This window comes from Mastigoproctus giganteus, chromosome 10 (genome assembly GCF_048544385.1).
Source record: "Mastigoproctus giganteus isolate SK-2022 chromosome 10, ASM4854438v1, whole genome shotgun sequence".
Lineage (NCBI taxonomy): Eukaryota > Metazoa > Arthropoda > Arachnida > Uropygi > Thelyphonidae > Mastigoproctus > Mastigoproctus giganteus.
The window spans coordinates 195,039,039-195,183,217 of record NC_143584.1 but is presented as its reverse complement, the minus strand read 5'-3'; the positions used below and the strand labels follow the sequence as shown (position 1 = coordinate 195,183,217).

At 38.6% G+C, this 144,179-nt stretch overlaps 2 protein-coding genes across 3 annotated transcripts; both read left to right on the top strand.

The window, feature by feature from the left end:
• The first annotated feature begins 3,902 nt into the window (after window positions 1-3,902).
• LOC150079699 (uncharacterized) lies at window positions 3,903-6,166 on the top strand. The gene is made up of 2 exons (XM_090383170.1): window positions 3,903-3,922; window positions 4,054-6,166. Exons 1-2 carry the CDS (start codon window positions 3,903-3,905, stop codon window positions 6,164-6,166), a joined length of 2,133 nt encoding a protein of 710 aa, XP_090239296.1.
• Window positions 6,167-68,138: 61,972 nt separating this feature from the next.
• LOC150079698 (uncharacterized) lies at window positions 68,139-133,408 on the top strand. Of its 2 annotated transcripts, XM_090383620.1 has the most exons (6): window positions 68,139-68,422; window positions 117,232-118,937; window positions 123,120-123,241; window positions 124,922-125,833; window positions 131,412-132,455; window positions 132,489-133,408. In XM_090383620.1, exons 2-6 carry the CDS (start codon window positions 117,290-117,292, stop codon window positions 132,798-132,800), a joined length of 4,038 nt encoding a protein of 1,345 aa, XP_090239746.1. In that variant the 5' UTR covers window positions 68,139-68,422; window positions 117,232-117,289; the 3' UTR covers window positions 132,801-133,408. The 2 variants fall into 2 exon arrangements, with proteins under 2 accessions (XP_090239746.1, XP_090239745.1); XM_090383619.1 differs by having other exon boundaries at window positions 131,412-133,408.
• The last annotated feature ends 10,771 nt before the right edge of the window (window positions 133,409-144,179 follow it).

Sequence of the window (144,179 nt, the reverse complement as noted above, 5' to 3'; positions counted from 1 at the left end):
AGCATGGATTCCGTCAGTGTCGATCCACTGGTGATATTCTGGCTTATGTTACCCATTTATGGACTAATTCAATGGAAAGGTTTGGTGAAACAGAAGTAGTTGCTCTTTTCATATCAAAGGCTTTCCTTCGTGTTTTGCCTAAAGGACTTCTGAATAGGCTTCCATCTTATGGTTTGCCAACTGTTTTTAGTAATTGGTTATCCAGTTTTCTCTCTGATCGCTCGCTGAGGGTGATGGTAGATGGCTCTCTGTCTTCTAACTTCTCCATTAATGCTGGTGTCCCCCAAGGTTCAGTTCTTTCCCCCACTCTTTTCCTCTTGTATATTAATGACCTTCTTCCATTGACTGGAAATCCTATCCATAGTTTTGCCGATGATAGGACATTGCATTCCAGTTTCAATTTTGACAAACCTTGTCCTGCACAATCAGCTTCAACTTCTCGAAAATCTGCTACCAATTCTTTAAATGCCGATCTTCGGGTAATTCTCCAGTGGGGCAGGTACAACTTAGTTGATTTCAACACTTCTAAAACTCAGTCTTGTCATATATCTCGCAAAAAGGATTATTCTGTTCCTATGCTTATCTTTAGTGACACTCCGATTTCTAGGCAAAATGATATATCTCTTTTGGGGATTACCCTGTCTTGTAATCTCTCTTGGCACAAGCACATTAAAATATTGCTTTTTCTGCATCTAAAAAACTTGGTCTTCCCTTTCGCTCTCGGCGTTACTTTTCTTCCAAACAGCTGCTCCCTCTGTGTAAATCGCAAATCCGCCCTGCCATGGAATATTGTTGCCACATCTGGGGTGGTGCCCCCAAAACCTCTCTCAGGCTCCTTGATTCCATTCAGAAGAGGGCAGTTGTGTTAATTAATGATTCATCTCTAACAGAGTCTCTCCACTCGCTTTCTCATAGACGTACTGTTTCTGCTGCATGCCTCTTCTACAGATACTTCCATGGGCAGTGTTCTTCTGAATTAGCTTCTATAATTCCCGCTCTCTCTTTCAAAACAGTCCAAACACGTGCCGCCACCAGCCAACATCCATTTACTGTCCAGCTTCAAACTCAGAGAACCAACTTTTCTCTTCCTCATTTATTCATGGAACTGCCGTTTTCTGGAACAGCCTTCCATCATTCGTATTTCCTGAAAATTACAGTCTACAGAAGTTCAAGTCCAATGTCAACAAATATCTTTTTTCGTCTTCCCAACCTCCAAATCAAGCAAGGTACTAAGTACTATAGGTTCTAATACCTCTCGTGTTTCGGGTTCACATAAAAAAAAAAAAGAAAGTGAATTGTGTGTCAGAATAGAATTCAGTGCAGAAAATGGAAGAAAAATGCAAATTTGTCTAATAAAATAGCCCATTTTCAAGAACTATGTGGAGAATTGAAAGAACAGAAAGTGAATTCTTTCTTTTAAACTTGAATGATTTCGCTTTCTGCTGATACCAAGAATAGATTGAACAGTAGAAAGGGCCATGTGGTGTGCTGAATGTTAATTTACACTATCATCGTACAAATGGTAGTGTAAAACCATACCGTGTTCATCATGAATGAACACGGTATGCTTTTACGGACACGGATGAACACGGATAAACATGTTATTATAATATTGAGACAGGTTTCTTATTAAAAACTGGGTCAAATCATACCATTATTATATCATATAACCTCAGATATATACACTGAGTTAACACTGAATTATGACCACCTACCTAATACTTTGTAGGTCCTGTTTTGCCCTCAGCACAGGAGGTATCCAACGTGGCATTTATTCAACAAATTTTCAGAAGATTTCGGGAAGTTTGGCCAAACAAGCTGGGTGTAATGCGGTAAGCAATGCAAGTATAGAGGTGATTGGTGTGTCTAGAAGCCTGATATGCCTTTCAATAATGTCTCACAACTGCACTATGGGATTGATATTGTGGAAAGTTCAGATGCCAATCGATATGCTGGACATCAGAACTGTGTTCCTCAAACCATTCCTGCCCAACGAGTGCCCGATTGCTCGGGGCAATGTCATATTGGAAGACCCCGTCCGCCACTCAGAAAAAAGTTTAACATAGTGGCGTCTACACAGTCAGCGGGCAGTTGACGATCGTGGAGACCACTGATACGTCATTCCACATACAAAAGGGGTCCAAGTTCCTGCCAATGAAACATGAGACACACCATACAACCGCCTCCACTAGCCTGCACATTTGATACCATGCATGATGGATCAAGAGCCTCCTGTTGTTGACGCCGAATCCATACAAGACCATCCACGGTGTGGAGTAAATACCGTGACTCATCCGACCAACACACCTTCGTCCAATCTTTTCACGTCAAAATTGCATGCTCTTTGCACCATTCGAGTCTTTTACGCTGATGAACCTTGGATAGGAGAGGATGCCGTAAGGTTCGTCTGCTGGTCATAGACAATAAATGCAAGCATGCGATGGATGATCATGCCAGATATTGTTCCAAGTTGTATTCCGTAGTGAACTCTTCAAGAGTGCTTTGCTGTTCGCCTGTACGAGTCGTCGGACACGGCGCTCAACTCTAACGTCAACCTTTGGCTGGCCTTTGCAGTTTTGCCATCGGTTCTTTGTTTTACCATTTTGATGTCAGTCCTGGCACATTTCAACTATGGCTGCTCTCGAACCCCCCACCAGTTCATCCGTTTGGGAAATCGAGCACCCACAAACTGTACTTATTCAAAGTCCGATAAATCCTTCTTTTTGCCCATTACGATCATAATTTTACTACCTACTGAACCACTGACACCTTATTTATGCTATGTAGGTCAAATAACTCCGCAATCCCAAACCTCACGTGGTCAAAGGGTCGCTATCAGTTTTCATATGGATGGTCATTCAGTGATGAAACACATTGAAATCCATGCCACGAAGATTTAAATCTTGCAGTTCGGAAAATATATTAATGTTGAATAAAATTTTCAAATTTTTTTGCCGATGATTGTATATTCACTTCATTGAACATGTCACTTATACGACTATATTCCATGTTTTTTTCTTTTTTTTTCCATAGGAACAATGTAGAATATGAATAGAAACAACCAAGGCAAATGCTTTGATTGGAAATAAGAACAACGTAACAAGGACATGTATCACTAGCGGAGAAATAAGAAGAAATATCCGAAGAACAGGTTTCACATGTCACGAAACAATTTTAAATAATTCAATAAGAAATTATTTAAGAGGGAAAATTTCTAAAAATTGACAAACTCCATAAGATAAGAAAGGAAAGATTCTAAATTTAGCATTCGCTTTGCCAATCTGTGTAAAGCATTTTCTGTGGACAATCTTACATCCTGCAGAACCTGACATATGAAAAATAAATGGAACTATACAATTAGCACCAACTAAGAATATTTCAAAAAGAAGACACTTTATGAATCCAACACCATTTGGTTATAATTAAGTAAATTCATAAAGAATGTGGGCTAGCAGAAAGTTTTATACAAATTTTAATCCATAAAAGTAACCGATTTGAACAATTCAGAAGGTATTTGGATTGAACCATGCAGTAAGCTGAAGTAATGTCTAAATAACAATAATGTTAAAAACTTATTCTTTAGTCAAAACAGGCGCTAAAAGTGTTTCCCATAACTAGCCTAAGCCTCTTAGTTCTGTCGTTTTGAGAATTTTTCACTCAACACATTTGGCATTTAGCAATATTAGCAAACACTTCTAATGGAACTTCTGCTCAGAAAGAAGAAAGGAGGAACGCTTGAAACGCATTTTTCAAAAAATGGGAGATATTTCATTTGCCGACTTGATTGGAAGAATTTTCCACAGAGAATAAATTTGGAAACACACCTCAGAGAACATTATGAGAAGAAACTTTTGATCGTGCAAACTGTAAAAAGTACCAATAGACAGAAAAGATCAAAAATCATGTCAGATATGATATTAAGGTAAATGTTTCAGCTGTCAAAACTCTGAGAAATTGTCATGGAGAGAAGTCCTACGATTCGATAGTAGCCATTCCTAAGCGAAAAGAAACTTTATAAGTTTTCCAAAAGGTGAGATGTTCTCACTCATGAAGAACTGTCACAACACACCTCAAAATTCACAGTGAAGAAAATGCTTTCAGCTATCCAATCTCTGAAAAGAAGTTCTCACATAGTAGAAACCTTAAAACACATGTCAGAATTCATAATGATGAAAAACTGTTCGGCTGTCAAAATTCTGGGAAGCATTTTTCACTGAGGGGACACCTTACAAAACACAACAGAAATCATACTGGTGCAAAAGCTTTCAACTGTCCAACCTGGGCGAAAAAGATCTTAGGGAGAACAGACTCAAGATTCATAGCGGAGAAAAACCTTTCAGCTGTGAAACCTGTGAGAATAGGTTCTCGTCAAAGAAAGACCTCCAAATCCACCTCAAAGTTCATAATGCAGAAAAACCTTTCAACTGTCCAAAATGTGAGAAGACGTTCTCAGAGGGGAAACCTCAAAACACACCTGAGAATTCATACTGGAGGAAAACCTTTCAGCTGTGAAACCTGCGAGAAGACGTGTTCGTCAAAGAAAGACCTACAAATCCATCTCAGAGTTCATAAAGGAGAAAAACCTTTCACCTGTCCAACATGTGAGAAGGCGTTCTCAACCAGAGTAAACCTCACAACACACCTGAGAATTCATAATGGGGGAAAACCTTTCAGCTGTCCAAAATGTGAGAGAACGTTTTTACAGAGAGGCAACCTCACAACACACCTCAGAATTCATACTGGAGAAAAACCCTTCAGCTGTCCAACCTGTGAGAAAAAGTTCTCACAGAGACAATATCTCAAAAAACACCTGAGAATTCACAGTGGAATACAACCTTTCAGCTGTCCAATTTGTCAGAAGAAGTTCTCTTTGAAGGACCTCCTCAAAAATCACCTCAGAGTCCATACTGGAGAAAAACCTTTCAATTGTCCACAATGTGAGAAGACGTTCTCACAGAGAGAAAGCCTCAAAACACACCTGAGAATTCATACTGGAGAAAAACCTTTCAGGTGTGAAACCTGTGAGAAGAGGTGTTCGTCAAAGAAATACCTCGAAATCCATCTCAGAGTTCATAATGGAGAAAAACCGTTCAAGTGTCCAACATGCGAGAAGGCATTCTCAACCAGAGGAAGCTTCACAACACACCTGAGAATTCATAACGGAGAAAAACCTTTCAACTGTCCAACATGTGAGAAGGCGTTCTCAACCACAGGAAGCCTTAAAACACACCTGAGAATTCATAATGGAGAAAAACCTTTCAGCTGTCCAACCTGTGAGAAAACGTTCTCACAGAGACAATATCTCAAAAAACACCTGAGAATTCACAGTGGAATACAACCTTTCAGCTGTCCAATTTGTGAGAAGAAGTTCTCTTTGAAGGTCCTCCTCAAAAATCACCTCAGAGTCCATAGTGGAGAAAAACCTTTCAATTGTCCAAAATGTGAGAAGACGTTCTCGCAGAGAGGACACCTCAAAACACACCTGAGAATTCATACTGGAGAAAAACCTTTTAGCTGTGAAACCTGTGAGATGAGGTGTTTGTCAAAGAAAGACCTCGAAATCCATCTCAGAGTTCATAATGGAGAAAAACCTTTCAAATGTCCAAAATGTGGGAAGACGTTCTCAAGGAGAGGAAACGTCACAACACACCTGAGAATTCATACTGGAGAAAAACCTTTCACCTGTCCAACATGCGAAAAGGGTTGTTCGTCAAAGAAAGACCTAGAAATCCATCTCAGAGTTCATAATGGAGAAAAACCTTTCAAATGTCCAAAATGTGAGAAGACGTTCTCAAGGAGAGGAAGTCTCACAACACACCTGAGAATTCATACTGGAGAAAAACCATTCAACTGTCCAACATGTGAGAAGGCGTTCTCAACCAGAGGAAGTCTCACGATACACCTGAGAAATCATAATGGAGAAAAACCTTTCATCTGTGCAACCTGTGAGAAAACGTTTTCACAGAGAGGACCCCTCACAAGACACCTCAGAATACATACTGGAGAAAAACCTTTCAGCTGTTCGACATGTGAGAAGGCGTTTTCTCGCAGATCAAACCTCACAAGCCACTTAAGAATTCATAGTGAAAAAAAACATTCAATTGTCCAGAATGTCAAAAGCGTTCTCACAGAGAGGAAACCTCACAAAACCCCACAGAATCCATAATGGAGAAAAACCTTTCTGCCGTCCAACCTGTCAGAAGACGTTCTCAACTAGATCAGACCTCACAAGATATCTCAAAATTCATAGTGGTGAAGAACCTTTCTGCTGTCTAATCTGCAACACTAAGTTCTCAGACAGAGAAATCCTCAAAACACACCTCCGAATTCATAGTGGAGGAAACCCTTCAGCTGTCTAATCTGTGAATAGAAGTTCTCGTGGAAATGTCTCTCCAAATCCATCTCAAAATTTGTGCCAAAGTGGAACCTTCCAACCTGCAAGAAGAATTTCTCAGAGATTGGAATCCTGATACAAACAAACGACAGAAATTATAGTGGCGAAAACCTGTCAGCCTGCAAACCTGCGAATTCTCTTTGTATGAAAACTTCAAATCCATAACAGCGTTCTTTCTGGAGACGCCTTTCATTTGTTCAATCTCCATGAAGAAGTTCTCATTGAAAGGCCCTCCCTTAAGAATCATCTGAAATACATAATTAGGAGAAATCATTCAGATGTATTCCCTGTATTAACAGGTTTTCGCAAATACGAAGTTTAACGAGACATTTCAAGATTCACGCTGGAGAAAAACTTTTCAAATGTCCAATCTGTCAGAAATTTTCAGAAAGAAAAATTTTCAAAATTAATCTGACTGGCAAGAAGGTGTCAAAATTTATTTTATTGCTTTGAAATGAAGAAACATTTCAGCCCTCCAATCTGTAAGAATCAGTTCAATCGGAAAATTCAACAAACACATGATAGAGCAAAAGCTAGTGAATCACCTTGCAAATATAAAAACTGTTAAGACTTCAAACAAATAATTTCAAGGACTTCTTGTTGTACATATCAAGAAGAAACCTTTGAGGTACGAAAGGTGTCATTTAACGAAACTCACGATTTCTGTGGTAATTCTTACGTCTCAGATCTTGGAGTTCTGAAACCTGCGAAAAGAAGTGCATGATAAATAGAACTGACAACCAATGACTGGATTCATGAGAACAACTCTTTTGCCTGTCCAATTTTTCATAAAATGTTTTCAAGAAATAGGCCTCTTATTAGAGATCTTCAAGTTCATGCTGAGGAAAACCATTCATCACGACAACGTGTGGAGAGTGCCAAGAAATATATCTCAATTTTAATACTAATACTGTTTATTATTGTTTATTAAAAGGAAATAAAAATATGTAAATGAAGAACATATGGAATATTACTGGTTAAAATGTATGAATTTTATAAATAAATATCAACAATTAATTTGAATCCTCTTTATAATACATAGTGGTCTAAATATATAACTAGAGTTGCATTTTGGGTAAAAATTTAATAATCAGATGAATTTATGTTCACTTACCAAAAATGAAAAAACTGAATGAATTATAATCAATAATCTAATTAATATTTTAATGCACTAGGGGGTGGAATGCCTTTGAATTTCGGCGGGTCAAAGGCGCCGGTTTCAGAAGTGCGCCACATGAAGTCCGTTTCAGGCTATATCACTACACGTGGCTAGCTGACGTATTGGGGCCCCCATTTGATGCCGCACCAGGATGGGAGCAGAGGATGGAGTGAAAATTATTTTTTTGGAAATGGGGAAGCCCTAATATTTGCCGTGCTGCTCTGGTCTTGCCATGCAGCTTACCAAAAATTTTCAATTGAAAACATCCGAAAAAGAGGAATACAATACATTTGTTTTTAAAGTGGATTAGGTTACAAGGAGAAATCCTACCAAGAGTTCTGTCTATTCTTAGGCCTTGAAACATTGAAAGAAAGGAGAGACAAAGCCAACTTGCTCCTTTTTAACCAGCTATTAAATGGTTCCAAAATTGCCCTCACCTCATCTCACAAATAAACTTCAACGCACCGACAAGAGCTTTAAGAATCCATCCTATGGAAGAACAAATTACGGATACCAGAACTACTATAATAGCACTGTAAGGTTAATGATCAAAGTAAACTTGTGGATATTCGAATCCCCTGGACCATAGGTTCCCAAAGTGGGCCGTACGCCGCCCAGTGGGAGATGAAGACTTCTAGGGGGGCGGTAGCGGGTTCAGAATCAATTGAGGGGCGTTCAGGCGGTCTAGGGGTCTGTGGCTCCTTATTAGCTTTCGGAACTAACATTTCACTCACGAATCTGTTACAAATTACTAGAGTTTCAGTGTGGGAGTATTTTTGTTTTGTTATCAAGTAAGTATCTGTAATATCTTATGTATTGTTTACGTATTTATCAAAACTGCATTGTTTGAAGAGGCGTGACATTTATAGCAAGTGATAATTGGGAATGAATTTTTAATTCCCAATTAATAATATATGTATGAAAGAATTGCGCAACCAAAATGATTAAAACCGCAACACCAAATCTAGAGCGCGTGCTATAGTAAAAACGTACGCGTTGAATGCACACTGTAGTGGTAACGAAGATATTTAGAGGGGGCCTCAAAATTGAATTGCGCCTCGGGCCTCTCAAATGCTAAATCCGCCACTGTGTGAGGCTCAACTTGACCAAATGATAGAATGTACCACTTTAATAATGCATATTCAACAAATTTCCAAGCAACTTCTAAATAAAACACAATGTAATGAAAACACGGTATTATTTTCGCTCTCATTTAGAAGGCCAGATGGAAGAGGCTCCGGATATGTCTCCGAAGGCAAAAGACAAAGACCTTGTAGAGCAGTAATCACCTTTAGAACAGAAATGGTGATTTATTTGTACATGTTGGTAGCCTATCCTCCTGTTGGGTACATGCTGATAATAGAGTGCGTGGTTAAGACTTCTGTTCACTTCTGAGAGTTCTCTATTTTAGAGTGTTCTTAAATAGAGTGTTCTCTATTTAAGGGAAAACTTCTGTTCTCTTAAATAGAGGTCAACAGGTACACCGCCCAGTGGGCATGCAGCTAGTCAAATGAATAACATATTTTAGCAGTTATTGCTTTCTATTAATGAATTATAATACTCGATTAGTGAAATACAATCATAATGTTCAAAAATAAATGTTGACAAACAAATAAATAACTTTCAGAAATCATTAATATTTAATAAATATTTAATCATTCCTTCCTTGTTTCCGTTGCGGTCTCAATTTAGCTACCACATTCATTTCGATTAAAAACACTAAAGATTCAGTAAATTCTTCAATAATGCAATTAATTAGTGTCTCAATACTTCCATTTTCTCTTGAAGACACATCAACTTTTCCATCTTTCTTGAGTTATGCGAGATATTCCTTGTTTCTTGTATTCTGTCAAATAAATCATATTCAAATCTTGAATATTTTTATTTTTCAAATAAAATTTTTCAGTTCAGCCATTATTAATTCAATTAGATTTAAATTCCAATGGTATGGCGGTAATCTTAACTGCTCGTGGAGTATTCTGTCCACTGAGTATGTACTTGGTATGTTTAATTGACTAATAATTCACATTTAAGGATACTAGGCTGAAATTGCCTGCGCCGGTAGCACAGTGGTATCGTCATCGTCTTCCCCACACTGGGTGGAAAAGGCCTGCTTCGAATCCTGTCCATGAACCGACGACCTTTAAGGGACTTTTTTTCACTTCGTGGCTGAGTTAGTCGGTCTCAGTCGTAGACAGCAAGGTTTCTGCCCCACGTACTCGAGGTTATTCGGACAGCAGACAAGGCAAATCGACCAGAGAACACACGCAATTTATAGACACAAATACGGTTTATGTAATGAAATCCGTGAGACCCTAATGTAATAATAGGCTGAAAGTAATAATATCAGGAGAAAGTTATCCGTTTGCAGACTTGGATCACTCAGCGATTGCTGGGTACTTCTGGTCTACCCAGCACTACATTCATTCACGCTGCGACGTCCAGATTATTGACTGAGTCCTGCCACTACTGTTGCTGAGTCTTGTTGTAATCGGCCCACATCTTGTGTTGTAGCCGTGCCTTTAACCAAAGCAGAGGATGCCGCATCAATCCCATCACCGAGACACCCATTCTAGCTGTCAAACTTTGGTGATCAGAGCATTCCAATGTATTACAACTACAACTGCAAGTCTCCACTTCAACTATCTAATTGTTGCAAGCACCTGCATGCATGCCGATTTTCACCATGCATGAGCACCATGGCACGCACCTGATATTCTGCAATCTTACAATAACAGCCACAGTCACAAATGAAAGAAAGACATCATTCGTCTGAAAGCTTTTGTGTTTATTACTTTTGTATTTTATTCCTAAGCTAATTTATTAAACGAATTGTAACTTCAACCTGTTTGTTTAAACCTCTTTAAACAAGTTTAATCCAGTTTTGTTTAAACATGTCTGCTTTTTTCCTAATGGCTCAACATTGTTACTTTAATAATTAATTCTGGGTATGTAGGCCTTTTTTTCCCAGAGTTAAAAGTAATTAATTACAGTACACCCCACCCATGAATAGCCCTTGTTTTCAGGAGTAAAAAATGTAATCAAAAATTATTTTGTATATACAAAACCTAATATACTATGAAAAATAAACATAGAGAAAAAAATTTCAGTGACTGCCGAAAAATTAAAAACGTTTTCCATCTGGGATCTGTAGCTAATTTAATTAAAGTTATAAAAATGAATGTTTCCATATGGCATGAACAAAATTTCCTTGCTATCAGATAAAAAACATATACGCCTTCGTGGGGCGAATGGTCAATTCGGACATGGACAGGTCTGGTGATCGTTCTCATTTTTAAAAAGCTGTTGTTTTGGAGCACGTTTAGCAGGAGTCACAAGTCAGAAAGCAAGACATTCCTGGTGTTTCGGAATTACTGGTACATCATTTTGAAGCGGGTGAACATGGTATTACAATATTGAGATAGGTTCCCTTTTTAAGAACTGATCCAGTGATACCATTAATATATCATTTAACCTGAAATATATACACTAAGTAATCACTCAATTATGACACGACCAGCACACCTTCCAGTCTTCTATCATCCAACTTGCATACTCTTTACACCAGGCGAGTCTTTTACGCCGATGAACCTTGGTTAGGAGAAAATGCCGCAGGGGTTGTCTCCTGGTAAAGCCCATGCGTGCGGTGCGTGGTCATGTCAGATATTGTTTTGGGTTGGCCCATGTCGTATCGGGTAATCAACTCTTCAACAGTGCTGTGCCTGTTCGTCTACGAATCGTCAGACCCGGCATTCACCTTGAACATCAACCTTTTTCTGACCTTTGTTTTTTGCCGTCGTGTCGTTCTTTGACCATTTTGACGCCAGTCCTGGTACACTTTAACTACAGCGGCTCTCAAACACCCACCAGTTCAGCCATTTGGGAAATCGAGGCACCAGCTCGTCGAGCACCCACAATCTGTCCTTCATCAAAGTCCATTAAATCCTTCCTTTTACCCATCACGCTTGGAATATTACTACCTACTGAACCACAGACACCTTATCTACGCTACTTAGGTTGACCAACTAGGCACTCTCGTACCTCATGTGATCAACGGGTCGCTATCAGTTTTCATAGGGGTGGTCATAATTCAGTGATCACTTAGTGCATATCTGTTTTTGTTGTTCGTATATTTTTTTTTTTTTTTTTTTGCTTTCGGAGCAGCTTCATCCTGCAGTCCCACAATGTTACCCCGATTGCTGTAGATTCTTTCAATACAACAGTGAAAGAAACCAACGTAAAAAAAAAAAAATTTAAACTACATGGTTTGAGAGACATTCCAAATATTTCCAAAATATATTCTATCCGCTTAAATGTCCAAATGTGGTTTTAAACGTTTAATTGGGAATGTCTGGGAATTGTTGTGTAGATCAAATCGCCCCCACCATTCTCTATAAATCAAAATAGAACAGCTTCCAAATATTGCAGTGGAACAGTGATCAAAGTCACAAAGGTGAAACTCCCTGAAACATATCGAAATCCATGCCACGAACATTCCTCATGCAGCTCGGATAAAACGGTCCCCAAATATTAAATTTTTTTGCTGTTAATTGTATATCACTTCATTGAACATATCATTTATAATACTATTTTTTTTTTTTTTTAATAGGAACAATAGAGCATATGAATAGAAACATCCAAAGCAAGTGCTGTGAATGGAGAGAATAAATTCTCTCCATTCACAGCACTGGAGAGAATTCTACAGAGAATAAATTTTGAAACACACCTCAGAGAACGTACTGAGAAGAACCTTTCAGTCGCGAAAGCTGCGAGAAGTCCCCATAAAGAGAAAGGATCAAAAGTCATCTCAGATATGATATTCAGTACAACGTTTCAGCTGTCAAAACTCTGAGAAGTTGTGAAGAAGACAAGACCTACGATTCCTTCATAGCGTTCTTCCGGGAGAAAAAGTTGTAAGTTTTCCTACGTATGAGATGTTCACAATCATGGAGAAGAACACTCACAACACACCTCAGAATTCATAGTGGTGAAAATGCGTTCATCTGTCCAACGTCTGAGAAGAAGTTCTCACATAGAAACCTTACAACACACTTCAGAATTCATAGTGAAGGAAAACGTTTCAGCTCTCAAAATTGTGCGAAGCATTTTTCAGAGTGGAGACCTATTACAAAACACATCACAAATAATACTGGAATAAAATCTTTCAACTGTCCAACTCTGGAGAAAAAATTCTTATGGAGAGCAGACTCAAAATTCATCTCAGAATTCGTAGTGCAGAAAAACCTTTCAGCTGTCAAACCTGTGAGAAGTGATTTTCTTCAAAGAAAGACCTCCAAATCCATTTCAGGGCTCATAATGGGGAAAAACCTTTCAGCTGTCCAACATGTGAGAAGATATTCTCACAGAGAGGAAACCTCACAACACACCTCAAAATTCATAGTGGATAAAACGTTTTAGCTGTCCAACGTGTGAGAAGTTCTCACAGAGAGTGAGCCTCACAACACACCTCAGATTTCATACTGGAAAGAAAAGTTTCACCTGTGCAATGTGTGAGAAAAAGTTCTCATGGAGAAAGAACTTCTAATCCATCTCAGGATTCATAGTGGAGAAAAACTTTTCAACTGTCCTACTGTGAGAAGAATTTCTCACACAGAAGAAACCTCGCAACACACCTGAGAATCCATACTGGAGAAAATCCTTTCAGCTGTCCAACTTGTGAGAAAAAGTTCTCTTACAAGGTTCTCCTCAAAAACCACCTTAGAATTCATAATGGAGAAAAACATTCAACTGTCCAACCTCTGAGAGAAAGCTCTCACAGAGCAGATATCTCACAACACACCTCAGAATTCATAGTGGAGAAAAATCTTTCAGCTTTTCAACCTGAGATAAAGTTCTCACAGAGAGGACATCTCACAACACACCTGAGAATTCAAAGTGGAGAAACACCTCTCAGCTGTCCAACCTGTGAGAAACAGTTCTCACAGAGATGATACCTCACAAGACACGCCAAAATTGAAAGTGGAGAAAACCTTTCTCTCTCTCTCTCTCCAATCTGTAAATAGAAGCTCTCAGAGAGAGAGAGGGTGGACCTCAAAAGACACTTAGAATTCATAGTGGAGAAAACCTTTCAGCTGTCCAACCTGTAAGAATAAATTCGTACTGAGTGGAGCCATCTCTGAATTCATAGTGAAGAAAAACGTTTTTGCTGTCCAACTTCTGAGAAGACTTTCTGCAGGAAGGTCACCTTTGAACACAACTTAGAATTCATTATGCAGAAAAGTCTTTCAGTTTTCTAATCAGTGAGGAGAAATTCGCGTGGAAATGCCACTCTAAATCCATCTCACAGTTTGTACCAAAGAAAAACCTTCCAGCTGTTCAACCTCCAAGAAAAATTTCTCAAAGAGAGGAATCCTGACAACAAAATTCAGAATTCATAGTAGCGAAAAAGCTATCAGCCTAGAAACCTGCGAGTTCTCTTTGAGTAAAACCTCAAATTGCATATGGGCGTTCATTCTGCAGAAAAGCCTTTCATTTGTGCAATCTTCATGAAAAAGTTCTCAAATAAAGGACACCTCAAGAATCATCTGAAATACGTACTTAGGAGAAATCATTCAGATCTCTTCCATGTAGTAACACGTTTTCTCAAAACCGAAGTTTCATGAGACATTTCAGGTTTCATGCTGGGGATAAACCTTTCAAATGTCCAATCTGTGAGAAATTTTCACCAAGAAAAAGTTCAAAATTAATCTGAATGCACATTAGAAATAACTGTTCTGTAGACGTAACTGTGAGAGGACGTTTTAGGGAAGAAGGTATGCCAAAACTTATTTATTGCTTTAGCATGAAGAAACTTTTCATCCCTCCAATTTGTAAGAATCAGTTAAATTGCAAAATTCAACTAATACATGTAAAAGCACAAGCTAATGAATAATCTTGCAAATATCAAAACTGTTAAGACGTTTAAACAAAGAACCTCTAGGTTTTCTCATTGTACATATCAAGGGAGAAACTTTTGAGATGTTAAATGTCTCATTTAACGAAACAGACGATTTCAGAGGCAATTCTTACGTGTCAGATCTTGCAGTTCTGAAACCTGAGAAAAGAAGGTCATGATAAATAGAACAGACAACCCATATCTGGATTCATGAGAAAAACTTTCGCCTGTCTAATTTGTCATAAAAGATTTTCAAGAAATAGGCCTCTAATAAGAGATCTTTGAGTTTAGACTGGAGAAAACCATTCATCAAGACAACCGTGGAGAGTGCTGAGAAATATATCTCAATCCATCTTTGTGTGCATACAAGAGAGAAATCCTTCAGCCACTGCAAAATAGATATAACTGAATCAATTGCCCAGTTATTTTTTATGTTAAATCGGGATAATTGTAATTAAAAAAAGAAACATACGATTAATACTGTTTATTAATATTAGTAATATCAATAATATTTATTAGTGTTTATAAAAATGAAAATAAAAATAAAAATTTGTAAATGAAAAACATAATTGAAAATTACGGGATAAAATGTATGAATTTTATAAATATCAACAAATAATTTTAATCCTTCTCTTTATAATACATAAATATATAAGTATAGTTGTATTTTGAGTAATAATATTTATGTTCACTAACCGAAAATGAATAAACTGAATGAATTATAATCAATAAATCATAAAAATAAATCGGAAATTTTAAATTTCAACAGTTGCCGAAAGTTATTCGAATCAGGCATCTCTGGTGATGTGTTCAAATAGGAGCTTCCTGGATCGATTTAATGAAGTGGCATTTTGATATAATTCAATAAAATTATTCAAATTTTTAGCGCCTCTGTATTTTATATTTTTCTGTCCTATTTAGCTTATTTTTTTTAAAGCATAACTTTCAGGTTTGCTTCTTTTCTAAAATTGTACAATCTTTCTTCTTCTATTGTTGTAAAAAGGGATATGAAAAGAGGAGGAACGTTTGGAGTCTTCAAAGCATTGCACACAAAGGGCATCTCAGCTTTCTGTAACAGTTGATAGATGCTTAAAATTCTTGCTTCCTTGTATCTCGCACTGACCAATGCATTAGTGGAGAAGCTTAAAATTGAATGAACGCATCGATTGAGACTGGAGGTTTCTTGATATGATTCCATAAGTGAGGTGAGGCTGAATTAAGGAAAAGAATACTAGTCTGAGGAGAAAAGGGACTGCCAGGCAGAGGCTCGGGCGAGTAATCCCGTTAGTGACGAAGTCTTCTTTCGTAAGTTTCGTCCCAACTCAGCTTATCATCAAGCAAGATTCCTGGAATCTTGGTATCATTCACCCCTTCGAGTTACTTTCCTTTGTACAGGGTTGCCGTAATTTAAGTATCCCTATTCAGAGGTCTCTGTAAGTGTAAGTAATAAGCGGAATTCCAACAAAATTAGTAAGAAAAGTATTCGAAGCATGGGGAGAAGAAACCCGTGAAAGAAAAAAAATAGTTCCAAAATCTACCAATAAGGGATAATATGGCGCTGTACAAGAGGAAAGATATTACAAAGTACCATCAAATAAATAAGATAAAACTTAATGAAATTACAAATTTCTATTTCTGCTCCTTGGAAAAAAAACCAAAGAAACTTTCTTTGTTTTCCTCAATCCGTTTCGATACAAATAGTTTTTGTATGATTTAACCTTTCCACTTAATTTTTTAAGATCAGAAACCAATTGGGAATATCTGAGATAAAGTGCAATTTGCCATTACAGTCCTGTAACAGCAACAATATAGAAGCCCAAAATTATCCTGAATTAGGAATAGTAAAATTTACAGCTATATTTCTTCAAAAACTTAGCCGAATGAAAGAATCGAATAAAGTTTCTAAATTTTTGGCAAGTTCGGCATTTTGCAATGAAAAGATAACATAAACCAATAATTTTTAAGTAATAAAAGAGTCTACAGTAGAATAGAAAATGGCAAAAGTGCAAAACATTTCCTATTTGGACACTTTCCTTTATGCTTAACTCAACTATAGAGGCGATTTATAACAAACTACTTTCGTTTTCTTTTGTTGTTCTTTCCTCACTGAGGATCCATGATATTGACCACTTATCATGTCAGAACCTACTACAAACTTGTGGATCCCCTCTGTTGCTAAGCTAGTGTCACGATAACATCTTCACACTCTTACTCGAACACTAACCGCAAGAACTTATCAGCCCAGTTCTATTTATATTTACCATCCTACACATAATATTTCCTTTCTGTGGGTGTCTAGATATTCTAGTAAACATAAACATTTGTGTGCAATTTGATAATTACAGAATGAAGCCAAAACAATGAGAAATAATGAAATGTTATTTATTTTAGAAAAATTGAATATACCTGTATATGAATATACTTAAAGTAGAATGTAAACATTCAAGTAAGGCCATATTAACTTGATGTTAAAAACAATAGCTCTCTGATTAGCAGCTTTTCTCTAGGCACGATTAATTACAGACCTGTTAGTTTATCTTCTGTTCTGAGGGAAGAAAATAATCTGTGGTTAAAGAAGCAATGTAGGTGCATCTAGACAAGACAGCTGTTAGCGTTCAGATCAGCATGGGTTTATTAAAGGGAAATCTTGTCAAACTAATTTGATTGGATACTGCGGTCTGGTCACAATGGAACTGAATGCAAAAAATAATTTTGGTATCATATACTCGGATTTCAATAAATATTTTGATAGTGCTGTACATTAAAGTCTACTGTTTAAATTGGTGCAGTATGGGATTAAGGGCAAGTTGCTGCAATGGACAAAAGGGAAGGATGAATGGGAGAAGGGAGAGACTGGTAATGAGTGGACACTGCTCTTCATGAACTAAGGTTATTACTGTACACCTGCAGGGTCCAGCGTTGAGCCCATTGTTGTTTCCTATATTTTTCAATTATACTGATGAAGGTATAATGCCAAAGTTTGCAGATGATCCAATGGTTAACAGGGTGAAAATGATAGTGTGATTTCCAACTGGATATTCCATTTTTCAGTACTCGTCGTAGTGAAAAAGACTTGGGGGTCATTGTTCTGTTAGATATGAAGTTTTCTGAGCAGTGCAGACCTGCGGCCAGAGCAGCCCATGGGGCCTTTTTAATGATATACAAGAACTTTGCTAGCAGGGAAAAGGAGGTGGTTATCCTTTTGTACAAGGCAATGGTTAGGTCACACCTTGAATACTGCGTACAGGTCTAGAGTTTTCATTTTAGAAAGAATGTGAAGCTGCTGGAATGAGCACAGAGATGGGCATTGAGATTGGTGAGGGGAACAAAGGGATGCTCATTGCAAGAAACGTTCTATTTCTGCAAACTGCATCGTTTGAACTCTAGGCACTTACGAGGCGAATTGAACGAGGTGTTGAACTCTTTGAATGGTTTCAGCAAGCTCAATGCTGAAGGGATTTTTCCGTTTTCCCAGATTACGCCATTGCAGGGCAAAAATTCAAATTGGGGAAACAGTTGAAGAATAGATCTGCGGAAATTTTCCTTTAGAGAGCTAGTGGTTGATTGCTGGTACATCAAACTTCAAACTGTAGTTGTTAACTTTGACACAAAATAAATTCATGGAAGAACTGGACAAACATTGTTTCTGAATGGGTGGCTCAAATGGAAAGTCTTTTTTTTTTTGCCCGATACTATATAAGCTTGCATTCTTGCACCATTTGCCATTAGTAATGCCGAGATCTGCTTAGCCTTTTCTTTTGGTTCAAACATTAACAATTTTTCTATTTATTAATTTTATTTATTTATTTATTATTATTATTTATTATTTATTTTTTTCTTGGCACTACTTTTCATTTCATTCTTGATATTCTGATGCAGTCTTACAGAGCAAATATTACGGCGCACTTTTTTTTGGACAGCTCCAGAAGGCTTTGCAACTTTTTAACCTGATTTTGTTGCTTCGATAAAGACCATTCATAACAGTCAAAGTTTGCCTGATTCACTTTTAATTCGTTCAATGTAAAAATTTTAAATGAAAGTTTTATTTTCGTGTCCTCGGATAGTTGTACATTATTTGAAGAGAGACATTAAAAAATAATTTCATTGCATTCTCCCATTTCTCCTATGGGAAAGGAGAGCATGCCATGAAATTACTGTGTATCTGGGGCCATAAAGCAAAGCAAACTTCCGGGCGCCAACCGATTATTCTGATTGTTCGTAAACCTCGAAATCTTTCTGAAATTTTACCCTTCGGGTCTTGGGCATTCCCCCTTTTTTCCGGCCGTGCCATTGTTAATCCTTTAACTGAAAATCACCGAATGCCTGTTATATTCCAGGAAGGATCGGTCCGAAATTTAGTAGTCCATTTTAGGCGATAGGCAGTTCGGTCACCTTTCCTTTCGAACTGTATTAAAATGTTCCCACTTTCTGATCTACTGAGCATTAACACCCCGTCTGTAAAGTAGGGCAGATTGCCTTCAGGCTCTCTTCAATGTACAAAGCCACATGGCATCAGCCAATTCCAAGAAGATCCAACAATACCAGAAAAGGACGGAGTGGGGAGAAACACAATACACAAAGCGGTTAATTTTGTGAAGAAAGAGTGCACATCACAAGTGGTGTCATCCACTTCTGCTGCCTTAGTAAAGGCTTTTCCCGAGATTAATGAGTGAATTTTTGTGAAACAATTTTACAATTTGTCAGTTATAGTGAAGCCGCATTGCTGTCGGTGAATAGGTAAGAAATTTATAATTTATTGGAATGAAATAGTGAATTTCAGAGATGTTCAAGTGAAGTGTTATTGCGAAATCGAACTTTATTTTTTTAAATTATTTTCTCTGATGATATTGGCATTTTAGAAATTTTAAACCTTCGCGGAACTAAAAATCCATATTATCACGTCTATGTGTGTTCAAATTCATCATTAAATGTAGATTATATATTTAGATATCTAGAGTTTCTTATTGAGATGACTTCCGGAGCAAAGTGGTCGGGAGTGGTACTTTTGAGTAGACCGGGTTTCAACCCTCTGAATGGTAAATTCGGTGAATCTACCAACCTGCACTGGACCATCGTGGCGGATTAGGCCCATTTCCCTCAACACGAATAATTTAGTGGGCTTCATTCGACAGTGCATTTTTAATGGTTGCAGTTTGTCTTTTTTCCTTTTCATTCATTGCTGGTGCTGTCCAGGCAGAGCGGCTTTTCATTGAATGTTTCATTGAAGGGTTGAACGTAAATCTACTTTATTTCAGGGTGATAAATTTTGTTTACCATAAATGAAGAAATGAAGACAACACAATTTATAATTAACTTTTTTAATACACGTTGAACGTTTTACATGTAATTTGTAATCCAACTAACGCATACATTTAATCATTAAATACTGTATAATAATTTTATTTCTATAGTTGAACAGAAATTATTTTTCTTTAAATTCAATGTTTTCAATGTTTGAAGTTTGCATAATGTGCTGCTTTTAGTGCATAATTTTTCTTTTTACAATAATTGTTGAGAAAAACATTGATAATGGTATTAATTAGAAAATTTAAATCATTTCTTAAACATAGCCATTTTTGCTAAGATCATTCAAACCAAATTCAAATGTTTCGAAGAAATTTAATTTAAGTAATGATAAGAAATAATTGTTGAAATAATGTATAGCCATATACAGCGACAACGTTTGATTTAGAATACAAAAAAGACCACCACTATCCATAAAATAAACAATACTCAGCTGTGGAGGATTGGTAGATGGTGAAATACTAGTACAAATAATGTTCTTAAAGTTGCGCTGGTACTCTCCTCAACAGGAGTGCACACTCACTATTAGGCAGGTGGTGATGATGTTTTCACTGGACACTGCATAAGATTGGTGTCATTTATGCATTATTGCTTTTACATATATGAACTTGAAAATTAATAACATAATCATTAAATCCTTTTTACCATGGTGGGTCAAAAATCACAATGACCTCGATAGTTCGATCAACTAATTAAAGACAAACTTAAGCCATCTACCATAGAAAGAAACTCTGTTTGAAGTTCAGTGTTTCTTCTGTTTTACGTAATCGTGAAAATCAAGAATTTTCCATTGTTTTCACCCTAACTGGTTTGTATGAAGTTACCTAGGAAATTTTATTGAAATTCCAAAGTAACTTCAGTCACCTGACGTTATTAAAATCTCGGTAAAAGCAAGATCTTAATGTGTTCATCTTAATGTCCTTCATCTTTATGATTTTTATTTTGGCATTTTGTTTCTGAATAATAAGCCCATTTTTCACGTTGCCAACTAATAAGAGATCCTTCAATTATCCATCTTATAACATCATCATTCGAAAACATTGTCCACACCTGCCTTGACAGGCCACAACGTGCTTTGTGTTAATAAAACCACTTATTGGAACACCGAGTTTAATGTACCTCAGCCTGAAAACTCATTGGCAAGATGTCTTCTGTACATTAAAATTGTTCACTCTTCTGTGCAGATCAAATAGTGAGAAAATTTCGGAATATACTGTTAATTGAATGATTCATACCTTGTGTTTAAGAAGTTTTACAAAAATATAAATTCAAATAATTTTGAATATACAAATCTTTAAATATTGTATTGTGTATTTTAAAAAAGGAATAGAGAGAATTTTCGCCCACTGGACAAAAAATTAGAAACCTTATGCAATTTGGAACAGTAGATAATTTAAAGTAGGTTATGTGAATGTTGACACATGGTATGATTACATCTACTTTATCAGGTAAATACTGAATGCTTTCCTGGAACTTTTTCATTGATCCGTGCATGGGGTGGAACCATTGGGTGGAATAGACCTGAGTTCAAGTACCATTTTTATTGGGCTTTTTTTCATCGTGTACGAATTAGTCCATCTCAGGCGGGGGTAGGTTGATCTTTTCTCAACGGAACTCTGGTTTTCGTCCGACGAAACAAAAAAATAGACCATAGAACACACGCAATTTACAGACAGTACAGAAAGTGCAATATAGTCTTAGTCTCTGATTCCCCTAATTCTTACTACAAAAATCGAGCATGGAGAAATCAGGTGAAATTTCCGATTTTCAGAAATCTGTTGCCCTCAGAGCACCTTTCACAGGAGTCACAATTTAGAAATCTAGGAAATGATTGGAAAGTCTGTGATGAGATTGATGAGTACCCAACTCAAAAGTATACATTGAGTGGAAGGCAAATTCAGAGTGCAACTGGAAAAGGAAGACTTGAGGCAAAAAATTGATACTCGTTGAAGAAAACCGCAGAAATTGAAATCGAATTTTGCATCAGAATAGAAGTCCAGTTTACGGTCGGTTTAGATTGCTGAGCAATAGTCTTCAATCGATTTCTAGTGCAATTTTCCTGTGTTTCATTATTGAGTAAATGAGCTTTTCAAAACTCTTGAACAAATGTAATACACTTAGATACATTGCTGCTGTTATATGTGGGGGCTGGTTGACTCAATCTTACACTTTTATCGTCCACTTATCAGGTCTCTTTAAGAATATGCTATTCTTTTCTATGATTCAGCTAGGAAAAGTGCACTGCTTAGACTTGATATAAGCGGTGATCATTTAATTCGTGGATTGGTGCAAGATCTTAATTGTCATCATCTGAAACTTCTGTGGATTTCTCTTTCTCGAAATTGATTGATGACCATGAACTTTACACACTTTCTCTACTGTCGCACCAACACATTAAACGCTCGTTGCAAGCCATTTTTTGAAAGACTGTGACTTGCTTCCCTTGTGCCTCCGCGAGCATCACTGTGTCGGATGGAAGCAACTGACTTTCAGAGTTTTCTTCAGACATGAAAACGGGAAGAAATCACACGGGGCTAAGTCCGATGAAAAAGGGGGAAGTCGCAGACCCTTGGCATCAATGGCAGTGAACACGGCCTGCACAAAAAGCAGATCTATGGTGCCTGGCATTGTCTTGATGGAGAAACCACTCCACACCAGAAAGTTCGGTCAACTGGATTATAGCCTTACTACCAAGACACTCATTATCATAAGCTTCATTCATCTCTTTAACTGTTTCCGATGCAATTACGCTTCCCGTCTGACACAATACAGAAGCACATTTTAATTTGTATATCCGACATGATACTTGCTTCAAAACGATTGTGAGGGTCACGTGGCTAAAAAAAATTTTCATACACCAATAGTTCGACAAGTATTGGCATGCGCATACAAACGTCTGCGTAGCAGCGATCATGGGGAGCGCCTCTAAAGGCGATTACGGTAAACATAAAACCTTGCACCAGTCTGCAAGTATCATTTGTGAATATTTGAAGCATACAATAAAGGTCGCAAACGATATCAGTGGTCAGAAATCTGGAAGTAACAAACAATTGCACCAAATCTAAGAAGAACCAGCATTATGGAATTCTAGCTTCAGGCAAAAGGTTCAGAAAGAAGTCTACTAGCAAGATTATGCCTAGCGCATATACGCTAAATCGATATGTTTTTTCTAGTGGGGGATGGCCCACTTCTTTGCATGTATTGTTCGTCATCGCTTACTGTTAAACATACCTGCCTAGATTGTACGTATTATTCCAATATCAGAACAATATCTTTCACTCTCTCTCACGTTTCCAAGAACCATTACCACTCACCCATATTGTTGCAAATAAAGAAAATCTAAATGAACTATTTACCAATCTTAAGCCTTCCTCTGTTTCCAGATTGAAGATTCACTACATAAAATTATAAGATAGGCGCATGCATATTTTGGCCGATTTTGCCCGTACGCCCTAACAACATCGATACCAATATTCACGTTGACTCCTCAACAATTTACTTTACGAATGTCCAGGTTTAACTTCCTATCCAACCAGAAGCAAACTTTAACTCTATCAAATATTCTTGACACTGGTGCCGGTTTCAAAGAACTATTTAACTTTTTTATTATTATTATTTATTTCTGTGTTGAAGAGACACCCCTGGGACAGCCATTGGTTAGAAGGGTGAGAGTTACAGTCTAAGGTGTGAAGCGGACCCATGAACAAAAGGTTACAAATTCCATGGGAAGTTAACCCTGAAAGGTTGAATACAGAATTTCGGAATACATGAGTAATTATGATTTTGTAATAAAATATTTAAATTTTTGGCATATTTGAACATCATGGAATATTTAAAAATTTAACATGATAGGTTGGCATCTAGGATACCGAGAATATATAGTTAAAAGGATCAAAATTAAATGCAGTTTTTGAGCCTGGTGGCTGTGCACTACAGTTAGAGGAGACTACAGGAGTCAGCAAAGACTTGCAATCTGTAGACATTTTCGTTACAGAACTTTTCTGGTTCAATTCTTAGTTGATTGAAGAGTTCTTTTGTGTTTGCTGGAAAAAAGCGACTTAGGCTGTCCAGGTTTTTTAGGTTGCTTTGAAGAGGATGTCTTGTTTCAGCATTCCGGGTGGCTTCTGGACGAGAGTGAAACAAGCAGTCAATACTGGGAGCGTCTAATCTTCCTGTTAGCAGTTGGGCTAATGTGAAAATGTTTCTTGTGTTAATTGTCTCTTTCCAGCGAGGAATGCTGAGATTGAGATTGGAAAGAAGGACGGCTCTAGAGATAGTAAATGAGTGATTTGAGATCCTGTTCAGCCGCCTGAAGAGCCAGTATTCAATACTTAGGAAAGCTTTCAGGTTGCTCGGTGGAGCAGAGGACCAGATCTGTGAAGCATGCAGTGGGATGGGAAGTATGCATTTCAAGATATATATTTTAACAAGATCTGCTTTTCTAATGCCAATTAAATCCTGTTTGGCAGCCCTGAACGCAGCATATGGTTTTGCTTTGATGTAGTCAAAGTGCACGAAGAATGTTAGTCCTTCATCCCATTTTAGGCCGAGGTCTACGTGCCATTTAACCTTTGGAACTTCGCATCCGCTTACCAGCATAGAGATATTGTTCTTGATCTTTTTCTTTGTAATTGTTATCTGGGCAAATTTCCTTGGGTTTAAACGCAGTCCAATACAATCGAGGTAATGCTCCAGTTCATTTATTGTGTTATTGGCTCGTTGATTTGTTTGCTTAATTTGTTATCGATCTTTAGGTTTCACTAAGAATTTCAGGTCATCAGAATATGCCTTAAAGTTGTCTTTATGGGATGCAAACAATGGTTCCAGAGCTGCAACAAAATAACCGTGAGGAAAGAACGCCTTCCTGTGGCACTCCCTTCGAAATGGAATGATTGGCAATAAAATCGTCATTACCGATTATGAGGCGTCTTCCCTTCAGAATGTTACATAAGATCTTCAGGAGATTGTCTTGTATTTTGAAGTAGAAAGATAAAATTTGTTCCAGAGCCGTTATCGAGATATTGTCAAAAGCTGCGGATATGTCTAGGAAGATAATATCGAGCTGTTCCTTATTGTTGAGAGCTTTCTGCATCCGAAAAAGGGTCTCAAGGAGATTTGTGACGGTTGAACTTCCAGATAAGACGGAGTGTAGGAGCAGAGGACGATGCCCGAAGCAGTGTTGGGTGAGAGCTCAGAGAAGGGTCTTCTCAAAAATTTTCAAGATGGTGCAATCTTTGGCTATGGGTCTGTAGTCTTTGGCATTTTTTTGTTTCTTTATTTTCGGAATGGGCCTGACTATGTATTTGGTCCATATACAGGGGAGAGTACCTTTTTGAATGATTTCATTGAAAGCGTGATGCAACACCTCAATAATGCAAGGGCTGCTGATTTTTGCAATGAAAAGAGGGAAGTTATCAGGACCAACAGTTGCTTTATTACGAAGTTCATTTATGGATTTCATAAGGTTTTCTTTGGTAATTCTGGTGGTTATTAGAGGTGTCTTTTTTAGTAAGTTTGAAGCGGATTCTTCTTTTTCTACGATTCGGTGAAGGAGGTCAGTTATTCTCTTCCTGTTTTCTTCGGTTGCTAATTGGTTGGAAGCGGGAGGTTGTCCAAATGTCTTCCTGGACTATTCTGTAAAGACAGCAGTAATGAGACCCTTTTTTCTGTTATCGCATGCGATCCTTTTTACTTGTTTGAGCTTTGATAATACAGCTGCGTAATGTGCTTGTCTTTTCAGGTTTATAAAGTGAGCACTCTCTTTTTTGTACAGAATGTAGTCATTAGGATGTCCTGTCCTCAGCCACTTCCTGTAAAGTCTTTGCTTTTTACGAACGACATATTTTATCTGTGGATTAAACCAGTTTTTGGATTTCCCGGTTATCCTTATGACCTTCGATGCTCCTTCATAGTCAATTTTTGTGAGCATTAGTGCCAGTAGCTGTAAAGCTTCCTCTACCGGCTTCGTGCTTAGTTCTTGCCATTTATTATTATTATTATTATTATTATTTTAGGGTTTCCCGTAATTAAATTCATTAACCCGTATTTTGTGTCTGTAAATTGCGTATGTTCTATGGTTGATTTGCCTGTTTTGCTGGACGAAAAAAACCCCAGTTACTGGGGAGAAAAACCTTGCTATCTACGCCTGAGACCAACTAACTCAGCCACACAGTAAAAAAAGCCCATTAAAGTTCCTCGAGTCATCGACGGGATTCGAACCCAGGCCTTTTCCACCCGGTGTGGGGAGAACGGTGACGATACCACTGTGCAACCCGCGCAGACAAGTTCTTGCCATTTGTGTTTTCGAAGTTCTTTGAGAATAATGTTTGGCTTGATGTATTTTAAAGTAAAGGTCGTTCTGTGCATGCCGTTAAAATATCCGCCGTCCCTCTAATTGGTTCCAGCAACATTCAGTGTGGTCTCTACAGCTATGGGATTGTGGTCTCACTTAAACGAAACAAGTTATCTGCTAATCTAATGCTGAGTGTATTGAAATAGACAACATCTAACTGTTGATTCCCTCTAGTTGTTGGAGTAGCCAGCTGTTTCAGATTTAGTTGTGCAAGAATAGAGTCAAGATTTCTTTTTGCGTCGATATGTTTTTTGATTGGGACGTTAACGCTCCTAAGGATCGTATCTACAGCTGGAATGAGGTTAACCGTAAGCCATGCAAGGAGTTCATTTCTTGAATCTCTGGTGTACTCAGGAGGCAGGTATATAAGACAGATTTGTAGTTTTGTTTTTCCATTGAAAAAGGTAGCAAAAGTGGCTTCATTATTATTTGATTTGGAGAGGTGTTCCTTTGTAGACTGATATTCATCTTTTTACAGTATCATGGTTCCTCCACCCCGTTTTTCAATTCTTCCAGTGCCAACATATTAGTATCCAAGCGAATTAGCGAGAATATTTTGTCGTCTGTTATTGCGTAACCACGTTTCAACAAGGCAAATATAGGCACAGTCAGCCATCATCATGCAGGTTTGTAGGGCGGGAAGCCTGATGGAAATGCTTCGTACCTTCTGGAAAAAACACCGCAGGCTGCCGGTCCCCTGTCTCAGAGAATGGGAAGGATTTGGTTGCTACTGTGACGGTTCAGAAGGGCTATTTGATCTTATCACCCATCTATCCCTGTATGGATTGGCCAGTGACCCTGACGGCCAGTCCTGCAAATTCAGTAGCGACGAGGACTGTCCCATTGGGCACGTGACAACAAATGAGGCGTAAGCAGGATGTCTCGTTTTTAATTGTTTAACTTCTACTGTTAATCCAAACTCAGTTTTACCCATGCCTTTAATGTTACTGAGCTGCGTTGCAGGGCCTAATCTGGAGATAATGATCTGCTCTTATGTAGGAACGGCTGTAATATTATATTTGGCCAGCTTATTCAATCCTCGGTTGGATGTGTTACGACCGTCAGTACCGCGACACTTGCGATTAGAAAAGCAAGCTGCTGTACACTGCCAGACATTATTACCAGAAGTGTGGGTCCCATTCGAGGTATTACCACTTGTTTATGGCAAAGGCGAATGCAAAATACTATTGGAACTGGGATCCTGCAGTCTGTAGGATACTTCTGCTGTCCTCTTTTTGTGCCATTAGTTTTCATTTGAATCAGTCAGCAGTGATTGAAATGAAAGCAGGTTGAGGAAGATATGATGGTGGGACATGAAGAATCTCCGAACATGAGAGGGTCGGAGTCTCTGAGGCAGCCGAGCTCTAACAGTTGTCCGCTCCATCTTCCTGTATATTCAGAGTGGCACTTGCGCTTACCAAACCGCTGGACTGATATCTGTCTTTGTTATGAGTGGTGGGAATGTAATTGACTTCATGGTGCAGAGAGCAATCGACTGCTTTGCTAATCTTTACACCTGGCTGATCACTGGATGACTGGAGGACTGAGGAGAAGAAGGGGGCCTATTCTTTATGCGGGTGTGATTATCCAGGCTATCCATCTTCTCCACCAGTCGCTTTACACTGTGTAGGATTTTGAGATTTTGCTCTTTAAGCAGGTTGTTTTCGTCTTCAGGGCGGATATCAGTTTATAGATGGGAAGTAATTGGTCAGAGAAGTTTACAGAGATCTCAGCATTAAACTATTGTAAGATAAGTTCCATGGACTCGTTGAGCATCTTTGTAAGCTTATTTTTAGCAACTGTAACCTGATGCGATGTTTCAGCTTGCTGCCTTGTGGGAGACGTCAGTATTCCATGCCCGCAATTTTCTGGGCAAGCATCAAACCAAGAATGTCTTCAATTCAGTCTTCGAATATGGAGTTGTTTTGGACCGCAACCTTGCAAGAAGAGAAAGGAGTTTCTGTTATTTCAGACAAAATTTTCTCTGTAGTTTCAATGTTTTCAACCGCGTTTATCAGAACAGTTGATTCTTTCGAGCTGCCTTGTTGTTTTGCACAGGAAAGGCAAATAAAATTTTGTTTGTTTACTTTGCTAAGTTTTTTAATATTGAAGGAGGTGCAGTGGCCTCCAAACAACTGGTCACAAATAATACATTTAATTGTAAGAATCTCAGCTTTTAGACATACGCTTCATATTTTTTCAATGGGTGCGCTGCTCGCTTCAGCCATTGTCACCATGAGGGAGAAGGAAACACAATGCCCAACCTTAGCTGTGGAGGTGGTTGTAAACAGCAACAGAAGTCGATTATTGCGTTATTTACAGAAGCACTTTCTGTTGCCCTGGGCTATCCTTGGCCTTGCACGAGAATTGTCTTAATAGTGGCGGTTCAAGAGCTAAACGCAACGAGCCAAAGGCAGACAATATGCGATACTAAAAATGTAAATAAGTGCTTTATCTGAAAGAGCGAAATGAAAACGGACATCACCATAGGAAAGGGCTCCCTTCTGGCAATCCAAAAGTATGACATGCTGTTGGGTTACTCATATTTAAACATAAAATCTGAAGGACTTCACACGAGCTTTATTCTTGCAACGCCACCTCACGTAACCGTAACCTTGCGCGGATCAAAAATTTAAAAGCATAGATTTGTTTAACTATCTCTGATCCTAATATCATGTACAAACAGTCACAAGGAAATCATGAACGGGCAAAATATGGCGCAAGAAGCCCGGGTGCCAAATGAAAAATTCCATTTAGCCAATCAAAAAGGTCCCATTTTTAATCGAAGAATGCGTCAGGAGTTGCCGAATCAGCAATTTAATCTAAAAAGAATTGGATTTAGTATAACACATTTGATTTAGAACAACGTGTGTTATACTAAATGCAATTCTTTCCTTATAAAATTGGAAATATTCGACAGGAGTCTTTTGCCAATGGCAAGACTGAATTATGAAACACAAGAAAAGGAACACGTGATCTAATAGGTTTAAAAATGCCATTTTTTGCACCAGCAATAGGGCCTAGGCCTCCTAAAGCCATGCCTCCAGACTGTCTCTACAAGAGGAAGTCTGGAAGCATGGTGTAAGGTCAGATGAACGTGGTGGCCATGCAATGGGAACAAATGACTCTTTCTTCAGTAAAGTGATGCCTGAGAAGCTGCTGTACTGGACATGCGATATGAAGAGGAGCCTCATCTTGCATAAAATTTTCACATCCAGGCATATTCTTTGTTGCAGTTCATCAATAAGGTTAACAGCAAACTGACAGAATACGTTTGCGATGTTCGCGTTGTGTCTTTATAGCTCTTTGCTGCTGGGAAAATTAAATTAACTCAGATTTATGCGAATTTTCTGCTCTCTTAGGTGTTTTAATTTTTAGTTTCGATTTAAAACTTCAGTGCAATTCAGTTTCTTCCAAAGAGCACAAATAAAAATTTGTAATTTCATTAAAGTTTGGCTTAGTTATTTATTTGCTGGTACTATATATATATATATTTTTTTTTTAAATTTGACGAAGCCTTCTTTTTGGGCAGCTTCTGAACTGATCTCCTCTTTCCAATTTTGGAAAACCATCCAGTTATTGCGACTACAACCGCAAGCCTCCACTTCAACTAGCTAAATGTTGCAAGCACCTGTAGCACGCGACTGTCACCATGACTTCATGACTGTCACCAAGACCACCATGACACGCACATGATATTCTGCATTTTCACAATAACAATCACAGATGAAAGAAGGACATCATCCGACAAAAAAAATTGTGTTTATTACTTTTGTTTTTTGTTCCTAATCTAATTTATTAAATAAATTTTAACTGCGACCTCTTTGTTTAATCTGCTTCATTCCTAGTGGCACAACGTTGTTGCTTTAAGAATTAATCGTGGTACGTAGGCCTTTTTTAAAATAGAGTTAATAAATTACTGTAAACCCATGAATAGCCCTTGTTTTGAGGAGTATACAAATGTAACCAAAAATTATTTTGTATGTACAAAACGTAACATAGAAATAGAGAAAATTTTCAGTGACTGGCCAAAAAATTCGAAACGTTTTGCCTTTGATATCTGTAGCTAATTAAATGTAAGTTACGAAAATGCATATTGCCACATAGCATGAACAAAAGTTCCTTGCTATCAAATAAAAAAAATATTTCTTCGGGCACATAATCAATTTGGACATGGACAAGTCTGGTGATCGTTCTCAATTTAGAAAGCTGTTGTTTTGGAGCACGTTTAGGAATTACTGGTGCGCCGAGATTCCTTGTCGATCACTCAAGCGAATGAACAGGGTATTATAATATTGAGAGATGTTCTCTTATTAAGAACTGGGTCCAGTGATAACATTACTATATCATGTAACCTCAAATATATACACTGAGGGAGCACGGAATTATGACCACCTACCTAATACTTCGTAGGTCCTCCTTTTGCCCTCAGTACAACAGCTATCGGACGTGGCATTGATACAACAAGATGTCGGAAGCGTTCGGGAGGTATGGCCAACCACGTGTGTAATGCGGTCAGCAATGCACATATGGTGGTGTATCCAGACGCCTGATAGGACTTTCCATAGTGTCCCACAGGTGTTCTCGCTGGGATTATTATTGGCGAAAGTTTGTAGGCCAATCGATATGCTGGAAGTCAGAATTGTGTTCGTCAAACTATTCCTGCACAACAAGTATCGGGTGGATCGGCACATTCTCATCTTGGAAGACACAATCGCCATTCGGCAAAGTGTATAACATAGCGGGCTGTACACAGTCAGCAAACAGTTGATGATAGCGGAGACCACTGATACCTTGCACCACATGCACCAGGGATCCAAATTCCTGCCGATGAAACATCCCCCACACCATACAACCACCTCCACTTGCCTGCACTTTTGATACCAAGCATGATGGATGAAGAGTCTCATGTTGTTGACGCCAAATCCGTACACGACCATCCACAGTGTAGAGTAAATAACTTGACTCATCCGACCAGCACACTTTCTTCCAGTCTTCTAACGTCCCACTTGCATTCCCTTTGCACCAGGCGAGCCTTTTACGCCGATGAACCTTGGTTAGGAGAGAATGCCGTAAGGGTCCTTTGGTTTAGCCCATACGTGCTAGTGTGCGGTGCGTAGTTATGCCAAAAATTGAACTACATGGTGTGACGGACATTCCAAATATTTCCAAAATATATTCTATCCGCTTAAATGTCCAGATGTGATTTTAAACTTTTAATTGAGAATGTCTGGGATTGATTGTATAGGGCATTTCGGCCGATCCGTTCTCTGCAGATCAAAAGACAACAGCTTCCAAATATCGCGATGGAACAGTGGTCAGTCAGAAAGGCGAAACTCCCTGAAACACATCGAAATCCGTGCCACGAAGATTTACATCATGCAGTTCGGAAACACTCTCCCTAAATATTGAATAAAATTTTCAAATTTTTTGGCTGGTCAGTGTATATCACTTCATTGAACATGTCATTCATATCACTATTTTCGATGTGTTTTTTTGTTTGTTTTTTTTTTTTTATAGAGAAAATACAGCATGTGAACAGAAACATCCAAAGTGATTGCTGTGAATGGAAAGAACAACATCACAAGGACATGAATAACTAGTGAAGAAACAACAAGAAACATCACAAGAACAGGTATCACAAGTTAAGAAACAATTTTAAAGAATTCGATAAGAAATCATTTAAAACAGAGTGACCATTTCTAATAATTGAAAAACTGTATAATTCTAATGGAGTGATTCGAAACTTAGTATCAGCTTCGCCTATTTGTGTGTAGAATTTTTTGTGGACAGTCGTATAGCCAGCAGAACTTAAGATATAAAAATAAATGGTACTATACAATTAGCAGTAACCGAGCATATTACACAAAAGAAGACACTTTATGAGTCCAACACCATTTGGTTATAATTAAGCCACTTCATAAAGAATGTGGACAATTAGAGATTTTTATACAAATTTTAATCCATAAAAGAAACCGATTTGAACCATTCAGAAGGAATTCGTATTGAACCATGGAGTAAGCTGAAGCAAAATATTTCTACAAAACGTATGTCTAGACAATAATGTTAAAAACTTAATCACTAGTCAAAACATGTGCTAAAAGGGTTTCCAAGAATTAGCCTAGCCTTTTAGTTCTTTCATGTTTGAGAATTTTTCACTCAAAACATCTGGCAATTAGCAATATTGACAAACAAACTTGTAATTAAACTTGTGGTAAAAAATAACGCTTGAAATGCATTTATCACTTCATAATAAGAGCAGTTGCGAAATTTTCCAGAGAGAATAAATTTTGAAACACACCTCAGAGAACAGAATGAGAAGAACCTTTCGATTGTCCAAGCTGCGAGCAGTTCCCATAGAGACAAATGATCAAAAATCGTCTCAGATATGATATTAAGGTAAATGTTTCAGCTGTCAAAATTCTGAGAAGTTGTCTCGGACAGAAGACCTACGATTCCATTGTAGCGTTCCTACAGCAGAAAAAGTTATTAGTTTTCCAACGTGTGAGATGTTCTCACTAACTGAGAAGAACTCTCACAACACACCTCAGAATTCATAATGAAGAAATGCTTTCAGTTATCCAACCTGTGAGAAGAAGTTCTCACATAGTGGAAATCTTACAACACACATCAGAATTCATAGTGAAGAAAAACTTTTCGGCTGTCCAAACTGTGCGAAGGGGACATCTTACAAAACACATCACAAATCATTCTGGAGTAAAACCTTTCCACGGATTTACCACGGATGTGCTCTTGCACCGGGAGTGGTTGAGTTATGGTATTTTAAATGTCCAACCTGTGAGAAAAAGTTCTTATGGAGCGCAGACTCAAAATCCGTCTCAGAATTCATAGTGGAGAAAAACGTTTCAGTTGTCACACCTGTGAGAAGAAGTTCTCGTCAAAAGGAGACCTCGAAATCCACCACAAAGTTCATATTGAAGAAACACGTTTCAACTTTCCCATCTGTGAGATGAGGTTCTCACAGAGAAGAAGCTTCAAAAATCACGTCAGAATTCATAATGGAGAAAAAACTTTCAGCTGTCCAACATGTGACAAAGCGTTCTCACGAAGAGGAAACCTCACAAGACACCTCACAATTCATAGTGGACAAAAACCTTTCAGCTGTCCAGCGTGTGAGAAGATGTTCTCATGGAGAAAAGATCTCCTAATCCATCTCACAGTTCATACTGGAGAAAAAAAAAAACTTTTCAACTGTCCCATCTGTGAGAAAACGTTCTCACAGAGACAACACCTCACAACACACCTCACAATTCATAGTGGTGAAAAACCTTTCGGCTGTCCAACATGTGGGAAGACGTTCTCAAACAGAGGAAACATGAAAAGACACCTCAGAATTCATAGCGAAGAAAAACCCTTCAACTGTCCAACATGTGAGAAAACGTTCTCACAGAGAGGAAACCTCACAAGGCACCTCAAAATTCATAGTGGAGAAAAACCTTTCAACTGTCCAACATGTGAGAAAACGTTCTCAGAGAGAGGAAACCTCAAAAGACACCTCAGAATTCATAGTGAAGAAAAAGAAAAACCCTTCAACTGTCCAACATGTGAGAAAACGTTCTCACAGAGAGGAAGCCTCATAACACACCTCAGAATTCATAGTGGAGAAAAACCTTTCTGCTGTCCAACCTGTGAGAAGAAGTTCTCAACTAGAGGAGACCTCACAAAACATCTCAGAATTCATAGTGGTGAAAAACCTTTCTGCTGTCCAACCTGTGAGAAGAAGTTCTCAGAGAGAGTAAGCCTCACAACACACCTCAGAATTCACACTGGAGAAAAACCTTTCAGCTGTCCAAATTGTGAGAAGAAGTTCTCAAGTAGATCAACTCTCACAACACACCTTAGAATTCATAGTGGTGAAAAACCTTTCTGCTGTCCAATCTGCAAGAGGAAGTTCAAACACAGAGAAATCCTCAAAACACACCTCAGAATTCATACTGGAGAGAAACCTTTCTGCTGTCCAACCTGCGAGAAGAAGTTCTCAACTAGATCAGACCTCAGAAGACATCTTAGAATTCATAGTGGTGAAAAACCCTTCAGCTGTCCAACCTGTGAGAAAAAGTTTGCACAGGCAGGAAACCTCGCAAAACACGCCAGAATTCATAGTGGTGAAAAACCCTTCAGCTGTCCAACCTGTAAGAAAAGGTTTGCACGGAGAGCAAATCTCACAAAACACGCCGGAATTCATAGTAGAGAAAACCTTTCTCTCTCCAATCCGTAAATAGATGCTCTCAGAGATAGAGGGGACATCAAAAGACACTCAGAATTCATAGTGAATAAAACTTTTCAACTGTACAACCTGTGAGGATATATTCTTTCTGAGCGGAGATCTCTCAAGACATCTCTGAATTCACAGTGGAGAATAATATTTTTGCTGTCCAATTTCTGAGAAGGCGTTCGCAAGGAGAGGACACTTTTCTACACAACTTAGAATTCATTGTACAGAAAATCCTTCCAGCTGTCCAACCTGTGAGAAGAGTTTCTCAGAGAGAGAAATCCTGACAACAAACCTAAGAATTCATAGTGAAGATAAACTTTTCAGCCTGGGAACCTGGGAGTTCTCTTTGAGTGAAAACCTCAAATACCATATGGGCGTTCATTCTGCAGAAAAGCCTTTCAGTTGTCCAATCTGCATGAAAAAGTTCTCAAAGAAAGGACACATCAAGAACTATCAGATAATACACATATAGGAGAAAACATTCAGATGTATTTCATGTAGAAACACATTTTCGCGAAAAGGAAGTTTCATGAGACATTTCAGGATTCATGCTGGGGAAAGCCCTTTCAACAGTCCAATCTGTGAGAAATTTTCAGAAAGAAAAAGTTCAAAAACCATCTGAATTCCCACTAGAAATAACTAATCTCTGTTGACCTAACTGTGAGAGGACGTTTTCGGCAAGAAGGTGTGTCAAAATTTATTGATTGCTTTAAAACGAAGAAAGTTTTCAGCTCTCCAATCTGTAAGAATCAATTCCCTCAGAAAATTCAACAAATACATGTAAGAGCACAAGCCAATGAATAACCTTTCAAATATCAAAACTGTTAAGACGTTTAAACAAAGAATCTCATGGTCTTTTCATTGCACATATCAAGAAGAAACCTTTGAGATATGAAAGGTCTCATTAAACGAAACTCACAATTTCTGTGGCAATTCTTACGTATCAGATCTTGCAGTTCTGAAACCTGCGAAAAGAAGTGCATGATAAATAGAACTGTTAACAACACATGTCTTGGTTCGTAATGAGAAAAACTTTCGGCTGTCCAATTTGTCATAATGTGGTGGTGAAAGTCTTTTTTGTAGTCTAATTTATACCTTTATGGCCTATTGATTGTTTCCTTATTATATGAGGTAATTAGTAATAAAGACAATGTCCTCAAACCTCCCATACCCACTTTCGCTACCTGACTGCTTAATAAGTATCTGAATCAGAATTTTCCCGGTCCAGAGGGTGTTGTGATTTCCTCCAGCCCTGATAGAACCTAATTATGTCGGTAAGCCAGTGTCTGAGTCTATGAATAATTACAAACAACTAGAATGAAGGCCATCTAAGAGATGGCCTTCATTCTAGTTGGGTAGACTATACTGCTGGCGGACTGTGGTAGGCAAAGAAGGCTTGGCTCGTCACTTCTCCCATAGATTCCATCTCTCCGTAGGGACATCACTTTACTTGGAGATTCTTTCTCAATATAAGGCATATAACTATCTTATCTTTACGCTCACTATCATAATTTTCTTTTACTTCTCTCGCATCACCGACCTTGTTCGAACCCACAACACCGACTCTCTCTCGGACCCCCGACTCAGACTCCCTCTGAATCTGACTCTCTCAGTCTCCCTCGCTCAAATTTCCCGCTCTTTCACTCTTTAGATTTTACACCAATCACAGGGCAGAGTCCAAAGCTCGGCCACTCACCTTCCAGCGTCTGATCACCTGATATCCTATTTCCGATTCCCACGAATTTCTTTTGAAAATTCTGCCATCTAACTACATACCTAATCATTCACGCTATTCCTCGGACGTCGAGCCTACTCAATATAGATTCCTTTGAATATAATACTATCACATTCCTTAAGCGTGACTGTGCATTCCCTCAGGCATGTCCTTGATTATTACTACACTGGTGTGCAAAACTTAAGGACCAACACTATTTCTAAAGAAATCTTTACTTAAAGTACTCTTTACTGATGAGAGTAGATTCAGTCTCAACAACGATTCTGGACATCAGCTACCCGTTCCACCGATCTAAATCCCATCGAACACATATGGGACACTTTGGGAAGACGTCTAGCTGCACGCCCACACCCACTAGAAAATGTTTACCAGCTGAAGATGGCGCTGACAGAAGAATGGACGATGTTACAAGCAAGAACTTATGAACAACATTGTTCTAAGTATGGACAGGCAGTGCAAAGCCTGCATCGACATTAGGGAGTGGCCATATCTCCTACTGAGGACCACCTATTCCCATTGTTCCATCTTTGGCAGTGATGCATCTGTATCGTGGCAGCCAGTGCTATGTTTCCATTTTCGAATAAAGTCCATCCGTATCGTTTTGTTTCCGTTGTGTCGGTGTTGTTTCCTTCATCATTTCTGTACCTCACGAGGTTCCTTTGGTATGCTTTTCCCATATCCAGGCCACTGGATATAGGAAAAGCACTATGAGAAGCTATGAAAACTTGACTGGTCCTTAAATTTTGCATACCAGTGATATTCGATTCCCCTGGACACTTCAAGAGGCAACTGAAATTGTTAACTGCATCGGTTACCTAAACCTTAAATTTGTTTCTCTCTTAATTTTATATGACTCTGATTCTGTATTGAGTGTGAAGAAATTCAGTTTTCATTTTAGCTCATACATTTTCATGAGCAAAATTAACTTTTTTATCTTCACTTTTTGCACATTTAATTTTTCTTTTCCTTGGAAATTAATAATGGGGATTAATAGGGAAAATATGGGAGGTCGAAAGCATAAAGAAGTTCAAGGCAGAACTAGACAAGCATTTGGAGTGAATGGACTGGTGAAATATCAGAAAAACGGAAGGGAGAACATAAGCCAAAGGCTTTTTACGGGGTGTTCCTTTGAAAAAAAAAGATATGAATAGCAATGAGAACATACAATTCGGAAGTTGTACAGGTATTATACAACAGATAAATCATAAAAATTCATCGGTATTTTTTAAAGTTCAAGAGTTGAGGAAAGTAATTCGAATCAGACATCTCTGGCAATGCGTTCAATTAGGAGTTTTTGAACAGATTTAGTGAAGTGGCATTTTTGATATTTTCAGGAAGTTTATGCCAAGTTTTAGCGCCCCTGTATTTTATATTTTTCTGTCCTATTTAGCTTCTTTTTTTAAAAAAGCGTAACTTTCAGGTTTGCTTCTTTTCTAAAATTGTACGATACTTCTTCTATTGTTGTAAAAAAGGATCTGAAGAGAGGAGGAAAGTTTGGAGTTTTCAAAGCATTGCACACAGAGACCACCTCAGCTTTTTGTAACAGTTGGTAGATACTTAAGAGCCTTGCTTCCTTGTATCTCGAACTGGCCGATGCATTGCAGAGGAAGCCTAAAATTGAACGAACGCATCGATTGAGAACGGTGTTGATTATCGCAAGGTTTTCTTGACAGGTTGTACCTACATGAGATGATTCCATATGTGAGGAAAGGCTGAATTAAGGAAAAGAATAGTAGTCTGAGACCGGAAGGGGACTCCCAGGCAGAGGCTCTGGCGAATAATCCCGCTAGTGACGAAGTCTTCTTTCTTAAGGTGATCATCTGTTTGTCCCAACTCAGCCAATCCAGATTCCTAGAATCTTTGTATCAATCACCCTTTCGAGTTATTTTCCTTTGTACAGACAGGGTGGCCATAATTTAAGTATCCCCGGGGCTTTTTTGTGACGGTACAATGTACCAGCACCTTTTTTAACAGCGTGTGACATTTGCATGCAGTAAATTTCGAAATTTGAAATATTCAGTAATTCCTTTTTCACACGTTTGACCATTATTGAAATACATACGCTTAAAGTTATTTAACTAAATTTGCATTTTTCACTGTCTATTGTTAGAATATTTTCTATATAAATCTTTATAACCATTTTTGGAATTTTAGATTACTCAGTCGGACCTCTGTTTAATGAACTTTAAATGGTACACACTGTTCACACTTCTGGCCTTCAGGCAATTAGTGCTGCTGCACGAATTAAGAGAGCTAAAGGGATTGTTCCACTTAGTGATACTCGTAAATCCTATGCGACCACCTGTCCCACATACTGAGAACTTACGCTGGTCAAGGGGTGGTCCCGATGGAACAATGGGCTCTGGTCAACCTTCTACTGTAAGCGCCCTCTTCGGGAATTAGGAGAGAATTTACCATCTTTTACTGTATTTCTGAATGTTGAATTATTTTTCATTGTGGAAAAGGTCATATTTCTTTATAACGTAATTTTTGTTTAACAAATTTTTGGAAGGAACAATCGACTTAGTTATATAGAGGTTAGGACTGTAGATTTATTGGGGATTATCTCAACTGAGTATTTCTTGTTTATCTCTTGACAGCTAAAATTAGTTTATTTTTATGGTTGCATGATACAGACCTTTGTTTTTTTTAATAAGTTTGACACAAATATAAATTTAAATAATTTTGAATATGCAAATCCTTAAATATTGTATTGTGTACATTAAAAAAGGAATTTTCGCTCACTGGAAAAAAAATTTAGAAACCTTTTGCAATTGGTGTTATCAAGTGAATACTGAATGCTTTCCTGGAACTTTTTAATCGATCCATGCATGGAGAACACACCAGGTGGAAAAGACCTGAATTCAAGTACCATTGATGACGTGAGGAATCTTTATGGGCTCTTTCACAACCTGGCTGAGTTATTCCATCTAAGACGAGAGTAGCGTTGCTTTTTTCTCCCGGAAATTGGTGTTTTTTGTCCAGCAAACAGAAAATCTCTCTCCGAACACACGCAATTTACACAGAGTAAACATGAAGAAATATGGCCTTGAGTTCTTGAGGCTTCTAAAACCATGCTACTAATACTACCACTGATAATGCATTCCTTATTGACCCAATCGGTAACGAACCTCTATGCTTTTTTTCCTAGAACTTTTTTCCCCTAGAACTATGAGGACATTTACCAGTGTTCATTAGAATATTTTTCCAACACAAAACCTTTTAGGTTCATCATCAATCTGTACTTACTCTGTTCTACAAAGAACATAAACTTCACCCAGAACTCGAACTCCGGTTAAAAACCATCTGATCTCTCTCAACAGTAATCTTCGGTTTCTAGTTTTAATGTAGGACACCAAAAGTAAATTTGTTTCAGATATAACATAACTCCGAACTGTTTGTTTAAAGAAACTTAATATACTTAGATACATCGCTGCTAGGATATGGGGCGCTGACTAATACACTCTTGCATTCTCTCTTTTCTATGACTCTGCTGGGAAAAGTGCACTGACCAGGCTTAATACGAGGGGTGATAACATAATTCATGGACTGGCGCAAGATCTGAATTGTCATCATCTGAATCTTTTGTGGATTTCTCCTTCTCTCAAAATACTCTCCGCCTCTAGCGGCAGTTATGGAGAGTTTACATGGTAAACAAAATCTTGCACCAGTCTTCGAATTAAATGATCACCCCTCGTACAATCCAACACAGTGCATTTAGAAAATCCCCTGTCCAGTCTTATGCAGATGCACATGAACCCCACTTCACCTTAGAAGGAAAATGCTTCTCCCCAAATAAAACTGAAAACCTTCCAGCCCATCCCGTTGGACAGTTGCTTTTTAAACCTGAGCATTCTATACTAGCAATCCCACTCATATAAGAGCATTCTGGAAACACAGGTAACGAGAGAGCAAGTCAGGTAGCCAAACAACCAAACAATACAACGCCAATAAATTAACAAGTATCATCCGTGAAATATCTGAAGCATACAATAAATGTCTCAAGACATCAGTGGTCAGAAATCGGGAAGTAACAAAGAAACAACAAATTACTCCAAATCAAAGAAGGATTTCACTCTCTGTCACGATTCCAAGAACCATTTCCACTCACCCATATTGTTGCAAATAATGCAAATCTAAATGAACTGTTTACCATTCTTAAGCAAATATGCATATATGACTTCCTCTGTTTCCAGATTGGAAGATTCATCACATAAAATTATAAGATACGAACAGGTATATTTTGGCCGAAGTTGCCCTTACGCCTTAACAACATCAATACCAACGTCAATTCTCATTGACTCCTCAACAATTTACTTTTCGAATATCCAGGTTTAGCTTCCTATCCAACTAGAAGGAAACTTTAATTCCATCAAATCTTGATAATGATGCCGGTTTCGAAGAACTGTTTAACTATTTGAAACGCATAAATTTGTTTAATTATCTCTGATCATAATAACATATACAAACAGTCATAAGGAAATCATGAATAGGCACATTTTGGCGCAAGAAGTCCTTGTGCCAACTGAAAAATTCAATTTAGCTAAAAAAAAGAAACCTTTTCTAATCAAAGTATGCACCAGTAGTTGAACAATCTGCAATTTGATCGTCGTGTGCGTATACAAAATCTACTCCTGTCCTTAGAAAATTGAAAACATTTGGCAGGAGTCTTTTGCCAATGGCAAGGCTGAATTATGGAACACAAGAAAAAGAACATGTGATTTAAAAATTTCAATATGCCTTTTTTGCACCAGCAATAGTGTGAAACCCTGAACCTCATAAAGCCATGCTTCCAGACTCTCTTTTAGCAGCCGATGTAAGTGGCATTATGATATGGGGGTATTTTCTGTAGCTACAAAGTAGGTTCGATCATACTATTAGAAGATCACGGTACCAGCAAAAAATGACTTTTTTTGTTGTATCGGACCACTATGCATTTGTTTCTATTTCTTCATTTTAACCGATTTTTATTCCGATGGATTCTTTCTATCAAAAAGAATTCCTTCGTTCAAAAAGTGTTACTGAATGGTTAGAAGGACATTCCCAATATTTCCAGCATCTATTCTGGCTGCTTTATTCTGCATATCTGAATTCAATTGAGAATATCCAGGGTATGTTGGAATGGACAGTTCAGATTTGTACTTCTACGCCAACCCCAATACAGCAGCTGAGAAACATCTCAATGGACGAATCATAAAATCTGGAGGCAATATTCCCTCAAACGCCTACTGAAATCCATTCCATGTTTAAGGGATGTGGGTAAGGAGGTGGATTTACCTAGATGTTGAATACGTGTTTCAAATTTTTTGTCCAGTGAGTGTTTGTTAATTGAATATGTCACTTATACAATTTTTTTCCATTCTTTCGTAGAGAGCAGAAAATGCCAATAAACGGAAGTGTTTAAAGTCATGTATATAATTCACTTTGAGGAAAAGGTTTCACCTGTCCAACTTGTAATGGTTTATGGCACAAAGATATTTCACAGCTTTCGTACTATGCAAAAATCTTTTGACCATCCCCACTGCGAGAGGTTTTCATTGACATAAATATTCAAAAACACCTCAGAGATTATTTTAAGGAGAAAACGTTCAGCTACACAACCTTTGAGTTCTCATAGAGTGCCATCCTCCAACATCATATCAGAAATCGTAATGGAAAAAAATCTTTCAACCATCCAACCTGTGAGAAGGAATTCTCACAGAAAAGCGCCGTCCAAAATCGTTTTAGTGCACATACTAAGGAGAAACCTTTCAGTTACCCAACATGTCAGTAGTTCTCAGAAGATGAAGACCTCAAATTCTAAATCAGCGTTCACACTGGGGAAAAGCCTTCCACATCTCATCTGCGAGACTAATAATTTCAAATAGATATTTACAGTATACCCAGTTATAAAATACAAGTACAAATTCAGTAGCTTTCGGAACACGTGTCCCTTCATCAATAGGTCAGAATTTTTCAGAAAGAGGATCACCTTCAAAAGATGAAGGGACACGTGTTCCGAAAGCTACTGAATTTGTACTTGTATTTTATAACTGGGTATACTGTAAATATCTATTTGAAATTATTAAACTATGGACCCCAGTACTCCAGGCCCATTTGTCACTGCGAGACTAATTTCCCAAGGAGAGGAATCCTCAAAAACAATCTCAGAATTCCCAGTTGAGCAAAACCTTTCAGCTCTCCAACATGTGGGAAAATCTTTTCACAAAGAGGATAAATCCAAACGCATCTCAGGATACATAATGGAGGGAAAAAAACCTTTCAGCTGTTCAACTTGTGAGAAGTTCTAACACCAAGTACACCTCACAGCACACCTCAGAAATTCATAGTGGGGAAAAACCTTTCAGCTGTCCAACCTGTGAGAAGTTCTCACAGAGAGGAAACCCTCATACACATCAGAATTCATAATCGAGCAAAACCTTTCAGCTGCAGAAACTGTGGAAAGAAGTTCTCAAAGAGAGGAAACCTCATAACACACCTGAGAATTCATAGCGGAGCAAAACCTTTCAGATGTCCAACCTGTGAGAAGAAGTTCTCATACAGAAATCACTTAACGAGTCATCTCAGAATTCATACTGAAGAAAAACCTTTCAGCTATCCAACATGTGAGAAGTTCACACAGAAAAGACAACTTACAACACACCTCAGAATTCGTACTGTAGAAAAACCTTTCAGCTGTCCAACCTGTGAGAAAAAGCTCTCACAGAGAGGAATCCTCTCAAGACACCTCAGAATTCATACTGGAGAAAAACCTTTCATCTGTTCAATCTGTGAGAAGTTCGTCCAGAAAAGCACCCTCGATTATCATTTCAGAGAATATACTCTGGAGAAATCTTTCGGTTATCCAATAGGTCAGAATTTTTCAGAAAGAGGATCACCTTCAAAAATCATTACCAAAACACCACTTCAGAGTTCACAATGGAGAAAAACTTTACAGGTGTTCAAAATATAAGAATCGGTTCTCACAGAAAGATCAACAGTCACACATATTGACGAATATCCTTGCAACTGTCAAACCTGTTGAGAGAGAATTTCATATAGTAGTCTCGAAGCTCATCTTGAGAACATACGAGAAGAAACCGTTCAGGTGTCAGAGCTCTCATAAAAGGAACTCTCAGCATTCAAATTTCTCTTCTCCATCTACAAATGTATGCACTATTTTCTGGATTAGAGAGATCTTGCATTTTGCAAAACATTAAAAGTTTTTAATGCTCTCTCTCTATTCAGTAAAAAATGTTTATTTTCTGTTTTAGTTTAAAATTAATTAAATTGCACTGTTTCGAAATAAATATTTGAAATTCATGAAGATTCAAAAATTAAATATTTCTTATTTAAAACAATTAAATAATTTTAGATATAAGCGCCGAAGGGGGTACCGATATATACAGGACAATATCTAAATCGAACTTTCCCTTAAATATGGTATGCATGTAACTCTCGAAGAGTGGCACCCAGACATTCATCCAACTCCACCAATTTAGCATATAGGCATAATACCATGTTCTTGTAAGTGGCCTGTTAGTGTCAGTGTGCGTAATGTGCTGTTAAGTGAAACAGGCTACTCTACCACCAGATGATAGTCCACTGGGCAAATACCACCTGGTGCCCATCCCTGCCACGAGGATTCGAGCCTGGGTCTACTAACTCTGGCGGTGCATATTGCACCTAGATCCCGCACCCACCAGTAAGTCTGCAAGACTGCTAACCCTAAGTATAGAGGCAGTGTAAGTTTCTATTTTCCTACTTGAATAATTAAAAAAATTCTTAAACATAAATATTGGCCACCAAGACCTCTGACGTCACCCCGTTAGATTTCGTTTGTGTGGTTGGATGAAAAGCGCATTATACGAAGAAAATGTGAATACAAGAGACGAATTGCTCGCTCGTATTTTGGATACTGCTGCCCTCATAAAGGAAAGCCAAGACTACCTCAGACGAACACGTCATATTACCCAAGAGTTGCAAAGTGGATTGAGGAATTTTCAAACATTTATTGCGAACTGTAAAAAAATTGTCAATTTTCAAAAATCAATAAATACAAACAATAAATCATTTATCGTTAATTAGTCTTCCAGATCTACATAATGGCTTTGTGCGCGCCAGTTTCAAACAGCTGGTGCTCTGTATCCATTGAGAATTGAACACGTGTTTATATGAACTTTTTTACTCAGAATAATCGATACTATAACCTCCCAAAATATTTGCTATTGCTCCTGAATCACTCTGTTTTTCCTTTTCTAGGTTCGGCGTTTATCTATACAGCAAACTCTCGATAATCCGGAGTGATGGGGGGAGGGGGGTAGAGTTCATCCGGTTTACGTGAGAATCCGGATTTATGCTGATAAAAATATATGAAACAAAATCACTGTAGAGCCTTTATTTAAAAACTATAAAAAGACAATTGTTTTTATGTTGTTAATTGTCCTTTGTCTTTCTATACGTTGTGGCGCTGGCTTTGGACACCAACGCAACTTGATTGTTGCTGTTAATATCACTTGAATACAGCTTCCAGCAGCACTTTTTTTTTTTAATGTCTCTCTATTTAATACACTTTCTTGACTTTAAAGCGACAGCTCCAAACCTTAACAACCTCTCTGCAGCTGAATGTGCTTTTTATGTACAGTCATCCCTCTTCAGAGCCACTGAATATGCTGACAAGCGAAAGAAAGTGCATACTCCTTGATGGACACAGGAACTTACTGATCTCAGAAAACAAACGCATGTGGCACGGAGAGCCTTTCAACGAAGCAGGCACTGGCCTGATGCTGAAGTTAATGCTCTCAAGCAAGAGTACAAGAAGAAGCGAAAAATCTACCATAAAGCCATCACAGAGAAGAAATTAAGGTCTTTGGAGACAATTGGTTTCCTAAGCAGAAAACACTTACCCCTGGGGGCTCATATACAAGATCTGTAGGAACAAAATTACCTGCCCTAAATATATACAACAGAGTGCAATATCAAAACAGTGAAACATATGATTGGAACTCAACAGTTGAGAAAATCATTGAACACATCTTTAACGAAGATGATCCCAATCTTGACAATATGCACCAAATTCAGATTAGAGCAGACAATGCCACTTACGAAGGTATCGCGGAAGTTGATCTTTTCACTGCTGTTGAACTTGGTGCTGCGGTGGCCAAGTTGAATCCCAAAAAGTGCCCAGGCCTTGATCTAGTAGAAAATGCAGTCATCGCCAGATTTTATGAGCTCTACCCTGATATTTTGTTAAATCTCTACAACAAGTCCCTCTTGGAAGGCATATTTCCCAATTTATGGAAGCAGGCACTGCTTAAAATTATTCAAAAATCGGGAAAACCTAATACCAACCCAAGAGCGTACCACCCAATCTGTCTGTTAGCCAACCTAGGAAAGCTGTTTGAAAGAATGATTGGTCCCAGAATCCAAACTGTCCTAAACTCACAAAATCTTTCATCCAACTCACAGTATGGCTTCAAGAAAGGATCCTCCGTGGAAGATGCTATAGCCGCCCTTGTAAAACACTACACACTCCACAGCAGTCTATGAGATGGCCATCTTTGTGGATTTTGAGGGTGTCTTTGATACCCTTTGATGGGAGAGTTCCCTCAGGTCCCTTAGACTGACAAACTGCAATCAATATCTTTACAAAATCATAAGATCCTACGTCAGTAACAAATCAATTCAGGTCACTGCCCAATACCTGTCATATTCAAAATTTATAAACAGGTTGCCCGCAGGGGTCAATACTAGGACCACTCCTTTGGAACTCCGTACTTGACCAGTGGCTCACCAGAAGCGTTGACAACTGCGTCAATTTCGCCTATGCAGACGACTTGGTTATTTGCATTGCACGATGATCCAGGAGGACCGTGCAAAGATTGACCTGGTAAACTGGACCCACACAAATAATTTAAAAATATCAAACACAAAAACAAAGCTAATGATCTTCAAAAACAGGTTGGGTTAGCGCAGACTCCCTAAAGTGCTTATTCACGGGAAGCAAATTTCATATGTTGCACAAACTAATCACTTGGGCATAATATTGGACAACAGGCTCAGTTTCCAACCTCACGTGAACAGTTTAGCAAACAAAACCAAAGCCTTCGCTACAGCCGTCATCAGGATCGCCCGTTTGGACTGGGGACTCACCAAAAGAACCCTGTCTCTCTACTATAAAGCTGTGTTCTTGCCAATTGCCTCCTATGCTGCTGGGCTCTGGTTCCATAGGGTCACTAACAGTAAAATCCGGGCCAAACTCCTTTCCATGCAAAGAACTATGCTGCTTGTGACACACCGAGTAACAAGAACAACATCAACTAATGCACTGCAGGTTCTATCTGGGGCCCTTCCCCTGGACCTGTATATAGCTTGTAGAGGTTTCATCTACAAACACAAAAAAGGCCTACCAACCTCACTCCTTGGAACAGACTGCAATCCTGCTACAAATGTCAAACAGGAAAAAATAAACGCATGGAATAAACTTCTCTTCCTTTGGCAGGTTAGATGGGATGAAAGTCCCACTGGAGTGGTTACCAGACTTTTTATGGCAAAGGTGATATCCGGGATAAAACACTTCCAGAAGTTTGCCACATTGTAATTGGTTCTACCCATCCATGAGCACATCCTACAACCTAACAGGAAATGGCGCTCTTAAAGCGAAACTGTTCCAGTTCGGACTGGCGACAAATCCTCATTGCTTCTGTGGGAAGAGGAATCCTGGAACCACTCCCTATTTTACTTGAGTCTTGAGAGTTTTTTTGTGTTTTACAATTTTGTAAGAGAAGTTTCACTTTCTGCTGGAATTTCTTACACAAGTTCAAATGATTGTAAATAGAGAGTGTTATGTATTTATGTAAATAAATAAAAAACATATATATATATATATTTTTTTTTAGATTCTTTTTGTTTTTTAATATCTGACACAGCCTGTTGGCCAATACCAAATTCTTCAGCAATTTTTTTTTCCCCCAGGAACACCAATTTCAAGTTAATGATAGTTAAAGTGTTTTTTTTATTTAACTTTTTAATTCTTTGGAACACATAATTATATAAAATATGTTAACTTATGTATGTACACTTTTCTGCCATTTGATTAGGTACACCTACCTGGTAGCGTGTTAAGAATCCTTTAGCCTTCAAAACAGCCTGAATTCATCTAGGCATGGATTGAACAAGATGCTGAAAACGTTGTGCAGGAATGGAGTACCATGCAGCCATGAGTGTGTCACGCAGTTCCTTGAGATTCGACGGAGGTATAGGCTTGCAGCGAATAGCCCTTTCCAGCTCATCCCAAAAATGTTCAATAGGATTGAGATCCACGGACAGGGCTGGCCAGTGCAGCAAAGAAAACTCATTGTCACGTTCCTGGAACCATTCCATAATGATTCGGGCTTTGTGCTCCGGCGCATTATCCTTCTGGAAGTAACCATCTGACTGAAGATAAACTGTCAACACGAACGGATGCACTTGGTCAGCAACGATGTTTAGGTACGATGTGGCATTCAGACGTGAATCTATGGGTATCAATGGACACAAGAAAACATTCCCCACACCATAACACTGCCCCCGCTTGCAGTAGGATTAAGATCGGTTGAGGCCCCGGGAGCAGAAGAAAATATTAGGCCCCTTAAAAAAAAGAGAGAGAGAGAAGACAGGAAAAATAAAAATACATGTTAACCATCTTTTTTTAAATAAATAAAAAATATTATACTATTAATGTTTTATTTCCAATAAAATTCGAATATAATATATGTATAATATAATTAATAATAGCATAATAATAATCACAAAATTTTGAACTAATAGTTGAACATATTAGTTTAACTATTAGTTGAACTAATATGTTCAACTAATTTGTTGGGGTTTTGCGTGGGCCCTTCAGACGTTGGAGCCCAGAGCGCGCGCCCGGTGCGCCCGCCGTTAAATCCGCCTCTGCCCACTTGCACAGTAGTCGTCAGACATGACGGGTCCATGGATTCACGTTGTTTTCGCCAAATTCTGAGCTTTCCATCAACATGATGCACCAGGAACTTCGACTCGTCAGATCAAGCAACTGTTTTCCAATCTTCGATAGTCCAGTGCTGGTGCTGCTGTGCCCACAGGAGGCGTGCTCTCTTGTTCTTCTTTGATAACAAAGGTAGGCAATGTGGCCGTCGGCTGATGTAGCCCATTCGCGACAAAGTGCGACTAGTGGTCTGTTGCGATATTTTGTTCTGCGCACCAAGGTTGTATTCCGACGTTATATGCGACATTTTGGCCCGTCACTTTGCTTGCACAATTCTAGCCATTCTAAGATCCAAGTATATGATATCAAAATTATTCTTTGCATCCAATTCCTTTGTGACTACATCATAGTATCCAATCAAATTGGTCAGACAAGACTTCCCCTTAACAAAACCATGCTGTGTCCAAACTATAACTGAAGTCTCGTGCAGATGATTCTGCAGTGCCTCCTTAACCAGTGCCTCCATTAATTTCCCCAGAACAGAAGTTAAACTAACAGGTCAGTAATTACTTGTGTCGCCCTTTGATCCTAATTTCTGAATTGGGGTCACATTTACACATCCTAGGTCCATGGAAGCTCTCATAATTATGAGAGCTTCCATGGACTTTGCCGCTCTGATCTGAGTCATGATTTCTATTCAATTTCAATAAAATGACTTGCTTATCCCCTGTCAGCTTATATGTATGTATTAATTGGTGATGTTACGTTTGTAATAACTAGGTCGCTATATGTATTTAGTTAAAAAAAGTACAATTCAATTGACAATGAAAGTTAATAAGATTAATAAATTTTACTGATTAATTGATACTACTATACTCGCTATCTAGTTTTCCGTTAAACCTTACGCTATCCAGGTTCAGGGTACATGTTGAATCGTATAATGGCGGCAAGTTACGAACGGTTAATCTACGGACACTAAGTATTAATTAACTTTCCAAATCTGAATTCAAAATAAACCACGGAGCTTGACTAGGTCTATAAGCCACTTATGGAAAATAATTTAATCTAATAATTAAGTCAATGAAGTGGCTAAATATAATTAAAAACGTACTGTTCGCGGGAACTGAAAACTTGTCCAACACATGCATTTGACACCCTTACCGATACTAAGTAATAACCTACAAAATCTCTATCTAAATTCAATTAACCTAAAGTATTGTTACTAGGAATATACTTGAAAAAAACTACCTTCTACCATTGCGGCTTGGTTCTGAATCCATGATTCCCTGCTTATATTCAAGGGCTGGATTAAAGACCCAATCGTCCCACGCTGGGAACACCCGGCATCAGCAGTCTAGTCCAGGGTACAATCCTAGTAGGTGAATTTATTTATGAGTGGTAGCAGTCTCTTGAAAAGATTTCAGTTTAAGTGAAAGAGGGCAGTGAAAGCCTCTACTTTTGATCAGCTGTGGTAAGGCTGAACAAAGTAAGATTGGAAGATAGCAGAAGTTGGTTTTCGAGTCAGAGGATCAATCCTCTGACTCAACGCAAAAACAAAAGAAGAAGAAGAATCTTTATTGCAACGCTTGGAATGATAATTTACATAATATTAGTTGCAACAGCCCGTCACAGCACAGTGGCCAGGGGTTAACATTGTACTACAAAGACATTATTGCCTCTGTAACCAAAATACATAAATAAATAATAGAAATGATAAATAAGTGCAAACAAAGTACAGGAAAATGTAGAAATAACTTACCATATATACAGAACATTAAGTGAGTGTACAATCATTTGCTTCACAATACATACAATAAGAATATACATTGAAGTGCATAAATACGTACATAGTTCTTTGGGTTAAGAATACACATTGCTCAAGAGTCAAATTATAATAGTTGCAGCCGTGGCTTCCCCACTGAGTATTCCTTTTCTATATTGTCTATCACGAAAGAACTTATTGAAGTCAACATCTAGGTCCTGGACTAGAGATAGCATCTGGTGAGGAAGAAACCGGTTCGACAGATGAAGGCGTCTTTGCAGAGGATATAGCTGGGGGATTGCTCGTAGACGTGCCGGTAGACGTGCCGTTTCCCCAGAAGGAGGGGGAGGAGATGAAACCGGTCATGAGTTTGACTGTTGTGACCAGCCTTCTTTCATTAATGAGCGACTTGAGCCTTGGGATGTTAAGTGCATTGGCCACATCTGTGATCCGGAGCTCTGGAGGCAGGCTAAGTTTGTGACATGCCCACTTCAGAAGCCAGTACTCCGATGAGAAAACTGGTTTGATGGTAGAAGGAGATTCAGATGCCCAAATCTCTGCAGCATAAAGAAGTGGCGGATAAAGGATACACTATTGTTGAGATGTATCTCACCATGGTGAATTTGTCTGTTGCATGGTGCAGATGTTGCCTACATATCCATCTCAGTCTGGCGGGTTTTGTAAGGAGCACATCTACATGCTGGCCGAAAAGAAGCTTCGGATCGAAAAAACGTATTCCTAGATCAATGTGATGTGGGACAAGAAGGATGGGGGCTCCATTGACTGTTGGATAGCTTTTTGTTGGCTGTTTCTTTAACGAGAAGACCATGATTTCTGACTTCTTGGGATTGATATGCAGACCAAATTGTTTGAGCTAGGTACATATTGAGGAGAGAGTGAAGGTTAGCTCTTTTGAGACTTGGTGAGGGTTTTGGCTTGCTTTTATTGGCTTGAGTACCTTTAGATCGTCAGCATATACCAGGATATTTAACTTTTTGATTACCAGTGGAGCAATAAGGGCGGTGAAGGGGAGGCCAGAAAGCACCACCCCCTGGACTCCAACTGAGATTACTTTGCGGTGTCGTGAGTTATCTACAGATGATTTGATTATTCGGTTAATCAGCAGAGATGTGAGGAAAGCTAAGATGTCGCCTCCTATCTGATAGTGCTTTTCTAGTAGTTTTAGGAGAGATGGGATGTGCACGGCATCAAATTCAGATTCAATGTCTACGTAGGTAGCTGCCAGCTCGTCTCTGTTCTCAAAGGCTGTGAGGATTCTGTTACCCTATCATCATTCGGTCCCAGCTACTGTACGTTACCTTGGCTCTAATTGAACCATGGCCAGTTATAATGTAAGGGATTTTCAAGCTAGGATTTAGCCAGGTCAGGATGCTGAAAATGAGAAATGTTATCTCAAAAATGAAGTTCTAGATGAGCTCTTGTTTTCACTAAGAGTCCGCCGAGTTTTCTAATGTTTGTGTACTTCGGCCACGCTTCTTTTCTGCCTTGATTTCCTGATCAGGCATGGTAGTGGGCCCTATAAATTCCACTGGTTGATGTTACTGACACATAAGCTTCATGCCAGCCCAAAGGTGATATATAGGTCCAGGCATAGCATACTGATGATAAATTGTAGGGTTGCAGTGGAGGTTGTACTGCAGGCCCCCATCATTCTAAGGAGATGGAGTCTGTGGATCTGACTAAGTCTGTTTTCAGTTGTGACTTTATCCACTCTGCAAAAACCATATTGGGCCCCATAAGGGACAATTGGGAGGAAGACAGCTTTCTACATGAGCTGCAGAGCTGTTCCCTTGAAACCCCCAATCTGTTTTTGTAATGAGCTAGTAATGAACTAGTAATGCGGTATATCTTTTTGTGATCAATGATAATGTTGAGGTATTTTACAGACTGATGGCACTTTAGAGATTGTTGGTTCGATAATTTGTCGGAACCACTGATCAGCAGGACCAGATCGCCGGAGTAAGAAACCATGGTGACGTGCTGGAATGAAGCAACTAGCCATTCATCCAGCACCGTATTCCAAACTGCCAGGACTAGGCTGGAGCCCTGGGGGCAGCCAGTGGATATTGCCTTTGTTTTCCCCTGTACAACGTTTTAATGGCTCACTTTGTATTGTTAACCATTAAAACTGTATGAAGTAATAGGTAAGAAATTTACAGATTTGCTGTGAGGGCTTGGCCAACTTGGCTTGTCTGATAATTCTAGGCCACCAGAGCGAGTCAAACGCACTCTTAAAATCCACAAAAATAGTTAATATATATTTGGAGAATAGCATCAAATAGTGTGGCCCCCTCAGTGAAGCAATATTGGTTTTGTGCCTTAAGTTCATTGGCCCTGTAATAAGTCAACAGTCTAAGCAGGAGGAGTCTCTTCAATACTTTCCCCTAGGATTGGGAAGAGTGCAATGGGTTGGTATATTGGAGTCGAACCTGGGATTTCAGAGGGACCCTTGGGGACTCTCCTGGTTTAGCACTAGCTAATGCCTTTAAGAGAAAGAGACGTTGAGGACATAAAGAAAAACGTCACATAGACCTGAACATCATCTCTTTGGACGCCTTCACTGACTCTTTTCGGAAACTTTAAGAAAATCATAACAAGTGCTTTTCTTAAAGGTGGTGAGTGCACAAAATACTACAAAATATAAATAGTATAATCAATATATTGTCGCGTTTAGCAACAAATCTTTTACCATCTCTGGCCCCAAGAATGTGGCGCCATCTAGTACAAAATGCAGAAGTTTCAGCATTTTTAGAGACTCTCCAAGGCTATTGTGTAGTTTAGTTTTTCACCAATAGATGACAGCACAGGGGTGACCGCCTAATGGGATGAGAACTGTACATTATTTATGGTAGTGCTTATATAACTAATGACCAGATTAGGATATACTGAATGACCAGAACAGGAATGGCCAAAAACGCCTGCGCATAAAGAAGTTAAGATTTTACATCTGTCTTAAGAAATTGAGTCAAATTGGAGCCATAACAAAGCTTACTAGGTAATTTTAAGTACGAGAAATTTAGTTAAAATTACAACACCTGTTATTGCTGTTAATATTTCAAGATTTCTAACTTTTCGTCAACAGATGGCGCTTTGAAATGATTTTTATTTTAAAACATAACAGCAGGCTTCAAATTTGAACTTGGATTTTAATGATCTCTTTATTCTATTTTATTATTCTCAAATAAATTTAGGGAAAAATCCCTTGTGGAAGTGCATTATTATTATTTCGAATAGTGCAGCACCGAGGCAACTCTTGGTGAAATACCTCCGCATAAGAAAATGATGCATTAATTAGCAAACTTAATATGCTACTACTATTTTATGTACAGTTTGCTCTTTTTAAAAATTTTCATCAATTTATATCTCCTTGAATTCAACACATATCCAAAATAAGAAGTCTTTGTTCGTTTCTTTGTTGATTGTTTTCTTATATGGTAATTAGTCTATGAAAAGAATTCCTTCCGTAGCCCAAAAATTTATTGGCGACGGAGTTTCCAGGGAAGGACCGAATCATGAATTTTTTGGGCGGTGGGGGTGACCAATGGTGTTTCCAGATTCCAGCGATGAATTCACATTTCATCACCAGTTAAAATTCTTCAAAGGAACCCTTGTGGAACTGCAACACACGTGTGTAAGTTTTTCTCACAAATTTAGACTCTGCGCTCTTTTTCAAGAAGTAGAAGCATTTCTAAAAGGCAATTTAGACATTAGAAGACATCCACAAAACAAAATTAACTCAACCACTATAAAAATGGTAACAGAACTAAAATATCTTGGAGTGGTCTTCGATTCAAAATTAACTTTTTATCCCCATTTGATCTCCTTGGCGAAGAAAGTGAGAAATTATGCAGGTATGATTGCCAGGATCAGTCCAGCAGACTAGGGACTCAAAAGAAAGACCCTGGCAATCACATACCGTGCAATGTTCCTACCTGTTATCACCCCTGGAGCCGGTCCGTGGTTCACCCGCTCGGCCATAGTAACAAACAGGAACAAATTAGAATCGATACAAAGGACAATACTTCTCATATTACCAGAGCATGTCACACAGTAAGCACACCTGCGCTATAGTTGCTGGCCGGAACTCTCCCACTTTACCTGGAAGTAACCAAAAGAGGCTCGTATTATAGACTTAAAAAGGGCATACACATAGATTTTCTGGGGGTAGCTCTTGACACAGCCAACACCATCAAGGCTGAAAGAAAAAGAACAGTCACAAAGCTCCATGAGCTATGGCAAACAAAGTGGAAGCAGGAAACCAGAGGTCTGGTTACCAAAAGGTTTCTGCCACGGGTGGCAATGGTTAGCCGAAGCCGCTTAAGTGGTATGGCCCTGGACTTTTTACAACATTTATACACAGGTCACGGCTTCCTAAAAGCGAAACTAAGCTCCTTAGGGCTGACTGATTACACAAACTGCACCTGTGGCGAGAATGAAGACTGTGCACACATTCTATAGGAATGTATAATTTATGACACCCCCAGAACAGAGCTAATAGCACAAATTGGTCCCCTTTCAAGGGGTGAAGGACACCAGTTTTTCATAGAAGAGGAAAACTATGAAGCCTCTACAACCTTCACCAGAAGATATTCGAAAGAATAACAATTTAACCCCCCTAGCAATTAAACAATAATCAATAGTTAAAATTGGCGTCTCCCACCACGCCCAGATGATGACCTAATAACTGTCAGGATAGCGGTATTCTGCGCCCTGACATGACAAAACCAGATTGACATGGATACCCCCCCCCCCCAGGACTACACTGCCATGTGTAGGAACCTGGGGCCCCGCACCAATTCATTACTTAATTAGGGGAGGGAGTGTCGAGGCAGTCACGGAAGCAGATTAGCTGAAAAATATCAGTAAGTTAGTATCAAGGGGATGCAATGTAGAACGAATGAGAATGAAAGACAGAATGAACAGGCTGGGCACTGAGTGAAAGAGTGAATTAGGAATTATGGTAAAAGGGAATAAATGTCAGTTTTAGTGAAAGAAAGAGTGACCCATCATGAGGGAAAGAAAGAGAGACTTCGCCTGGTGGGACTCGTCACCACTGACCTCTTTGGGAAAGCCTACTCTATCGTCCCCATCCTTCTACCTGTTTCCTCCCCAATCTTCAGTCTCCCCCCACTCTAACTAAACCTACCGAGTACGCCCCCTTAACAATGCGGCCAAATTCGAATCAACGTCTAAATTCAACTGCTTTCTCGAAAATCTCTTTTGGCCTTTTCAAATTTTAGTGTTTATCCCTCCTTAATTTTATATATTTATATATATATATATATATATAGGCCTTGTCACTGAAATCTTTAGAAATTAGGTGGCAGAGCCTGCCAGAGTACTTAAATAGCCTACTGGGTGCGTGACCTTCCTCTTCGTGGCAAAATGTGGGCAACGGTGGGTTCCAGTAGGGCCCAACGGCGAAAAGGTCAGAGAAACAACAGAACATAACAGTCCACTCTCCACACACTTTTTTAAATCTCTGTTCACACGACATCAGTACGGTGTATAATTCCTTCCAACCGCTAAACAGGCCTGACAGTGGTGAACCATGCTCGATATAAGGATATCTATAAGATTCTGTGGTAATAAATCTCATTCTTCCACCATCCCACACCTTACCTCAATGACCAAGGAGTAATCTGTCGCCGTGCAATGCGACGCCCAAGGGCGTCCCATACATGTTCAATCGGATTTAAGTGTGGTGATCGTGCTGGCCCCAGGAGTGCTCAATGGATATAATCAGTTTCAAGATATTCCTTCAGCACTTGAGCTCAATGTGCAATGATGTTGTCGTGCATGAAAAAAAAAATCTGGGCCAACCGTGCCCCTAAAAGGGTTCGAGGATCTGTTCTCGGTACCTCTGCTAAGTTACGATATCCCTATCAAAAACTGGAAGAGGGGTGTTGCCATTGATCATTATTCCACTGGCACAAGAAGACCGCCTCCACCATGTGTCCCTTTCTCTGATGTTGGAGGGATGGTACCACATTCCTCTTTGTCTCCATATGAAATAGTTTCTAGGCTAAAGTGGGACTCACCAGGGAACAGAAATGTATTCCACTTGTCAGGGCTACGATTCACATGTTCATGGAACAGTTTAGACGAGCTTTGCGGTGGAATGCAAAATAATTTGCATAATGTGTGGTTCTGCAAAGTGGTTGATCGATTTCTATTGGATACTCAAAATTTGCATGATAGTATTCCTATTATATCAAATATTTGCCTTCTGCGACACTGTTCACAATAAAATAGTCATAAAAAATATTTTGTTCTGTTAATTTTGCGAGCAGTGTCCTAATAATAATAATATCAAAAGCTTCATAATTCCAGTTGCAAAGAACAAAACAGATAAATCTGAAGATCATATTTAACAACACATGCTTTCAAGATTGTATCAAAAATCATTGCAAGAAGAATTGACCGCAAAATAGAAGACAATGTATCAAAGGACCAATGTGGATTTACAAGAAATAGGGCACAGGAGAAGCATCCTTCAGCCTTAGAATATTAAAGGAAAAACTTATTGAAAATATATCCGGTAAGTGTGGTACTGTATTCAAAATATCATAAGTCAAGATGTAATTTCTATACTGGTGAATAAAAGAAATACAATAAGATATTTTGGAGGGACATCTGTAACTTGACTATCCTCTGGAATTAATGATGGTGTCACAAAGACATTGGTGGGTGTATTTAGGAAGCTGTTAATTGAATTGGCAGCGAAAGTCGACCAGATCCACGTGTCGACAAAAGCATCGCCACAAATAATACGGACAATACCTGACACAGCTGTGTCGTCTGGCGTGTTCACCTGATTTATAAATGTCTCCCTTGACAACAGACGGCGCCGGGAGGTTAAGAAAGTACAGAGGTTGGAAACGGCATTCGATTGGTTGATGGAAGTCCCCTCCGACACACTGTCAGGTGAATGTTGAGGCAGGCAATCACGAGTGCTGCTACAAAGGAGCGTTACGGGAAAGACCAGACAGCGGTGATTGATTATGCAATCGCTACCGTCTGCAAACAAAGTAGCTACGAAGTGGGGGAATCTTTGCTTGTCCCTTTTAGTACTAGATATGACTTATCAAGAAACCATGTTAATGAAGTGTGCTCTTATCAGCTGTTTACAAACTGTAGTCCGATTAAATAAATTCCAGTGGCTTCTATTCGCGGATGGTTAAGACACAATACACTGACGCCTCAGAGCCTTAGATACTTTGACGCAAAACAAGCAGGCCTTGATATTATGAACAGTTTGATGATACAAACGTTGCATAAAAGCCTTGCCCTGGTCCTCCTCAACCAGCCACCGGAGAGGCGAATGCATCAGTTTTTTAAAATGTTTCATTGTTTATATCCATCGCATATCCCCAAGGAGCAATATGGCCTTAGTTGCTAATCCTCCTAAAAGCCAAATAACAAACAACAACAAGCTAAAGCCGCAGGAGTTGCTGGTTTGTGTATAGAAATTTAAAGAGACATAGCAGGGGGTCAGCTTAGACCGGGCTCTAACACGGAGGCTTCACTACGTAGAGGGTGAGGCAATGGTTCAGAAGCGAGAAGGAATAGAAGTCAGAAATCTAAATATTGTATTAAATGCTAACGAAATTATCACGTGGAAACAAACTTTTGTATCATCGTGTAGTATATACAAAAACTTCTTTACTAGCCTGGTATGTAACCTCATTTTTTCCATAAGTCTTTAAGCCTGCTAATTGCTAGTAACGCAATTTTTAGTAAAGTAACCCCATAAATTCTTACTCTTAAAACTCTTAAAACAAGCATCCCAGGTTGGAATTGTTAAAAGATTTCTAGTCCTAAAAAATGACAATAGATGGCAGTACTCCGAACCAATTTCCAAAATATAAAGGGAAAAATTAAAATAAATAATTTAAAATGATTCTATATTGTGACCATAGATGGCAGCACTCCGAACAAAACCAAACAATTAAAATAAAAATTTTAAACAATTCTGTATTGCCTCCCTAGATGGCAGCACTCCGAACCAATACTGAAGTAAAAAAGAAACAATTAAATTTTAAATTTTAAACAATTCTATATTGTCTCCATAGATGGCAGCACTCCGAACCAATACCGAAGTAAAAAAGAAACAATTAAATTTTAAATTTTAAACAATTCTATATTGTCTCCATAGATGGCAGCACTCCGAACTAATACCCAAGTATAAAACGAAACAATTAAAATAAAATTCTTAAACAATTCTATATTGTCTCCATAGATGGCAGCACTAGTCACAGAGTCATTTGTAATTCGTATGCATTTTTTATGATTATAAATTGGTTAACAACGCCAGCCAGCGTTGGAGAACGCCAGAGAGACAGAAGATTAATGCGTCGATGACGTTAGCAATTCCTGAAGAAAGAGTAGCTCCTAATCTCAGAGGAGTCACAGGATACGTCTTATAAAAACAAATAATACGCCGAGACCCAAACGGCTTAATTTTACATTTCGCTCTTTCCCGTTACTAAATCGTACCGTTACCATGGTAACGGGTACGTTACGTAATTCTTCGATAACCGTACCATAATTGTTTCCTTTATAGAGCTTCGCGTTTCTGACAATGGAGTGGCCCGAACCGATGCAAATACTTTTCGCGGGTTATCGCAAACTGTCTCGTGATCTGACACGCGCCAACGCTGACATACTGATAAGTGCAAACGGCGTTCTTTACTATTCCTTTCTTGGCTACGCCGTTAAGTGGCGTTCGAAGCCATAAAGGCGAGGGAAAGAATTGGTTATCCCCAGAGGAGTGAGATTCGTCTGTTATGTGTTCGAAATGTGGGTTTAGTATTCCACGGACGCGTTCTTTCCCTACTACTAAAGCCGTTGCATTAAATTTAAAGGGGACAAAAATAGCATTAAAATGCATTCAATATTCTGTGTGGGTGGTAAGAGAATATCATCGTTCCACCGATCTTAAAGGTCCCCCAGCATATCCCTTCGTTTCTTGACGTCCACTACGAGAAATTGGACGTAATTTGTTACGTGATTTGCCGCGAGGATTCGGAATTGTTGTGTATGGGGGGGGGGGGGTGAATAGAAGATTCGTGTTGAAAATACACAGTGGGTGGATAACGAGGGATCTTCAGGGCAGAGGAAATAATAATAGATCACGTCGAAGGATTATATTTACACCATAGTGGTTCGAGTTTTTTTTTTTTTTTTTTTTTTTCCCCTAATATAATCTCAACTGCATTGGTGAATAAACTCGTTTACAGTGACATATACTCATCCACCTGGTGAGCGAAATTCGAACTACTGCGTCCAAGACAGTAGGGAGAAAAGTAGTCCATATTTAAAGAGCAGCAGCTGAGCCATAAGTATATAATTTATCAGTCGGTTCGTTTAATAGCAGGAGCCCCACAAGGATCCTCCTTGGGCCCTATACTCTAACAGTGATATTATAGTTCACAAAACTAAATCAGGTTATTGTTTATGCTGATGGCGGACCGGATTAATATACCAAGTCCATTGGCATATCGTACTTTCACAAAAATGTTTCTTTTATAATTTATCCATTCACCCACTGCTCTATGACAGGCCAATCGTCCTTCTCCGTTTTTTCTGTCACCTTCCTATCTCGTTCTTTCTTTTTTTCTCTACTTTCCTTTCCTCTCTGTCTCTCTTTTGTTATCTTCTCTCTTTCTCCTTGTTTTCTCTATTCTTTCTTTGTTCCCTTTCTATCACTCTAATTTTTTCTTTCTTTTGTCTCTCTTTCGTGATATCTCTCTCATTCTCACTTTTATGCTCCAATGATTACCACACCTCATCCTGGGCTGCTGGTATCATTAAATCCCAAGAGTTCACATTCGATATTATCAACTTCTCTTTTTCTAGCCAGATATTCTTTCCATTTGGTGTCCCAATACATTTTGGAAGGTAGTTTACGTACCTTTCCTTTATTATTTCTTTTATCTTTCGTCTGCCAGGACTTCAGATGGCAAACAACGATTCTTTAATAACACGACTACTCCAAAAAGAAGTGTGATTAGATAATAGTTAAAATATTGATTTTTATTGATCGAACTGAAATAATATGAATTATTTGATTAAAAAATACTCTCTTCTTAAGGTGAAAAACAACAAAAAAAAAAAAAAACCACCTTAGAATAAAACTGCATTCGGACGTTTGCCATCCGTCTCTTTGAGCTAATCAATCACTTCTCTCACCAAAACTTTCAAACGAAATCTGGAACAACAAAAAATAAATGAAATTACTTGAAAATAAAGATAACTGGAAAAAAAGAATATCACCTACACTACTGACAAAAGAAAATGACATTATCGATACAAGAAAATTAATAATTAAATATAAAAATCAGGGATTCCTTTACAACCTAAGCCTAAAAAGCTAAGCCTAATTAGGCTTAAGCGATTAATGAAGTATCCAATCGAATTTAACCAAATTGGTGAAGTGAAATAGCAGCTCCGCATCCGCGCTTGTATTTATTTATCCACGTGACCATCCCACTGATGAAAGTGATTTATAAACGCGAGGATTACAAAATTACCATCACTTTGGCTAACCCCCTTGGCCTGTCCAGTTATCTTTCTCGTAATTACGTGTAACTATTGCTGCGTTACACGACGCAAGTGGAAAAATTAGCGCGATATGTGTAGCAGGCCGAAAAATTAATTAAAATAACTTTAAGGGCCGCTTCTTGTTAATTATCGACCCTACAAAGATGCCGCCAGTGTGTCCGCTACCTTACTTTTAATTAAATATCAGAGAGTGATGCGTTTCAAAGGTGAAGATGTTACGCACCACCAGTCCCATCCACTCCACTCGGCAAAAGGATCAAAAAGCCAGCAACAGATGAAGCAGCGTCTCAAATGACCTTTAACACACTCTGAAGATGGATTTTTTAAAATCTTCTCGGCATTTCCATACTACAATAGCGTCGATATTTTGCTTTTACTCGTGGCGCCATCTACTGACTATAACTAGAAACAACAGGAATGCATTATTTTATTAAAACTGCATCAGAAATCTTTTATTATTTATCGTGTGTTATAATACCGGGGGGGGGCGCTCTTTTATTGGTTTGATCACGTGATTTGTTGATGACCAATATATGGTTCCAGTGGAGGTTCATTTCCTGATAAACCATTGCAATACCTTCTTTCATACTCGCTATGAATAACCAGCATCGAATCTGCGTCGTTGGTCAGCCACTTGAATCCGAATTAAATTAGGGGGTTCGCCCACTACATAATTAGATCAGTGTCGACCTCCTGGCAATTTTCCAAGTATTCACAATGTGTCAACTGCAGCCTTACTTAAGTCGTTGACCCAAGATGCTACAGACGCCACACAAAGGAGTGGTTACCGAGGTGGAAGGCATTTACCATTAAACTCACTCGGGGGAATGCAAAGGGGGAGGACGATGGAAAAGAAAAACTGGGACACCGAACAGCTTCTTCTTTCGCTCTTTCCTGGCTTAAGTGGTGGTTAAAGAGAGAGAACTATCGCTAATACAGTTCCTGCTCTGTACGTTTGTTGTTCCATGGATACCAAGTGGGGATGTTTTTACTTGCAATGAGTGTCTGGGTGGTTAAGGGGGGTTGCTGAGTAGTGTAGTGGTAATGTGGGTTTAAGTACTATCGATCGAAACTCTTAATTCGTTTTGATCAATGTTAAATAGGTTTCGGAGAAATTTCTTTAGGAAAATACAAGGATAAGTGGCTGATCTTTAAAGTTCCTTTTGGATTTTTTATATTTAAAAAATTTATTTTTAATAAAAGTTTTTTTATTAAAATTAAAATTAATATTTTTATCATTAAAATTGATATTTATTAAAAATTAAAATCAACTTTTTGAAGTTAAAATTTATTATTTATTTATTATATTACTATCTATCCATATTTATTTTTTTAATTTTAAGTTATTAAGTTATTAATATTTATTTATTAATATATTAATATTCGTTAATATTAAGCTTAATTTGTTAATATTTTATTTATTAATATTTATTAAGATTAAAATTGATATTTATTAAAATTAAAATCGTTTTTTTAAATTAAAATTTTATCTTTAAAATTACAATTTTATTTTTAAAATTAATTATTAAAATTTAAATTAGGTTTTCAGCAATTTCTTTAGAGAAATACAATGAGATGTGACTGATTTTTTAAAACTTCCTTTTGGTATTTTTATATATAATATTTTTATTAATAGTAAAATTGTTCTATTATTAAAATTTTAACATTAAAATTAATATTTTTTTAACATTAAAATTAAGATTTATTAAAATTAAAATCTTTCTCTTCTTTTTCTCTGCCTACAGTGTACAAATTTATATTTCTCTGTATTCTATATGTCATTTTCTGTTTCTATTAATATTACTATTTATTCATATTTATTTATTATGTTAATTTATTAATTTTCATTATTATTTTTATTAATATTGATTAATGTCAATATTAATTTATTAATAATTATTAACATTAAAATTTATATTTATTAAATTTAAAATTTTGTTTTTTAATTAAATTTAATTTTAATTAAAATTTAATTTTAATTAAAATTTAATTTTTTAATTCATTTTAAATCTGATTTTAATTGAAATTTAATTTTTTAAATGAATATTAATTTTCATAAAATTTAAATTAAATTTGTAATTGAAATTAAAATCAAATTAAGATTAAAATCAATTTTAAAAATACAATTACTTTTAAGAAAATAAATCTTATTAATTTTCTGGCCTATTTCGATTTTCAAATTTAATTAAACTTATTTTTAAATAACTTTTAAAATTATATTTTTAAAAAAGTAATATCGGCTGAATTTATTTTTTAATAAATAATTTTAAAAATAAATCTTTTAATTTTAATAGTTTTAAGAAATATTAGAAACGTTTCAGAAAACTATTTTAAAATTAAAACGTGATGCTGATTTTTAATTTCTACTTGGATCTCTGACAGAGAAGTCAAAGTTCACAAATTTACACAAAAATATTTCTCTCATTTGTTCCTTGACCCCTTATTAATTCGACCCCCATCGCTTCCCCTTTACTGTGGTTAGAAGACAGTATTGCTGCTGCTACGATGCGTCACTGGTCCACCCTAGAAAAGTGTTATCACCATTACTCCAATAGACTCGACTCTTCTCTTTATCTCTCGTCGGAAGCCCATGAGAGATGCTTCAAGGGCCGGCCCAAATACGAACAAAGCGATGAATCATGTCTGTCATTACGATAAGTGATTTCGGTGACCATCTTTATAGACAGTGATCGTATCAGACATTTTGTGTTGGACAATGTTGTCCAGATAGCATTGTTGGTTGTTGTCATGGCAACGCATCATTTGTCTCCACAGCAACTCTTCTTTCCCACCATCGGCTGCTCGTCAATTTTCCTACAGTCGATTATGTCATTCACAGTCCACGATCCTTCGCCATACTTTTCTGGACTTTTTTTGTTGTTCCAAGTCCAAGTTTTGTCTGAGTACGAAGCCACAGCATCTGTGGAGTCTTCAAACTTCAAACAGCTGTTTAATGCCACCGAAGACACCATTCCCTAGAAGATTATCGAGTATTTAGGAATGTTTCAGAATCAACGACGAATCCAGGAGGAAACTGAGCCAATGGAGTTTTATGAAATTTGGGCCAATTGGAGATATTGCATTGGAGTGTTTCTGTTTCTATCCATCTTTCCGATTATATTTTGGTTTCTCTTTGGTTTCAATTTAGGCTATGAGGCATCAGTATATCATGCCTGTAAATTGCGCGTATTCTGTGGTCGATTTGCCTATTTTCTGCAGCAGCATGTTCCAGAGGCAAACAGAGGGAGTAAAACTCTTGACCTGATTATCAGCAGTGATTGCATTTAGAATTTTGCATTTAGAATTTAGAAGTTTGCATTTAGAATTTGCACATAAAGGAACCACTAGGTAGCACTGACCACAGTGTACTGATCTGGGATTTACTTAAAGATGTAACTACCATCAGGAGCAAAGGGAAGGGTTTTTGAAATTCTATACAGGGGGACCAAATGATGATGTTACCAACAGCAAATTCTAAATGGGAAGCATCCAAGGAATTAATTAAAGAGGATACTAGGCTTTTCAAACCAACTAAGAAATACTGTCAAGGTTTGGGCCTAAATGGATGTCATGTGAACTAAGGAGATTCGTGGCAGAGAATAAAAATCAGGCGATACAGAAGCCTATGGTAGATGTAAATTAGTCTGCAATCAAGTCACAAAGGAGGTTGGTCAAGCGAAGGCAGATTATGAGAAGTCTCTGACAAAGAATGCAAAGAAAAAGGGCAAAAACTACTATGCTTATATTTACAGTAGAAGAAAGGGGTCGAATCACATTCGTCCACCTGATGTCCATGGTTTAACTGTTGATGATCCTGCTGAGATTTAATCCTTAAGTTTTTAGAGATTGGCTTTCAAGAAGTTTACCTACTTCTAACTGGAAGCTATATGATTTTGTGATAACTAAGACGAATGTTGAAGAGAAATTGTTAAAGTTAAACATAAAAAAGTTGTCTTGGGTGGATGGGATCTATCCAGTCATATTAAAGGAGGCAGTAAAGGAGGTAAGCAAACCCTTAGCCATAATTATGAAAGTATCCTTGGATTCAGAGAAGGTTCCTATGGACTGGAAATGTGCGAATGTATCCCCAATTCACAAAGGGTGACGTGAGTGAATACAAACCTGTTTGCCTGACTTCTATTATGGGGACAGTAATGGAGTTTCTTGTTAAAGAAGTAATGCAGGATAATCTGGACAGGCACGCACTTATACCGCAATCAGAGCATGCATTTGTTCAGGGGCTGATCTTGTCTGACCAGTGTGATTGGATGCTAAGATGCAGTAACAAAGGAAATGGAACCAAAAAAATAATTTTGATGTCACATTACTTGGGTTTCGGGAAAGCTTTTGATGGTGTTGCACGTAAAAGACTGCTGGACAAATTGGAGCAGTGTGCCATTAACGGCAAGTTGCTCCTAAGGATAAAGAATGCGAGGACATTATTTTGAACAGAATATATAAAGAAATAAATAATCAGGGTATGCTGCTCCACCAAAACTTGGATATATTAGGAAGCCGGACGTAGAAGGAGCAATTTAGGTTTCACATTAAGGTAAGATACTGCATTTGGACAGTGGTAATCCCAGAATATGACTCGACCACAGTTACAGGCAGATCATTGGAATGAATTGGATGCTTTTCAAATGACAAATTTTATAGGATATTTGGATTTCAGGAAAACTCTTGACACTGTTGCGCATGGAAGACTATTGTACAAATTGGAGCAGAATGGTATTAAGGGTAAGTTGCTACAATGGATAAAGGATGGTTAAGTGTGACAAGACAAAGGGTGGTAATTAATGGGTGATGCTCTTCGTGGACTAATGTTATTAGTGGTGTCCATCAGGGTTAGGTGTTAGGTCCACTGTTGTTTTGTATATTTATCAATGATATTGATGAAGATATATCAGGCTTAATGTCGAAGTTTGCAGATGATACAAAGTTGGCAGGGTTGTTAATGACAGTAATGGCAGTGTGCTACTGCAACAGGATCTAGATAATTTGGGCAGATGGGCTAAGAAGTGGCAACTGAAGTTTAACCTTGACAAATGCAAAGTACTGCATATGGGTAGAAGTAACCCCAGAGAAACGAACCAACTGTGTGTACTACACTTAAGGTGGTAGAAAATGAAAAAGACCTGGGGGTAATTGTGCATTCAGATATGAAGTTTTCTGAGCAATGCAGACAGGCTGCCAGGGCAGGTCATGGGGTTTTGTCAATGATATATAGGAATATTGCTAACAGGGAAAAGGAGGTGATTATCCCTCTGTATAAGGCAATGGTCAGGCCACGCCTTGAGTACTGCGTACGGGTCTGGAGGCCTCATTTTAGGAAGGATGTAGATTTGCTTGAGCGTGTACAGAGAAGGGCAACAAGATTGGTGAGGGGAATGAAGGGATCCTCTTACCAAGAGAGGCTTAAGTTCTGCAAATTGCAGTGGCTGGAGACTAGGCAGCTGCGCGGTGATCTGATTGAGGTGTTTAAGGCCTTGAATGGGTTGAGCTCGCTGAATTGTAATGGGATCCTTCCACTTGTTCAGATTACGAAGCTAAGGGGGCATAAATTCAAATTAAGAAAAGACAGATGTAGAATAGATGTGCGGAAATTTGCCTTTAGCCAGCATGTGGTTAATTGCTGGAACAAACTTCCATCTGTCATTGTGGAAGTTGATAGGTTGAATAAATTTAAGGAGGAACTGGACAGGCATTTAGAGGGAATGGTGTGATTTTTTTTTTTTTTTTTGGCTGATGCTGCCTAAGCTGATACACTTGATTTCTTGCATCACATGCCACTACTACTACTACTACTACTAATTGTTTGCCATTGTAATCAAAGCGATTATTTGGTAAATTTCAGAGCGCAGTTCGATTTCCACTTTTTGGTGATGCGAAAGGTATGACTGTATATCCCCCCCCTTTATCCCTTTGTATAAGGCCATGGGCAGGCCACACCCCTGTAGTACTGCATACAAGTCTGGAGGCCTCATTTTAGGAAGGATGTAATGCTGCTGGAACGAGTACAGAGAAAGGCAACGAGACTGGTGAAGGGCATGAAAGCGTGCTCATACAAAGGCAGGCTTCAATTCTGCAAATTGCAGTATCTGGAGACTAGACACCTGTGCGAGAAGAGCTGAGATTGAAGTGTTTAAGGCCTTGAATGGATTGAGCAAGTTCAATGTTGATGGAATTCTTCCTCTTGCTCAGACTACGCACATGGGGGGGGGGAGATAAATTCAAATTGACGAAGAATTCTTGCAGGATAACTGAGCAGAAATTTGCTTTCAGCGAGCTGATGGTTGATTGTTGGAATAAACTTCCATCTTGTGTTGTAGAAGACGATAGTCTGAATGAATTCAAGGAAGAACTAGTGAGGATGGATAGGTGATATTACTGATGTTGTGTAAGTTTACGTGTGTGTGTTTACTGGGTAGACAAGAGCTGGGTTCAAGTACTGTCGATGAAGTGAGGAATTTCACACCTTATTCACACCGTGGCCAAGTTAGTCGGTCTCAGGCATGTGTAGCATGTCTTTTACTCTTAGAAACTTGGGTTTTTTTGTACAGCAAGTAAAAACTTTACCTCAGAACACATACAATTCTCTCTTTCTCCTTCTTAGCCTATCTATATGTCCTTTTTTTTTTTTTCTTTCTCTCTTTTTTTCCTTTCCAAACTGTCTCACTCTTTCAACCCACAGTTGTGACATTCACACTTGGAATGCCCTGTGAATAAAATAAGAAGTTAATCCTTTTTGTCTAGTGAAATTGAACCAGCAACCCCTTTCTTGAAGACCCTTTCCACGTAGTTGATGCAAGTCAGTCCAACACTATGTCCATAAACACGGCTCCATCACATCTGAAGCCATCATGTATAACTTTAATGTACGTCACATGACAGCAAATGATGTACCAATCATCACAGAAAATTGTAAAAATCGTACTTTGTGTCACTTATGAGATTTCAGTAATTCTATCACGAAACCAACTCATAAAACACTCCTTCACTACTGTACAAGAAACTGAAATGGTACTCAACACACGCACGAGGACTTCTGGCACCCCTTCACGCAGATCAGAGACTTCCTTTTCAGTGCTACCAAGGCCACCATAATTTACCTGAAGTGCCAAGAAGCAGCAAAAATGCCTGCCCTGTTACCAACTCTGAACAAAGTCTCAAGTGGACCTTAAGCAGGAAACCGCACAGAAGAATGTTGATTGAATTCACCAATAAATCATAACAATGGTAGAAGGATTAAGCAAGAAGACACAAAAATCCATATATTTTCAATTCCTTTTGAAATGAATACTTTTAATTACCAGATTAGTCCATAAATTTACAAAATAGGTTTGTCAGTTCCTTGAGTAGGACTGGGGGTACTTTAATTTTTTAAAAAAATGGAAGAATCTTGTTCATTCAGTCCAATGGTCCCCTGATGAATCACACTAACCAAACATCAGAAAAGAAAACATTCAATACAACGGCTTCTACTAAAAAACTTTCAACCCAATAAATAGCCCACTTCCTGTCTCAAATCTTATTTCTGCGCATGTCCTATTAAATAATATTAAACCACATTGTCTAACTACTTTAACATCCCCCCCACACACACACTCAGTTCCGTTGTGTACTTTTTTTGAAAAAAATAAAAATAAAATTCAATACATTTGCAAAAGCGGGTTCTCCAAATTGCCAGTCACGTGCAACGAACCGACCAATGGAAAGATTCGCTGCATAAGCCCCGCCCACAAGCACTGACGCTTTTGTGTTGTCGCACACAAGCCACACGAGTGCCGTTGGCATACGACCTGTAACCCTGAGCCTACTTCTGTGTCTGCTGCTAAACTGGCAGATCGTCCAAGTTTCCCGAAAATACTAATATGAACGCTGGGATTTATCGGACTGAGAAAAGTGTGTTCGGCAGGAAATCTGCTGGCTGGAAACGCAGAGGTCGACCGAACAAAGGAGTATTGTCTGTTTGGCCGTACTAGCGATCCAGACGATCCAGCTGCTGTATTGGTGTTGCTGTCATGTAGTATGCTGTACCTTTTAGGCCTAAAGCAGTGGTTGAAACTGGGGTAAGTGTTCTTTCTGTAGTTTTTTTGTTAAACTCCGGTCCCCTTTAGTTTTATGTCATGGGCAGACGACAGGCCGATAAATAGTCGTTTGGTTCAGTCGTCGTATTTTATCGTACAATTTCGATACAGTTTTTGAACGCTAATATTTATTAAATAAGAAATTCTGTTTATTGTCAAACGCTGTTAAATCTATCGTTTGCGAATTTGAATCGTCTGCAAAATTTTCATCGTTCAATGAAAATATTGAATCGTCTGCAAAATGATCAAGTTCTGATGGCCCTAATAGGATAGAAGTTTGTTAAAATAAGACTGTAATACTCAAGGATGGTAGCGATCTGCCGGGTGATCGCGATGTAGCTTAATAAAAAACATTAATGTAGGAAATAAATAAAGGAATTAGTCCAGGGGGAAGGGAAGTGACGCGTATTTTTGTTCCCTAATAATAATAATAATAAAGAGAGCTGTCTGACAGGGCCATAAATATGCCCCCCCCCCATTAAAGAGCACTAATCTGTTTGGATTATTGAGAATTCACCTACGGTAAGTATTGATTCACAGAAGGGAGTACTGAGCTAAAAACTGCATTGCAGGGAAATTTTTCATATTCTATAAAAATTTCTTTTTTTTTTTTTTCTCTTCTTCAATAAAAATGGGATTTATTTTTAAATCGCCGGATTTCAATGTCTATAAAAGGAATGAATTGTGTTGTACAGCGCCTTCTGTTATGATTTGCGTGAACAACTCAATTTATAAGCGTGTCCCTTCTATATGTATGTAAAACCAATGGAAATTGCCTTCACCCGACTAGTTCTCATTTCCTCTTCCAGGTGGCGCCACCAGAAGTTCGGTTTTTATGCTGAAATATTTGAAGAAAGCGTGAATTTCAAACGCAGGAGACAATCGTTATAATTGTTACAGATTAATGAAATGTACCATGTATAGTAAATAGTGAGCATGCGCAGTTACTACATGCACTTTATGTTGAAATGCATATTTTTTTAATGAATTAATTTATTTTATTTTTTTTTTTTGTTTAATTTATCTAAATCACTTCGGGACCAGACTTTTTTACCCCTAATTATTGACCTTTCGTCTGCAATACGTGCTTGATGGTGACCTATAGTCCAAAAATGGAAAATGCCTCGCAATTCAACTTCTTTTTCAATCCAGTATTTGTTCCTTGAGGCTGTCGCATTGTTATACTCTCGCTCGCAGCTGTTACTTTCCGATTACACGAAAAACTGAACTTTAAATTGCTTTTTAATATCGCTGCAGACGTTCAGAGGGCGTTGTTGAAAGTATGTCACACGTGTACCTCCAGACGTGACCGGCTAGTGAAATGAACATAGTCACAGCTGCTCACGTGTTTTGGGTGTTGTGTTTGTCTGCCAGTAGTTACTTTTAATTGTTGCAAATTTGTCTCCATATAGCCTCGATACCAGGGCGCATTACGGTACAGCAGACGTATATGGTTAATGAGTCCTTTAAAAAAAAACAAAGAAAAAAAAGAAATAAACAATGATTTGCGCTGTACAAATGTACTGTATTTTTAAACGTACAATCATAATAATTATTATAATTAATACAAAATTGTGTTTAAAAAATTCAGACGACAATTGTTATCAGAAGTGCGCCGTCTGATGGTGGTTCTGAAAAGTTTGTAATTACAAAAATGCTTGTTTGTAAATTTGTATTATTAAAAAAATAAAAAATAAATAAAAATCTTCACGCATGCTCAGTCGGAAATAGTTTGACAACTAAATTATTTTTATATCTTTAGATGTGAATTGTGATTAGATAAAAGTAGGTGGCGTATCCGCGTTCTGTGTACTTCTAACAATGCTCGTCTATGATTGGCTGTCAGGATTGTGTGAAGATGTAATTAGCCCGCATCTTTTGTTGTTTTAAGTTCGCACCGGAAGTATAGAACGTACCGTTCATTGTTGGGGTCGATGGGCTCAGGTGTACATCTCCAGACCAAAGAGGTGTTTCTCTTTTCTGTGGACAGTAATGGTTGGTGGGGGAGGGAGGGGGATGAAGAAAAACCGGAAAAGGAAAGGTAGGGGTAGAGAGAAATATGACCGCCCGCATTCCTTTAGAAAAGTGTAAGGTAGTGAGTGGTTTGTCTTAGACTGTGATACCAACGTAGCTTCACCTTTTCTTCACCCTTCATTTATCTTGCTAAGTGGTGCATGAAACGCCTAGCACGTGAGAGTGTTAATTTTCGCTCCAACGAATTCCAACTATTTCGCTTTAAGGTAACATTTTATACGCATGCGCGAATTTAAAAATTTAAAACGAGATCCCTTAAATTTGTTAAAATTTGGTGGTGGACGAAAGGCAAAACTCCTTTATAACGAATCCGGATAAAAGCAGAGCCTCACTTAAAGCGAATTCAGGTAACAGCAGAATCTCGTTTATAACGAACTTGGGATAAAACCTCGTTTATAACGAACTTGTGATGAAACCTCGTTTATAACGAACTTGGGATGAAACATCGTTTATAACAAATTCGGATAAAACGTCGCTTGTAATGAAAGATAACAATAAAACAATAGTTTATAATGAATCCGGATACCTCGTTTATAACGAATTCGGATAAAACGACCCGTTTTTTTTTAAATCGACCTGGGGATAGAAGCGTGAATTTTCTTTTTATTTAGGAGAGGAGAAAGTCGAATAGACAGGATGGCGCTTTAATTGTTATTGTGCACGTGAGAATTTGCCCCCAACTCGGGTGTCGTGTCCATTTCGTCTGTTTCCACCCAGCTGATTAACAATAATTGTGTGACGCATTTTATTTGACCAAGGATAATGCATACATTCCCACAGTAAATTGCTGCATAGGTAATTAAGCGTGTCCTTGAAATCATCTTCCTGCACATGTACTTGAACCTTATTTGCCCTGTCATTAATTTCTATTAACTGTACATCGCCCACACGAGACGATCGACGCTGACAGAGGGCAAATAGACTAATTGGACTAATATGCTCTCTCTCTCTCTCTCTCTCTCTATCAGTATGGTTCAGGCTTGCTATCCTGATCAGTAAGTCAAAGCAGGAGCTAGTGAGTGTTTAAACGGATTACAAGATTGTATTTTAAAAAGGACTGTTCCATAAGTAAATACAATCCTCTTTTTTTAGATCAGAACATCGATGCAGCAGACAGAATATTTCATATAATTAATTAACAGCCTTAAAATTTAGCCATTTGTTATGTACGGTACTGGGACAGGCGCTAGACTGAAGGATGCCCCCGGCGTGGCACTTCCCTGGCACCAGTACGTAGAGTTCCCCTAAATGGGCCCCCAAACTAGTGCCCTGACACATCGGGCAATCGCCGGTAACGAGAATTTCTATTTATCTGAACGTAATGGCTTTTTTTTATTGGTTATAAAGATTTTTAAACTTGTTGCTGGGCCTTCTGTGTTAATCATTGAGTGAACCACGTGACAAAATATATTTAAGTAAGAACAACATCCACCTGAAATGTAGCAAATCCTCTTTTTATAAATATCGATTTTTTTTTGTAAAATACAAACGGCTGCTCTGAAAAACACGTCTTTCATTATTTCGAAATCCTGATTCTTTCTATCTCTATTTGTCCTTTCTGTATCATTGCTGTCACTTCTTTACAAAGAAAAGAAGTTCAGACTTAAGAGGAATTTCTCGTAGTCCGTTCATACTGTTATCTCGATGTATATATTAAAAGAAAAAAATATATGAAAACAGTCAAGCCTACTTAAGCCTAAACCTATGTGTGTGCGTGTGTGTTCCTAAGCCAGTGCACACATCTGTACGTTCTAGCCTCACGAGCATGCTCTTCTACGTGACCAAGTAACTGAATGCGAACGTGATTCACATGCCCATTTCAGGTCTCGGGAGCTAGCGAACGCGCGCGCGCGCCTGCTTGTGTACACGGTACAGGTCGGTGTTTTAATGGTCTCAGTACGTTTGTAATTTCTGTAGCTTTGATACAAATTGAATTCTGTTTGCAGTCTCAGTTGGGGGATTTAAAAAAAAACGAACTGACGAAGAAAGAAAGGGGGGTGAAATAAAAACTCATTGTTTATTTGATCTCAAAAAATTCCACGGCGTCACGATATTAACATTTTAACGGCGCTACTCCGTAATTTCCCCTCAACACTCTTTTTATTTCGACCACCAGACGTCACCACTGTGCTGTTTATATTTGTATTGCATTTTATAATAGAAATGCTGTACGAAGTGATATAAGTAATCGCACGGGCCCCCATAATTCATTCTGCAACCTCTAATGATCAATTTAGTTCTAATAAACACCGCAAGAGGGCTGCAGAGTTTAATTGTTCGAGTCAGAAGTCAAGTTGGCCTTCAATCGAGATTTATCTGTCCTGAGATGCCTTTCTCTACGGAAGCCGCTTGGTAAATACTAAAAAAATAACCCTGGAAATGGAGGGAAGAGAACTTTCCCTTTTCGTTCTGCTTCGGGGAGTTTACCAACACAGTTCCCATCCATGTGGACCCAGTTACTGGGGATGACTCACTCATTCCGAATCCGAGGGAAGCTGTCCTGTAACTTTGCGAAAAATGTACCCCCGGGTAATGTGCGTCTGGTCTAGCAACGTATTATGCGGGGAGCTCCGATGTCTGTTGGATACCTGGGATAAGTGTGCCGTATCTTAAGTAGAGGAGGGGCAACTGTGGCGTGTTTTTTTTTCATTTTAATATTTTTAATATTTAGCAATGTTCTTATATCAATAGCTTTTTGATTTTCCCGCTTTTAAATCTATGGTTAAAAACAAAAATTTACCGTTACCAACCAATAATACTGATAACAATATAAAATCACTGCGTCTGTATAATTCAGGGAATCAGACACGCGCAGAACAATGGAAATGAACGTAAAACACGTGGCATTATAAACGAAATGAACGTAAAACACGTGCCACTATAAACGAAATGAACATCAAACACGTGCCATTGCAAATGAAATGAACATAATTCACGTGCCACAACGAATGAAGTTAGCAAAAAAATCTCAAGGCACTGAAATGTTAAGTTTGTCGTTTGGTAGCGACTGACAGAAGACGACATTATACCTCGAATATAGATACTGTATTTTTGTAAAAAGTGAAAAATAGACATAATGTTAGTCAGACTCGTGCATAACAATGGAAATCAACAAAAAACACGTGCCATTGTAAATGAAATGAACATCAAGCACGTGCCATGACGAATGAAACAAGCAATAAAACCACGAGACAAAAATATTAACTTTATCGTTTGGTAGCGACTAGCAGAAGCGAATATAAATATTTTCGTAAATTTGTAGTAAAAACCTTGGAAAGATGAACAAGAAAGAAGTGAATATTAAATTCGCTTTTTACTTTACCTCCCTGCTTACGCGGTTCTGTCTGAAGGTTATTTACCCTCTTCGGAGCACAGTGACTCGTGTGGAATTCGATTCCAGCCACTTAACTTTCTTCTTCCGTGTTTGCTTCATCTCTGAGTGTAGGTAATTAGGCCTCCACTGCGTTGGTGCAATCTTTTCCCTTTCCTCTTCTTTTACTAGAATCCCCCATCACTTCCAGACCCCTGTTTTGTAGCTCCTTTTCATTAAAACGCAGATAATTTTAGAACCAAGGGTTCCTCCCTACCTCTTGAACGTGCAACTAAATAGAAAAGTCTGTGGGTAGCTCACTTCTTTTCCAGCACTGAATATCGCGCAGGATTTATGCGAGAATTGATTTTAACTGCAAGCACAATTTTCTGGCTGTTTTCATTCACCTTCTCGTATTTCGTTAAAGTGAAATCTAAAACTCCTTCGGATAGTTTTTAGAGTTTTTTTTTTAGGGGGTGGGGGGGGGAATAACTATATACTAGACTCCAAACGTTGACTGACAGAGGTATAATTATTACGAATTTTATGGAAAATTTCGAAAATCTATAAAATAATGCCTGTATTTTATCTTTCCTATAATGTGCAGCGTATCCGTTGTAGGATCGAGGGAAAATTGCATCTTCCTGTGATTTTAGAATAGCTCCAAGGGCTCGTGAGGCTTTTTTGATTTTTTTTTAAATATCCGTAGTACATTCGGGATGAAAAACTTGACTTTATTACAGATCATCTTGGACCACGGATTTTTTCTGTAAACTGGAGTTTTACTCCCACCAAAGGGTAAATTAATCACGGCATATATGGTGACGTTTCATGGCCTTAGTTTCCTTGGTGCAATTAAAAAGAGAAACATAGCATTTTGCATCTTCCAACGAAATAAATATCGATTTATTTGAAGAGTTTGGTACATCGTTGTCTGCAATTGTTGATAAACAATTTTATTCTTTTCTTTTTAACTCCCTTTTTTCGCCCAAAAGAAAAGAGATCAGAAGTAATTTTCTCCTCGGATTTAATGACTGTCATGTGGTATGTGAAACCCGATAACTCGCACCAATGAGTGTAAACAGATATTAGATAACGAATTAAAGAGTGATTTTCATTTTATTTCTTCTTCTTCTTTTTCTTTTTTCATCTGTTTATCGCAGCCACATCATTAATTCTTCGGAATGCGTTTACCACAGCAGATGGCAGTACTGTAATCTGTATCCGTATGTGATCCTTCAGAAATTTGACCTTGGGGAGATGACAAATTACGGGTTGTCACTTGCACGGAAAGAATAAAAACGAATTAACCAACAGTGAAATCAGAGTTCGCTCTTTGGGTGTTCATTTGCAGATTGGTCGATGTGAAATGGGAAAATAATTTATGGATAATGGACAATATGAATTCCTGGATCGAAGTTCTTTTCCTTTAGCCACCACGGGTTCAAAAATACCTCTTCCTAGCTTTATCCAGGAAAAAAAAGGTTACCACACGACACGTTCTCTTGATTTTTTTCTCTCTCAGGTGAACACGCATGCTCATCTGAGACCACACAGGTATACAGTTCATCGACTTAAATTCTAACTCTAAGATAGAGCAAAAGAACGCCCATTTCATTTTAGCAGATCTCAAGATGGACTCAAAATGTTGGAAAATTTTTCCACCTTAAAAGCGTTTATTGATTTATCTGGGTTTTATTATACAAATACGTAACTGTAAAAGCAAAATACAATCATTACCGTGCGTAGAAATCGCGTGAGCACAAACCGGTCAGCTCAAACGCGTGTGCTACTGCGCTAATCAGGCTGCATCTATGAACAAGATGTTATAGAAGTCTTTGCTTTCCTTGCCAAACTCCAAACCCTCTTTTCGTATGGGCCAACTTCAAGGACCACCTCTTCTGGGTTCGTCGGAAATCTCTCGTCATTGAACTCTGTTATTGGATGACCTCCCATCGCAACCCCAGGGCTTTGGACGAACTCTGAAATAGTTGCATATCACAGACAGACATCCCAATCGGGACTGAAGTTTGAGCCCACTCTTACTTCACATCATAAACATCAGTTGTGCGATCGGTTTTTCCTAATTCCCTTGTTCAGTCACTGGATGACGACCTCCTGCAGTTTGGGAATTATAAATCGTATTGCCATGGTATCTTGCAGCAGGTATTCCTCACTCCCATCCAAATTGAAACTAATTTAATTGTAACTCTTTCCTACCTTAGTATAGTATCCCTAAAGCATCTCTAAACGTCTCGAACGCTATCCACAAGAGAGCATTAGCGCTAGTTAATGATCGATTGATTTACAAACTCACGTCAGTCCCTATCACACAAATGTTAAGTTTATTCTGCATGTCTTTCTTACACATATTTCCGTGGACACTGTTCTTCCGAATGAGTGTCTCTAATTCCACCTCTCTCGTCGAAACCGGTTCGAACAGTTCCTAAACTCACCGAATTAACCTCTCTTCTTTGTCTTCTACGTTCATCCCTTCTAATTCTGTTCTTCGGATATATCCTCGGTCATATATTTCGTGAAAATTACAACTCGCAGACAGAGCGTATATCTAAACAAGAACCCAAACCTGTGGTTAGTGTTCAAACAGAAACGCACACTGGATGGGCTATTTTTCTATTTAAAGCTCAAGCAGTGGAACAAATTCTAAGCGCTTTATTTATGAAATAAAGTGAATCCCGTCGGAAAAGGAAAATAGCCTACTTGAAAAGATATACGAGGGATTCATGTTGTAAGATGTCAAGACGATTGCTTCCTTATGTTAGACCAACTCTTTTCAATTGGATAAGATTTTTACGCTCTGTTTAGTCATTCTCAAAGGACTTTGCTGGGACGAACTTAACTTGAAAATCGTTGTGGATACTCTTTTGTGAGTTTTTTCCTTTGGTACAATTAATCATCGATGAAACTTTGCTTAACTAATCCCTGAACTGATTCTTCAGCGTGTTTCGAGGCCAGTTGGCCAGCTTGAATCAAACATCGTATAGAAGCTGGTGATGGAATAATGCAGAAGCCATTGTCGATTATTATTTCGATTACAACAAATCATTTGATTATTTCGATTATGGAAAATCATTCGATTTCGGAAAAGTATTCGATTATAGCTCATCATTGAATTATATCATTCGATTATGGTAAATTATTCGTTACTTCATTCGAAAGCTATAATCGAACGATTTCATTCGAATATGGAAAACAAATATTCATTGGTTAATGGAAACTCATCGGATTATGGAACATCATTGGATTATGGAAAATCGCTCAATTATTTCATTCGAATGATGTAATCGAATTATGCCATTCGGTGATTTCATTCGATTACTGAAGGCTCTCGATAAGCTCGTCACTACAAGCTATGGTGTTGGCAATGCGAATTATGATCAGCTCATTCATTTTTAGGTTTAAACGCAAAAAAGGTACGCCAAGGCCCTAATGGAAATCGATGCCTGTTAGTGTCAGAAGCGCCAGTTTATCAAATCCGATCGATACTTAGCTATTTCTCGTTATATTGTTTTTGACTGCATTGGGCCCCCGTTAATTTTCTAGATTGTCATCCCACTCAGGTGTACCATCGTCGAAACCAATATAAATCGCTCGGCGAAGTAATCTGACCCTATCTTCGTAGACGCCTAAACGTAGCAGCCATTTGTAAATCACGTTAATGGAGCTCCTCCATGGTTTTCGAGGCGAGTCAATAATCGTGACATTTTCTGGGGGGAAGAAAAAAATTAGTGGAATTAAAAACGCATCATTGCCCTAACATGGCAATGACGTTTTTCATCTGTTAGCCGCTAATATCCTGTCGCTTCATTTGCTTGTTAGGATGACATTTTCATCTCTAATGGGTTGCGGTATTTATCTTGCGCACTGCACTTAAAAGAAGTGGGTAACGTCCCTTGCATCTGCTGCCTTTATCTGTTCCTTATAATCGTGACACAAATTACAGTCCATACTTTCACTCTCTGTCTCTCCGAAATCTTAATGCGACAGAACAACCATTAACAGGGACCCCAGTAACAAAAAAACAACAACCACGCAAACTTAAAACTATTTTCAAGGCTTTTTAAAAACCAAGATGGCCGACCCTCTTTCTGGAAACCTTCGTCTTGTCCCACTCATTGCTATTTGAGAGTTTTATTTTATTTTATTTTTTTCGTCTGTCATTTTTGAACAGTTGAGAACAACGCCCTCTGTACGTGATCATCTAATCTATATGCATTCGTATTTGGGTATATCTAAATCGGGATATTATCGTGGAATACAAAGGCTGATTCTAAAATCGAAAAAAACGAAATTTATGGGATGTATTCAAGATATTAGCATAGTCATCAGTATGGGGGAATTCTCCTATTTGCATATTGGCTAATCAATCGTTGTAGTGTGACAGCGCAGTAGGAGGAAGATTCTTTGGTAGTTAGCGCAAACTTGTGTTCCTTATTTTTGAGATGTCATTTGCATTTTAAAGACTTCTTTAGCCGGATGATATGTAGATTAGAATAGAAAGAAGAAGCTAAAAATAGGTGGATGTTTGGCATTTTTGAATTAGCCTGTGTATGTGTTTATAGGAGAGCGTACACGACAATTCTCCATCAGTCTGAGAACTGGTGACCGTCTATTTGAATGTCGAATAATGGTGTCCATTCACATACCGAACTCCAGTGACAAAGATGGGTGTTAGAAGAAGAAGAACATTTTCTTGAGTCATACATTTCGTTCGTTTTTAGTCAGGAGCTGTCTTTGTAGGAGTTCAAGGACCGCTCGTAAATGGATTTCTCGGCTTAGAACAGAGATATTTTTCCAGAGGAGAGGAATGAAAGCGTCTTTGCTGTGAAGCTTCGATGATAAAAATATCTACCGGTATGCAGTTTACCTGTTGGGCACCAGCGATGGAGAGCTTTGCTGGAGTAAAAAGAATGCCGCCCTCTTTCAACTGTAGTCTCAAGTTTTTCTTCTTTTGGGAGGAAAGGTAGACGGTGTAAACAAACCCGAAACATTGGTTTAAAAATATGTGCCTTCTATATTTTACTTTATATAGAAATACGAAAAACACGAAATGTATTAGGAGCTGTAGTACTTAGTAGCGTGTGCGGGTGGAAAGTTGAGAAGAAGAAGAAGAAGACAGTTGCTGACATGGACATGAACTTCTGTAGATTGTATTTTCAGGAAATAAGTATGAAGATTTTTGATGTTTGGTTTTAGAAGCATTGGCAACTGAGGCCACATTGCGTGTGTTCTGTGGTCGATTTTCTGTTTGCTGGACGAAAAAAACGATTTTCCGGGAGGAAAAACCATGATACCCTAGCCAGAGACCGATTAGCTCGTACACGTTTTGTAAAAAGGCCCATAAAAATTCCTCGCGTCATCGACAGGACTCGAACTCAGGTCTTTTTCACCTGGTGTGGAGAGGACGGCGATTCTACCACCTGTGCTACCCACAAGAGCAAGTATGAAGGGAGGTTGTTGCAGAAAACGTTGAAGCGATAAATGAGGAAGAAGAAAACTTGGTCTGTGAGTTCAAAGCAGAACAATAAATGAATTTTGACTGAGTTGTGGCACGTGTTAGAACTGCTTTAGAAGAGAGAGGGGAAATTATACAGTATGACTTTGCCTAGAAATCAGGAGCAGAAGAATCCTTTTTGAGAGATATTAAACAGCATTGAATTTTAGAGGATTGAAACTAAGTTATTTGTCCTGGAGAATTATCTGGAGATCAGCATTTAAGGAATTGGCAGTGGATATTCGAGAAGACAAAACTGCGTGTGCAGGGCAAGGCTTCTCAAATAGATGGTTGAATGCAATGTGCTACCATCACCAAAACTGTAGATCGAATTTCCAGTCAATGGACGGTCATTATTACACAGAAGGAAAAGAGTGGGGAAAAGAACTGAACCTTGAGGAACACCAGCATTAATGGAGAAGTTACCAAATAAAGAGCCATCAATCTTCAGCGATCAGAGAGAAAAGTAGATAAACGACTGTAAAAAAAGAAACGGCAATTTATAAGATGAGAGCTTATTTAGAATACCTTTATGCCAAACACGATCAAAAACTTTTGAAATGTCAAGAGCAACTGCTTCACTTCACCAAACTTTTCCACTGAATTTGTCCATATATGGGTAACATAAGCCAATACACTGTGCTCCCACTTTATTAGGTACACCTACCTAGTAGCGTGTTGAGCCTTCAAAACAGTCTGAATTCATCTAGGCATGGATTGAACAAGATGCTGAAAACGTTGTGCAGGAATGGAGTACTATGCAGACTTGAGTGTATCACGCAGTTCCTTCTGATTCGATGGAGGTTTAGGCCTGCAGAGAACAGGCCTTTCCAGCTTATCCCAAAGATGTTCATTAGGATTGGATTCGGGGACTGAGCGGCCCATCGCACCAAAGAAAAGCCATTGTCATGTTTCTAAAACCATTCCATAGTGATTCGGGCTTTTTGCACCGGCGCATTATCCTGCTGGAAGTAACCATCTGACTGAGGATAAACTGTCAACATGAACGGATGCACTCGGTCAGATGTTTAGGTACGATGTGGCATTCAGACGTGAATCTATGGGTATCAATGGACCCAACATGTGCCAAGGAAACATTCCCCACACCATAACACTGCCCCCAGCACTTTGCACAGTAGTAGTCAGACATGACGGGTCCATGGATTCACGTTGTTTTCCCCAAATTCTGAGCCTTCCATCACAATGATGCACTAGGAACTTCGACTCGTGAGACCAAGCACCTGTTTTACAATCCTCGATAGTCCAGTGCTGGTGTTGCTGTGCCCACAGGAGGCGTGCTCTCTTGTTCTTCATTGATAACAAAGGTACGCAATCTGGCCGTCGGCTGTTGTAGCCCATTCGCGACAAAGTGCGACTAGTGTTCCCTTGCGATATTTTGTTCTGCACACCAAAGTTGTATTCTGACGTGATGTGTGACATTGTGGCTCGTCTGTTTGCTTGCACAATTCTAGCCATCCTCCTCTGACCTCTCTCATCAACAAGCGATTTTCTTCCACAGGAGTGCCGTTGAGAGGATGTTTTCTGTTCATTGCACCATTCTCGATACACCCTTGAGTTCAGGATATTAGTTCTGAACTTTTCACACCCGTGGTGTGTGAAAAGTTCAGAACTGCCGTTTCAGAGATGCTTTGTCCAGCACATCTTGCACCTACTACCATGCCACGTTCGAAGTCCGTTAGATCACTCCTTTTCCCCATTCTTGCCACGGTTTAGAAAGGTTGTTCTGCTGCATTTATATCCACAACTGTGGTCATGTGACTTGCAAAGTTGTGGGACAAATCAGGGGTGTACCTAATAAAGTGGCAGCACAGTGTATACTACCAATGGATCTGACGATCCATTTTGACGATCATTGATGAAATGGAAGGTTTCACCCTAGTTGAGGAGTTGGCAGTTACCGGATTTCTCCATTACTTTAGAAAGAGTAGAAGTGAGTGGAATGGGACGATAATTGGAAGTGAGGTATTTGTCATAATTTTTTAAGAACTGGCTGGATATGAGCAAATTTCAAAGAAGAAGGAAAAACAACGGTGGAATAAGAAAGTGTAAAAAGGCGACACACAACAACTACGTTCAGGAGCACAGTTTTCGAGAAAAAGTGGACAAAGAACATCAGGACATGACGCCTTCTTGACATCAAGACTGTTCAGAATTCTTCTGAACAGTCTTGATGCCAAGAAGATTATCCTTCTAACGGAAAAGCACAGGAAACATTGAATGGAATACTGGGAATGGTAGGAGGCGGTTTACCAAGATCTTCAATACAAGAGTTAGAAGAAAAGTAGGATGCTAGTAAGTTGTCTTTAACTTTAGCTGAGGTGGCAATAGAACCAACAGGTTTTAAAAGAGGTAGGAATATAGATGGGCAAAAGTTGCAGCCAATAACTTTGGCAAGAGACTACAATGCTCGACTGCCATTTCGACAAGAAGCAAATTTTCTACTGTTAGCCTTGTTTAAATCTAGTTTGGACTAATTAATAACTGCTTTACAATTGTGGCTAGCTTTGGTATACGCAGAAAATGAACCTGGAAATGTGGATGCAAACCAATTGCCGAATGCAGCATTCTTATCTTAAACCGTCTTAGCACACTTATTGGGAAACCAAGATTTAGACAAAGTACGATATTTTAAACTGGAGTGTGAAATAAAAGATTGCATTCTTACAAGAAAAATTTTACTGACACGATCTGAGCAAACATTCACAGCAGAAAATTTAAAACAGTAATTCAACCAAGGAAAGAAGAAAAAAAATCTCTCAGATAATCAAGGTTGATAATGGGCACGAGAATGGGCTCAGTTGGAGAAGAGACCATCACCAAGTTGTAATCTGATGTGCTGTTGTTGTTGGGTTTTAGGAGCATCGGCGACTAAGGCCATGTTGCTCCGTGTATATTGTCTGTAAATTGCATGTGTTCTGTGGTCGATTTTCTATTTTCTGGACGAAAAATCCGAGTTTCCGTGATAAAATCCATGCTACCCTCCTGAGACCGACTAACTCAACACAAAAATAAAATTTCCTCCTGTCATCGACGGGATTCGAAATCAGGTCTTTTCCACCTGATGTGGGGAGGGCGGCGATCCTACCAATTGTGCTATCCACGAGGGCGATCTGATGTGTCTAGAGGACCACTCACCTCGATCGTGTACTTCACTGGTGTGCAAAACTTAAGGACCAACATTATTTCTAAAGGTTACAACCACAAAATCTTTACTTAAGGTACTCTTTACTGATGAGTGTAGATTCAGTCTCAGCAGCGATTCTGGACGTCAGCTAATCTGGCGAGAGGTTGGCGCACGGTATCACCTCAAACATCACTGAAAGGAATCGATATGGCGGTCGAGGTGGTATTCTAGTCTGGGGAGACGTTATCTTGGATGGACGTACACATCTCTCCAGATACTGGAAGGCAGTACTGTAACCAGTGCACGCTACTGTACTGAGGTAATCCTTCCCAGTGTGCGTCTGTTCCGAGGTGCCATTGGCCCCGAGTTCGTGTTTATGGATGATAACGCCACACCCCATCGCACTGCAGCTGTTGATATGCTTTTGGAAAGTGAGGACATTGTTCGTATGGATTGGCCTGCCCGTTCTATCGATCTAAATCCGATCGAACACATATGGGACGCTCTGAGGAGACGCCTAGCGGCACGTCCACACCCACCAGAAAATTTTCACCAGCTTAAGATGGCGCTGACAGAGCAATGGACGATGTTACGGCAAGAACTTATCAACAACATTGTTCTAAGTATGGACAGGCGATGCAAAGCCTGCATCAACATTAGGAGTGGCCATATCTCCTACTGAGGACCACCTCTTCCCTTTGTTCCATCTTTAGCAGTGATGCATATGTATCATTGCAGCTAGTGCTATGTTGCCATTTTTGAATCAAGTCCCTCTGTACGGGTTTGTTTCCGTTGTTGTGTCGGTGTTGTTTCCTTCATTTCTGTACCTCACGAGGTTCCTTTGGTATGCTTTTCCCATATCCAGGCCACTCCCATGGGAAGCTACAGGTGAAAACTTGACTTGTCCTTAAATTTTATATACCAGTGTTAGAAGGGTTTGTGGCATGTAAATGGACAAATGTGGGTTAGGTCATTAGTAATTGTAAAAGCCTCAGCATCTCGAACAGCTGGGTCCGTGTACCTAGAAAATGGAAGCCATCTGGAGTGGCGAACATTAAAATCACCAAGGAAAATAACTTCACTGCTAGAAAAGTTGGACTGGAGAAAGTCAACTTTCAAAGAAAGGAAGTCAAAGATTTCCAAGTGATCGGTGGAATTGGGAGAACGACAGAAGCAACAGATGAATTTGAGAGAATGTGGTAGAGAGATTTGAAGCCAGAGAAGATCGACAAGGGGAGATTCCAAATTACTATATATCTGACTGGAAATATCAGAGCGAACACATGCACAAGTACCACCATTAAAACGAATTGAATCATACAGCGAATAATTAAGACAACTGAGATGAGAGTGGTTGAATCATCCGATAATTCGGATTATGACAGAAAAATCAGTGGGGACTTTGCAGACTGTAAGGGGAAATGGACATCGTTGAGTTTGAAGCTGAGACCACTTATATTTGTGATATGAACGGGGAAGTGTTTGGGAGGTTTACATCTCTTCGCAGATATCTTTGTTCAATTAGTTTGACTATTCATGATGTATTCAGTAGTAAGAAAAAGTGGAAAGGACATGTTATATGAAGTAATGAAAATTTTGGCTATGGCGTACACACACGGCAAGAATATACCCAGCTTCTTGGCATAACATGGCCTCGTCAATGTCCCTCCCTATATACACTACTCGGACTCCTTCCACTCATTATCTGCCAAAGTAGAGGCTTTGTTGGTTGTTGTAGGCGCATCAGAAACTTAGGCCATATTGTGCTATATATAATATGTTTGTAAATTGTATGTTTCTATGGTCGAGTTCCTGTTTGCTGAACGAAAAAGTCGAGCTACCGGGAGAAAATTCATGCCACCCTCGCCTAAGTCCGACTAATTCAGCCACGTTGTGAAAGAGACAAAAAAAAAAAAAAAAAAAAAAAAAAAAATTCCTTGCCTCATTGACGGCATTCCATCTCGCGTCTTTTCCACAGGGTGTCGAGAGGGCTGCAATTATCCCCACTTTGCTACCCACGAAGGCCACAGTAGAGCCAGCGAGATTATACACTAGCTGATCCTGATGCTTCTAGGGAGTTATCAATAGATTCGGTCAGGCGGAATATCTTTTACCTTCGAAACGTAAAGATTGGATCTCGCCACGATGCCCATCATAACCTCAAAAGACATCAAGCATACTGCATGATGGAAGAGAAGGGTATTGTTGAGATTTGCTCTGAGACTAAACATGGATTTCACTACATGAAGTCTTCAATAAGAAAAGTGGTGGTATCGCACCGGTTAATGAGTCTTCTACTACCTAGTATTGTGTGGTAACAAAAAGGGGTGGCATTCCTCCGTGTGGATTGGACGCCAGACCTCGACCTTTGCTTGCGTTAGTTCACACCCACTCGTCACCTTCGGTATACTAGGTGCAGTATTTCAGGACTTGCATACGGGTGTTATACACCAGCTACTAACAGTCGCACCATGGTGAACGTGCAAACAGAGGATTTGGTTGCAGCAGAAGGACCCGACTTTACGAAAATTTGGTCCACTTGACTCAAGTATCATCCTGAATATCAGTTCCGTCATCATTTTAGATACGCAGGTAGCAAGCCTTAGGTTTAGAGAATGTCTGTGACAAGCCTCAAGGGCCAATTTCTGCTTGTCGATCATGTATTTGTAACTCCCGATATAAAGTTGACAATATCGTTGCAGCCTGTGAGTTTTTAGAATGGTAGCTGCTCTTACTGATTTAGTTTTTACTATCTGACGGTTTTCACCGTTTAAGAATGGTCGCTGTGGCATAGAGGGAACATCCGCAGTTGAGCGTGCGGATTCATTTTAGTATTAGTATAAAATGGCATAATGATGAAAGAAAGAGAGCTTTGCATCTACCAAAAAGAAAAAAAAAGAGAGAAATTCATTATTTCCATCGTCAAAAACATCCTATGGGATTTTTCCCTTGAATATTTCCAATCTCTCCGTCTCAACCAACCTTGCAGACAACTTATTCCACAACGCTATTAAAGCAAACTTCACAAGATCTACTATCGCGCCCTAAGATTTTATATTTGTTCCCTGTGGTTCTTCTCTGTCACCAGTGAGAACTTTCCTCAGTCATTCATTTTATTAATTCCCCCTTCTGGGTCTTAAGCATCTCAATCAAACCTTCCTTTAGTTGTCTAAGTCGCTAAAATCTGCAGACCACACCTTCTAAGCAATTTCTCATAGGGAGCTCAACGCCCCTAACCAATCTGGTTAACCTTCTTTGCGCTTTCTTCAGAAGTTCTATATCTTTCTTTAGATGCAGCATCCAAACCTGAAAACGTATTCCAAGTATGACCGCGCAATCGTCTTGTAGAGAGGGACAGTGACCTCTTTTTCCGTTCTTGCCAAATACCAATAAATCATAGACAGAACACCACGTGCCCTTCTTCGATGGATTCTCCTGTTATCCCACCCAGCTCTGATTTATACAATAACCTCCCATGAGGAAATGCACTTTATTCAAGGATGTTAATAAACAGCCTGATTTAATAACTATTAAGACATCCTAAGATGGCTTAAAAGATATTTTTCTTTCTTTCTGGATAGGGTAGAATGAATAGTAACGTACCCTCCTTCCTAAAACCGAGTTCGCCAACACCCAATGCTGTTGACAGTGAAATACGCTTTGTTAAATTATAAATGTAACTTAGGCTCCGGTTTAAGAAGCCAAAGTCCCCCATTTCTAAAAAAAGGTAACATAAAAAGGGGTGTGGGAAGTCAACCAGCATACCAAAGACATCTCCAGCTGGGGGTGGCGTTAGAAATTCGTTATCCTCTGTCTATCTGATATGATCTCGAAATGTATTTTTCTGGTTAATTACTCCAGATTTAGAAGGAGTCGCTTCTAATCTCTCATTAGGGACGTATCCTTTTCGTTTATTTTTTAAAATAAAAATACGCTAAGGGTTGATAAGGTTGATATTGCATTTTGCTCGAAGATTTCCCAGGTGACAACCCTAAAAATACAATAAAAATTTTAATTACTAGAAGTCATCAACCTGCGGGTATCAACACGAGGGAGACCATATTTCGAACTGGAAGTAGTTGCGAATGGCTGTTCCGTGTTTTGAGGGGAATCCTCCCCATCCCCCGGTTTACTATTCTGGGAGTAATGAAATACACCAAACGTATGACTGTCAGCGACAAAGTCTGCGTATGCGCGCGCACACATGTGAATGATTTGACAGAAACTAACTTATCAAGATCCCTGGGTTCCACCAGCCACGGGAAGTTGTCCGTTAAAGTTATGGCTGCATATTTATTTAGCTAATGGTATCTTTGATGCTTAGCAGATAAAAACAGCTATTCAGAGAAAAACTACAAAGACTGACTGTTTTTGTTTCGATATCAACGAGTCTTTTTGTTGTTGTTAGAGGAACCTTTTCAATCTTCCTTTTCTTGGTAGCATCCTGATTATTATTTTGACAATTTATTTGCCACATAAACAGTGGCTCTTAAAGTTTATTTCCTTTAATCTCCCTAAAGGTAAAATTATATCATCTCAAGGCGCTATTACATCATTCTCTAAAACTGGTGTGATATTGCATCACCATTACGTAATATTAGAATAGCATTGCATCATTCTGTAATATGTATTGCATCATCTTGTTTTAAAAGCATCCATCGGCTGCTATGCCTTCGATTCCTATTCGGCAAGTATAACATACACTCAGTTAACTGTTTTTTTTTTGCCAACTTAATATATAACTTTAATTTCAAACATGGTCACAATGAAGAGGCATTTGTATGACAAATTTAAGGCTATAGGGGCAATTATTTCAATTGTGACCCTTGTTTTGGGAGAAAGTTTACAGTGATGCAAATTGTGGCCGCCACTGTATCTAATTTAAGGGGGAACTTGAGGGGAAACGGACTTTGGTTTTTTCAAATGCATACCGCTTTTGGTTTCGTATAGGTTTCTAATATTTCGGGCACGTAGTATATGTTTTTCACTGTTTTGCATTACCAGTAAATGTGAACTGTTTGAAAAACAATTTACTACCCCTTATAATTTGCTTATTTATTTTTAAAACGTGAAACGCTGCTAAAGCTACTGCTAGAAATTTTTTAATCTTCCGTTTGAAAGATGCCGGTTTTGTTTTTTTTTTTTTTCTTTTTCCACCCTCCTGAGAAGCTACTTTTGACATTAACAGACTCTAAAGTGATGGCGTGAAAAACAAATCGCTGTGTCTGCATCTGGCATTTTGCTGTTTGACAGAGGATTGTGATGATGGATAATCAGGTCACAGCCTGTGGTGTGGTCCGGATAGACAGTAAGGAGGCTCGGGGGTGTTTCCTGTAGAGCCTCTATACGTAGTAAAGACACAGATGAACTGTCGGGAAACAGGATGAGAATGTGTAATGTCACCAGCAAGGGGGGGGGGGGGGAAGATACGCGGGGTTCCTTTCTGTCACCAGTTACAGTCACTGAACTCTGCAATAACCCCGTGTAGTTTCACCTTTGCTCTCCTTACTATAAAAATGATGGGGGTCAAAAAAAAAAGACGGAAAGAAAGAAAGAACGCTTTTTTTTTGTTTGTTTCCGTGAGAAGTGGCTCTTTAGAAAGGACTCCTAATTTTTATAAGGCACGTTCACAAACGCGTAAAACGCCCATTGTCTTCGCAAGTCCGTCTGTCCGTGAGCATGTAACAACAAGACTCCATTTCAACAAACTTTCATGAAATTAATGTCTGAATCAACCAGAAAGATTTATTGAGTCATGTCCAATTTCATTGAAATCGGACTCCAATAGAAACTGAATATTTTCCGGTAATTTTTCCGTTATCACTGTACAAAAATGGAACATATTTCGGAAATATAAAGCCTTCATTTAAACATCAACAAGAATAACGGACTTCGAATGCTAGATATCTTGTTTCTTTCGATCCAAATTCCCAACCTCAAAACCAACACTCCATCTACTATATTTCATTGAACGCCATTGCTTTTGTATTCAATCTTCGATTTCCCCTAAGGCTGTCCAGGTACTTTTGAAAACTTAGTTTATATACTTTTCGATGTCCAAAGTTTCCCACTCCAAGATCCTCTTCAAAGTATCCAAAATGTGGTAACTTGTACCATTTAAAAGATAATCGACATTTTAATAATTTTATTCAAATTCATTTTCTCAGTTTTGTAGTATCCTTTCTAACACCTTAATATCAATATTTAAATAAGTCCCATTAAAAACTAATCCTCACTAAAAGATGGGATAAAAGCTTAAGCCCAAAAAAAGGAATTCTTTGGCTACTCTACCCGCGTCACAGTGACGTTGATCTGGTAAAGTTAATTCTCTGAAAACCAGCAGAACAAAGTCGGATTTCTCTTATGTCCTTGTTGGCCAAACTGCCTCAAGATGACGGATCAGGTATCTGTTGCTAGGCAACGACTCCAGAACTGAAGCTACTTTTATGTACTAGAACGACTCTGTAGAATCTTGTCTTTTATATTTTCTTTAAAGCGTATTTTTTTTAAATTATACGTATGTATTATAAACTGCTACCAGGTGGCGCTATGTCAAATATATGTTTCTTTATTGGTCTAAATATAACGTTGTATGTGTAATGTTTCCGATTTAAGTTGAGCTCGAAAACGTAAGCCAGTTTTTTGTTAATTGGGTAAGAGAGAAAGTGGAGAAAGCAGCAGGGAATTGTATCTTAATATAGGTCAGAAAAATCAATGAAAGGAGCCAAGTCGGTGGTAACTTTATATCAGTTTATTCCAGGTTGCTAATCCGTTATCAATGCAGGACAAACGTACCCTGGAGGCCATGACTGATATCCTACCAAACATGTTTTCAAATAATTAAACCGTAATTAATGGGAAAGGTAAGTTTAATCCATCAGGAGTGATTATAGTAATATAGGGGGTAATTAACTTTTTTTTTTATTTCTGTTGTGTGTTTTTTTTTATTTTGTGGACAAAGTGCTTGTGTTAATGCGCCTAAAATGTTTAGGATGTGAGGAACTATTTTTTTTTTAAACATTTGCTCTTATAAAATGAGTTTCTCTGCATTGAACATTCAGCGTACTTCGACCAATTGGATCTTTAATGAAACCTGGTATTTATCAGTGGATGTTGTTGGAACCAAAATAACGGTTGTGTGTTAAACTTTTCCTCTTATTTCAGCCGTGTAGTCTTGAACTAATTAAACCCTCACTGGTGTAAGAGAGAGTGAAAGTATGAGATGTAATCTGAGGCATTGTTTGCCATTGGAAACACGACTGACGTCACACGTGACGTCAGTCGTCTAAGCGTATTTTATTTCTCTGTGACTGGGTTTAATTAACTATTGTCATAAGCAAGAACAACAAATTCACTTAGCCCCATAATGCTCAAAATGAAATATGAACAAACCAATTGGCAGTGCAATCAGACTAATAATGAGCGCATGCGCAAAACCATTGGCGCCCATTTCTGGAGAAGCAGAAGACAGTCGCATAGTGCGACTCTTTCTCTTGCAAGGGAGTGCAGATGGTGTGTGCGTTGGGGGGGGGGAGAGAATCATTGGTATAAAATTGTGGGACTTTTGTTGTACTTTTGACAACTGGTCGGACGGTCCACTGGGATTATCCCAGTCCATCCGGGACGTACGTTAAGCCTATTTTTACCTCGTGCATCTATCCGACAGTCGTCCCAATAATGATTATCGCCGGAATGTACGAAGAATCTGTGACTGCGCATGCGCGGTGCTCTCGCAGTTGAACACCCGCATAAGTGGCAGTAGTGTCACGTAATACTTCCCACCATCAGTGGTAGAAAGACTACAAGGCAGGCCAGGAAGCAATTCCTAAACAAATCTCTCTGTCTCGTGGCTAGCGAGCCAGCGACTCCGCTATTAGATCACGTGATCCTTTTCGAAGGCTGCGCCATTACGTTCTCATCCCTCCCTCCCCCTTCCTGCCCACCTTCCCTTTCCCTTTTACCCACAGTTGAAACTTACCTCCCTAAGGCATAATAGACGGGCCAAAACAGGCACGCTTCATTACTACGAATGACCTTACGACGGGTGACCTCTCGGCTGAACTTTGTTATGTGCACGTGCGCTTAAAAGAGGAAAGCAAAAAAAAAAAACAAAAAAAAAAAAACGAACGAATCGTAACACTGCCCTCGGTTCGTAAGCTGAGCAAGAGGTTGTGACGGGGGGTCAGAGAACTCAGTCCTGCATGTCTACTGAACGGACGGTCGAAGCCTTCGGGGTAGCTGCAAAGTTACGACTTGAAAGTAAGTCTTTACTGGTCAGGGAGGGAAGGAAAAGGTAGAATAATAAATAGTCACAGTTGGGGAGACCAGTGGGGCTTAATAAAGAGTAGTTTGCACTCCATCCTTGCTCTTCATATTTTTGTCGCTCACTGGTGGCTTTATTTTATTGCTTTATTTTATTTTCTTATTATAATACGCCTTTATCTTATGTCCTTTTTTTTTTTTTTTTTTTGCTGACACAGGAAATAGTCTGTCTCATTTTTTGGGAAATAAAGCTGTAAATACCTGAAATTTTTTTGTTTATTTATCTGGATAGTCGATAAACTTGTCTTCCGTCGTAGGAGGTTGAAAAATGTACGCTTCTTGACTTTTTTATGTTAACTTTTTTTTTTAATTCTGAGAGCCGATATATACCGTACCTCAAACGACACTTATACGACAAAGTGCCCCCCCCCCACAGATATTTTTTAAATAAAATAATATGATAAAAATAAAATTTCTTAGTTGGCAGTGTTTATAATGACGATTAGCGCTTCAGAGAGATACCATTACAGGTCACGTGCCAAAAAAAATGTCTTTCGAAGAACTGGTAGTGAAAATTTAGAGGTTAAGTACAAAAAAAAACAGTGGACCATGTTCTAAAAATAGCCAACTTTGCGTCCGTTCGTAACTCATTCCCCATTTGTGTGCATCTTGTGGAGAATTTGGAGGCACTCACTTGGTTAAGGCACTATAAACGACTTGAAAGGGTCTTTAACTTTTCTCATTGGGTGACAGCTTTTCTATAAAAACTGGCAAAAGAGTCTCTGTCGAAATTGAGAATTTGTGTTTTATTATTATTTTCTTTTTTCACACTTCTGTGACTGAATTTAGAATTGCTTGGAAGGGTAAATAGTAAGAAACTTACTTACTAAATTCTCTAGACTGTCCTAACTTGACGTACAGCTTTCTCCAGATTTATAATGCGATTTCGAAGTAATTTGAAGTTTGAACGGTGTCACTTAAATGAGTGTCTTGCATCAAAATCAGGAACGAAAGGCGCCATTTTCTATTTTATTTATTTTTATTATTCTTCCCTTATTTATTTTTAAGACCCTAATAATTAATTATTTATTTTTAAGACGCTAATATTTATTTATTTAGCTATTTATTCTTTAGTTTCAATAATTAATTATTTATTTATTTTCTGCGTTTTTGTTTTCGAAAGAAATGATTTTTAGATCAAATTAATTTCAATTACAAAAACACGTGAAATGCAAAAATTTCGTCATAGATCACGTGATCAAAACGTCACAGTGAAGTATGCTTTTAGTTGATTACGTTTCACTCTTTAGCTATGCATGAATCACGTGATGCTCATACAGCGACATCTGGAAATTCCTTTCGTGCCTCAAGTTATAAAAAAATATTGTATATATGAAAAAAAACATTGTCATATCCGGCAAGTTGATGAAATCCATGTGTCTCTTCCTTTTTTTCTCTTTTAATATTTTTATTCAGACTTCAGCACCCTCTTACAAAAAATTAATAGCTTCTAAAAGTGTGATATTTAATTACAGACTTGATACAACAAAAGCTATTAATTAAATAATAATAAATATAATCGAAAAACAATTTCTGTTTATTTTATCAAAAGGATATAATTTTTCATTGGCTAAACCTCACAAAATAATTATTCTCAAAAATTCGTTTCGCGTTGATTTTTAACAGAACTGCACGCATATTTCATTAATTGAATTAAAATTCGAAACGGTTAGTATTTCTAACTATAGAGATGATTCTGTCTTTTTGGTCATCCTTGAAAATATGTTGTCTGCTGAAAAAACGAAGCCAGTCATGGTGTTGGAATTAAATATATGACAAGAACGTGTGTCTCATCATTCTTGCGTTCGTTATGCTTAGGGCCTGCACCTAATGTCTCCTCGCGTCATTCGCTAACCGAAGATCTTTTAATCCCTAATTCGCGTCACGTACCTTGTGCAGGGATCGATTCCCATGACTCACTACCCCCGTCTACGAAGAATACCTCTTGCCGATTGGTCAGTGGTAAATAGCAAAATGTCATTTTGTTACAAAGAGTGAAATATGTTAGATTATAGTACCAAATCTCAGTTAATGAACACATTAATATCTTTCGTGCCAATTTCGGGCAGAAGTTGTTTCTTAATACCTACCAATAGGGGGTGTATGGAAACTATTTTAGGGTAACGTCGGGATTAAACGAAAAATTCATTCATATGGCTGTTCACAAGTCACCCCGACTTCTTTTGACCTTGTTTTTAATGTTCGCCCGTCCCTCCTTTGAACACACCTGTTTTATTTCCACTTCCTTTCATCTCACAACGCAGTGGAGGTTTCATGTGCGCTTGCGTGAGGCCCAACGAATGTAGTGCAGAAGTGCATGACGAGATATTTTAGCAGTAGTAAAGGTGGTCTTCGTATGTCACGCGATGGGTCATGCTCATAGATTTCCGGTGGGTGCACAGAATACCAAACACAGCTAACAAACGAGATCTAATCTGAAACTACGATTGATGACAATCCCATGAACAAAGCATACTGGGTTTTTAAAGGGGGCGGTTAACACCATTTGCAAGCAGACAGGTCTGTTGCTTTCCACGATGCAAATTGTCGCTTGGCTTTATCGTTTTAATTGGTCTTGCTCAGTAATAAATTATACTGTCGTGTTTGGTCCCTGTTGTGCTTGTCTGCATTACCTTCCACTTTTATTAAAAGCGTCATAATTCCTAATGAAACGTCACAGGCACTCGCAAAATGAAAATTTGAGGATCGGTACAACACAGTACCTAAAGCCATCTTTTGAATTATCCACTGCCGTTTATTAAATCAAATGTATACTTTTCTTATTCAGAAAAATGCCTCCCAACCATTTTTCTCTTCACGAACCCCCCCTTGATTAATTAATAATAGTTTTTGCAGTAAACCCCTCGAGTAATCAACTTGTTTTAAAGAACATTCTGTTAAGTTCGGCTCAGCTGAGAAGAAGGATAGATATAGAGGACGAGACAAAAGTCAGAGTACATTTGAGTTCTCTGTAAAAGCACTGGAATATTACAACGAAAATTAACTTTCATTATTTAATAAACCGAATAAAAAAAATGTTGTCATCTAGAAAGGTATATTAAACTTCAAAATGATTTCCTGGAATAGACATGGTCTTTTAAGCAAATTTCCTACAGGAAAACATTTGTGAGGATTAAATTTTATGACCTGAGCGGCCAACTCGATAAGACTACGACGCCCGATCTACTGGAAATTTTTCATTCAGGAGTTTCTTACTTCGAGGAAATATGCGCAAGAGCACCATCTATCCTGAAATTGATATCTTTCCTTCGATTATAGGATAATCAACTTGCAACCATGTATTGCGAATTTTTCCATTGAAAAACAGTGGTCCAACAACACCGGGAGAGTTTAATTCCTTTTCACTTTGGTTGTTAAGGTTCTTAATGGACGAATCGACGTAACTGTGTTAGCATCAGCTAGAAAATTGCCTCATTAGACTCCAAGAGGTCACTGAACAATTTTCATTATTTTCACACATTTGGAGAAACTTTCCTACGAATTCCACTTTCCTATTAGGATCATCCTCATTAAATCCGTCCAGTTTTGAAAAGAAACCATGTGTCCTAAATCTTTTAAAATTTTCCTTATTGTAAGTTTTTGGTATTTTCATCCTGATAGCTTTCTTGTGGATTTTTAGGGCAATTAATTTTCAGCTTGCTTAACACGTAAAACATTATTTTCTAATTACAGACGAACATGTTCTACCACTTCTAAGGAGATTATGAACGTTTCCAGTCTCCTTAAAATGCTTAATTTTTTGATGGCAAGTTTTGAAAGAGATGAAGAGTTAGAACACTATTTTTAGTTTGTTATATCGACCACGATGCAAAACGTCTTCCTACAACTAACAAAAGAAATATTGGCTTTCTACGAGGGGCGTTAAATAAATTACCTACCTAAGGTACTAACCATAGTTATATTTCAATGATTCATGATGTTCCTATATATCTCAAATTGAATCATACTAATTTTGATCCCACTATACTCCAATTTCAGCAAATCCATAAAACTATGGACTTACTGAAATTTGGAGCATCGTTCACTCATCAAGTTTTTCACCAAAGAAGGAAATGGGCCAAAGGCCATTCATGAAAGGATGGTGGCTGTGTATGGCAAAAGTGCACCTTCAGAGTACCAGGTTAAATTGTGGTCAAAACAATTCAAGTGGGGTAGAAAGTCCATCGAAGATTATCCACGTCCAGGAAGGCCTGTGACAGCGACCACTCCAGAAATGTGCCAAGCTATGGAAACCCTTGCGCTGAATGACAAACGTTTAAAGGTGTCACAAACCTCTAGGGAATGTGACATATCTGAGGGAGTAGTTATAACTATCCTCCATGAACGTTTGGGGATGGATGACTAAGATCAGTGCCAGGTGGGTCCCTAGATATTTTACCGCTGTGTAGAAGCAATTCAGAGTACGGTGTTGTGAGGAGAGTTTAGAGCTTTATGGAAGGGATCCTGAAACTTTCATCTTCAGAATTGTTACGGGTAATAAAACATGGATTCATCACTTGGATCCTGAAACCAAAGAATCAATGCAATGGATGCACAATGGTTCTTCCCCAACCCAAAAAATTATGGCCAGATTATGGCCACCATGTTTTGGGATGCTGATTATTGTGCATTCACTACTTGTAATGCAAGCAGAAACTGAGGAGTCATATGCATCCCTACTGTATAACCTAAGGGATGTACATTCTAGAGGTGTGCTGATTCTTCAGGACAATGCATCAGTGCACAGGTCACATGCTGTTGCTGCTGCTTTGGGCTGGGTAATTTCTGTAAAGTTACAGTCTCATATGACTGGATACCTAGATACCTGGCTTCAAAATCAAAAATAGATATCCTTGCTTCAAACCAAAGCAAAAACTCATTAGGAAGAGTCTGCAAGGAAGGTTTCAAATCAGAATCAGTTTTGACTTTGTTTTTAAGTACTTCACTACAGTTGAGAATATTCTTTTCTCCAATTAAAATGCAAACCCAAAATTGATATAATAATCATTATAATTTCTTCTTTACGTCCTGCTGGTTCTCTCGTATCCACGAATACTTACCAATTGAGATTCTAATATCTTTTGAAGAGCTTCACGATTTTCAAAACATTTCTTTGGCTTTAAAAGAAATGTAATTAAAATTCATTTCTCTATGAAGTCTTCCAGTTAAATCTTAGTGTCAAGTCGCCACTCTGTTGCTTATGGTGTAATTAGCCCCTTATTAAAAAAAAAAAAGAAAGAAAAATAAAAAAATTGGACTTTTCTTTCTAAAATCGAGCACATCGGAGATGCAAGTGACAAATTAAAGTGTTCTTTTTCTTTTACTCCTTAGATGAAGAGAAGAAAAAATATAGAAATAATAATAAAAAAAAAAAAAAAACAAAATCGGGTAAATGCCATTGGAAAAGTCCCTAAAAATGATCAACAAAAAAAGTGACACTGAATTAGCGGGAAAATAGCGACTCGTACAAGAAAGCATTCGCTGTAGCCTCGAGCTCCGAGAAAAACAGAAGGAGGGTAGGGCGATATTTGGGGGTAGCGAATAAAACTGATTAGATAAGAAAGACAATAACGGCAGAACATTAATTAAATCCAGATAATAACGCAGTTACCGCAATTTCATTTGCGGCACTTAATTTTCTAACTCCCCCCCCAACACATCTCCCCTAAGGTTCCCCGCTAATGTCGGTGACCAGAGCAACGGCGCAGGTCGCACGTTTGCATTTTAAATACCCACTCTTCATTCGTTATCTGTACGTGATAACAGAATACCTTCGGAGAGGGAGAAAAGACAATGACCGAGGGGGGGGGGAGATAAGGCACCCACAGTATGCGAATGTCGCCAGAGATGAACGACAACATGGATTCTACAGTAGAATGGGATGTGTGTGTGTGTGCGCGCGCGCGCGGACTTGATGCCTATTTTCTTCGATATTTCTAGTATTTTCCTCCAGGATTCATCACTTAAAACAAGGCCTGAATAAAATGCCTCTAAGGTACATGGAAAGGAATGTAACGAAGTGCTCATGCGCAGTTTTCTTGATCATGCATTAAAATAGTCTTCGTGCTAACATGTTTCTTTTCAACCTCCCAATCCTAAACTTATCAACATATTACGGTATTACACTATAAGTGACCTTGAGCCACCTCTTGTTTTTCTCTCTACTTTAACTTGCACCTGACCAGCTGTATAACTGGATATAAATGTGATATGAATTTTTGTTGTGTGGGAATAAATCTATAGTTTGTGTGTGTCTGTGTGTGTGCGTGCGTGTGAGTAAGCTTCTGCTTACAAAAGAGATTAACCACAGATTTAATAGAGCATATATACAGACTGCTTCTCCAAAAGGTTTATTGTTTGAAGGCGACACTGCTATGACAGCCTTTTTTACTGCTGGCTGGTCCCTCACCAGATAGCAGATGGTCTCTAATAACAACACGCAGACAAATCAGTTGTAAGGGTTGTTCAGTGTGAGCAGCTATGCAATACACGAAATCAGTTTTAAAAGTTGTAATATAGCTAAAGATATCTCATTCTTCCAATTGTTGTCTCTAGAGACCACCTGCTGTTTGATGAAGGGTCCTGAAAGGGGCTGTCATAGCATTTTCTCTCACCTTTTGCAGAAATGGACAATTAACCTTTTGCAGTTTTGCAACGAGTTGTGAGAATTAAGACCATCGCATTATCTATGCAGTCTTAAATCCTGCTGGCTGCCTAAAAAAAAAAAGAAGAAAATATAAAGAGGACAAAGGTAGTCCTGCAAACCTATTATAATTTTGTTGAGACCATATAGCTTTCATTTGAACATTGAACAACTCTTATAACTGTTTTGTCTATGTGTTGTAAATAGAGTCGTTTGCTATCTGATGAGGAACCAGTTAGCATAAAACAGGCTGTCATAGCAGGGTGTCATCCTTTACACAAATGGTCAAATAATTTGCAGGAGATGGGTAAAAGGATAGTCGTGGTCCACCACTAGGGGGTGTACTGTCCAAGGTGCACAACAAAAAAAAAAAACTCTTAACCACCCGATTAATGCCAAGCATCGTTTAGTTGGTCTAGAACTCGCCGTTCTTGGAGCGTAAAGCAATGGAAAGCCAGCCGTGCTTTGGAGTAATGAATCAGGATACGTCGTCTACCAGCGTGAAAGTCATGCCTGGAGATAACCAGACTGTATCATCACGACAATGAAGTTTAGCATAGGTAGCATGAAGGTCTAGAGTTGTTTTTATGGATTGGCCTGTGGCCATTTGTTGTTTTTGGAAAAAATCATGATTGCTGAGGTTTATCTAGATTTCCTGGACAATAATGCGTTACTTACATTGTGGCAGAACGTCGGGTTCTTTTACTGATACATACCTGTATCAGTAAAAGAACCTGTATCAGTAAAACAATTTAACCTGGTACTCTGAAGGTGCACTTTTTCCATACACAGCCACCATCCTTTCATGAATGGCCTTTGGCCCATTTCCTTCTTTGGTGAAAAACTTGATGAGTGAACAATGCTCCATATTTCAGTAAGTCCATAGTTTTATGGATTTGCTGAAATTGGAGTATAGTGGGATCAAAATTAGTATGATTCAATTTTAGATATATAGGAACATCATGAATCATTGAAATATAACTATGGTTAGTACCTTAGGTAGATAATTTTACTGATACAGGTTCTTTTACTGATACAGGTATGAGGTATCGCATTGCTCGCATTGTGATTGGTTTAAGGACACGAGGGTCGAAATGTTGGACTAGCCAGCCCAGAGCCCTGACCTTTAAATCCTTAAATCCCTGACCTTAAAACCTTCAATCCTTTTAAAGATCCACTAGGATTAATCGGGTGCGTGTGAGCAGAAACTGCCCAAAAAACAGAACCAAACTGATTGCCACTTTGAAAGCCAAATAGCAGAAGATATCGGAGAACATTTAGAAAAACCTAGTGGAGAGTGTTCCACGAACACTACAGTTCTTGTAAATGTTTCAGCACATGTTATTAGTATTGTTGAGGTTATTTGTAGACATGCAGGTGTCCGGATATTAATAGTTGGGCAAATTCTGGACTCTTTGTAAAGACCTTGATATGGATCATCAAGATATTCATGTGGATGACTTAACAGAAAACAGAATACGTTGGACACAGTCGCTGGCTGCGATTCAAAGTACAGAAGAAATACAACTTGAACATCGGGAACTTTCTGTCTTAAAACTGACACAGACGTCAGTACAACGTAAAGAGGATCCAAACAGGTCAGGTCAATCTGTGGTGCCTTCTTGAGTAGGATCGCCGTCCTCCCCACACCAGGTGGAAAAGACCTGAGTTCGAATCCTGTCGATGATGGTACGAATTTTTATGGATATTTTTCACACGTGACCAAGTTAGTCGGTCTCAGGGAAGGGTACCATGGTTTTCCCTTCCAGGGGAGCGGATTTTTTGTCCAGAAAATAGATAATCGACCTCGGAACACAAGGAGCAATATGGGCTTAGTTGCTGATGCTCCTAAAATCCTTCTACAACAATCTATTGCGAATCAGCTGCTTCAACGCTGAAGTCCAAAATAAAGACGTGTACTTGGAGGCAAAACTTACTGACAGCAGTAGCAACAACGTAATATTGTGGTCAGGAACTTAGCTAAAGCCTGAAGTTCACATTTCTACTTTTTGTTTGTTACAATTTTCATTCTACACCATCATCTTAACCCACCTCACTCTCAATGTGTTCACAGGTCACGTACGTTAATGAATACAAGACAAGCGATGTTCTACTGGCAGGTGTTGTCGCTTTTGAACTACGTGCCCTTACAGCTGTTTTTCATTCTCCACCTCTCCCACTGGTGCTATGTTCTCACAGCTTCGATGCACTTTTTACAATAGTTTCCGGGGCACGATCCCTTGCCAAGATCTCTGAGAAAACCGCAGACGAAACCAGATGCTTCAAACCTTTAGAGCTAAGGATTACGAACGCTTTGAGTTAAAATCACAGATACACTTCCTGTTTTTTGGACTTGTTTTTCTTTCCTTTTTTGTTGTACCATGTAGGGGGAAGGGGTGTTGTTTTTCACACGTAAGGAAGGAGTAATATCCAATGACAGGATCGCAAGGCTTTTTTCTTTTGATTGCACAGAGATCTTCTGGATGAAATTCTTGGTATGAGTAGAGATATATCTCGCCAATCAGTGAAAAAAAATCAAGTTATAATCATTACATCCAATGGAACCCCGGCAAGCTTGGAGAATGAAGTGTTTTTCATTAGCCCAAGGATTTCAGAATATCCTGGCGACCTCTGGTGTTGAACTTGGGGAATGATGAGCGTGGAAAAAAAAAATTAAACGAGTATTTCATATCTCAGCATCATGCATAGTCTCGTTGACATCTTTCTAGACTTAAAACAGCTGTGGAGGAGAGAGAGAGAGGGAGGTCCTCCTTAGCGAGACAGATGTTTTTCTTAAACTGTCTGAAGATGTACAACGTGCGAACAGACACAGACAAAATGACGGGGTCTTTCTGCTTCATGAAATTTATTATACAAAACCAAAAATTTGGAAATCCTACCAACTTAAATCATGAAAAGAGGATTTCTTTTGACTGTAGATTTGTATGTTCTTTTTAGGAACGCTCATTCAAATACTCTGTCTAATATATGTCAAATATTGTGCCTGTTTTTTTTGTTTTTTCGGGTTTAGAAATGTGATAATTGTGTGCCCAACTTAGTTCCATTAAAATTGTTGTATGACCTTGAAGAAATAATGCCTGCTCGAGATATTTGGTGGTCCATTCACCTTTTAATGATATATAGATAATTAGGAAGAGGTCTTTTAAGATTTCGGAGTCCTGGGATCTCCCGGTTGTCTGTATCTTGGATTGGACTAATGGAACTGGGATTTGGTAGTCGTTTGCATATATAAAAGTCACTTCTTTCTGAAACAAACCGAAAAATTCGACTGGATTGGTGCCACCAACGCCAAGCCTGGACTGTGGAATAGTGAACAATGTGATTTGACGAGTCTCGATTTAAACTTTTTCGCACCTATGGTATGGTGAAAGTGTCGCGTGACCTTCTTAAAGCCCTGCATCCAGGCTATCTCGTGTCCACTACTCAAGGCGCTGGAGATGACGGTATGCTCCAGTCATACTAAATGGAGCCGAAGTCTGGACTTCAACTGCTTCGACCCATTTTAGACGGATTTTGGCGAGGGAATTCTGGCTATTGGAGTAGGCCATATGGAAATTTCGGCTTCCCCCTGCGCCAAGGACCACAGATGGCCGTAACTCTCAACATGAGACGTCTTCCTGCCATCATTTACGAGAGAAGACTCATCTTTGCCGTCAAAATGATGGTCGGCATTATTTCTGTACCAAATTTCTGGGCTAACTGCGGATGGAGGATCCCGGTTGCAAGCATTAGGGCTAATACAGTCCTTCAGGCCATTCCAAACCGGTTAAAATTATCTGATCGGTTCTTACAGGTGCAAATGCTGCAGGACATACACTCCTTGGACGGCGATCTCTACAAGTTCGCAGTAGATAAGAAATATAGGCAGAACGCACTCGGCCGACTTTCTTTCCAGGACCACGTCACAGGATATTAGAACCTGCTCGCGAGGACCCGTCCATCACTTTAGTGTTCAAACCTTTCTGGAGTCATAATGTTGTTTTTGTTTTTTGTCATTTTATCTTTGTTTATTATGTTGTGTAGTTTCTTTTATGTAAACCACTGGCTTGTAGCCGTGAAGGGAGTTATATACAGCAACGTGCCTTCTGTATATAACAAAGAGTTCTTCTTCTTCTAATGGGGCATATTCTCTTGTTAATAACTGGGTCCGCTGAAACTATTATAAGGTTGTGTTTCCTCCAATGAATAGCCTTCTGTCGTATCAGACCAATTTCAGTGCTTCATTTTTTCCCAAATTGCATCGGATTCTTTCTAGACAACGGAACCATCCACCGAGCAAAAATTGTAACTGAATAATTCGTGGAACATTCCCAAGAATTTAAACATCTACTCTGGTCGCCTGATATTCCAGATCTGAATCCAATTGAGAATGTCTGGGAGCTGTTTGAAACAACAATGCAGCTTCTCTTCAGACCACAGTACAGCAGATAATAAATATCCTGATGAGAAAATGTTCAAGTCTAAAGTTAGACGCTGTCAGACACCTAGTAGAATCCACCACGTGGGGTATGCACTGCACTTCTAGCAAAAGGTGACTTTACTAGACGTTGAATAAGGGTTTCCAATTTTTTGCCATTTACTGTATTACATTCCACAAATCTCGCTTTTTTGCCAACCAAAACAAACTTATTTTTTCTTTCTCAACATCATTTTTCTTTTGAACAATTATTAACTCTTTGCAAATCCGAAATCCACCCTACGTTAGAGTAGATTTTAATGTGAAAGGGTAGTGCTCCTGAAACCACCCATAAATGCCTTGGCTCTTCTCAAAAAAGGACAAGTAGGTTTACTAAAGATCTCTCTCTTACAAACTCACTCCACTCCCTCTCACCCGACGGTCATTCGGAACTCAGTTCCAAATGAAAGAACGACATTTGCATTTTTCACTCATCCACTCTGCCTCACTCTTTCAAACAACCTTTCTTCACGTCCATTTTCTGAAGATACAAAAACAGTACTCATCCCAACCATTGTACCATAAGTTCAGCAACCTTCCGTGTACGATTACCATTCGAAAAAAAAAAAGAAAAATGTCTTTTAAATTATTCATTGCTAGCCTACTCCAGCAAACCATGAAGAGAAGCCAATCTGATATACAAAGAACGTTGCCAAGTCTTTGATGAACACTTTGATCTGAGAGCATTTCTTAAAATCTCAATGAATCCCTTACTAGACAGAAATTGGGATGGGGAGGAAGAAAAAAGAAATCCACATTTCTTCGGTCATGTCCTATCTCACTGTCAGATTATCTCCCATGATTCCTTGCTGTTCACAAGTGACATTAACTTACAATAGGCCCCCGCTACGGATATAAGTCTACAATCCTTGCTGACCTAAGGCTGGCGACAGCCCCATCGTATTGATCACTGGTACACAGATCAATAACACACACACCAGAAATCAGGTAGGGTGTGTGCGTCTGCTCATAGCTCCTGGCGCCGAAATGGCTAGTCTCCTGTTGTTCGCACCTCTCTTCGTGACTGTTGCTCGAGAAAGGCACGTGATCCAACTGTCAATGAAAACAGCTGACACTAGATGGCACTCAAGTTGTTATAATTAATTTAATGGCATAGAAAATGACGTAAGATTTTTTAGTGTAGAGTTTGGATTTGTGTTCCAGGGTTTTATTGGTCTTAAAATTGAAACTTCCACCCTCCACCCCACCGCAGGACTCGTCTTCTTTCATTTATTGGATTGCGATGGTTTACAACTTCGTTTTTGGCTGGTAGTGAGGTAAAACATATTTTTATGTTACTTTTATTTAATTCTTTTGATACATCGGCTAAGGGCAGTATTTTTTGCCTAACAAAATGGCTAACAAATAAAAAACTTGCACTGACCTGGGAACCTTGACAATAATTGAATCAGAGGAGGACATTGCGTGGATATATACTAGAATAAACGTGGTGTACAACTTCAAAGAAACTGAGTTTGTTCTCCATTACAAACATGATTAAGTGCAGTAACTTTCTGAATGAAGAAACTCCAGAACCCAAAACTTTGCCCGAAGAAGAAATTCAATATAGAATTCCGAAACGTTGATTTTTTAATTTGGATATTGGACAAATTTTATCCTTTTAATGAAATCCTTTTTAATGGAATGAAAATTTTAATGAATTTTATCCTTTAAATGAAATTAAATTAATTTCATTTTATCTTTTAAATTCAAAAATAAAATTAATTAGAAAAATTCCTTTGTTTCAGTAATGTAACGCCCAAGCCTTTGTCGAAATGGCTTTTCCTCAGGGAACTCCGGTTCTTAAGACTCAAGCCTTTTTAGAATTACAAAAAAAAAATTTAGTAATAATAATAGCCATGTAGTGCAAGAAAGCCACAGGCGTTTGCTGCACTGGCTGAAAAAAGAACTCACGCAGATAACTATTCAGTTGACCTTTGAATTTATTCAAACTGTCAACCTCAACTACTTGTTCTAGCAATCAACGACTAGCTGGATGAAAGAAAACTTCCTACAATCCAGTCTAAACCCCTTCCCCTGGAATTTGAATTTGGACCCTCTCAAGAAGCTCAATGTCTTTTTTTTTTTCAGATGAAGTTCCATACTTGGACAGAGTATTCCAAATGTGGTTTTACAATTGCCTCATACAGTGGGATTATGACCTCCCTAAGGCTATCGTTTGATAAATCATTGAAAGGACACCATGAGCTTTCCTGGCTGCCTGTTTACACTGCCGAGAACTTTATATCTGTCCAAAATACTAGAGGAAGAAAAGGATCTGGGAGTATTATACTCCCAGATCAAGTAGCGATCCTTGAGGAACTCCACTCTGACTTTACACCAGTCTGAAGAATATCCTGGCAGCCTCCCTCAAAAGAGAAATGGCTGTTGTACGATGCACTTATCGAAGATAAACATACTCTAACTTCCTCAAGTATTTACAACTTTGTTTACCAATATAAGAATCCAAAATATTCGAGATAAGCAAAATTGGTAGAAAAAAAATTAAAATAAATAAATAAAACATTTGAATCGAAGAATGTACAACGTATTATTTTTTTTTTAAAACAAAAAAAAGGAGAAAGATAATTACGTGAGTTTAAAAATATTGTTCTTTGAATGAAGTACGTTAACTTTCCTCCCCAAAAAAAAAAAAAAAAAATCACTCAGCGTTTCTGGTGTCCCCCCCCTCCTTGCTAAGAATAAAATTGACACCTTCCTTTTATTTTGTATATTTAATTTGCAGCCGCAAACGTTAGCTTCTCTGGCATTAAAAAAGATAAGAAAAAAAATTGAGTGCTTTTTGTCGTTAGCTCCAAGTCTTACAGAGAAACGGTTGCTATAACAACCGCATCCCTGAGAGATCCAGCATGATGAATGCAGGCTTAGAAGCTAGATCCCATACATCTAGCGCGGGGGTTTATACCACGAGTTAACACCACACCGTATGCTGTTCTTCTTCCTAGAAATGGATAGTACTTAATAAAATATGGTGTCTGAAATGTAGAGCATCTCAAAGACGGTGGATTGCTTTAAATTTATGCAAATTTCTGCTGGCAAAACAGGTACAGTAATACCTTAAGCCTTAAGGCACACATTGCCTTGGTTACAGCGTCCAGTGGATTGCGACGAATTCGAATTCTTAGAGATTTAAATACAAGTTTTACAAGTTTCAGCCACTTCACAATAAGCTAACAATACCATCGACTGGAACTCTCACTGGCGCCCTCTAGAGTTAAATTTATTTTTTTGCCAATTCTCGGACGTGTCCAATAAACCTTCCACTTTTGCGTTTCTTTATTTGTTTTTATTTTTAAGATTGTAGGAAGGTTATAATAATTAGTTTTGACAGGTGACTTTGACGAACGGTCAACTGAGTTTTATATAAACACCTTTTAGTTCTAGATGTCCCCCTACAAGTTTCCTCCCCAACCATCATTCATCTCCCCCCCTTCTTGTCCAACTATCTCCAGTCATTGTCTTGTATTCGTCCAAGACCAGCGATAAGATTTCCCTTAATCCCCGTAGGTGGAAGGGGGAAGGAGGAGGAGGAGATAGACCTACAGTTTGCCACTTCTGATATACCCGGAAGAAACAGGTAGCGAAGACCCCAAGATAAGAACTTGGCGTTCTTTTGTACGACGTCTTAAGGCCTTTGTGTTAGAGAGGCCCCATTTATCTTATCGGGTAGTCGATTGTGACCGACTTGTAGCTTTCTTCGAAGACACTGAGGAAAGAAATTCATTCTTCGTTGACAAGGATGATAAAGGACAGAGAAAGATGGAGAAGACGAAGAGAAAATAGATCTCTATTTCGGAATACACTTTAGAATTAACGCCTATTAAACCAATTTTAGTTTAAGTTAGCGATGGTCCCGACCTCTAGCGGAGAATGGTGTCATTTGTCGAGTTTACTGATTCCACCAGGAGCTATCTTAGCTCCTTTATACACTAAATGGCAAAAAGTATTCGGACACCTTTCCACGAATATCGTGTACTGTGTCAGAATTCCTGTATTGGCTCAGATATACCAGTATAAATCACGCAGGCGTTGGATGTCATCAGTTACAGGGACGGCTCAAGGGTTTATGGCGCCCCTAGGCCACATTGGTGAAAAGATTTTCATTTTTTGGAATGATTAAGTTTACCAATTTGTTCCAAATTTAAGGGGGCGTTAGCGTCCCTAGGCCAGTGCCTACTCGGTCTTACTCTAAAGCCGGTCCTGGCCTCAGTTCCAAAATTCCGGCTGACATCTACTGGAAGTTGGTAGAAAGTATGATCAAGAGGGTTATGGCTGCCATAGAGGCTAAAGACGACTTTACTATCTTTAGATTTTTTAAATTAAAATCCTTTTTTTGTACTACTTATGTGTTCGCATACTTTTGGCGATGTAGTGTATATTCACAAAGCTTTCTGGAAAGTTAAAAGGATCTTTCAGCATCGATTATGAATAAAAGCCCACGCCAAGTGTGGAATCAAAACAATTTACTTTACTTTCACACCAGCTTGGGTTCTTTTTCTCAGAGGCCCCCTGTGGGGGTAGATTCGCTAGAACCTTCAGACAGCGACACTTTTTTTCTCCCCTTTTGACCCCTTTGACATAATTTCTCCTTATTAACTCTGACTGAAACGTAATCTAAAGAGAAATCGAGTCTGTCAACTACATCAAGAAAATTCTGGTGCGATTTTTTTTTAATTATTATTTTTTTTATTGTTTCTTTTGCTACTTGTCTCCAGTAGGGGGAGCAGGCAGCATATGTTAAAGAAAAATGCTTTGACAGAGCCGAATATCTAAATAAGCTAAGGAGTTAGATTTCTCTCTTTTAACCGGGCAGGGAGAGGGTTGAGAAAAGTTTAAGTCAGCCCCCGTTCTGCCCTCTTAGCTTTGAAGACCACTCTTCATCGGAAATTAAGAAAAAAAACAAAAAAAAAAAACAAACGCCGAGCTGCATTTATGTTGCGGTACATTTCCCACAGTGGCGAAAAAAAAAAAAAAAAGAAAAAACTAAAATAAAAGCTCTTTCACGCGCCTACAGGAGAGCGAGTCATCCCTATTCATAAAGAGAAATAGTTAATGACCGGAAAGGTGTAGAACAGATCCGGTCTGTTTCCCACATTTGCATTCGAGGCAGGTATCCCCGCCAAAATCAGGGGCGTGTTGGCAGGGGGGGGGGGTTTGGTATTTGAAGCAGAGAAACTGTATGTGTCTGCTCCATGAACGTATGTGGTATGTACAATACATAGTCAAAATATTGGAGGATATCAACATTAATTAAGACAAACAGATCTCAGCCAATTGTTAGAAAGCCAGAAAAAAAAATACCCGTATGTACTAAATTAGGATTTAAAAAAATTAATAAAAATACTTCATCAGCGTCTTTTATTCTGTATAGAGTTCCAAGAAATAGGCAAAAGTGTAAGAAGAAGAAAATATACTTCGGTTACTGTGCGTTAATCAATACTAAGCATTTGTTCGGGGGATATGGGGTTGGGTATCCTCGAGGCCATTTCGATTTAAAAAATCAATCTTGTCGCCATCTGGTGAGAAGTAAGGAACTCCATAATTGGATTGACGTACGCCAGATATGAAAATTATCATACGCACAACGGGAACACTTTTATCTGTGGGATGTCTGGAATAAGTTAATGGGTGGTGGAGGCTGACAGTTGGGGGAAATTCAAAGGTCAGCTGGATAATTAACTGCGGGAGGAGAGAAACGCATAGGTTGTCTATTTCCTTTTCTCTTATTTATTTTATTTTATTTATATTTATTATTTTATTTTTTTGGCTGGTGCAGCATAGGCTCCCTTGCACCATGTGGCCACTGCTAATACTAATGTCAGTGTCGCCATCTGGTGGGAAATAATAACTGCTTAATCGGATTTATACACTAACTATGAAAATTATTAGGCGTACAATGTGAATATTTTTTCCTTGTGGTTGTTAGTGTACAGAGGTTGGCTTCTCCGTCGCCAAGAGAGGGGGGGGGGGTGATGAATGTATCGGTGTTTCGCGGAAGGAACATCGCTAACACGATGTCGTCCGAGCGATCGGCCCTTATTACAACTACCTTTGATGTGTTACCTTGGGTACATTAATCAAGTGTCCTCGTTAGACGTCAACTGCAGGCGTGCATGATCTACGAGTGTGTAAATCAAGTTCCGGAATAAACCTCCCCCCACCCCTCCTCTCCTAGCCTTGATGGTTTTATTATATTTGGGGAGGTGGCAGACAGTTTGTGCTGATCGCTAATTAACCATTTTAAATGTCCAAAAAAAAAAAAAGAAAAAGAAAAAACTTGGCCAGCCAATAGATCAAGTGAAAGTATGGGGACACTTATCCCCAGGGACAGCCCCTTATAGGATATTAATGGCGATTTACATCTTCCTTTGGGAGGCACAAAAATTCCTTCATTCTGCCCGTATTAGAAGGAGTGGCAATTTCCGTTATCGCCTCCAAGCAATGAAGGAATTTTAATGTGATTTTTACCCCTTAAGCTTGTAAATCCATCATCATTTGTTCGTCTGGAGGTCTCTTCTTCACGTGAAGATTTAATGACCCTCCCCCCGCTTCCTCAAGCTGTATTTTATAGTCCATCTGTCTCTTTCCATGACGCCTCTTTCCCGTATATTTCCCACCATTTCGATTAGGCTTAGTAATATCGTACCCTAACTTTTTTTAAACGGTATATTCACCGCGGAAACATCTCGAAAATTGCGTCTCAAAGACCAAGCCGGATACGAGATGCGTCCGAAATTTCTGCCGTTGTTATAACGAGCCGATAGAGGGCGCACCTGTCGACTGGTCAAAAATAATTTATCGCAGACACGTGATACTCTCGGACGTGTTACGCGGAACACGCTGTAATTATGCCTTTCTAAAGGTTGTTAACTTTTACGTGTTATTAAGGGTCGTTAAAGCTGTTGACGGACGCCTGCAGATGGCGTGGCCTTTTTCGCCTTCCCACAATACGTAGTTTGTTTCTCTAGGGAGAGCCGGGCTTTGTATAAATGCAGAAAATCCGCTTTTTAAGGTCGCTTTAAAAGGACCCTACTTGGAGCTGTATATTGGGGGTGCGCTGGAGGTGTGTACGGCCCTGGCGAAGCTTACCAACGCCTAAAATATCCCATCTGTTTTCCTTGCCGATATAACTGAGCGTACAACTGCTCTCATCCTTGGAGTGTGCGAATACTTTTTTGGGGGTGGTGTATATTATCATTTCGAGCAACCTTTAAGCCGGTGGTTATGTCATTGTCACTCGGCCATGGTTCTAAATGGCGTCATTATACCAACGACATTCCGAAACCTCCCTTACCACTACAGTAGCATTTCTGACCCACCCTCTACCCCGTCCCCCCCGGTCGCTTCACTAGACGATCACTCCAGGCGAAGGGTAGCGTGGGGAGGCTAGCACATCGCGTTCCACAGCGGAGGTATTAATTCCTCCGGGGACGAAGGACAGAGGGACGTCAATATGGACTGAAAGGCGAGGACTGCGCTCCCCGAGTCAACGGGAAAGGAGATAGAGAGAGAGAAAAAGTTGGCGCACATGGGAGGTAGATATGTGAGACGAAGCGTCTATGAAAAGAGAGAAAGAATTAGAGCCGTGGCCAGTTGGCGTACAGCAGGCTGTCCGTTTTCTTTTGCATACTCAAAGCGGATGAGCAGACTGCAAATGAAACGTTTCAAGGCCAAAACAATATTTAGGAGAGATGGATTGAGAGGAGCTCTAATGTTGGCGTTCAATTCTCACACTTGGAGAGACGCATATTCTAAAGGGGAGGGGGCAACGGGTTTGAAAAATCAATCGATCTACAATACAACTGGATTGCATACGAAACTCGTCCAGATGTTTCGATCGAGTTAGGAATCAGTGCATGGAATTGTGCCGAAAAACATATGGTTAAAGAAATGTCTTTCTTTCTTTTTATTTTATTTTCTTTCTTTATTCCTTAAATTATTCCATTTCTCCTCTTTCATATTCCCTTTTCATACTCTTCATTTTTTCCTTTTGTCGCTTTTTAGCATTTTTCTACCTTTTTGTCCTTTTTCCCGATTTTGTCTCTTTTCTCTATTTTTCTTTTTTCCCCCATTCTTTCTCCCTTTTCTATATTTTCATTTTCTGTTTCTTTTCCCCTTTTACATTCCTTATTTCCCTTTTTATCTCTATTTTTTCTGTCTCTCCCTTTTGTTGCTTTTCTTTTTAATCGCTTCTTTGACTCATTTCTTTTCTACCATTTTCTCCTTTTTTGCCTCTTTCCGATTTCTTCTTATTTCTTTTCGTTCCTTTTCTATTTTTCTTCCATTTACTCTTTTTTTTCCCTCTTTTGTTGCTTCCATATTTCCTCTTTCTGCTCTTATTACTTTTCCAATTTTGTTTGTTTCTCTTTTTAACCTCTTTTTCATTTTAATATTCCTTTTTTTTATTTAACCCTTTTTTGTTTTTTTTCCCATCATTTTATATTTTGTTTCTTTTTTACGCGTTCCTTCCATTTTCCACTTTCGTCTCGATTCTTTTGTTTTCCCCCTTGCATCTCGATTACTCTGTTTTGCCCCTTTTGTTCTATTTCTTCTTTTTTAACCCTTTCGCTACCGTTTCTCCTTTTTAACCCCTTCATTACTTTTTCTTCTTCTAACCCTTTCGTTACTTTTTCTACCTTTTGTTCCTTTTCCCTCTTTTTTTCTCCCTTTATTTATCTATTTTGTCCGGTTTGTTTTATTTATTTTATTTCATTTGTTACTTTTCTATTTTTTATCCATTTATTCTCCCCCTCCCCTTTTGTTGTTTCCATGTTTCCTCATTCTATTCTTATTATTTTCCCCATTTCTGTCTGTTTTTTTTTTTTCTTCAGTATTTTCACCTATTCATTTTCATTGTAATTTTTCTATTTTTTTCTCTTTTCACCTTTCTTTTTTGTTTCTTTTTCAACTTATATTTTGTTTCTTTTTTATCTGTTCCTTCCATTTTCCACTTTTGTCTTGATTCTTCTGTTTTTCATCTTTTGTCTCGATTCCTCTGTTTTTTACCCTTTCATTCTTTTTCTCCTTTTTAACCCTTTCGTTGCTTTTCCTCTTTTATTGTCCCTTTTGTCTTTCTTTCCTCTTTTATTGTCCCTCTTTTATTATCCGTTTTGTTTTATCTTCCTCATTTTTGTCCTTTTTGTTTTTTCTTTCCTCTTTTATTGTCCCTTTTGTTTTTTTATTCCTCATTTTTGTCCCTTTCGTTGTTTCCTTTTTTGTCCATTTTGTTTTACTTTCATATTTTTGTCCCTTTTATTTTTTCCTCCTTTTGTCCCTTTCTATTCCTTTTCTCTTTTTTTTCCGAGCGAATTAAACTGTTCCCATAATACTAAGCGACAGCAATAAGTGAGCTGAATAATGATTTTTATAGAAATCAATAAAATTTTCCATAAAATTAGATCGAAGGATCTAATTTAGTAAAAACAGTTTTCCAACCTGCCACATAGTATATTTAGAATATCTGTCGTCTAACAATCTTTGACAAACCTAAGATAATAACAGCACTGCTTGCTTAAAAGCACATTTCATTATTCACAATTAACCAATTTAAGAGGCAGCGATGCCTCTTAATGAAAATAAACTGGACACAGTGTGCGCTCAGCCATTGAGAACTTTTTCAAGTATTTACAACTTTATTTCCCAAAATATTCTTTTTTTTTTTTTTTTTTTTTTTGCGAGAAGGCCAATCAGGAAGAAGTCACACGCGCAAGCCAGTATTATATAACGAATATTTTTAGCGCGCACACACACACAAGTTTCACTCAGTCTCGAGGTCATAATTCGGAGAAGAGTTTACACATTCACAAAACCAAGCGAAATGGGAACCCGTGCCCGACTTGTGCCAAGGGGAGGAGGGGGAGGGAGTTAATGAGATCTCACTTTGCTAGAACGCCCACCGGATGCAGTGATTGCAATAAAGAAAGTTTTCCACCCATACCTTTTCCCTTTCCCCCAGAGATCCCTCACCACTTTCCGGTTAGTCGCCCTGGATAATGTTATCGGTGAAAAGTAAAAGTTTGCACTTATTTTTGACGCTTTTTTCTCTCTCGCGTCCACCCTCCGCGTTCCTCCCCCTACGCCTGCTGGTTCCCTTTGATTGTTCTGCTCTGTGGCTAAAAAGGCCGATCGATACACAGTAGGAACATCGCATCCTTCTCGCGAGTTCGCTGCCTGTTCCTACCAGTTAGGAGATGGTGGCTTAGTTTTTACCTGTCAGCTGCCTTCGTGTCGATAGGGACTATCTCTCAGAAGCCTTTGTCTGTAATAAGAACGATGATGTCCAAAAAAGAAAAGAAAATAAATAAAGTTTTTCAAATTAGGCACTCTTCCTAATTTTTAGCGGTTAAGAAAAACGTGGTTTTCCCTTGTAATTCTAAAAACTAAAGAGTGATATGCTTCGTGGATGGTCACACCTCATTACATTACAATAATGACAGAGTGTTGCCTGAAACAGCATTCATAATTAATAGCGAGACAGACGTTGCAGTGTTGGTAGTATTTTTTTTCCAGTAGTTCGAAGAAATGTCCCAACAATTCTCGAATACGCAATTATTTTTCTTTTTTTTTTTTTTATTAAGGCAATTTTCTTATGAAGTTTTTCTTAAGAAAAACAAAAGATATAATGTAGTGTGATGATATTTGCTAGGAATAAACTCGTTCAAACTGCTTTTCATATAACAAAATTATTAGGGTTCGAATCGTATGTGTAGTTCAGACTTGAACCTAAAGTTTTAATCATCTGGCAAAACAGACAAACCGATCTTTAGAACATTTAGGTCGCAAGAACAAAGCTTTTACCAGATAGCAGGATCAATAACTGACACTTAAGCAAATTCTGAGCATTTATGGTATAATCATATTATATGCATGACTTCCATCGTAGATGTTATGATTTTCTGTTTTATGAACAGGTTTTCTTTAGCCCCAAAGAACTAAGAATTTTCAGTATGTCGATACGTTTGTAAATTACAAGCAGAAGAATAAGCGAATACCATCAAGTCTGAATAAAATCGTTAATTTAAATATTAAAGAATAATGGTCCCAAGGATGAACCTTGAGGGACACCTCAAGAATATAGTATTTATTGGAATATTAAACTATTGTAAATTACTTTATTAGCATATATTTTTGATGTTTATATGCCAAATAAATGCCAAAATTAAATAAATGTTTTTCCACCCGTATGTGAGAAAACACCAAAACTTTGATTTAAACAAAACCCGGATATTTCAGTGGTTTTTAAACAAAATTCGTTTTATCTGTAGTGAGCACATGGTGGAAACTCGAGATCAGAATATTTTCCAGTTTCGTTCATTTAACTTCCGTTCCCTTTCCTGCAACAAACAGCCGATGTCTGCAAAGACCGAATGCGCATGCGTCATCATGTACATTTCATAGAAGGATGATAGTTTAATTAAACCTAAGCCATTTCGCTTCTTTTTAAAATACTGACCGAGACCAATACTTTTAGTTCTGTACCGGATGATTCACCGGTGACGTACCCTTCTGCTGACCCCCACCAACGCGCGAGCACCCTTAACATACAACAGTTATCTACATCCCGGGCTTCGGTGTTCATAATGAGTCATCAGAACATTAGCCTTGTCTATCCCCTCTTCATCCCCTCTGATATCGATGAATTTACACTTCAAGCTTGCATGCGCACATGTTTAAAGACAGCTGCGCCAATTTTATAATGTTTAGAGCGAGGAAGTGCTGGCCGCATTAATCTGGCCCCACTTTTGGTAATTCTGATTTTTTTTTTTTTTTTTTTTATTGATGGCCCGGCGTCTGCCTGTCATAAATAAACTACCAGTAGATGCTATCCACGTGTTTCAGAAACGAGTACATTTCAAATAATTGCATTGTTTGCGTGCTGTTCATGTAACACGCATGCGTCATCATGTACATTTCATAGCTTTATGCCACACGCGGTATTTATGACGTATGAGTGCATGCCTTGGTTATAAATGGCGCCAAAGAACGTTAACAATGTAATTGTTTCGAAAGAAAATGCTGTATCGTCTGCTTTCTACCCATTGGTAGAAAGCAGACGATCCAGCATTTTCTTTTTACATTGTTGCACGTGTGCATTTATTTTACCTTTTTTTAATTTTAAAAAGAATTCTTTCTTACCTGCATATTTACACCTCGCGTTAATAATAATCAAATTTTGTTGGCAGACGATAAAAATGTCCTCAATCGACCCACAGCTGATAACAGCGACATCTAGCGGATAAATGAATTCCCAAAACAAAGCTTGAATTAGAATTTTTGTTCGTTGTTTCGAACTCCCGCGTGGTTCGGTCGCGAGCAATGTCATTCATTGTAATGCCCCCATAATTCCACCTACTTATTCCACGTTGATGCTCACTGGGAAGCCATTTTGTCAGTAGATAGGTATTAAAGTTGATTGTGAGGAAACATTACGCACTGGCGTCTCGAAGATGCTTCTCCGTCCTAAGGCGGATTTGCTGCATCGTCGTAAGAATTAAGTGTTCCCAGAAAGCAGACGACGGAAGCGATTGAATAGACAGACGCTCTATTTTTATTAAGATTTTTATTTAAATTTTAATTCTTGATGGTAGATGGTGTTGTAAAGTTCCCCAGACGATGCGAGATCGAGCAGGAACGCGACCATTTATGCAAGTGATCGTCTGCCTGTGTGGAGTTTACATGCAAGTGATCGTCTGAATTTACTCCGAAGAGCTATTTACTTCTGGTCCAGATATAAATAAAAGCATGTTAAAGATATCAATATACACTCACTGGCTAAAAAAATAGAATCTTCTCTTCTTGAAAGAATCCTTTATTCAATATCTAGTAAATACACCTTTTTCACGAATTATACCGCGTACACGTGGCATGGATTCCACTAAGTAACTGAAAGAGTCTAGCTCCAGGATTGACCATTCTCTCATCAATATATTTGCCATTTGCTGTGTTTTGGTCAATAGAGAACTGACCGAGAAGCCGAATTGCACTTTCTAACATCACTCAGACATTCTCAATTGGATTCAGATCTGGAGAATTAGGTGGCCAGAGTTGGAAATATTGGACTGTTCCTGGAACCATTCAGATACAGTTTTTGCCCAGTGGATAATTGAGTTGTCGTCTTGAAAGAATCCATCGCAATCCAGTTGGTCCAGTACGAAAGAAAGATATTCATTGGAGGAAACATAACCTTTACATGGTATGAGGGAACCCAGTCCGTTCTAATAGAACTTACCGCATGCAGCCAGTAACAGAAGAATACGAATTTTTCTTAACGGTACTGAGCCCACTTTGGCCTCTGGCAGTACATGCTCTTTGGACAATTCTTTTATCATCTGGACAAAATAACCGAAGAATTGTTCAAAATGATGTTACCATCCTTCATGGCTAGCTGATCCAATTCTTCAATATTTTTCAGGAACCCGGATTGAGTTCTTTTGTAACCTTTCATATAGCATATGAAAGGTCAGGGGTATAGCATATGTGTACGAACCGGTGAAACGTGCCAAGGCCCCCAAGCCAAAGGGGACCCTTAACTCCCCTGACATTTTTATATCTTTTATACTGAACCGACAAAATTAATGATAGGAGCCCCTAAGTGGATGGTTGCAGTAGAGCCTGAGAAGAATTTATGCTGTTAACCACCAGCAGTCTGCTGTAGTACGAACCAACAGGTTGCTAATGCTGAAACTCATTGACTCTTTGAACTCTCTAATCAATTTACCATGATTTATCCCAGTAGCTAGGATACTCTAGAGTTGCATTATTCCTGTTTGGCCTCACTTACTACGCTCGGGAAGGATGGGGTGTTGCTAATTTTGGAAGGATAGTGTACAACATAGCTCCATCAAGAGCTGACTGGCGATTCTTATAAGGGAAAATGTCCAAATATTAAAACCTATAATTTGTTCTGGTTGAAATAGTCAAAATAAGCCTTTTTCAGATGTGTTCGTGGATGAAGGCCAGATTTACCATGGTACATGACCCCATCTGTCCAAGGCTCCAAGGTCACAGGGGCCTTAAAGTAATGCAATTATGGTTGGTCCAATGCACCCAAGACCTCCTTTTTAAAGACTGAAATTATGTACCACGTCCTCAGACTGCCTAAACCCAGCAATGACTAGGGTAATTACAATGTGCACTGTCAAATGAGGAAAATCAATGTAACCACTGGCCAAAAAAAAAAAAAAAGAGCACGAACCTTTTTTTTTTTCTTTATTCAGAATCGAATCGGGCTGCCTTTGTTCCGAATAACAACAGGTGTCGGATGCAGCATGGATTCTGGGGTGTTTTATTGGGTTTTGGTCTAATTGCAACCAATCTTATAGTAAAATATCGCGTAGCTTCGACATAGTTGATGGACGATTACTTCGTTGCCGAATAGCTGTCTTCAGCATATCCCACACATTCTCAATAGGATTGAGATTAGGTGAATGTGGAAGCCAAGAAAGATGGTGGAAATCCGTGTCATATTCTCCGAACCATTCTTGCACGATCTGGGCTCGATACGCTGTTGCATTGTCATCCATAAAGTGGCCATTACCTTCGAGATAAAAGTGTAACATTGCAAGGTGCAGTAGGTCTGATGCAAATTTCAGGTACTCCCTCGATGACATTCGACTTTCCACCGGTATCAACGGACCCAGTTTGTGCCAACAAAAGATTCACCATACCATGATACCACCGCCCGATGATTGGGTTGTCTTACAAGGAAAGCAGAGTACATACCTTCGTGAGGTTCGCGCCATACTCTCTGCCTATCGTCAGTGCAAAACAAATTGTATCGTGATTCATCTAACCACATGACTTTCTTCCATTGTTCCACTGTCCAATCACGCCGTTCTCGACACCACTCCAAGCGGATTTTTCTGTTTTTCTCTGAAACAATTGGCTTCCGAATAGGCAGGCTACTGCCAACATTCAATTTTTTCAATTCCCTATGCATGGTACGGGTTGCAATATGGCAGTTCTGGAATTGGTTGAATTCAGATGGTATTTGCTGCGCACTGGATGTCCTATTTTTCGGTGCAGTCCTCCTTTGAGTAGGTCAGATCTGCTCTTGAAGTATTGTTTTTCTGCCATAATTACACCCTGAGATGTGGAAGAACCGGTTGCTTTCACTTCGAGATAAAGTTATCTCGAAGTGATTTTGTTGATCAAGCAGCTGCTTAATGTTCGGAAAAGTGTTTCGAAAAAAAATTCCGTTTATCCGAAGTCTCGTTTATTCGAATTTTTCCTTAATCCACTTTGAATATCCATTTTAACTTAATTTTTCTATCATAACTTTATAATGTTTGAATTATTTTAATTTATTTTTTATTTATTTCCCAGAATGCCGCCTTGCAGACGAGTTGAGTTAAAAGGGAGGAAACGCTGACTAACCCCCAAGATGACCCAGAGTCTGCTGCAAGGAAAACGTTTCTTCTGTCGAGAATGGGCCTTCACCAAGATCGGCCACTGCTTGGAAAATCGACCTTCTTCGAAGACCTGCGGTACCCTCATTATGGGTGGTCCAGGATCTGGTAAGACGGCCCTGTGCTGCGAAATCGTGTGGCCCACCAATAATTACGGGAAGCAGTGTTCGTTGAGTAAAAGGGTTCTAGCTTACCACTTCTGCCAGGCTCACGATATCGATAGTCTTTCGATTTCGAACTTCATCCACGGTCTGGTGAAACAAATCACCAGTTCACAGTTCATCAGCGGGTACAGCGAAAAAATCAAAAATCCCGAAGTGGAAGATGCATTACACAGCAGCGAGTGCGAGCACAATCCGGACGAGGCATTTAAGAAAAGCATCCTGTTCCCTCTCTTGGAGATCGATCCACCGAACCAAACTTGTTTCTTGCTCGTAGACTCAATAGACGAATCCTTCCTGGGGGCCGTGGGTAGTAAAAACGGTGCGAGTAGAAGCATTGCCGAACTGTTGTCCAATTATCACCACCTCTTCCCTAGATGGCTTCTCCTCATCTGTTCGTCCAGAAAACAGAGTAAATGTGTTACCCGGATGTTCACCGGATTTAGGAAAATCAGTTTGGACGATCTTAGGAAGTCTCACGTGGTCCGTGATGTCCAGCAATACATTCTGTGTAGGTTAGACCAAGAAGAACCCTTAAGGCAACATCTTAGTCGCGAAACTGCCGAAATGCTAAACCAACTGCATATTAAGAGTAACGGATGCTTCATGTACCTGGAGAAAGTACTCGATGGTGTGGCAGAAAACTTCATCATGCTGCGAGAGATCAGGGAGATCCCTGGAACTCTGAATGGCTTGTATTTGTGGCTCTGCCAAAGACTTTTTGTTAGGAAACAGTTCTCCAAAGTTCAACCGATATTGAACGTAATCTTGGCTGCCAGAAAGCCCTTCACGGAAGAGCAAGTGTTCCAGTGTGTTTGGACTCGCAATCCAAACGTCACCTGGGAAGAATTCAAGAAGCGATTAACTTCCTTATCCAAGTTGCTTATCGAGGGAAAACATCAAACGAAAATTCTGTTCCATCATAGTTTTGCCGAGTGGTTACTGGATGTGAAACATTGTACTCAGAAGTATTTGTGCAACGCTAGAGAAGGACATGGTATGATAGCCATGAGGTATACAGTGTTTGCAACTCAATTATCTCCTCAAGAAGTGCAAGATTTCGCTTTGCATTTGAGTAAAATCCATCTTACTCCCCCTCTGCAATCATACCATCTTCCCGTATGGTTAATAGTTTGTGGAACTCCTCTCCAGGACTGTTTGCTGAAGACTCCACTGCCCAAAGACCAACAGATCGTGAAGCTGTTGGTATCGGCAGGGGCTCTGCTGCCCACCAATGAAACAGACACCATCAAAGACACCAACAATCAATCTAAAATCCCAGATGACCCACTGGACACTTTGCTGTCTAGTGGAGGAGATATCAATCAGGTGGACAGTAACCGAAGGACACTTCTTCATAATGCCGCTCACGAGGGCAGTGACACCCTGGTGGAAAGGTTAATTAATAAAGGTGCCGACTTGGAAGCCGTGGATAAAAATGGTCAAACAGCATTGAATTTAGGTAAGGTAGATGTAAACTGATTTTTTATTTAAATCTGATAATTTCCACTGTACCCATTGACTAAAATGCTTTTGTAGGGGTTGTTAGTTTTTTGGCGCATCAGCAACTCGGACCATATCGCGCCACTCTTGTAGGGCGTGAAGATTTCTGGGTCACTTGGTGTGGAATCTTTGAACCCTGTGTTCATGAGCCTCAACGCTCATAATATTACATACTGTATTAATAAATTTCTATATATGCTGGCCCTCGATGATAGCGAAGTGGGTATAATCACTGTCCTCCCACAACGGGCGGAAAAGACCTGGGTTCGAATACTGGAAATGACATCAGGAATTTTTATGGCCCTTTTTCACAATGTGCCTGAGTCAGTCGGTCCCAGGGGAGGGTAGCATGGTTTTTTTTCTTACCCAGCAATGAGGCAGATCTATCAAAAAATACACACATTTTAAGGACAGATATACTGACACCTCATGGCCTTGGTTGCTTTGGTGCATGACACACACACACATTACATATAAGTTGGAATATATTAGAATCATGGGTAAGATCTTTAGATTTAGATGGATTACGGGATGGCTACAGGAGAGTGGTCAAAGTGATCAAAGATTACTCTCCAGAATGGGTTAGAAGTGGGGTTCCTCAGAGATGAATACATGGATCGTTCTATTTTCTGATTTCCAAACTAGAAACTATTGCATAAGCGCGTATTGAAGAGCAGTTCTTTTTGCATTGTAATCAAAATATGTTGGAGATTTTAAACAAAAAGTAGTTCGAAATTCGAACACCAATAACACAAAGCTAAAATTTTCACCAATCTTTACTAACGATCAAATATCCACTTGCCCACCATTATATTCTTATAAGCAATCAAGACGAGGCATTGGGTTCTGCACAACTGCCTTCAAAATTTCCAACAGAATATTCACTATCTCCTTATCCCCACAACCAAAAATGTGCTCGAGTTAGATCGGGCGATCTTGTAGGCGAGGGATGTGAAAAATGGCGACTGATAATTCGCTCTTCCGTGAAAGTTTCTCTTAGTTCGGTATTATTACCAATGTGGGGCATAGCACCATCCGATATACAAATCATGCCCCCATGTAAAATTCGATCATTAATCTCTTGAGTACTGATCAACAATAGACTAAAATATCAACTGGCATTAATCATGCATGTCTCAAAATGCCCTCAAAGAAAAAGAGACCAATAAAAACGGTGTGCAGTAAATCCACACACACACACACACCTTTTATTCCTTTAATTTATTTCTTGGAGTGAATAAATCGTTTATCTCCTAGCGGTCAAATTTCGAACTGATTTTGTACACCTTACATCCAACATCCGGGTTAGTATAATATCAAGATTATCGCGATGCTTTTTTTTGGAAGTTTTCCAAGGGTCACACATTCTGACGTTGTCCAACTAGTACTCGAGCTTTAATTACACAAACCAATATCTTGAAAAACTTTAAAACAAAAGACTTCACTTAGTTTACGATAGGTGGCGTTGTAAGCAAGACACGAGGGGCGTAAAAACAGGACCGCCATTGTAATCTGTTAAAATAAACAGTAATGAATAACATCCGTCGGCTTGGGCAATAGTCAAAGTGATCCGACCCCAACGGTTTACAGGATCACGTAAGGACAAATTGAAGAACACACACATTTCTGTGTGTACCACTTGAACCAGTGGTAAACAAATCAATCTGGTAGCCACGTGTACCATTAAGTTACCTAATAAAAACGAATTGTATTTATTCTCTTCACGTGCATTCAGTGATTTTGTTTTAATATATACGGTGCCAAAAGAAAAAGAAAAGAGTACGCATGCGCACTACAGTTGGATAACCAACTATGAAGATTGAATCTTTCTGGAAGAAATGCCTCATTGCCTTGGCCGCGAACTCTGTACCTGTCATCATTAGAGAAAAAAAGCAAAAACAAAATCACCATGACAACCAACTTCAATAAAAAAAATAATAATAAAATACCCAGAATTCCACTGTGTCCTATTATCACGAGGGAGTGGAATCGACAGAAAAATCATCTTTTGCACGCTTTTTACGTAAAAACAGACTAGAATGTATGCAACCAATCACGAGCTGTCACTCACTGCGCATGTCTCTATGGACCTATCAGTCTCGTGTTTTGTCAGTTATACAGCATTGTTAACTTAGACTGCGAAATAAATCATGGACTTTCTTCCATAGAATTCTGAAGCAGAAGAAAGGCGATATATGCAAAGAAGATGAGTTACCACCAACCCCCACCCCCCAGAAAAAAAAGGGGAATTGTATTTGACAGAATTCGTCCATCAACGTCCTCTTCATTAGCATGGATTGGCGTTAAATATGTCCTTAGTAGAATTAACATAAAACGTGCATTCATTAATCCAGTTAAAATCCTCTTTCTCGCAGTGGGGGCCCACAAATGCATAAATATTAATGTCATCAAAGCGGACTCCCCCTATCGGTGAAACACCATTTATATGCTAGTAATACATCGATATAGGGTGGCCTGCGAACATTCATTTACGCTCCTTGCGAATAAATACAACGCCAGAAATCATCAACGCATTAAAGAGTGGGGTCTCTTTGCCCGCGTGCGCTCTCGCAGGGTATCATGACCTTTTGACCTTTCCGTGACTCTCTGAAAAGGGTAACGTACAACCATCAGAGATAACAGTAAACTATTACACATTAGGCTTAAACTCTCCAATTTTTTTCTTTTTTTTAAAAATTACATAAGATAAAGATGGCGCTCTTAGCAGATTGAAAAGTTGTGCAGGAAATGAAGTGGTTTTCTGTCTTCTGCTGCTGTCTTTATCTTCTGCATCATACGCGTATAATGAGCTAATTAAGGACACCTATTATAAATGGAAATGTTTGCCGCCTAGATGGAGCCGGACCTTGTATCGACAACGATGGAAACCAAACGATTACTGCCCATCTGTTACGTTAATACCAAACGACTTGTGTGTGTTTCTGACATATTCAAAAGAATCGTCCTTCGTTACGACCTTGGATACATTATTTCGGTTCTTGGTTGGGTAATCCTTAGTCTACATAATTATCCTTTGTTGGATACAAAAATACTTTTGCATGCCACATAACCTTGTGGCATTTATAGGTCTACTTATGTTAAATAAGGAAATAGCTTTCATCTATTACTACACTGTAAAGAAAAAATTATGTATCGCATGCGTCGTTCGGAAAGAAAGAAAAGTCCTTGTTATCTGAAATCATTTGGTTTATTTGTTTAGCGGGATGGAAAATTCACATCTTTGGGTTTTTCATCCCAAAAATTTCACATTTCAGCAGAAAAGCCATCTTTCAAAGCTGGCTAACTCGACCACGGTGGTTTTCTGGAAGCACAAGGTGTGGTGTAGTGGCGCCACCTGTTGGCATTATGTGCAATTAATTTTGTTATTCGGTTGATTAGTGATAGTCTGGATTTTCATCCCGGAATTTTTGCCATCGCAGTTGAAAAACCGGACCACGATGATTTCTGAAGACATTAGAGAACTGTAGTGGCGCCACCTGTCGGCATTATATGTAGTTATCAAGGATAAATATTCCATGTTTATTTATAAGTATGAGGAAATACAGCAAATTCAATGATGCAAAGTGTGCAGTCATTTTTCAGTCATTCTGTAGCAGTCGTTTGGCGGTTGTTTGCTGATCTGTTTACTTACCGACCTTGGTATGGCGTCTGCGTGCTTGCTGTCTGGGGTGCCACAATCTTTTTTCCCTTTTCTTTGAGATCCGCCCAGCATGTTTGAACACAACATAGAACAACTGGGTCCCTGTTTACCATTTTTTGTTTACAGACAAACACTGGCCTTAGAAATAAAGTAGATTTCAACCTTGCTTCGATGCAGGAAGTCGCTTGTACGACACCTAACGACACACCTTTAAAGCGAAGACCAGCAGACTATCGTCTGCTCGAATAGTCAGCGTCAACTGCTTCATGTTTCCAAACGTAAAACGGATTCTGATTTCCTCTTTGTATAAAGGCTGTTTTTACCAATTCTCGCATTCGCATAATGTTAGGAGAAATCTTGAAGCGCCCCCTAGCGTATCCTCATGGAATCTTAAATATTTTCCATAAAACTAGGCTAAATTTTATTAGACAGCTGTGAACAGATGGCAGATTGTGTAGTAATTACGTTTTCTTCTTTCAGCTGCCCGACAAGGTCATTCAAATATTGTGGAAGTACTGCTGGGAGCAGGAGCCAATCCTGATCATGCGGACAGTGATGGGTGGACCCCATTAAGGTCTTCGTCATGGGCAGGACATACAGAGGTAAGAGAATTAAGCAGATATAACAAAACAGTAATGGAATTCTGCAAGGGCGAAGGGACAAAGGAAACTTAAGTTTTAGTTCAAGTAATCATCCGCTTCAAGCGCCCTCTATGGGCAACTCAATTTTTAAATATTTAGAATGTTTTGAAACTGATGCAGTTTTTGAATTTTTCGACAGTTTGGTGCTAGGATTTCAGCTCAACGTAAATAAAAAAAAGTTAGGAATAAAAGCAGCCATTTGCCTTTAGACTAATCCACATTAATCATCTTTTATTTTAACAAACAAATATTCATTGATTATTGGTGCTCTGTCCCTAAATTGTGGGTGAAACTTTGTTGACGTTATATAGTTGTCTTTTAAGAATATAGAAGTATTTTAAAAAAGGTACGAAGGGTGGTCAAGATGTTCTGAAAACGGAGTAGAAAAGACATAGGTATAAAATTCTGTTTCTTTTATTTTTCAATGTTTTCACACCAAAATTCACTACGCTTATTGTGTGTAATCAGCAGAGTTTAATCTTTCAAAAAAAATTCTTCAGGTTGATCATCAAACCAGGATTTCACAACTGCTTTTAGCTCTTCATCAGTTCTGAATTGAGTTCCACGCTGATGAGATGAGATGTCTGAAGAAATAGTCACTTGGTGCCAGATTTGAACTGTACGGATGGTTGTTGAATTGTTCAAATCCATATCCATGAACATTAGCCTGTCCGGGCTTTCAGCACGGGTGCATTGTCGAGGAGAAACGAACCCTGATGACCCAACTTTCCACCTCTTTTTTTTTTTTAATTGCTGCTTTTAACTGTCGCATAAAGCTGGCACAATATTCCCCTGTAATTGTGGTTTTATGTGCAAGGTAATCAACTAACAACAATTCTTTTGTATTCCAGAAAATCGAAGACAATGCTTTTCCATCTGTTGGTTCGGTTTGAAACTTTTTGGGGGTTGGAAATCCCCTGTGCTTCCACTACATGCTTTCTAATATGGATACAATATTATTAAATGTAGCCAAGGTTCTTTACTAAGTCACCAAACAAGATAAAAAAATTCGTCTGGATTAGTAAGAATTAATTTTAAGTCTCTTTTGATAGCTCCACCATCCGATGTTTGTCACGAATGGAAAGATTTCTGGGAACCCATCTTGCATTAAACACTGAGCATTCCTAAATGTTCATGTATTATTGTTAAAATGCTTTCATGGGAAACGTTAAAGTGCTTTTTCAAGTTCAGACTCTTCAGTTCTTCTGTTTTCCAAAATTTTCCTTCAACGGTGGCAGTTATTTCAGAATTGATTGTTGTAGATGGCCGACCAGACCTTGGATCAGCCTCAGCTGACTCCTATGCTCTTTTGAACTCATTCTTTCATGGATTTCTTTAGCATTTCTGTCCTCTTTGGTCAAAAATTTTATTACTTGATCTTGATTTTCTGGATTGAATTTCTTGAATTTAATGCTTGATTTTCAGGATATCCATCCTCCTTCTTCCACCTACCAATATAAAATTTAAAATTTTAAAAGAATGCATAAGATACTGACGCAAATTTTTTTTTTTTCATGTTTACTATCAAACTAACTGATTATGTAATTTCTTAATACATTTTGAATACTCCGTTCTCAGAATTTTTTGACCATCCCTCGTATCCTGAGGATAGAGACACTAAATCTTTTTCTCAATCCATAGGTTGTGAACGCATTGCTAGAACATGGAGCCCAAGTGGATCTGGCAGATTCCGACAATCGAACAGCACTTCGAGCGGCAGCGTGGGGTGGTCACGAGGATATCGTTATGAAATTGTTGGATCATAGCGCATGCGTGAATGAGGTGGACAACGAGGGAAGGACTGCTTTGATCGCTGCGGCATACATGGGTCACAAGGAGATCGTGCAGCATCTTCTGGACCATGGTGCAGAGGTCAACCACGAAGATCATGACGGAAGGACGGCTCTGTCTGTGGCCTCGCTATGCGTCCCGGCATCCGAAGGTCACTCGGGGGTGGTTAGCCTGCTACTGGAACGCGATGCGGAAGTGGACCACCGAGACAAAGACGGAATGACCCCCTTGTTGGTGGCTGCCTTCGAAGGGCACAGCGAAGTCTGCGAGCTGCTGTTGGAGAACGATGCGGACGTGGACCACACCGACAACAGCGGCAGGACCCCTCTGGTAGCTGCGGCCTCTATGGGTCATCCCACTGTCGTCAACCTGCTACTGTTTTGGGGAGCTGCCATAGATACGATCGACGGCGAGGGCAGGACTGTGCTGTCGATAGCAGCGGCCCAGGGAAATCCTGACGTGGTGAGGCAGTTACTAGACCGAGGGCTTGACGAGATGCACAGAGACAACGCAGGGTGGACGCCCCTTCACTACTCCGCCTACGAAGGTCATGAAGAGACGTGCGAACTTCTTCTGGAAGCCGGAGCGAGAATCACGGAAGTGGACAACGATGGGAGGATTCCCCTGATCTTGGCCGCCCAAGAAGGACACACCACCCTGCTGGGGAAGTTGCTGGAACACAACCAGACGATGATTGACGTTAAAGCGCATGACGGAAAAACGGCTCTTCGAATTGCTGCACTGGAAGGACATAAAGATGCGGTACGTAAACTCCCTTTCTCCATATAGCGGTTGCTGTCTTTAATAATCCTTGAATATCCACAATTCCAACTCATGCACAATTCCCACCCTCCCTAATTGTTCTCTTCTAATGCTTTTACTGTCTGCAATTTTTTAAAAATCGCTAATGGCAGCTGATTCCTTGCTGACTATTTTAGTCGTCGTCACTATCACAGTAGTTATAACTTGCTGTCCTTTGACATTTTGTGGAATTGAGTTCGAATCCCTTCTAATGGGAAGAACTCTTTGTGGGCTTTTTCCACATCTTAGCCGAGGTGGTCGGGCTAAACGAGGGACATTTTTTTTCTCTCTCAGAAACTTGGTTTTTTATCCCTTAAAATAGCAAAGTGACCCTGAATCAGACAAGGAACTTACAAACACAGATTACTCACGCCTCATGCACTAAGTTCTCTTGGCGAACATCAAAGACAATTTGACCCATCTACCTTAGCAGTTAGCACTGTGATTGTGACCACTGTTTTTCCAGAGTGTCTGTTGTAGATGTGGGTGTTCTTTCCTGAAGGGTGGAAATTTCACTTTCAAGCACTTATAGTCTCAAACTCAACTCCAGTTGTCCCTAACGGTTTCTTTTTTTAAATTTCGCTGCTTCTGCCATTCTAAAACTTGATTATTTTTGTTTTCCTTTAATATTTCATTTATCTAAAGTATTAAATTATCGCAAATACACAAATATTGTTGAAAATGCTCCCTGGAGTCAGATTCGATATTAAAGTTTCTTTATCCTAAGCAGATGGTTTTCATTTACTTTTCGATATATGTTGGAGGATAAGAATTTCAGCCCATCTGGCTATCAGAAAGAATCACCGTGGAAATATCAATAAAATTTTTCATTTTCTGTATGTATTTGACTGATTCGTAGTATATTTTCAACTGCATCAAACAAGTTCAACAGTCTTTTCCTAACATCACTGCTCGGTGTTCCCTTAATTTATTATTTCAGAATAATATTTCCTTCTTTCCCTAATTACGTTTCGACATCCTTTCTTATTGGCACATAATCTCCGAAAATTTCCCATTTATACCTACTCATTCATTGTGTTATGATTATCATTCTAAATACTTTCATAATTATCTCCAACCATTAGTTTTTAATGGTATATCTCAACAATTCAATCTACTGTCCACATCCATTTACTCCCTAATAGTCTTATCCCTAATGTTTTCCCATTAATTTCTCTTTTCGTCCTGCGGTTCCATAATAACCTTCCTATTTTTAAGTCTTCATTTTTCCTACCCAATACATCGAACTTCTGATACTTAAACTCTCTGGATTCTTATTAAAACCCAGAACAAACGTCATCGCATATATTCACTCCAGAATTTATTGTCAACTGTTAGAATCATGACTTAGTCTCACCAGGAATACGTATCTGGTAAAACAACATTGATACCATCTTCGACTACTTTTGTTAGAGATTCCATTAGATAGTTTTAAACTACATTTCTCATTTTCATAAAATATTCCTTATTTAATTTTCCTGATTGATCCTGATTAATTTTTCTTTGAAAATAATAAAATTCTTTCCATTCAACACACAAGGATTCTTTTGAACCAGTGTCGTGTAAAAGAAATCCATCAATTAGGTTTTGTTACATCACTGTCCCTCTAGGAAACATGAATTGGTTTACACGATTTTGGGCCATCTTTATACTCCTATTTTCCGTTTCCACCATAATATTGGTGACCTCATCTATATTCCGACAACCTCCCTTTCGAAAAGAACATAGAGAAAATCATCGTCTGCTGGAGTGGTCGATCCACCCCTTTCCAGTTTAGTGATGATTATCAACGTCTTTCTTTGAAGGATTTATAACTTTATAATATACATCCGCAGAGAAATCTTTTTCTTTTCCTTTGGTAAGCGCGGTGAAGACAGGATGCTTACACGCAGTGAAAACAAGAATTGGAACTGGTGATCTGCCAGTTGAAGTTTCTTCTGTATCTATTTCACGAGCTGATGACAAATCGAACTAAAATAAACCATCTTGAATGAATGCGCATTTCATGAAATTTGTCCTCAGCCTCCAAATTGTAAAACTTTTGTCCAAACGATGATGCCAAATTCTATGAATATTAATCTCCAGATTTATTAAATATTAAGAGCTTACTAGAACGTCAAGGCCTGTTCTACATAATTAATATTATCCTTTAAAATAAATAACACCATAGAACTCTTCCCATACTATCCTCTGGAGTTAAACGCTTTGTAGAAATCTGCTGATATGTTTATTCCTTTGGTCCAAAAACACGGATATAATTCTATCAGTATTATCCTCCAGTATAAACTGTGGCACAGGATTCTTTTCATTGTATCATCTACCCAAAAAAGTGGTACAGAATTATTTCATTGTATCAACTAGCCTTAAAAAGTGGTGTACAGGATTCTTTTCATTGTATCATCTACCCAAAAGTAACAGAGAATTCTTTCTTTGTTTTATTCTTCTTCTTCTTCTTCAAGAGGAACGTTTCCATTTACAATGGGTTTCCTCAGCCTACAAGTTATTGTTTGGTAGGAATTTTTCCCCGCCATAAAGTGCGGTTGAAGGTGTTTTGGTCGGTTAAACCTCGGGCTGTCATGCACTCCCGTACTCCATCCATCCACGTCCTCCTAGGTCTTCCTCTTCTCCTTCTTCCAGAAGGTATCCATTCCAGGATAGCCTTTGGATATCTGGTTTCTTGCATCCGTTTTACATGTCCATACCATGTTAAATGCTTTTCTTTGATAGTGTCAATAATATTCTTTTTCACCACCATTTTCTCACTGCCTGTAAAAGTGTCACAAGATCCTTTTCATTGTATCGTCTACCAAAATAAGTGGTACAGAAATCTTTCATTGTATCAACTAGCCTTAAAAGGTGGCACAGGATTCTTTTCAGTGTATCATCTAGTCTAAAGAGTGGCACAGGATTCTTTTCAGTGTATCATCTAGTCTAAAGAGTGGCACAGGATATTGATATTCTTTTATCACTGCAATCTCAAACAGTTTATTATTTTTCATCCAAATAGAGTGATATTACGATCAAATCTGCATCTGTCATTCAACGTTTACCATTAGCCTAAATGTGTTCATAACAGTATTTTCTTATTATCATCTGTCCTACAAAATAGAATAAGAGAATTATTATTATTTGACCAACTGAAGTTTAATATCTTTACTGTGAGGTGATGGAGGTCACATATTTATCAAAGTGAGTCTTATTGGATCATCAATAATTCTCCTTTGTTTCCAATCACAGACTTCCAGCTACTTATTATCCATTATGTCATCAATTCTCCTACTAGACAAGCTAAGTCCGAAGATTTTTATTTATAAATTTCCATATAAATTAATATCCCAGCGTTGCCTTCGATAGACAATTTGTCACCTTTCTTAGGATCGATTAATCTTGGTAGTGTCAGCTGAACTGGCGGGCCGTAATGCTATCCGGGAAAGCCGGTTATACAGGGGAAGTTGTTCATGTAACTTTGCAGCCTCCCAAAGTAATTTAGGATTATCAGTACGTCTTTTAATATGATTGATAACGGCATCTACCGACAAGTGTTAAAACCATTAAACGTGTAAGCTGGATAAAAAAATGTGGACAATGACATCTGTCATGTGGTTTATTAGAATTCAATATTCTCAGTAAAAGAATTGATTTACATGCCATTAACTATATATTTAGTAAAATTTAATTAATTGTAAATGACTGCTTTGTTTTGATGGGTCTATCCGGATTATTATTTGATATAGTTGACAAAACTGTCGGTAGATGGCGCACAGACTTGCCTAAACTAATTATATTTTCTTTAAAAAAAATAAGGGTTAAAAACACAATTTTCAAGTAGTTCATGAAAGTTCCGGTAGGTGGCGCACACACCTATTCTAATTATAAATAAATGTTTTTTTTTTTTTTTAATAAGAGGAAAAAACTTTGGATTTTATGTTTTCATATAGTTCATGAAACTGCCGGTAGGTGACGCACAGACACCTATTCTAATTATAAAGAAATTTTTTTTGTTTTGTTTTTTTTAATAAAAGGAAAAAAACTGAATTTTATCTTTTAGTACAGTTCATGAAACTGCCGGTAGATGGCACCCAGTCTTAGCTAAGCTAATATGTTTAAACAGTTAATAATTAATTAATAATATTGTTAATAATAATATTATTATTAATATTAATTAATATTATCGTTAATAATATTATTATTAATACTAATTAAAATATATAATAATAGTAAATAATAGAAATGTTAATATATAGTTATCTTTTCAATTTTCAAAATAAGAGAAAAGAAGTCTGAAATATGTTTTCGTGTAGTTCACCAGGCAGGCGATAGATGGCGCACGGATTTACCCAATTATAAAAATGTCTTTTAAACAAAAATAATATCAAAAATTATAAATGCCATCGACTAATGAGAAACAATATAATTCTCTGATCTTGTTTTATCTCTCCAGATTTGAGAATTCCACAAATATCTCCTTATTCTCGTTTCCATCTGTGCGCGTGACAAATGACTCGAGTTGACACTAAAGGATTGTCCCATCATCATTCAAGTCTCCCCTTTCTGGCGTAGACAGTTGATTTTTCATCAAGGCGAATGAATTTATTAGAAATAATTATATCGCGGTTAATCTCGCAAGGGCCAACGCTAATCTGTTTAAGGAGGAACACTTGGCGACTGGAACGTCATCTTTGCCCCCAAGGTGCTGTTTGTTGGTGCCACAGTTACGCACCACTGAACACACTGCCGGAAACGGACACACACATGTGATGTTCTAAGTCGTGCAAACTTTCTTAATTAGCTACTACTTGCGCCTGGTCTCAATTCCCTGAAGCAATTTCAAGAAGTTAACACAAATGTGGAGGACTTTATGATCTGTTGGTGTCTCAGGGTGTTCGTGCTTTTTTTCCTTCTTTTTCTCTTTCTTGGACTTCTTCCACGATGCCATGTTTATTCTTAGGCGAGGTAGTTCTGATGGAAATAAAAGGAAAATCTCTTCTGATTCCTGCGCTTGCGCAGACTGGAACTATGGTTATAAATTAACCCCGCTGTAATGTGATTGAAGGAAGCTGAAACGAAGATGTTGAGGAACACTGAGGAATTGTGGGAAGGGCATCAACCGTACGTCATTAATTATACGAAAATAATTATTTTTATTTTACACTGAATTGGTCGTTCGAATGTTTCTTAGTAGTAGTGAATTGATGCTGTGTGGTTAATCCTAAGTACACTGTCTTACCAAAAGTATTGGAACATTAAGAAGAAAGACAATAACGATGTCAGATTTTAATACGGTAATAGGGACTTCTTCTAATACTGTATTAAAGGTCTTCTGTCTTAAGGTCGTGCATCTTGCTCTCAACCATCTTTGCAGCCAGTACCCAACTGGAAATTGGATTCTGGCTAGCCAATCAATCAATTTTTCTCCAAACCAAATCATGGAATGGGCATTCTCCCAATACATTTGGTAACAATGTGTACGTTGTTAACCACACCATTGTCATGACAACCTGCCTTCATCAAATATTAATTTTACTTTTTCTTTTCGAAGGTCCAGCTACTGTTGAAGAACGGGGCCGACTTGAATTACAAGGACGCCGATGGTCGTTCCACCCTCTACCTTTTGGCACTGGAGAATCGGTTGGAGATGGCGGACTTCTTGCTGTCAAACGCAGCCAACGTGGAAGCCACGGACGCAGAAGGACGCTCGCCTCTACATGTGTCGGCATGGCAAGGCCATTATGACATGGTCGAGTTGGTTCTCAATCACTCCGCCAACGTGAACGCTGTCGACAACGATCAGCGGACAGCTCTTCAGTCAGCGGCTTGGCAGGGTCACGTGGCCATTGTTCGCCTGCTGCTCGAGAGGAACGCCGCTGTGGACCACTCCTGCAACCAGGGAGCCACCGCCTTGTGCATCGCCGCGCAGGAAGGTCACGTGGAAGTGGTGCGAGTCCTGCTGGAGTATGGTGCAGATCCGAACCACGCCGACCAATTCGGGAGAAATCCGCTGCGAGTCGCCACCAAGGGAGGTCACACACAGGTCATTAAGTTGCTCGAGGAGTACATGATCCACCTCAGCGAGACCGGTCACCGCAACTTCTCCGGCAGCATCAGCACGACCTCACTGACCTCTGCGTCCACTGCCGAGACGAAGCCCTGTAGCGCCATCTTGTGTCAGCCGGGGATAGTGAATTCTCCGTTGGAGTCTCCCGAGTCGACGGTCGACAAGCGGAGGTCATTCATATCGAACCAATCTTCTTCCAAGTCATCGAGCAACCGAACCAACTCAACCAACAAGTCCAATTCCCGACAGGCGCCCAATGGCGCTGCCGTACCTCCGACGAGCACCCCGATGACCTTTACTCAGCAGCTGCAGCAGTGTACCCGCAATCGCAATCGCATCAGCCGGTTGCTGTCTCCACTCAGCGAACCCCACAGCCCCATTCCCAGTCCACCGCAGTCTCCTCTAAGCGACGGTCAGAGAGTTTCTCCCGTGCAGCTCAACAGTCCGCTAGGCAGCGCCACCGTCGCCCCCTATTCCACTCACGTGCCCATTGTGATACAGCCAGTTGCTCACGAGTCCATTAACAGCGTCAGGACTTCGCAGTCACGAGGGGTAACCCAGATGACTATCTTCCCCTTTCTGGCAGCTCCGGTCGAGTCTCAGAGAAAGTTGAACACGGATTCGGTACCAATCAATCAAATCCCGCGACCCGCCGAACCGAGACTTCGCCGAAATGGAATCGTGACCAACCCGAACTATAAAGGTGGGCAGCACACCCCTCCGATCAAGGGGAGTCCAATCAAACAGAGCGTCAACTCGGCCATCTCGACCACCAGCGTATCCAGCGGCCATCTGAGGGCGAAACACATCAACCAGTACGAAGAATCCTTGAAGTCGGGAGGGATGCCATTCAAGAAGGAAACTCATTTATGATAAGACACGCGTGCATTCCTCAAGAGAAACCAATCCTCCACCACCACCACCACCACCACCACCACCAGGGAACAAAAACAGACTGCTGTGTGTGCGTGTGTGCGTGTACGTATACCTGTGCGTATTGTGTTCGTGTTTTTCTTGTGACAGATCCGCCATATTGCTTTCGTTTGTTTTTTGGACAACTCGGGCCCTCTGAACTTTTCAGTTACTTCGCGAAACCGCCAGCCTTTTGTTACTGTGTACAGGAGTTACCGAAATAAATGATACTGCCATCCCTTCACGTAACACACCACGTGATGCACCAATCAATGCCATTTGTTTTCAGTTCCATCTTATTCATATTGACTTCTTTTTATATCCGTTCTTATTTATTTTTCCTCTCTCTCTCTCTCTCTCTCTCTCTCTCTCTCTCTCTATCTAATCTGTCTGTCTGCTCTTTTCGTTCTGTCTCCTAACAACAATAACTCAGAGATCTAATTTTATATCGAAGGATTGGCCATGGCAGGACTCGCTAGCAAATTGCTTATTTATTTTCGATCGTTGTGGCTTTGAAGATGGAATGTTCAGCTGTCAATATCTCATGTACGTCACTACACAAATAAAAATGTCGGTTATGAGATGTTCCCCAGCAAGTGTCTTCTTTTATTTCAATTTCAAAACTCTTTGTCCTTAAACAAAAACCAATCCTCACTCGCTGCTTCTTCACCCGAGATTTGCCAGCATCATTTTGATTTAAGCAAAAGTTTTTTTTTTTTTTTTTCTTAAATTAACTTTTTCTTAAAGGAAACGAAAGTTGGGAAGTTTGAGTGGATTAATTCGAGAATAGAAGGTTGGGGGCGCTGACTGAACTACTTGCTGAAATTCACTTGTTTCGAGAGTATAATTTAACAAAGGGATGCAGGGTTAGTTTCGTAAATCGCAGTTCTGCTAGAGGTATGAAGTGAACATGGATAGGGCTGTGTGTCTTTCTTTCTTTGTCTTTTGCCTTAGTCTTTCTCGTTCTTGCTTCCTTTCTTTATTTTGCTGCTTTTCGTTCCTTCAGTTTCCTTTCTTTCTTTCTTTCTTTACGTTTCTTTTTGTTTACCCTGTTTTTCTTTCGGTTCTGTTTTCTTTCCTTCTTTCTTCACCTTCACTCTCTCGCTTTTCCTTTTTCCATTTCTTCTTATTTCTTTCTTTCCTTCTCTTCGTACACTTTTATTCTCTTTTGCCTTTACTTTCTTTATTCATTTTCTTTCTTTCCCTTGACTATATTTTTGTCTTTCTTTCTCTTACCTATATTTTTGTCTTTCTTTCTTCCTTTTTCCTATCTTTTGGTCTACATTTTTTTCGTTCTTTTTTCTTTCTAGTCTTTCTTTCACCCCCTTGCCCTTCTTCATTACCGTTTGTTCTCTCTTTCTTTCATTTTTCTTTCTCTCCTTTTCCCTTCCTTTCCTCTTTCCCCCCTTTCCATATTTTTATTTCTTCTCTTTCTTTGCTTTAATTCTCTCTTTCCTACCTTTTACTTTTGCCTTTCGTTCTTGCCTTTCGTTCTTGCCTTCCTTCATTGTCTTTCTTGCTCTTGATTTCTCTCTTGTATTTCTTCCTTTCTCTCTTGTATTTCTCCCTTTCTCTCATTGCTTCCTCGGCTTTCTGTTTTGTATTTCCTTTTTAGTCATCCTTTCTTCTGTTCATCATTTCATTCTCTTATGCCTTTCATCCTTGCTTCCCTTTCATTTTATCTTTCCTTTCTCTCTTCGCTTTCATTTTATCTAGCCTTTCCTTCTTCATTTCATTCTGTCTTATCTTTCCTTCTTTCTGTCACACCATTCTTTCCTTCCACCGTTCTTCTTTCCTCTTTCATCTTTCCTTCATTCTTCGTTCAGTTTTCTTTCTTTGCTTTTGATGTTTCCTTCTTTCTTCCATCTCATGCGTTCATTCTTTCTTTGCTTTCCTTCTTTTTTTCTTTTCATTCATTCATTCATTATGTCTTTCTTTCTTTCTTTCTTTCTTTGCTTTCCTCCTTTCTTTCTTCCTTCTATATTGCTTTTCTTTCTTTCTTCTTTTTTCCTATCTTTTGGTCTATATTTCTTTCTGTCCGTTTTTTCTTTCTTTATTCTTCCTGCTCTTTCCTTCACGCCTTCTTGCATTATCGTTTTTCCCCTCTTTCTTTCATTTTTCCTTTTTCTCTCTTTCCTTCCTTGTTTTTCTTCCTTCTCTTTCTTCGCTTTAATTCTCTCTTTCCCACTTTTACTTTCACCTTTCATCCTTGCTTCCCTTTCATTCTGTCTTGCCTTTCTTTCTTTGCTTTCATTCTATCTAGCCTTCTCTTCTAAGTTTCATTCTATCTTGTCTTTCCTTCTTTCTTCGCTTTTATCCTGTAATGGCTTTAATAAGTACCAAGCACAAGCAGTGCTGTAATTAACTTAGGTTTGTGAGTATTTGCCAAACGACAGATGCCTAGAATGTTAAGCGGAAAAGCATTAGGTTCGAAAAGAAATCTTTCTTCAATCAAATCTGAATTGGAAATATGATCAAAGATTCGGTGCTGTACAGGGGAAACAATTTTTGGGAACTACTATACATAAAAATAAAAACTCTACTCCCACATAACACACTATAGTCACTGTTATATACTCATCCATAAAAAATATACGTGGCACAATTTTCGGTCCTACTGATCCATGTTTCATGTACAGGGACCCTCCTTGGCGATACACCCCCAAAGATGTGCTTGTGAATTGTCAGCTTGAACTAATCCGATGTTATCATCGAATGTTTTTGTCTACAGATCAATAATATCGGTAACGGCAATCGATTAGGCACCAGAAGTGGGGGAGGGGGGAGGAGATTAAACCCCCCAACTAAAAGCTTCTTTGGAAATTGATCCACATCACCGCAACAGAAGCATTTGTTCCCATGCACTTGTCAAAAGCTATTGATGTAGGGGAGTTAGACACTGGTCGATGGCACCGACCTGTTCTGCGTTATTGAAGCTCGGGGACGGATTAAGTATTGGACGTTGACGGAAGGATTTCCGTCAGCATCCAATACAGCCGTCAAAAGAACACTTAGAGCGCCATCACTCGGTTCTATAAGCATGAATAATCATTAATAATATTTAATCATTGAAACACACATTGTTGAAAGTCAGGAGAACCCGGATACCTCTTTACCGACCCGGAGAAGTTTAGTTTTTTGCAATTTTTCAGAAGAAAGAGGTTCTTCAATGTTTGTATATAAACACAAACATTGAACGACCTCGGTTATAGCAACACCCCCAGTGGGGGTAACCGATTTAACTGCTTTATTACTTGGGGATATGGGATACGAAGATTTTTCATTCGTTTAAAGAATAAAAGAAAAATCAGTGACCTCGATTCGAAAATGAAAAATTATAAAGCGCTTCAGAGAGAGAGAGAGAGAGAGAGAGAGAACGAAAACAAAAGGGAAGGAAGTAATATTCATGAGGGAATGTTGAAGACAAAAGCCTCAAAAGATAAAATTTATGGCACTTGAGGGATATTCACTTAATGACGTTAATTATCGATGAAAAATTTTCTGGGCTCCTTTAATAAATTCGCCAACACTTTATCACTTTCAGGGGCGATGTTTATAAATTTCACACGTCAGGGAACTTAACTTTGCACGTGTTTCATTACGGGGAATTAATAAGATTTCCTGTCTTCATTAATTACGTGGTGTAATGAACACTTGTTGTAACTACCTGCTCAAAGAAATAACGTTTTGGCTAGCCGCACGCGCTGTCAGTTATTAAAATAACAAAACCCTTCTCTGTTCAGCTCCGAACAGGAGCGAAACTGCTAATCCCATTTATCATGCCCTCGCGGTTTTAATTTTTGCTAAATTTCAAAACTGAAACAAATTTGGCATCGAGCCAAAAAAGTGACAGTTTCAGACTCACGCTGTTAAAGATGTTCGTGTGAGGCGAGCTAGCCTTGGAACACAGTGACATTTGGCTACTGCGTGCTAACTGTTCATTATATTGGATAGTTGACCGTGCGCGCGAATTGGCTTTTAATGTTCGCCCAAGTTTTGGTGGCTGCCAGCAGACCGTGACGCCAAATAAAACTTCTTAATTGTCCGAATCTTGAACGCTGTCCAGACAACTTACGACTTTTAAGAAAATGGCATCCCGCGTGAGATACGAAGGCCCCGCTTCTAACCAATCTTGCTGCTCTTACCACTTAGTGAAATGTGAAGTTTTCGCCGAGCTTTCATTCAGTTAGCGTCCGCTGCACGCGATGCTGTCGGAAGAAGGAACCCAGTCACGCAATGCCCAAACTTTGCAAAGTACCGCAGCGTTTTCTTATTTTGCCTCCTTTAAGGTCTTTTCGATAACACACAAACTTCCTCCTCCTCCTCCTTCTTTAAGTACGGCTGCCTCAGAGAGGTTTCAGGAAATATTCTCATTAAAAGAACAAAAAAAAAAAAAAAAAGGAAATACTGTGACGTTGTCGATTTCCAAAAATAGTATAAAATGATTAATGGAAATTGAAACGTTTTAACGCCAGATGTCGCTGCAATGTAGGAGGCAAAGCTCGGTGAGGGGCGTGTATTTCGTAGTCATGAATTGATACATAATATTTCCTGATACAAAATCGCAAAGAGTTGAGATTAAGAGATCTGTAGATTAAGAGGAAAAAAATTAAACATCAACGAGAGCTAAGAAAAAATTCATATTAAGAGAGAGACAGAGAGAGAGAAAGTTTCGATTAAGAGGAATCAATAGGACGTATCAGTAAGAGTTGTAAAAGCATGATTTGGTTAAGAGGAAGAAACTTACAGCAGTTAAGAAATTTCGGATTAAGAGAGCGGTTTCCATTAAGTGGAATAGGACGGCTTTTATTAAGACGAATAAAATTACAACAGCTAAGAAGTTTCGGATTAAGAGGCTCCGGGGGAGAATTTAGGGGCGAGGAGGATTTCTGAATGAGAGACGGCTTTGATTAAGAGGACCAAAATTACAACAGCTAAAAAGCTTCGGATTAAGAGAACAGTTTCGATTAAGTGGAATTGGTCTGGTGGAATTTTCTTCCTCTTAATCAAAACGGTTTTGATTAAAAGGAAGAAAATTACAACAGCTAAGAAATTTCGGATTAAGAGAATGGTTGCAATTAATTGGAATAAGACGGTTTTCACTAAGAGGACGAAAATTGCAACATCTAACAAATTTCGAATTAACGGAATGGTTTAGATTAAGTGGAATTGGTCTAAATTGAATTTTTTCCTCTTAATCAAAACGGCTTTGATTAAAAGAAAGAAAATTATAGCAGTTAAGAAATTTTGGATTAAGAGAACGGTTTCGATTAAGTGGAATAAGGTTTTCACTTAAGGGGAAGAAAATTTCAACATTTAACAATTTTCGGATTAAGAGCCTCGAGGGAGAGAACTTTGGAAGAGAATTTGGAGGCGAGGAGGATTTCGGAATAAGAAGGCTTTGATTAAGAGGAAGGAAATTACAACAGCTAAGAAGTTTCGGATTAAGAGAAAATTAGGTGGAATTCATATGGCGGAATTTTCTTCCTCTTAATCAAAACGGCTTTCATTGAAAGAAAGAAAATTACAACAGCTAAGAAATTTTGGATTAACAGAGAATGGATTCGATTAACTGGAATTGGTCTGATGGAATTTTTTTCCTCTTAATCAAAACGGCTTTGATTAAAAGAAAGAAAATTACAACAATTAAAAGAATGGATTAAATTAAGTGGAATAAGAAAGTTTTTACTAAGAGGAAGAAAATTGCAACAGGTAACAAATTTCGGATTAAGAGAACGGTTTCGATTAAGTGGAATTGGTGTAATGGATTTTTTCTTCCTCTTAATCAAAGCAGCTTTGATTAAAAGAAAGAACATTAGAACAGCTAAGACGTTTCGGATTAAGAGGCTCAGGGGAGAATTTTGGGAGAGAATTTAGGGGCGAGGAGGATTTCGGTATTAGAGGACTTTGATCAAGAGGAAGAAAATTACAACAGCTAAGATGTTTCGGATTGAGAGAACGGTTTCGATTATGAGGAATAAGACTGCAGAAGTTAAGAAATAACCTAGAAGTTAAGATATAGAGGGAAAATAAAATTGAAAAACTCAAGGGAAAGAAAAATTGGAAATAGCAAGAGAAAAATAAAAACAGAATTCGCGAAAGATTAAGAGTCAAAACAACAGAAAACGAAAGAGAAATCAAGATCATGAGAAACAGTCGGGGAAATTAAGAAAGAAATGTTTAGTGATTAATGGAATTATTTAATTTGCTCCGTTGCTTAAGAGGAAAAGGGAGAGCGAAGGAAGAAAACTCGCGGATGCAGACCGAGGGAACGTACGAAAAGTAAAGGAGAACGCCGGAAAAGGTTTAATAACGGAGAGCAAGCAGGAAGCGGTCTGAGAAAGATTAATCTTCCTTCTAAACAAATAACTGCGGAAAACGTAGCGAAATGAAGTCTCGGTGTGTGAAATATTTATAACGCTGCAACAGGGCGCAGCAAAAAGTTCGCCTCTCCTTTGAATAAACATTGCCTTCTCTCGCGGATTATATTTGTAAAAGGTATTAAATCCAGCCCGCGCAATACGTCACGGATATTGCCCTTGTCAAAGTTATCTGACGAATAGGCGACCCCTCCGAAAGGGCCCGGGTTCCGTGGAAATTTATACCCGAACACGTCCCTGCTTCGCCCGATAAATTTCGTCCGTATTCGCATCGATTATTTTTAAAACTTGGCCGCCATCAAATATTCCTCATTTTTTCATACATCTTGGAATTGTGGGTAAAATGTAATCTCTTGGGAATTTGCAGTTTTTGGAAGGAAATATTGAGACTCGCTGCCAGAGTACGCAAAAAGAAAAAAAGGTTTCCTTTTTTCTTTTTCTTTTACTTTTAAAGATATGATTTGCCATTCCGATACCTCAAACAATTGTGATTCTGGGTCGAACTCCCTCATTCAAAACCTGATAGGAACAGAAATCAATCCTATCACTCTGGTGGATATTTACAGAACTATTAAAGAAATTACAAAATAGACTAATAAAAACAAATAAATTAAAAAATACTGGTGGCTCCCTCTGAGAGATATTTCCAGAGCTATTGAACAATAAAAAACTAGGCTAGTTAATTCAAATAAAATAAATAAATAATAATATAGTTGTGAATCCCCCTCGTGGAGATTTCTGGAACTATCAGATAAATAGAGACCATTTAATAATATAAATTTACGGACATTGAATGAGAAGAAAAGTAGACTAATTTAAATAAAATAAATAATACCGCGATGACACCCTCTGGTGGGGATTTCCATAACTATCAGTTAAATATCTTCAAAATATTCAAATACAATAATGTCGCGGTGGCTCCCTCTGGCGGATATTTCCGCAACTATCAGATACAATTCAGATAAGTTAATACAGATTTCCATAGCTACTGAATTATATAAAAGTGGACTAATTATTTCAAAAAAATCGTGGTTACTCCCTCTGGTGGGGATTTCCGTAACTATCAGATATAATTCAGACCAGTTAATAATGCAAATTTCCAGAGCTATTGAATGATATATAAGTAGATTAATTAATTGAAATAAAATAAATAATATCGTCGTGACTCCCTCTGGTGGAGATTTCTGGAACTAGCAAATGACGCAAGTTGGTAATAACAGAAATAAAATAAATAGCTTGTAAAGTTTTCAGAGGCCTTGTCATCTGATTATTTAACCTCAAATTCTGTCAGGTGAAGCCCTCTACTGGAGAGTTTCACAAACACCATTTCTTAAAGTGGGATAGTTCGTCAGCGTATTCCGTTCACTTTTCCTTTTTTATTTTCCTTACAAAAGCTGAGAATACACGATGAGTACGTGTGTCCCCTCGTGGAAATTTTTTTCAATCGCATTTAAATAAATATAAATATATATTCAGACGACTGAATATATATTGAATATTGTAAATGAGTGGCCAGCCGATATTACATTTCCGTTTGAAAGACGGCACAGGCAAATCCAATTATTGCGAACGCAACTTCATTTAGTGGTCCAGCAACAGCGACAGCATCATGGCTTCCATCAGCATCCCAATATGCTCACTACATATTAAACATGTCCAACAATTTGAATAAATGATCGGTTCCAAGATGCCAAAGAAATGTAAAGATCAGTCCACCTCCTTTAAATGAATAGAATATTGAATGAGGACTGTTCTGTAACTGAATTTGGATTTTACAACTCTGTTATTGTCAATATAGAAGACTACTTCGAAAACAGTGGAGATATCCTTTAATTAAGCTTCATCAGCACTCGCCTAACAATGTACACTGTCTCAACAAAAGTTTAAATAACATTTGCCTAATTTGTACACTATCTCGCCAAAGGATAGGGTAACACTTGCCTAATTTGCACAACTAATTTGTTTATCTAATCTAATTTAAGTTAGCTAAACATCGTGTACCCCACTATTTATCTAACAATGCATAGATTACCTCATCAAAAGTTAGGGTAACACTCCTTTAATAACAATGCTATATCTTATCGAAACTGGGTTCACATTTTTCTGATAGCATTACTTATAATAGTCTGCTGCTTGCACATACAGCCTTACCAAAAGTTATGGTAACACTGTCTGATAGTATTAAATATTATATTCGCCTACTTGCATATACAGCTTCGCCAAAAGTTATGGTAACACTTTTATAATAGCATTAATTATGATATTCGCAAAGCTTCTGTCATAGAATATTATAATTTCTGCATGGTACACTGCTTCCGAAATGTATTGGACACATCGAAATTCGATGTTAGCAGCATAATGGCGTGGGCCTGTTTCAACGGATAGAAACCAAACTAGATTGGCCCTGAGAATTCAGAATTCTCAGAACACAGAAAGGGAAAAATTTTCAAATTACACGGTTGAATTATAACCACAGATTGACATAAACAGCGTCCCCTTTCGCCATTGATCTGTAAAACCACAGTTTCTCTGTTCGATCCTTTTCGAACGAGACAAGTTTCCGACGCCCTTTTTCGAGCCGCTCGTCGTTGACCGTACGGCAAATCGGTCACCGTGTCAAGGAGGTCATGACTGGAGATTCAAGCGGCGCGATGTGGGAATGAGAGAACTGTACAATTAACTCATCAACACGCATTGCACACGTGAATAGAAAGCTTCCGTACCCCCGTACGCCTCGCCTGCATTTCCGTCAGTAATTACTCCTCATATTCTCGGCGAGCAGTGCTTTTGTCCCTCAAATTAGTCGGCATAACTGGGTCTGCGGACTGCGCCGGTGGTCATTGAGTTGGAAACAGCTGCCCAGAGAGAGAGAGAGAGAGAACGATAAAGTCCTTGATGATCTTGGGTCCGACGTAATTACGAGGATGCATTGTGAAGTTCAACACGCCATGCAGTAAGTCTCTAACCAATTAATGATGCAAGTTTTGATTAACTTTTAACTAATTAACAGGATTTCCAGGCCTACTCATGCTTGAGCGTAATCTCTGCTAAGTAAAATGCTCCAACATTTCAAAAGCTAAACAAAATAATCACGTGTGTAATGATGATCATCATTATATTACGTCGGACTATTTTTCCATTGGCCAATGCTACCGGCTTAATTATTAATATTAACCAGCTCTATTCACGATTACTCGCAGAGTCTACTCGCAGTTAACTACTGCTATTATTATATTATTTTAATGAGTTATTTTTTTTTTAAATACGATATTAAGTAATTGGCGTGGTTGAGAAAATGGCCAATCGACATGGCAAACGATAAATAGTTAACCAATAGTGTAAGGGCATAAATGGTTTCAGATGTGTTTTTATTACTTCGGGTATACGTGATCAAATACGACACAGTCGCTTTTTTTTTTTATTTCTAATTTTTCCTTGATTAATTTCAGAGAAAAATTGAACAAAAGATGTCGATGAGAGATATGAATGAATAAAGAACTTCCCCAGGAAAGAAATTTCCTGATTTAAAATGCAATCTTACTTTTGACCTTAATGTTGTCTTTCATTTGGCATTAAAATATTTTTGAAAATTTGACTTTATTGAAAGGTAGCTGAGGATCTATGCTGGTAAATACTAATAGTTAACAACAGGAATAGCTATAGTTAACAGTAACTCTGAACAGCACTACTGTCACATTCATAGATACAAATAAGTCCTGCTATGCGCAATTGCCGTTAACTATCCCTGTGCACAGTTGTTAACTATTAACATTAAGTACTCCTATCACAGTTGTTAACTATTAACATTAACTATAGTTATGTATAATTGTAAATTACTAATAACTTAAATTATCGTTATTAATATTAACTAATAGGATTAACTAACTCTATTCACAGTTAACTAATAGCATTAACTAGTTCTATTCACAGTTAACTAATAGGATCAACTAGCTCTATTCACAGTTAACTAATAACATTAACTAACTCTATTCACAGTTAACTAATAGCATTAACTAGTTCTATTCACAGTTAACTAATAGCATTAACTAGTTCTATTCACAGTTAACTAATAGCATTAACTAGTTCTATTCACAGTTAACTAATAACATTAACTAACTCTATTCACAGTTAACTAATAGCATTAACTAGTTTATTCACAGTTAACTAACAGGATCAACTAGCTCTATTCACAGTTAACTAATAGCATTAACTAGTTCTATTCACTGTTAACTAATAGCATTAACTAGCTCTATTCACAATTACCTAATAACATTAACTAGCTCTATTCACGGTTAACTAATAACATTAACTATTGCTATATACGATTTTAGCTATTGATATTAACATTTGCTATATAGAAATTTTTACTATTGCTATATACAGTTTTTAACTATCGATATTAACTATTGCTGTGCACATTGGTTAACTATTAATATTAACTATTGTTATACGCCTTTGTTAACTATTAAAGTTAATTATCGTTATACACAGCTGTTAACTACTAATATTAACTTGTCTATTCAGAGTTGTTAACGTTAACTACCGCAGCTAATGTCAGCTATTAACAATAAACAACACAGTTTTTAACTATTATTAATATTAACTGCTGTATACATTAATATTAATTACGTTAATAGTTAAAATTGGTTAGTGTTAACTATTAATATTAACTAGCTATCGAAAATTGCTAGTTATGTTGCCGGTTAGTGGTAAAATGCACTATTTTCAAATAAAATTCCTTTCGATATACAGTTAACTACAGCTTTCACTATTCGTTGTTCCTGTTAACTATTAACTGAGTTTATGAACTCTTGGTTTTAACAACAATAGTTACTGCTGCTTATTTCAGCTAGAAAACCAACAAAATTAAAGACGGCAATAAATATTTATCAATACTTCTTTATGTCCTCAGCTAAAATAGTTCGTTTGGCTTAGCAGTCCCCTAACATATTTGGTAAAT

Coding starts and splice junctions, on each gene's coding strand:
- LOC150079698 (XM_090383619.1), top strand. CDS start 117,290: ATGACCCAGAGTCTGCTGCAAGGAAAACGTTTCTTCTGTCGAGAATGG. Junction 123,242..124,921: donor CATGGGCAGGACATACAGAG/GTAAGAGAATTA, acceptor CTCAATCCATAG/GTTGTGAACGCATTGCTAGA. Junction 125,834..131,411: donor TGGAAGGACATAAAGATGCG/GTACGTAAACTC, acceptor TTCTTTTCGAAG/GTCCAGCTACTGTTGAAGAA.
- LOC150079699 (XM_090383170.1), top strand. CDS start 3,903: ATGTCAGATATGATATTAAG. Junction 3,923..4,053: donor ATGTCAGATATGATATTAAG/GTAAATGTTTCA, acceptor TCACTCATGAAG/AACTGTCACAACACACCTCA.